A 116,970-nucleotide genomic window follows, 5' to 3' on the forward strand; every position below is an offset into this window, starting at 1 on the left:
TGGAGTTTGAATGAAGGAGGGAAAATCCCACCCATTAAGTCATCCTTTACAAAACTTCTCCCTAGACCAAAAAGCAAAAATAAACATCTGAAAAATGAATCACTTTTTCATTACAAGAAAACTTACCATTGGAAGTGTTACCATAGTGAAATGAAGACCATCTCTAAAACTTTGGGAGTTTCTGATCCTTTGCACTGTGTGGTACCTGCTCCTTGCCTCAGTGACTAGCTCCTAATGAATAAGCGTGTCTAGTTTATTAATATAGTACTTAATTGCGGTCAGTGTCCTAATCCTTTACCTTCCCACACAAAAAAAAATTGATAATTCCCAACGTCAAATCCTAAGGACAGAATAACTAAGATACACATTAATACAGTACTTAAATATTTTCAAGAATTAAAAATTCAACAACTTTTTATCTACACATTGCATATTAAACAAAAATGGCTGGGCAGACAGCATTTATTAAACAATAATGTGCTTGATTTTAAATTAAAAATGGTCAAACTCTGTTTGCTGTACAGCACTTTTAGTACATCAACTCATCAGCTTAAATGCAATTTCTGAAACTAAAAAAAAAAGAGTTCCATTTGTAAAGCACATGTGCAATTGAACAAGAATGTATTAATGTTAATGAACTATTAATAAAATATAAACTTTAAAAGGGATGGAGATCTTCTAAACTGGAGATTAGCATCTTTTGCTCGTACTGTAAGCAAGTTATGTTTATGAATTGGTGAGGCAGCTTTGCCGCATTTATTTTGGACCATATTTACCATAGAGCAGTATGATGAATGGAAACAGTAGGCTGTTGGTGTCATTTCCTGATTATTTGAGAGCACATTCTACATTCCTGCACTGAAGTCAGAACAACAAAAAAAAAAAGACCTGAGAGAGACCACCACTGTTGTAGTTAGAATAGTTTAATTTTACCATTGTGCATTGACTCAAACAAACATTTCACTTTAATTTAGTCATTGGAATATATGAAAATTATTCTCTACTTCTTAAAGTGTGTGGAGCAGAGAGGCCCAAAAAATACATTTTCTCCCCAACAGAGGCCAAGTAGATAAGATGTTGGCAGACCTTTGATGCTGTTTTCAAACTGGCGAACAGCAACCCAGAATGAGAATCCTCTGATCTTCCATTTTAGGAGGGATTACCTAACTTTTAGTGAGCATCACACGTTGGAATGAATGTAATCAACAATGCAGCACAATAGGAACGGTAATGGAAGTCCATGCCCTACCATTCCATGAATCAGTACAGTTTACTACTGTGCTGCTATACACAATTATTACTTGGAACTATATATAGGGTTCCAATGGAGGGACAGCATAAGATTTAACTGGAATGTACTAACTGTAATTGAACTGAAAGTCACCTTACTATGGGATACTGGCCACGTACTGAAAAAGCTTCAGTATAACAGGAAGAGTAAATGAAGTCATTGCTTCAAACAAGTTTCATAACCCCAAGAAAACTAAACTATAAAATGGAATACTGTAACAATTTGGGTACTATACAAGGCCGGCTTCATAAGTAACTAGAGTTTAGAGTTCAACTGTTTTGAAGATGACTTAAAAATCTGTTAAAAATCTGACTTTTACAAATGTAATTGCAACTTGAACAATTGAAAAAAAAAAAGTGCCTTCATTACTATCTCAAGTACTACACTGAAACGGCTGAACTTTTTTTTAAGCTTTCATAATACTTTTCTTTGTTCAGTTTAGTCTAAATTATTTTACAATTTGAAATGGAAGCTAAACCTGCATCTCTATGCAAATAATTACAATAAAAAGTCTAATAAGGCACATACTGGTAATTTGTAAACTGCCATTTTGTAGAGATATAGTTCAAGTAGTAATAAAACATGTAGTTACTTGTTCCAGATTAAAATACTCAGAGGTAGACATTTGACTTATGTCCAAGAAGACACTTGCATTTATATAATGCCTTTCGCAATCTCAGGACATCACCAAAACGTTTCACAGCCAATGAAGTACTTGTGAAGTGTCGTGATAATTCTAACTGGCCACCCATTATAGAAATCACACAATTTTCCTTTTCATTGATTTCAATGGAAGCTGGAATTGTGCGGTTTCTATAACAGACAGCCATTCTGCAATGCCAGTTTCATGCCCAGGCTGCAAGTTAAAAATCTAACCGCTAATGTTTTCGGAATACTCTTCTGTACCAGAAGTTACAATGATCAAAGCAGGAGACACACACAGGGGGGTGGCGGGCAACGCACCTGACTTTCAATCAAATAGTCACATTTTCAAAGGTCTCAGTATCAGTCACTCCTGCTCAACTATCACTGATTTGAACTGCATTTCACCATTTTGACTGCCATTTAGATGCAAGCTAGTTTGCCAGGAAGGATTTGAAAATTTAAAAGATCTTGAAACCTAAATTATTTCAATATATGTTATTACAGGCACAAATGGTTTTATACTGGAAAGTGTTTCCACAGCAATATCTACTAAAAACCGAAACAGAACTCACAGTATATCATTGTAAGCTTTATACTAAGTCGATTGCAAACATGTACTTGGGACATTTATAGAAATAATCCTGTCAGTGCCATCTTTTATTCAAGTAAAAATTCATTCCTGCTTTGTTTTATTGTACCAGTTCATGGATCGTCTTACAGCCAATTCCCAGTTCTCTATGGTTGGTTTATAGTGATGTAACACATCTTGAGGTTTGAAAATTTTTTCCACAGATCTGATAGTCTTCAATTCTTCTCGGCTGCCCCAGTATCCTGTAACAGAATTAAGATTTTTTTTTTTTTTAAACACATACAAAAATCTATGTGCTTTATTATGAAAGATGCAAACCCCAGGCACTGTAGTACATGGATCTTCTGAACTTTTGTTCCAATATATTAAGACATCAATTTGTGCCAATGATTCCCCACAGTCAATGATTTTTGTCTCATCAAGGGGGTAAATACAGGATTAAAAGACTAAGTGCATTCTTATAGGAATAAAAAAAAGTCAGGAGAGTTTTCAATGTGAGTCTAGAGTTAGATTGGTAGACACCCGGGAAAAAAAGTGTCCCCGGTGTTACGACCTCAATGAGGCCATTAACTTTAAAAACACAAAATATGAACTCCCCAGACCAATTTAAAGAGTTACATGACAAGATTTAACGTTTTATTATAACTACCAAAACTCTCCATTAACTGAACAGTACTTTATACCTAATGTTCTAATTTAGAGAAAGGTATTTTTCCTTCATCTGTTAAAACACTTAATACCCCCCCACCACATTTAGTTACACAGTCCTCATTGAAGCAATATCCTTGCAGCTAAAAGTCCCCAACTCCTCCCAGTTGCAACAGGCTGGATCTCCCAGTCCTTCTCAAAATCAATGTGCTCTTCACTCCCTTCTTCCGAGCACTTTCAACCTGGAAACTGGGTTCCAGTCTTTCACTATGTCAGTGTTCGGACAGCAGGTGTTTCCCCCGCTCGCTCTCCCTCTCTCGGTCCTGAGGCTACCACCACTGGTATTTGGCTTCCGGTCTTGCTTACAGCCTAGACTTCCCCAAGCCTCTAGAATTTATCCAAAATCAATAGACGATAGTCATTTGCTTTTCCAATAGGCAGAGCCCAGAAGTCTGGCTACAGCGGAACCACCCAGGCTTTCCTTTGTTTCCAGGTGTTAACAATTGTAACTTGTATTTACATTTTAAGAGCCACTGGCTCCTTGTTTACAATCTGAAAGGTTGGGAGGGTCAAACCCATTGTTGTTCAGGTGCTACAACCTTCCCTTCTGCTTTTCAAAAGGGTCTTTGATCTGGGATCTTTGCTGTCCTGGTAACCAAGATCCCGGTCTTGTCCTTAAGCAGCATTGATGGGAGGTCACATGGCTCTTCTGACTCCATTTTTACACTACATTAAAGCTCAGTTTTTAAAAACAATCATGCTACAAAGTCCAGCGTTCATAACACCAGCTACTCACTTAACAGATTGGTACAAGACTTAGAAAAGAAAATGAAGATAGGTAAATTGGCCGTTGTAAATTGCCCCTAATGTAGGGAGGTGGTAGGGAATATAGGATTACTGTAGGGTTAGTATAAATGGGTGGTTGTTGGTCGGCACAGACTCGGTGGGCCGAAGGGCCTGTTTCAGTGCTGTATCTCTAAATAAATTAAAAAAACTAAATAGATTAAAAATGAAAACATTTAAGTAGATAAATTTTTAGGGGAGTGAGAAGATACTTACCCATTTGAGTGGCATTTTCTCAAATGTTAATAAAGGAATTCCTCTTAATATATCAGTCAAACTTTGCTATCACATTAAGAATTTGTAACCATGTTACAATTAGAAGTTAGTTTTTGAAAATAAAATGTTGTCAATTATATAAGGAAATAGAATATTTTTGACATACCAATTGCAAGACCAGCTAAAAAGGCTGCCCCTAGACTGGACATATCCACACGTTTAGGTTTCTCAATGTTACAGATAAGCAAATCTGTGGTAAGTTGCATGACAAACTGATTGTTGCATATACCACCGTCTGCCCTGTAAACAAAAACAAAACAGTTCATCAGCATAAAAAGACTTGAACAAGTAATAGAATCCATCTATATAGGTAAAAGTCAGCTAAAGACCACATCAACAAAAAGCATAGTCTATTCTTACATTTTAGAAATAAAAGCTTGACATTTTCACTGGTCAATTATAAAATTTAGCACTTCAATAGTGCAAAACACATACTGTAAACCAGTGTTCTGATACTAAATAGCATATACCTGATGCATGTAATCGGAATGTTTACTTCTTTCTGCATTGTGTCATAAAGTTGTTTGTTCCTAAATGAAAAAGAAATGGTCAAAAATATTATTGAAATACAAGGTGGTAAGAAGGTGGAGAACTTGTCACATGGCACTTCAATGTACAAATACAATTGTTGCAAATTCATGGATTTCGCTCATTTCGTTTGAGTTCAGATGGATTCTGCTGCTCAAGAGACAATGCACATTTGCTGAGTTCTCAGCAGCACGTTAGAAGCAGTAGATTCAAATTTCATCTGATTCAGAGGCCAATGTTGACTGGTGTAATGTTATGCAGCTAGTGTTAATAATTGGGGAGCAGTTGGATTTGACTGACATTCTACTCTTCATATTTGCTGCATGTTTTATGTTTAAATCTCTACAATACCATTAGCTGTTGTAAACTATAAAAATTGTAGGACCCAGTGACTGTGACAAACGACTGTTAAATTCAGTAAGTAGATTACAAGGGGGGGGGGAACTTTTAATCCAATGGTCTACAAAAGGTCCACAAGGGAAAGTTACAGAAAATTTAATATTGCAGAGGACAAGGTCTGCTTGCATGAACTGCTGCAAAACCATGGAAAGAAAAAAAAAAGTGTTAAAGTAAAAACCCCAAATCTCACCAAATGATCTACAAAGTGGAAGAACTCCTACAATTGCCAAGCCTCCCGTGGGAGGAAGATAATGGTTCAGAGTGAGTCACCCTGTCTCAGAAGAATGGCAGAGCTCAGGTAGGCCACTAGCCTGGCTTTTGCCAGAGTACAATGCACAGGAAACCCCCCCAAAAAAATTACATAACAGATGCCCTCCCAAGGAAGCGGTCATGGTAATCTTATTAAAAGAGCATTTATTTTAATATCTAGATTGTGCTTCCATAGTGTTACTGCTAAGATTTTATTTTTTACTATTCCCTATTTTTAATCCTTTTAAGGCAAGTACACCACAATCCTTGCTTAGAAAGCATTGCAGTTAGAGCCAGGAACTTGCCATAACAATCACTGGTGCTCAGTGACTGGCAGCTAGATGTATGCTTCTATTGGACTGCTTATGCCTTGCCTACTGTTTTTCTTCCCAGAAATGTAGTTCACCATAATGCAATACTTCAGCAACTACACTGGCCATGGACTGGCAATATCTGACCATAGAAGATGGGTTCAAGTTTACAGTTCTTTGTCTTGTCATCACCTAGCCATGATACTTGGGTATGTCTGTAACTGAGAACATGCAAAAATAAATCCCAACATAAAAAATGTAAAAGGTTTATTCAAAACAATGGAATGAAATTTCCATCTACAGACTCAAGTTTCAGTGAACAACTTGTATAAGTCTAACAGCTCTAAATTCCGCTAATATACACTGGAGGTTGAATAAAACAGATTAGCTGAAAATAGTACTATTTCCCTCACTTAAGGGCATATTTTAGATATTGAAACAAATACATGTAACTTCTTTACTGCACCTGAAGGCTATGGATTCCAATATTGCTCGTACTAGATGAAATTTGGTCGTTGAAGGTTTCAGTCCCATAAATGATGCACACGCATTAGGATCATTTAAAGGAGCCTGACCAAAAGAAAACATGTTTATTTCAACAGAAATATATAGTGCGACATGTGTACACAAAGTATTTATCAATTTTGTTTTTTAAAATGACTTAGAGGACAGCGAAAGGCAGCATTAAAGGAGGAAAATGATGTCTTTTTGTAAAGGTTTTCATTCCAATAATTTGCAGGGTGGGTCAGCTTAAAATGTTATGCAATCTTATGTATATGGTGTCTTAAGAAAGTTAAGTCTTTCATTTATACATAATCCACAAATTATGAAATAGTTCCCTGCAATCAGTTCATAGTTAGTTGTGTGAATTATAATGAAGTATATGCTTTTGTGACAGCATAAACTGCAATGCAATGTCCTCCAGTAATTGTGAGTGAGTGCTTTACTTGATGTGGTACTGAGACATGTGAAGCCAGGTAGGCCTCAGATTTGACTATTGGTCTTTGTCATGTTAGCTCAGCTCAGCCAGGACAACATTTGGGCCAGCACAATAGGCTCAGGTGAGAAAGGAGAAGGGAAGGGAAGAGTACAAGGTTTTTACTCCTGTTCAATATCCTGTTCCTCTGCTGACACATACATGTTGACATTAAACGAGATGGCCATTATGCCCCCGCATTTGTTGAAACATCAGAGGGGTCTTGGCATTTTTAGATTCATTTTTTCCCCCCCAAAGTGAAAAAGGTAGGAGAAATAAAAAAAAGTTGAAAACTAGGCCCAGTTGACATACAACAAAGCTAGCACTGTAATCTATAAATCTACAGAATCAGATACACTCCACACAATATCAAACAGACTTAAAAATCAGGAGTTAAAAATGAAAGCACTATATCTATATAGCTTTAAATAATTTAGGCAGAGTATTAACTCACAGTTAACATATAAAACTGATCTCAATTTCATATCAGATGTGAAGGGAAATTGAACCCAACTGAACAACTGCTGAAATGAAACAGAATTGGAGCACACTCATTACCAAAATAGTTACCAATTTCTCTATTCTCCTCCAGGAGTGGAATTGCTGAAGAATTGGCAGATATGAATCAATTGCTCGACTACCTTGCCCAAGGGGCCGTTATTCAAGCAAAAGCTTCCATCATGAGAGTCAAAAAGCTTTTCGCCATAGTGAGCAAAACATCTAGGTCCTGATTGCTGGTGATGGGGGAGGTAAGATGTACCACGAGGTGGGTTCCAGGTTTCAGCCTGGCTACCAGGAAGTGTGAACTATTTCATTATAAGTTTGGGAGCAGTGTTACTCATTTCTCAAAGGGTTAAAAATGCTCTCAAATTAATAGCGCTCTCATGGCATTGCTTATTAGGTAGTTTCAGGTCTTGATATTTAGCTAACCTGATTGTGCATTTACGATCACTGCTGTAAGCATGAAAAGCCAGATACTGTTGTTACTGAGGTCAGAATACAATAGTAATTCCTAGTAAATTTGAGGCTCTGTGTTGACGACCAGTTTTTGCTCTTAGAACATATTAAACGTACAAAACAAAAAGTGAGACTCTGGTCTCTCAAACAATTGTACAACCAGTTCTCCCCTGGGATTTCTTGTGGAAAGTCACAAGTACGAAGTTTTAAGGTGTTGCAGAGTTTATATCAAGCAATGGAAAATGTGTTATTCTAACGATGTGGAGCTGAGTCTTGCTGAGATCACAAAACTTAAACTTCTAAGTAAATAATGGTTCAATGGTCAGAGTTTAAGTATTGCTTGAAGAAACTCAGATTGTGAATGTGGTGAGTTTCAGCCTGCAGTTCAGAAGGACCCAGCATCAAGGCAATCATTTAGAATCACAGATGACAAAGTTTGTTTTTTTTTTATAAAAAGGTGCGATGAAGATATTTTTGAAATTATAGGATTAAGACATTGTGATAAGTAACCTAAAAATAAGGTGTCAGCCTGATGAGCTACAACACAGGACTACTTGCCAAATAGTGGAAGCAACATGCAATAGACAGAGCTCAGGGATCCCACAAACAGATCAGATCTAAGCTGTGCAGTCCTGCCACATCCAGTCATGAATGGTGGTGGACAATTAAACAACTAACAAGAGAAGAAAGCTCCACAAATATCCCTACCCTCAATGAGGGGAAGCCCAGCACATCAGCACAAAAGACAAAGCTAAAGCATTTGCATCCATCTTCAGCTAGAAGTGTCGAGTGGATGATCCATCTCGGTCTCCTCCTGAGGTTACCAGCATCACAGATGCCAGTCTTCAGCTAATTCGATTCACTCCATGTGATATCAAGAAAAGGCTGAAGGCACTGGATACTGCAAAGGCTATAGGCCCCAACAACATTCTGGCAATAGTACTGAAGACCTGTGCTCCAGAACTAGCCGTGCCCCTATCCAAGCTGTTCCAGTACAGCTACAACACTGGCATCTACAATGCACAAGTCAGGAGTGTGATGGAATACCGTCCACTGAGCTGGATCGGTGCAGCTCCAACAACACTCAAGAAGCTCGACACTGTTCAGGACAAAGCAGCCCACTTGATTGGCACCTCATCCACCACCTTCAACATTCACTCCCTTCACCACCTACGCATAGCAGTAGCAGTGTGTACTGTATACAACATGCACTGCAGCAACTCACCAAGCCTCCTTCAACAGCACGTTCCAAACACACAACCTCTACCACATAGAAGGACAAGGGCAGCAGATGCATGGGACCACCACCACCTGCAAATTCCCCTCCAAGCCACGTACCATCGTGACTCAGAACTATAATCGCCGGGTCAAAATCCTGGAATTCCCTTCTTAACAGCATTGTTCGTGTATCTTCACTCCAAGGTTGGATTAGATTGGGCGGCTAGTAGTCGGCCGGCGCGGACACGATGGGATGAATGGCCTCCTTCTGTGCCGTAACTGTTCAACGGTTCTAAGGATTGCAGCAGTTCAAGAAGGCAGCTCGCCACCATATTCAAGGGCAATTAGGGATGGGCAATAAATGATGTCCTGGCCAGCAACACTTACATCCCATGAATAAAAATATGTTGTTGGCAGTTTTCCACATTTACATTTGAAATGACTGGCTTTGTTGTAAAGATTGTTGGAAAAAGTTTATATGTTAGCAAATCAAATGCAAGAAATTTGCTTGCAATAAAATGTCAATATTTAAATACAACATACTAAATCTCTCCACAAGAGGAGTGAGGGGGAAAGCACACAAACAACTATCATTTGCATAGCACCTTTGAACATAGAAAATTATTCCAATGGGCATCACAAGTGTAAAACAGGCAAAAATGGACATTGAAACAAAGCAAGGAGTCGTTTGGCAGTATAGAACTTGAGTATCGCTGAAAATAGACATTTTGTCAAAGCTGTTCATCTTGCAGTCATCATCAGGACAATTTGAAAGAATAACAATGTAAGGGAAAGCAACCAAATTTATACAGTATGACAACACAGTGCTGATTGGTAGAGACATTACCATGGAGAATGCATCAGTTTATGGTAACTGAGTTAACTGCCAAGCTTTATTTGAAATTTAAACCAGGCAGCTGGACTGATTCCTCAGGGCAATGCCTTAACCAATGAACCAGCGAATGGCTGTCACTTATTTTGTTTAGCTGAAACAGGTGCAATGTGTACATGTTCTTTCTGTCTGCAAAGTACAGGGCCCTGTGTATTAATGTATGCAGTTTCCAGTATACGCAAATGTGCCACACTGCGAGCCCGAATGAATCTTAAATTGGTTGTCAGCGTAATTCTAAGCACACTGAGGATTATTTAGCAAATGTTGTCTAAACGTGGAATCACGTCTAATGTCGGACACGATGTTTCCAGTTTTGCAAGCACGAGCTGGTTAGGTACAGCCTGTATCTTGCCCATTGCGAACAGCGTAAGGGACATGATATGATCTGCCAGTCTTTGGGACATACAGCCTATATATTTAGCATCACAGTGGCACTGAAATTCATATTTCACATTACTCATTTGTGTGATAGGCAGAACATCTTTTTGGCTTGACAGCAGCATCCTGTTAGTGGCGACCACAACACATGTTGCTACTGCACAGGAGAAGTGTGAAACAGCTAGCTTCACTTGCTGCTCAATTTTTGGGATACATTGCCCTTCTAGGGCAATTGGAGGTAGACTGGGCATTTTTCAGGGCCACAAATGACGGCCTTAGGCCCATTCACAAGTTTGCGTGATATACAGCGAGAAATGATCTGATCAGGGTAGCCATGGTCATGCAGAATGCCTTTGATTTGCCCCATTTCAGCATCAAGCTTGCATGGTGAACAAATGGCTTGGGCTCTATTTACGAAGTTGCCAATAAAGCCAATCTTGGAGCGCATGGAACTGCAAAAATCCCAATGCATGTATTGACCAGTGAAGGTAGGTTTGTGGTAGACCATAATAGAGAACCCCTTAGCAGATTTCTCAACTAGTACATCAAGGAAAGGGAGCTCATTTGACTGCTCCATTTCAAAAGGTGAATTTCAGCACAGGATGGAGCCCATTAAGATGTGTAAGGAAATTATTACATGCAGCTGCGGATTCAAATATAGCAAACGTATCATCTACATATCGGAAATATGCAAGAGGTAGGAGGTTAGCTGTCATTCCCTCGAAGACACGTTTCTCATGGAACCCAACAAAGATGTTTGCGAGAGCTGGACCTCGAGGGGATCCCACGGCAACACCATCTATTTGGGCATACATGGTGTTGTTAAAACTGAACTCAACTGCGTGAGTTGCCAAGTTCATAAGTTCAATGAATATTGATTCACGCAAATGGTGGCGGGTCTAGATTGCCACGATATAGTGCTGCAGCGCAAATGTTTATGGCTCAAATGGAACATTGGTGAATAGGCTAGCACTCTCCATGGCAACACCTCTACCAGAATCCACTTGCCAACCAACCAATCAACACTCTCTTCTCATACAGTATAAATTTGTTGATTTTCCTTACATTGGTATTCTTGCAAATTGTCCTGAGTGCAAGACAAAAAGCTTAGACAAAATGTCTCTATTTTCAGCAAAGCACTAAGTATTAGATGGGGTGAATTTTAAAGGAGGATCTTAACCAAAGAGATGGAGGTGGCAGGGCGATAGGGTTTAGGGAGGGAATTCTCGGGTGCGGTACCTGGTTCTGAAGGCATGGCTGCTTCTGGTTCAGCAAAAGGGAGGTGGATGCAAAAAAGGCCATAACTAGAGAATCAAGGTTTTCAGAGGGAGACAGAGGTAAAATTATTTAAATTTGACAGAAAGGACATAATGATACATTTCTGGAAAATCCATTTCAAAATCATTATTCAAACCATAAAAAAGTCAATTAGCTCTTACCCAGTGATCTTCTAAAAAGGGTTGCCCAGCTCCCAGAATACCTCAATGAAAAGGACTTCTATTATTACTATTACCATAAATCAGTTCTTCGTTTCTTCCTTCCTTTTCCAATTTAGTATCTAATTTTTTAATGGGTCATATTTTTTATTTTTTTATTTGGAGATACAGCCCTGCGGCCCACTAAGTCTGTGCCGACTATCAACCACCCATTAAACTAATCCTACATTAATCCCATATTCCTACCCCATCCCCACCTTCCCTCAATTCCCCTACCACCTACCTATACTAGGGGCAATTTATAATGGCCAATTTACCCATCAACCTGCAAGTCTTTGGCTGTGGGAGGAAACCGGAGCACCCGGAGGAAACCCACGCGGTCACAGGCAGTACCCAGAAATGAACCCGGGTCGCTGGAGCTGTGAGGCTGCGGTGCTAACCACTGCGCCGCCCATGTATTCATGTAAAACCAACAAATTGTAGTCACAAGACACGAGTTTGGGATGGTGTTACATGCATACACATCTGTAGAAATACAGTATCTTTTAGTAGCTTTGGACACTAATACTGAACGCATTGCATAAACAAAAGTACTGTTCCACACCACTGAATGAATGTACTTCTGGTAATACTTTGCACTAGCACATGGAGACAAAAATGGCATTACATGTTGAGGCCATTTCCTTCCCAAGATGAATGGACAAGAGATAAAAAGATCAAAATAAAACCCCTTAGTGAGTTGGTTTTAAGAGGCACCTCAAATCACTAACTAAAAAGTTAACTGGTCACAAATGCTCCATTATTTTGCAACATCTTGGCATTATGTCTGTTTTTATGTTCTCAAAATACAGGTAACAAGGCCACATTTATAATATCCATATTTGACTGGAGAAAGTGGACTGCCTTCTTGAACCACTGCAGTCTTTCTGGTGATGGTGCTCCTACAATGGTGTCTGGTAGGAAATTCCAGGATTTTGGCCCAATGAAGATGAAAGAACAGCGATGCATGTGCAAGTCACAGAGGGGAACACAGAGGTGATGGTATTCCCATGGCATTGTAAATGTCATGTGTGGCGTGCTATCAAGTCACAGAGACTGGGAAACTTGGACATTTGATCCTTGTTCCAGCTTTACCTCAGTTTCCTCCATGTAGAGAAATTCAAAACCTTCACACTGCAGATTGCCAATAATGAACAGCTGAGAACAAGAACCCACTGTGTAGGCATTTGCAAGCACAAACCCCTGTCCTACCACTTCACACAATAGGACATTAGACCTCCAAAGTGTATGCCACCATGTGAAACTATTGTACAGATTATTAGCTGGGTAGCTAAAGAATAATTTGAAGAAGCTGGTCTTTTGTTTACCACAATTTCAGTATGTTCAAAATCCTACACAGTAATAAAAACACTAGAACTTTTATAGATTGGTGTAATTGGACATTTAAATAGCTCCAAGAAGAAAATTGCTACAAACATTGGTTGCTGTTGTAAATTACATTGCACTCATCAAGTTGAAGCTACAGCAGTTTTACATAAAAGCAGTTCAGGATAGGCAGTGTGTTGGTGCATCAATGTACTGCATTGCAGTGTGTTAGAATATGTGTTCACTCATGTTAGTATATAGTTTTGGTTACAATAATCAAACAAAGGAAGCAAAGGGTTCAAGGTGGCAAAAACCATGCAATTTAGATGTAATGCCCATTGTCTGAATGTAATAAAAATTTGAGGGAATCAGGTGTCAAAGCTAAGGAGCTCTCAACTGTTTTCACTGCTAGCCTCACATGCAATGTAAAGATTATCCTTTTGAAATCAGCCATTGCACTTTTTAAAAAAAAAATTATTAAAAGTGCCATACTCACCCAAGAAAATTCTAATACAAGGTGTTAACTGTATATAATTAAACTAATCACAAGCATTTCGGAATTGCTGTAGTAAAAAAAAAAGTACAATTTATTGGTTGCGCACATTTACCTGTAATCCACTAAATGATGGGACAAAGAATACGCCATCTGAATTTTGCACTTCCTGCACCATCTTTTCAGTTTCAGCAACATTGGAGAATAAACCTGGAAAAATATGAAGGCTTAATGAAGAACGGTGGATTGGGTCGTTCAGTCGGTTAAAAAAATTGCCAGTTCATCTAGGCTAGAATCCAGTCTTGAGTGACTGGAAAAAGATGCTTCCTTTTGTTGGCTCGAAACTCAGCAACAAGTAACTCACCTCCTGACTCCCCAGAGCCTGTCCACTGTCTACAAGGCACAAGTCAGGCATGTGATGGAATACTCTCCACTTGCCTGGAGGAGTGAGAGTGTTATTTACAATATTCCATCGTTCCATATTAGTAGAAGGTGATCACAAAGTGCATCACTTCACACTCATCAGTGTTGAACTCCATCTGCCATGCTTCTGCTCATGCAGCAATAGAACCCTGAAATTTCATTTCCAAGGTCTGCACTGTTTTTTCCCTATTTTCCTAAAGATCCTTGGGTGTATTCAGTCTGGCCCAGCAGATGGTGCCATAGTGGTAATGTCATTAGACAAGTAATCAAGAGGCCCAGGCTAATGCCCTGGGGACACAAGTTCAAATCCCACCGTGGCAGCTGGTGGAATTTAAATTCAAATAAATAAAAATCTGGAATTGAAAGCTAGTCTCAGTTATGGTGCCATGAAACTATCTGTGGTCATAAAAATCCATTCAGTTCACTAATGGTCTTTAGGGAAGAAAATCTGCAGTCTTTACCTGATCAGGCCTACAAGTGACTCCAGACCCATAGCAATGTGATAAATTCTTACATGCACTCTGAAATGGACTAGCAAGCCATTCAGTTGTCAAGGGCAATTAGGGATGAGTAACAAATGATGGCTCCACCAGCAATGCCCACATCCCATTAAAGACATTTTTTAAAAATCTGAAAAGTGTAGATGAGCAGCGACACCTTGGTCTCCATATACACAAATCCTTAAAAAATGGCAGGGCAAGTGGATAAGGTGGTTAACAAAGCATATGGGTTACTTGGGTTTATAAACAGAGGCATAGTCTGTAGGAACATAGGAGGAGTAGGCCGTTCAGCCCATCGAGCCTTGCCTGCCATTCAAAATGATCATAGTTGATCATCCACTTCAATGCCTTTTTCCCCACACTATCCTCATATCCCCTTGTGTCATTTCTATTTAGAAATCTGTCAATCTCTGCTTTGAACATAGTCAATGACTGAACTTGCACAGCCCTCTGGGGTAGAGAATTCCAAAGATTCACAACACTCTGAGTAAAGAAATTTCTCATCTCTGTCCCAAGTGGCTTCCCCCTCATTTTGAAATTGTGTACCCTGGTTCTAGACTCCCCAAACAGGGGAAACATCTTAGCTGCATCTAACCTGCCTATCCCTTTAAGTAATTTGTAGGTTTCAATGAGATCACCTCTCATTCTTTGAAACTCTAGAGAACACAGGCCCAATTTCCCCAATCTCTCTTCATAGGACATTTCCACCATCCCGGGAACAAGCCTGGTGGCAATAATACCCTTCCTAAGGTCAGGGGACCAAAACTGCACACAGTACTCCAAGTGCAGTCTAACCAAGGTTCTATACCATTGAAGAAAGACTTCACTACTCCTGTACTCAAATCCTCTTGCGATAAGGCCAACATACCATTAGCTTTCCTAATTGCTTGCTGCACTCGCATGTTAGCTTTCAGTGACTTATTGACGAGGACACCCAGGTCCCTTTGTACATCTACACTTTCTAATCTCTTATCTTTAAAGGAATACTGTGCACATCTGTTTCTCCTACCAAAGTGGATAAGCTCACATTTTTTCACATTATAGTCCATCTGCCACGTTCTTGCCCACTCACCAAGTCTGTCCAAATCCCCATGTTGCCACTTTGCACCTTCCTCAACACACGTTCCTACCTAGTTTTGTGTCATCCACGAACTTGGAAATATTACACAATATATATCAAAGATTTGGATGAACAGCTGGGGCCCAAGCATTGATCCCTATGGTATCCCACTAGTCACAGCCTGCCAACATGAGAATGACCCATTGATTCCTACTCTCTGCTTTCTGCCTGTTAACTAATCCTTAATCCATGCCAGTATATTTCTTCCTATCCCATGTGCTTTAATTTTGCTAATGAACCTCCTGTGGGGGACTTGATTAAAAACCTTCTGAAAATCCAAGTATACCACGTCCACCAAATCCCCTTTATCAATTCTGTTAGTAACATCCTCAAAAAACTCCAACAGGTTCGTCAAACATGATTTCCCATTCAAAAATCCATGTTGACTGTGCCCAATCAGATCATTACTATCCAAGTGTCACATTTATCACATCCTTTAGAATAGATTCTAGCATTTTCCCAATGACTGATGTAAGGCTAACAGGTCTGTTGTCTCTCTCCCCTCCCTTCTTAAATAGTGGGGTGACATTTGCAACCTTCCAATCTGCAGGAACTGCTCCAGAATCTACAGAATTTTGGAAGATGATCACCAATGCATCCACAGTCTCCATAGCTACCTCTTTCAATACTCTGGTCCTGGGGACTTAGCAACCTTCAGCCCCATTAATTTCTCCAATACAACCTTCTTACTAATTTTCTTCAATTCCTCATTCTACCTAATCCCTTGGATCTCTAATTCTGGGAGATTTCTTGTATCTTCCTCAGTGAAGACAGACACAGTAATTATTTAGCTCCTCTGCCATTTCTCTATTCCCCATTATAAATTCTCCTGTTTCTGTCTGTAATGGACCCACATTTGTCTTAGCCAAACGTTTTCTTTTTACGTACCTGTAGAAGCTTTCAGAGTCCATTTTTATATTCTTTTGTTGGTTTACATTCATATTCTATTCTCCCTTTCTTTATCAGTTTCTTCGTTCTCCTTTGCTGTATTCTAAAATCTTCTCAATCCTCTGGTTTACTACTATTTCTGGTAACTTTATAGGCCTTTTCTTTTAATCTTATACAATCCTTAACTTCCCTTGTTATCCACGGTTGACTGCCTTTACTTTTGGGGTTTTTGTGCCTTAAAGGAATATATAGTTGCTGTAAATTATGTAATATTTCTTGAGACTATCCATCGCCTATGTAATGTCATATCTTTTCATGTGTTTTCCCACTCCACCTCAGCCAATTTGCCCCTCATACCTTCATAATTTCCTTTGTTCAAATTTAACACCATGGCTTCAGATTGTATTACCTCACTTTCAAACAATGTTAAATTGTACCATATTATGGTCACTCATCCCTAAAGGTTCTTTTACAACAAGATTATTAATTAGCCCTTTCTTATTACATAAACCTAGATCTAAAATAGCCTGTTCTCTAGTCAGTTCAACATACTCCTCTAGAAAATCAACCCTAACACTCCAGAAACCTGTCCTCCACAGCATTAGTGCTCATTAGGTTTACCGAGTCTATATGCAGATTGGAGTCACCCATGATTACTGTATTACCCATGCCATATGCTTCTCTAATCTCCTGATTAATACCATGCCCCACACTACCATTACTGTTTGGTGGCCTATAAACAACTCCTACCAATGTTTGCTTCCCCTTGCTGTTTCTTAGCTCCACCCAAACAGATTCCACATTTTGTTCTTCCAATCTGAGATTCCTCCCTTACTAATGTACTGATCCCATCCCTCATCAGCGCAGCACCACCTTTTCCTTTTTGCCTGTCCTTCCTAAATGTTGAAAATCCTTGAATGTTCAGTTCCCAGTCTTGGTCACCCTGTAGCCACATTTCCATTATGGCAAATAGATCATACCCATTTACCTCTATTTGGGCCAATCAGCTACCTTGTTGCAAACGCTGCGTGCATTTAGGGAGAGTACCCTTAACCTCGTCTTCGACATTATACCACATTCTAAGGCTAGTTGATGCTCACTTTTGTTTCGCCAGCCTTCTAATGTCACTTGCTACTTTTCTACCTCCTGTTACCAGCTTTACTTCCTTCGTATTTGAGCTACCCCTCAGGTTCCCATCCCCGACAAGCTAGTTTAAACCCTCCCCAACAGCACTAGCAAATCTCCCTGCGAGGATATTAGTTCCGGTCCTGTTAAGGTGTAGCCCATCCATTTTGAACAGGTCCCACCTGCCCCAGAACCAGTCCCAATGCCTCAAATCTGATACCCTCCCTCCTACCCCAATTCTCCTATTCCTATGCTCATTAGCACATGGTAGTGGGAGTAATCCTGAGATTACTGCTTCGGAGGTCCTGCTTTTTAATTTCCTTCCCAACTCACTAAATCTGATTTCAGGACCTCATCCTACCCATGTCATTGGTACCAACATGGACCACTACCTCTGGCTGTTCACCTTCCCCCAGGAGGAGGTCCTGCAGCCGCTCCGTGACATCCTTGACCCTGGCACCAGGGAGGCAGCACACCATCCTGAAGTGATATTTATTGCCGTCTGATCCCCTGACTATCGAATCCCCTATCACTATTGTTCTTCCACCCCTCCTGTGCAGCTGAGCCACCCGTGGTGCCACAGACTTTGCTCCGGCTGCACTCCCCCAAGGAACCATCGATGTTACCAGTATCCGAAATGGAAAACTGATTAGCAAGCAAGATAGACTCAGGGGACTCCTGCACTGCCTGCCTAGTTCTCTTAGACTTCCTGGCAGTCACCCATTCCCTCTCTGGCTACATGCTCCTAACCTGCAGTGTGACCACCTCCCTAAACATGCTGTCCACGTAGTCCTCTGCGTCGCGGATGCACAACAGTGACTCCAACCGCTGCTCGAGTTCCGAAACCTGGAGCTCAAGCTTCTGCAGCCGGTGACACTTCCTGCAGATGTGTTCGTCTAGAACATGTGTGTTCATGACTCCCCACGTACCACAAAGATCATTCTAGAACTAGATGCATCACTGGTTAGGCCTCAGCTACAGTATTGTGGACAACTCTGGGCATCACACTTCAGGAAAGATGTAAAGGCCTTAAGAAGGGTATAGAGAAGGTTTACGAGGATGTTATCAGGGATGAGGAACTTCCATTATAAGCAGTGGTTGGAAAAGTTAGGATTGTTCTCCTTGGAACAGAGAAGGTTAAGAGTTTTGACAACGATGAGGTGTTGATAAGAGTAGAGAAAGAAAAATTATTCCCTCTTACGAGTGGGTCAATAAGTAGAGGTCACAGATTCAAAACCAGTGTCAAAAGATTGAGGGTAAATGAGGAAAACTTTTTCACTTAGCGTGGTCAGGATCTGGAACGCTCCACCCGAAAAAGGTAGCAGAAGCGGGACAGGTATTTGAGGCTGGAGAACTTGCAAGGTTCTTACAGATAGGCAGAGTACCACAGCTTTTTTCGAAGTGCCAGCACAGGCATGATGGGCCAAATGGCCTTCCTCTGTGTTGTAAGTTTCTACAATTCTATGCCAGAGCTCTGGAGAGTAGCCAATATAAAACCCAAAGAAAAACAGATCTAACAGAATTACAGGAGATTTTGTTTAAAATCTTTCATAAAGATGGAATTACTAAATATTAGGAGAAAATAATTAGAAGCAACGATGTAGAATTCAGAAATCAAGATCATGCCTGATAAACCTAATGAGAGTTCTTTAAAGAGGTGACAGGTATGATGAATGGAAAAAATACAGTGAACATGGTGTACATGGACTTTCAGAAAGCCTTTGATAAGGTACTACACAGGATATTGGAGGAGATTACAAGTAGAAAATTAGGGTAGGCTAGCAAATAGGATTAAAAACTGATTGGGGGGGGGGGGGGGGGGGGAGCGCGGGGAGAAGCAGAAATCAAGAGCTAGGACTGATTTTGGTTAGCATTGTACCACAGGGTTCTGTTCCACCCAATCCAAGTCTTGATTATTCCACCAAGGGACCTCCAACTTTAACTCTGTACTCCTTTCTATTATCTCCATCTATTTCCTATTCCCATTTACTATCATGTTTTTATGTACCCTAATTTTAACGTAACTTGTCCTATGTAACTTAAGCTTTCAGTTTATTCGTGCCTGCATTTTGGCTACCCACTCCAGACCCAAACCTATCAACCTATTTCCACAACTTTTTCTCTTTACCCCCACCAAGCTTCTCTTTACCCCTCCAAGATTCTCTTCTATTGGAATGCCTCCTTTCACTTCCCTCCTCTCAGATACTCTGCCCTCCCAATTCCCTATCCCAATCCTTCAGTACTCTGACTTTCCTGCTCTCGTCACCATCCCAAGGCTTGACTCCCTATTAGATAAGCCTACAGATTCCCTCTGTGCCTCTTGACATCCTCCTCAGGCTCATTGCAGCACTCGGCATTGGTTCTTTCTGAGTAGCAATTCTAACTGCCCCATCCCACTCCATCAAGGTTCCTGCCCAGTGAGGGCTAATCTTAACAATCTTCTTCCTGTCCAACTCACCCCTCCCACTGCTGACCCTGTAGATTCTGCCAGCAGATAAGCTCACCATCCCTCTACGCATCTCCATTCACTTGTGAACAAGGCCCTCACCATCATGAACTCATTGTAGACGATTGCATCGACATCATGGCTTTAATGGAATTCTGGCTGAGGGCCGATGACACCTTGCCACTTAATGAAGCCTCCCACTGGTTACATCTTCCACCATTTGCCCCAAGGCCGTCGTCGTGGCTGTGTAGCGCTCATCACCAAATCACACCTTGGCCTCTGACCTAGTCCTCTGGCACTTGTTCCTCCCTCGAGCAGCTCACCTTATGCCATCCCTCTCACCTCTTTCAAAACCATCATTCTCTACCGCCCTTCCAAAAACGATAAACTCATTGCTATCCTCCTTCAGCCTGCACACAGCAATTTCTCATCCTTGGTGATTTCAATCTCCATCTCAACTCATCATGTTCTCTCTCCTGGGTTCACTGCCATCTTATCCTCCCTAAATCTCTCCCTCCATGTAAACCCTCCAACCCATATTCACAGCCACCCCCTCGACCTTGCCATCGCACATGCTCTTGCTACTCCCATCATATCAATTACAGATAAGGTCATATCTGATCACTTCCTTGTAGCACTCTTCACCCACATCACATTTCCACGTCCCAACCCTATGTCATTCTATATCCATCCCTTGGAAAAACCTATCCTCCCATTGACTTACAACTGCACTTTCAAAATCTCAACTATCCAACCTTTGGCCCTCTGTTCACCACAACACTTCTGCAGCTACTGATTTGCTCAACCTCATCTTCACCTCCATCTTTGCCCTAGTCCCCAATAAAAAGATCAGTCTCTGTCACTCTAGTCCTCATCTCTGCTTCCTTAAGTCCAAGGGATGCAGACATAAAAGGATATGGCAGACAACTGGTTTAGCCATCCACCAGCAGGTCTGGCCAGGCCACTTAAAACACTATCAGGTCCTACTCTCATCTGCTAAAACTGCTCACTATTCCAGGATTCCTGGAATGCAAAGATAACCCCCGATTTCTTAAACTCCTCTCCCCTGTCCCCTCCATCCTCACCAACAGTAACAGAGGAGCTCATGGGACTTTTATCACTAAGATCAAGACCATTCGATCTGCCACATTCCTCCCTTCCGCTAACACGCCTGCCCAAACTTCCTAAAATGCACCCCCACTCCACCGCCCGAGCCCTGAACTTGTATTTTTCTCCAGTTTCTCTCCTGTCTTCCCTCATGTCCTCTGAGCTCATCCTGTCCCACCTCCTATTCCCTCGATCCTATTCCCATTAAACTGATCATCCAACTTCCCCTCTTGGTTCCCATGTTACCAATATTGTAAACTATTCTCTAAGCATTTTCCTTCTCCCCTTTAAACCTGCCTTCATCACCCCTCTCCTCCAAAAAAAAAGCAGCACTCGACCCCACTGCCCTTGCAAATAACTGACCTCCCTTTCTTCTCCAAAGTCCTTGAACATGTTGTCGCCTGACAAATCCATTTCCATCTTTCCCAGAACTCTATCTGAATCTCTCCAAGTTTCCACCTCTGCCACAGTACTAAAACAGCTCTTAAAGTCACATATGACATCATACGTGACTGTGACAAAGAATCTTTCCCTCCTTGTCCTGCTTGACCTGTCTGTAGCCTTCGACCCCATCATCCTCCTCCAATGCCTCTCCAGTCGTCCAGCTGGGTGATTCCATTCTTATCTATCTAATGGTAGCCAAAGAAGCACTTCAAAGGCTTCTGTTCCTGCTCCCACACCATTACCTCTGGTGTCCCCCAAGGATCTATCCTTGGCCCCCTCATACTTCTCATCTACATGCTACCCCTCAGTGACATCATGTGAAAACTAAAGCAGTGCTTTCAGACGTACACTGAACACACTCAGCTTTACCTCACCACCACTTCACTGGACTCCTCCACTGTTGCTAAATTATCACTGCTTATTTGACTTCCAGTACTGGATACAAAGAAATTTCCTCCAATTAAACATTGGGAAGGCTGAAGCCATTGTTTTCAGTCCTCGCTCCAAATTCCGTTCCCTAGCTACTGACTCCATTCCTCTCCCTGGCAATAGTCTGAGATTAAGACAGTCTGTTAGCAACCTGGGTGTCACATCTGACCCCAAGATGAGCTTCTGACCTCATTCATGCCATCACCAGGACCAACTATTGCTGCCTCCGTTACATCGCCCAACTTTGCCCGCCTCAGCTCATCTGCTGCTGAAACCCTCATTCTTTGTTACCTCTAAACTTAACTATTCCAACAGTCCTGGCTATTCTCCTAAATTCTACTCTCGGTAAACTTGAAGTCATCCAAAACTCCGCTGCCCGTGTCTTAACTGGCACCAAGTCATGTTACCCCATCACCCAAGTGCTCGCTGGCCTACATTGGCTCCCAACTAAGCAACGCCTTGATTTTAAAATTCTCACCCTGGTTTTCAAATCCCTCCCCATCTTTAATCTCCTCCAGCCCCTCAATCCTCCAAGATATACACACTCCTCTAATTCTGATTTTTTTGTACATCACCAATTTTAAATCACTTCACCATTGGTGGCCGCATCCTGGCCTTGCCAGTGACACACATCCCATTGTTGCTAAATTTGATGACACAAAGATAGGTAGGAAAGTAACTTGTGAAGAAGACATAAGGGGGCTGCAAAAGGATATAGATAAGTTAAGTGAGTGGGCAAAGACCTGGCAAATGGTGTATAATGTGGGAAAGTGGGAAAGTGTAAAATTGTCCACTTTGGCAGGAAGAATAAAAAAGCATATTATCTAAATGGTGAGAAATTGCAGATCTATCTGGGTGTCCTAGTGCATGAATCACAAAAGGTTAGTATGCAGACAGCACGTAATTAGGAAAGCTAATAGAATGTTATCGTTTATCATGAGGGGAATTGAATACAAAAGTAGGGAGGTTATGCTTCAGCTATATAGGGCATTGGTGAGACCACATCTGGGAGTACTGTGTACAGTACTGGTCTCCTTATTTAAGGAAGGATGTAAATGTGTTGGAGGCAGTACAGTGCAGGTTCACTAGACTAATACCTGGAATGCGCAGGCTATCTTACGAGGAAAGATTGGACAGACTAGGCTTGTACCCAGCGGAATTTAGAAGAGTAAGAGGCGACTTGATTGAAACATATAAGATCCTGAGGGGTCTTGACAGGGTGGATGTGGAAAGGATGTTTCCCCTTGTGCAAGAATCTAGAACTAGGGGTCACGGTTTTGAAAATAAGGGCGTCACCCATTTAAGGCAGAGATGAGGAGAAATTTTTTCTGAGGGTCATGAGTCTTTGGAATTCTCTTCCTCAAAAGGCAGTGGAAGCAAAGTCTTTGAATATTTTTAAGGCAGAGGTAGATAGATTCTTGATAAGCAAGGGGGTGGAAGGTTATCGGGGTAGGTGGAAATGTGGAGTAATCAGTTCAGCCATGGACTTATTGAATGTCGGAGCAGGCCCGAAGGGCCGAATGGCCTACTCCTGTTCCTAATTCATATATAGGAATAAAATATATTTGGGGGATTGGGGTAGGGATATAAAAGACATTAAAAGCAGTATTCCAAATTGATTGCATTAACTTTTTATGACAATAACAAGTTTTAATGCAAGAAGCATAGGATGTAAAAGTCAAGATACAAAATTGAATCTAAATTAAATCTTTAAAGGCCACAGCTGGAGAACTGTGCAGTTTTGGAGCTTCAGTATAGAAAATGCAATAGAGATGGTGCAATGCAGATTCACCAGCATGATGCTTGGTTGCAAGACATACAAAAACAATGAATGACTCGAAATATTGGGGCTGTTTCGTTGAAACAGGGATTTTGTAGAAGTAGAAATAATGGTTGAGGAGCCTAGAATGAGGGTCAAAATGCAGCAGTCCTGCTTTTCAAAGTATCAATTTGGCACACTTGGTAGCAATCATGAGTCAAAAGACTGTGGATTCAAGCCTCACTACACCTTTAAACACAATTAGCCACAGGACTGATGGAGTGCTGCACTGTCAGTGGTCCAGTCTTTAAGATGACTGAAGTCCCAGTTCAGTTGGATGCAACAGATCACACAGCGCTGCTTGAAGAGAAGGGAGTTCCCATAATACCCATGCCAACCTTCCTCCTTCAACCACAAAAGGACAGATTTGGTCACTGATTTATCAAACTAGTCTACATAATATTGACTGCACTTCAAAAGTAATCCATTGGTTACAAAGTGCTTTGGGGCATCTTGAGAATTAACAATACAATTGCAAACATGTTTTTTTTTTTAAAAGTTAAAAAAAATCATTGCAGCTGCAGAAAGGGATTGTAGCCCTGCCTTTCACTCTTGCAATACCTGGGAATGCTTGATAACAGTACTAGGAAATGAAGCAGGGATGGAGTTCCAATTCCCAGCACATAGATTCCTTAACTTGTGAAAATGTATTCAGAAAAAAAATTCTTGAAATAGAAATATGAAAGAACTTTCACTTTTTTAAAAAGGTAGTTAACATTTTTATTGATCTAGATGATGTTTAACCAAGTACAAACAGCAGAGAGTAAAAAGGGGACATGTAAAATGTGCAATTTAAATGAGAGCAGCTACATCTTCTCTCCAAAAGACACAGAAAACGTGCACCACAGCAATAAACCTACTTACCCAGTTGCTGTGCCCACTGGATCACTTTACCCGTATCAGCAGCATTTCCTTCTGCTATATATACAATTTCAGATCCAATCTTCCAGCCAACCAATGGATAAAGTCCTGCATCAATAAAATATGACATCAAGAAGCATTATTCAACTTCTGTACATTTAGCATTCTGTGTCCGATATTCACAATTTGCTGGAGTAGCCAGAATGGCTGATAGGGGGAGATGAAGATAGATAGGAGACGGCCCATGTACAGTATAAACACTGGCACAAAATAGTTCAGCAAAACAGCCCATTTCTGTGCAGTAAAATACCATGTATTATGTAATAACTGCATTAGTTACTGTAGCGTAAACACATTTTAGCTTATTCACAAACAAACATTCATAAAATAGATGTGGACTGCAACTAAATCTCATTTCCCAAATTAAACTTGTAACCATGTCAAACTTCATAAAAAAACAATTGCTAAAGGGTGGAGAAGGAAAAGCACATTAAAATCATTCAACCACTTCCACTTTCCCCTGCTTCACTTGAACAAAATTTTGCAACCTGCTACCAAGCTCCTATCTACATTATTCGGAGCCAACAGCATGGAAATATTGAAGACTTAGCCTCAAATATTTCCTTCCACTCTGTCGAGGAACACTTCACTTCTACAAAACGTTCAAGCAAGATCTGGGACTCTAAGGAACTGCAGAAATGGACCAATGTCTCACCATTACACAGTGCAGCACATAGTTATCTCCTTTCCTGCCAAAGATCTTACAACATGTCATCTCCCAGTTCCATACCAACTTTTCCTAAAACTCCCTATCTGAATCCTTTTCGTTCAGCTTCTATTCAACTCATAGCACTAAGACTGCCATAGCCAACATCGCAAATGACATTCTCTGTAACCCTGATCGCGGTGCATTATCCATCCTCATCCTTCTTGATCCAACCTTGACATTCAAGATTAACAACTCATTATCCTGCTCCATCATCATCTCTCTGTTGCCCAATTCTATGAAACTGCCCTCGCCTAGTTCTATTTCAACCCTACTTAACAAAACCAGTGCATCTCCAGCAATGGCTTCTCTTTCCACCCCCATAGCCATCTTTAGAATACCTGAAGAATCTATCCTTGACTCCTTCCTCATCCACATGTTGCTCTACCGTGACAACCAGCTTAGGTACCAAGTCAGTTTTCATACGTATGTTGATAACAACCAGCTCTACCTCTCTACTACTCCCCTTGCTCATCACTGACTAAAAGTTTACTGTCATCTTTACAGAAGAGGAAAAATTTCTTACAAATGAACACTGGGAAGAGTGAAGCCATTGATTTTGGCTCCTGTCATGAACTCTGTCCTCTTGCCAGTGACTCAGTCTCTCTACCTAATCACTCACTCAAGCTAAATCCAACCATTGGATTTTAAATAAATGATTGTTAGGCAGACAAGAAGTTTCAAAGAGTCGGGCTGAATGCTTTTGGGTGAACAGCGGGGTGGTGAGGGGTTGGTGTTTACTAGGGGTGTGGCATTGCAGGCAAGGTCAGATTTGAAAGACTGTGGAAGGGGACGCTAGGCTGAATCAGGCCAAGTAAAAAAGATTGGCATCCTTTTGGACCTCGGGCTAATCTTCAAACTCCACATTCTTTCCATTACAGAGACTGCCGATTTCCACCTCAGCAGCATTGGTTGCTTCTGACCCTACTTCACACCTACCACTGCCACCACCTCAATTCCTCCAAAGCTGTCCGAGGTGACAAAGTTGATTGATGAGGGAAGGGCTGTAGATGTCGTATACATGGACTTCAGTAAGGCGTTTGATAAGGTTCCCCATGGTAGGCTGATGGAGAAAGTGAAGGCACATGGGGTCCAAAGTGTACTAGCTAGATGGATAAAGAACTGGCTGGGCAACAGGAGACAGAGAGTAGCAGTGGAAGGGAGTTTCTCAAAATGGAGACGTGTGACCAGTGGTGTTCCACAGGGATCCGTGCTGGGACCACTGTTGTTTGTGATATACATAAATGATTTGGAGGAAAGTATAGGTGGTCTGATTAGCAAGTTTGCAGACGACACTAAGATTGGTGGAGTAGCAGATAGTGAAGGGGACTGTCAGAGAATACAGCAGAATATAGATAGATGGGAGAGTTGGGCAGAGAAATGGCAGATGGAGTTCAATCAGGGCAAATATGAGGTGATGCATTTTGGAAGATCCAATTCAAGAGTAAACTATAAAGTAAATGGAAAAGTCCTGGGGAAAATTGATGTACAGAGAGATTTGGGTGTTCAGGTCCATTGTTCCCTGAAGGTGGCAACGCAGGTCAATAGAGTGGTCAAGAAGGCATACGGCATGCTTTCCTTCATCGGACGGGGTATTGAGTACAAGGGTTGGCAGATCATGTTACAGTTGTATAAGACTTTGGTTCGGCCACATTTGGAATACTGCGTGCAGTTCTGGTCGCCACATTACCAAAAGGATGTAGATGCTTTGGAGAGGGTGCAGAGGAGGTTCACCAGGATGTTGCCTGGTATGGAGGGCGCTAGCTCTGAAGAGAGGTTGAGTAGATTAGGATTATTTTCGTTAGAAAGACGGAGGTTGAAGGGGGACCTGATTGAGGTGTACAAAATCATGAGAGGTATAGACAGGGTGGATAGCAAGAAGCTTTTTCCCCCCCAGAGTGGGGGATTCAATTACAAGGGGTCACGAGTTCAAAGTGAAAGGGGAAAAGTTCAGGGGGGATATGCGTGGAAAGTTCTTTACGCAGAGGGTGGTGGGTGCATGGAACGCATTGCCAGCGGAGGTGGTAGACGCGGGCACGATAGCGTCTTTTAAGATGTATCTAGACAGATACATGAATGGGCAGGAAGTAAAGAGATACAGACCCTTAGGAAAAATAGGCGACAGGTTTAGATAGATGGAGCAGCGTAGGCTTGGAGGGCCGAAGGGCCTGTTCCTGTGCTGTAATTTTCTTTGTTCTTTGACCTTCCATTCTCCACCTTGTATAAACTCCTCTTCATCAAAACTCAAAGGCATATATCCTAACCCACATTTCAGTTCCTTTGAATTACTTGGTCCATCTTCACGAGCTCCCTGCCCCTACCATAGTGAATTTAAAAACCTCATCCTCATCTTCCAACCTATTTCAAGCTTCACATAACCCTGCATGGCAACTTCCCACAGCTTTGCTGTCCACCATTTGGTGACAATGACCATCCAGCAACACCTGGCTGGCTGAGATCAAATTTCTTCAGTTTATTGTATTGATCAACCATTTCAAAATGATGCAGTTTTGTAGTGAACCCAAAGCAAATGTGGCAAGTCATGCTCACAACTAGCATTTTAATATAACAATCATGAGCATCAGTAATCTGAATGGACCATTGTATTTTAGTCACTTTTTAAGATCTTTCATCTGTTGGTGCAGATATTCTGTGATAACCAGTAGAAGCAATTAGTTTGTTTTGATGCAAGAAATATATTGCATGAGTGAGTGCCAAAGGGCTTCCTTATTTGTGCTGTAGATGGTTTAGATTTGTACAGTCATAGAAAGGCAGCCAGCCAATGGTTTTACCATATGACCTAAAGAGCATATTAAAGGTCAGAGCATGTGGAGTCAGGCCAAGTAGCAGAATGGATAGCAAGCTGGCTACAAAACAGAAAAGAGTGAAGGGTAATACTCAAATTGACAGAAGGTGAAAAGGGGTGTGCCACAAGGATCGGTGCTGGGACCTCAATTATTCAACTTTTACATAAACAATATGGATGCCAAGTATAATTTCGAATCAAGATGCACTGCGACAACGCACCAAAGCTCCTTAGACAGCACCTTCCAAACCCACGACCTCTACCAACTAGAAGGACAAAGGCAGCAAATGCTTGGGAACACCACTAACTGCAAGTTCCCGTCCAAGTCACACACCATCCTGACTTAGAACGACATCGCCGTTCCTCCACTGTCGCTGGGTCAAAATCCTTGAACTCCCTTCCCAACAGCACTGTGGATGTACCTACCTCACAAGGACCACAGCGGTTCAAGAAGGCAGCTCACCACCACCTTCTCAAGGGCAATTAGGGATGGGCAATAAATGCTAGCCTGGCCAGCGACGCCCATGAATGAATAAAAAAAAGCAAAGGGATCTAGTTGTCTACTAATATCCATTATAAGCCCACCGACTCCCACAGCTACCTGGACTACACTTCTTCACACCCTACCTCCTGTAAGGACTCCATTCCATTCTCCCAGTTTCTCCGTCTCCGACGCATCTGCTCTGATGATGCCACCTTTTATGACGGTGCTTCTGATATGACCTCCTTTTTCCTCAACTGAGGATTTCCCCCCCAACTGTTGTTGACAGAGCCCTCAACCGTGTCCAGCCCATTTCCCGCACCTCTCCCCTCACCCTCCCTCCCAGAACCGTGACAGGGTTCCCCTTGTCTTCACTTTCCACCACATCAGCCTCCATATCCAAAAGGATCATCCTCTGCCATTTCCGCCACCTCCAGCGTGATGCCACTACCAAACGCATCTTCCCCTCCCTTCCCCCGTCAGCATTCCGAAGGGATCGTTCCCTCCGCGACACCCTGATCCACTCCTCCATTACCCCCACCACCTCGTCCCCGTCCCATGGCACCTTCCCCTTCAAGTGCAGGAGGTGTAATACCTGCCCATTTACCTCCTCTCTCACTATCCCAGGCCCCAAACACTCCTTTCAGGTGAAGCAGCGATTTACTTGTACTTCTTTCAATGTAGTATACTATATTCGCTGCTCACAGTGTGGTCTCCTCTACATTGGGGAGACCAAACGCAGACAGGGTGACCGCTTTGCGGAACACCTCCGCTCAGTCCGCAAGCAGGACCCCGAGCTTCCGGTTGCTTGCCATTTCAACACTCCCCCCTGCTCACATCTCTATCCTGGGCTTGCTGCAGTGTTCCAGTGAACATCAACGCAAGCTCGAGTAACAGCATTTCATTTTCCGATTGCCGGACTGAACATTGAGTTCAATACTTTCAGAGCATGATGGGCCCCCCATTTTACTTTTATTTTTAGTTATTTTTTCTTTTTTACATTTTTTACAATTTTTTTTCTTTTGTTAATTTCATTTCATTGCAGGTTGTTCAGTTTGCTTACCCGCTGTTTTTTTCATGTTTGTACTTGCTGCTATTCAATCCTCAGTTCGTTAACACCCTATCTGTACTAATGCTTTGTCTTTCAACACACCATTAACATATTGTTTGCCTTTGCTGCATGATCTCTTGGTCAGCTATGTGGCCTTGTCCAATCTACACCTTCCCTTTTGTTATCTCTTGCCCCACCCACAGCTCACTTGCTTATAACCTTTGACATTTCTAATATTTGCTAGTTCCGAAGAAAGGTCACTGACCCGAAACGTTAACTCTGTTTCTCTTTCCACAGATGCTGCCAGACCTACTGAGTGGTTCCAGTATTTCTTGTTTTTATTTCAGATTTCCAGCATCCAGAGCATTTTGCTTTTATTAAAAGGGATCTAGAGGTAAAGCAGTGAGATTAAAAAACAAAACGAAATATTGGGGTTAATTTCTAGAGGGATAGAATTGAAAAGCAGAGAAGTTATGTTAAAGTGGCTTAGAACCTGAACTCCCTGACCTTTACTATAGTCATGGAGAGAGATAGGAGCAGAAGGGATGGGAAAATATTTAATTGGGGGAGGGGGAATTACAATGCTATTGGGCAGGAACTGGGGAGCATAAATTGGGAACAGATGTTCTCAGGGAAATGCACGACAGAAATGTGGAGGTTGTTTAGGGAGCACTTGCTGCGACTGCTGGATAGGTTTGTCCCGATGAGGCAGGGAAGGGATGGTAGGGTGAAGGAACCTTGGATGACGAGATGTGGAACAGCTAGTCAAGAGGAAGAAGGAAGCTTACTTAAGGTTGAGGAAGCAAGGATCAGACAGGGCTCTAGAGGGTTACAAGGTAGCCAGGAAGGAACTGAAGAATGGACTTAGGAGAGCTAGAAGGGGACATGAAAAAGTCTAGGCGGGTAGGATTAAGGAAAGTCCCAAGGCGTTCTACACTTGTGTGAGGAACAAGAGGATGGCCAGAGTGAGGGTAGGGCCGATCAGGGATAGTGGAGGGAACTTGTGCCTGGAGTCGGAGGAGGTAGGGGAGGTCCGAAATGAATACCTTGCTTCAGTATTCACTAGTGAGAGGAACCTGGTCGTTTGTGAGGACACCGTGGAACAGGCGGATATGCTTGAACAGGTTGAGGTTAAGAGGGAGGATGTGCTGGAAATTTTGAAAGACATGAGGATAGATAAGTCCCCGGGGCCAGACGGGACATACCCAAGGATATTACGGGAAGCGAGGGAAGAGATTGCTGCGCCTTTGACGATGATCTTTGCGTCTTCACTGTCCACTGGAGTAGTACCAGATGATTGGAGGGTGGCAAATGTTGTTCCCTTGTTCAAGAAAGGGAATAGGGATAACCCTTGGAATTATAGACCAGTCAGTCTTACGTCGGTAGTGGGCAAATTATTGGAGAGGATTCTGAGAGACAGGATTTATGATTACTTGGAAAAGCATGGTTTGATTAGAGACAGTCAGCATGGCTTTGTGAGGGGCAGGTCATGCCTCACAAGCCTTATTGAATTCTTTGAGGATGTGACAAAATACATTGATGAAGCAAGAGCAGTGGATGTGGTGTATATGGATTTTAGCAAGGCGTTTGATAAGGTTCCCCATGGTAGGCTCATTCAGAAAGTAAGGAGGCATGGGATACAGGGAAAGTTGGCTGTCTGGATACAAAATTGGCTGGCCCATAGAAGTCAGAGGGTGGTAGTAGATGGGAAGTATTCAGCCTGGAGCTCGGTGACCAGTGGTGTTCCACAAGGATCTGTTCTGGGACCTCTGCTCTTTGTGATTTTTATAAATGGCTTGGATGAGGAAGTTGAAGGCTGGGTTAGCAAGTTTGCCGATGACACGAAGGTTGCTGGAGTTGTGGAAAGTGTGGAAGGCTGTTGTAGGTTGCAACGGGACATTGACAGGATGCAGAGCTGGGCTGAGAAGTGACAGATGGAGTTCAACCTGGAAAAGTGTGAAGTGATTCATTTTGGAAGGTCGAATTTGAATGCGGAATACAGGCTTAAAGACAGGATTCTTGGTAGTGTGGAGGAACAGAGGGATCTTGGGGTCCATGTCCATAGATCGCTCAAAGTTGCCACCCAAGTTGATAGGGTTGTTAAGAAGGCGTATGGGGTGTTGGCTTTCATTAACAGGGGGATTGAGTTTAAGAGCCGCGAGGTTATGCTGCAGCTCTATAAGGCCCTTGTTCGACCACACTTGGAATATTGTATTCAGTTCTGGTCACCTCATTATAGGAAGGATGTGGAAGCTTTAGAGAGGGTGCAGAGGAGATTTACCAGGATGCTGCCTGGACTGGAGGGCATGTCTTACGAAGAAAGATTGAGGGAGCTAGGGCTTTTCTCATTGGAGTGAAGAAGGATGAGAGGTGACCTGAGAGAGGGGTACAAGATGATGAGAGGCATAGATAGAGTGGATAGCCAGAGACTTTTTCCCAGGGTGGAAAGGGCCATCACCAAGGGGCATAATTTTAGGGTGATTGGAGGAAGGTTTCGGGGAGATGTCAGAGGTAGGTTCTTTGCACAGAGAGTGGTGGGTGCGTGGAATGCGCTGCCAGCGGTGGTAGTTGAAGCAGATACATTAGGGGCATTTAAGCGACTCTTGGATAGGTACATGGATGATAGTAGAATGAAGGGCAGGTAGTTACTTAGATCTTGAGTAGGTTAAAGGTTCGGCACAACATCGTGGGCCAAAGGGCCTGTACTGTGCTGTACTGTTCTATGTTCTATGTTCTTAACCTGGTTTGAACCACACTTGGGAGTACTGTACAGAGTCTGCACTCTATATTATAGAAAGGATAAAAAGACATGGGTAAAGGTGCAAAAAAAGGTTTACAAGGATGATACCAGAACTGAGAGGTTATAGCCATATGGAAAGATGGAATAAAAGCTGGGTCTTGCTTGAAAAAGAGAAAGCTGAGGAGTGACCTAATAATGGTCCTTCAGATTTGAAGGAGTTTGGTCGGGAAGATATGGAAATGATGCTTCCACTTATGGGGGAAAAGAGCAAAACTAGGAGCCATAAATGTGATAGTCACTAATAATTCGAATAAGGAATTCTGGAGAAACCGGTTGGGTTGAATGGCCTTTTGTGCTGTACATGCCAAGTATTTTTTTCATGTCGCTGAGTCAGTATGGCAGCTAATCGTGCTAATTTTGTTTTGTTTCTCATAGGTTTGCTCAAATAAAGGCATTCCTATATGTCGAGAATTGCCTGCAGGCATGTTGACTGGAACAAGTTGGTGCTTTTTGGCAGAAATCTGAACAAGAAAATAAATCCCTGAACTAGACAGCTTTATGAATAGAATATACAGTTACCCGAAGGGGCCTGTCTAGTTGAACTTCAGCTTGTAGAAAAAATGCAAACTTCATCCACTTTCAGTAATAAGAAGTTCAATGTGTGGAGCATCAAATGCAAGTTTCAGCTGCTGAAAATCAAAATGCATTTACTCCAGATCGTGGGGGCTTCAGACAATGTAGCACCTAAACGTTATACACAGCACCACCTATTTATAATTACGAGTATGAAAACGTCATTGAAGTACAAGGTTCTCCCAGCCTAATGTGAATTGGAACCTCAATTAATGATAGTTAGGTTGCTCCATGCAATGTTGCGCAACAACTTCCATATTGAAGGATTACCAATTGTTCCATGATGATTACAAGTTTATTGAGTCAATTTATATTATGCAACAGTGATTATAACATACTGCTGTACCTGTTAGAGAAGCATGAGGCTGGGTTCCAGTGTTGACGGACATGAAAGTGCCTGTCCCCATTGTGAGCTTCACATCTCCTGGTTCAAAGCAACATTCCCCAAACATAGCTGCCTGTTGATCGGCTGCCTGTACAGAGAGCAAAAGAATTAGTCACACCTATACCTGAGGTACAATCGCTTGCCAAATTTATTTTACTCAACTTGGCACTTTAACCCTTTCACAATCCTCCCATCTTTCATTATCTTCAGTTGGGAGAGGGAAAACACTCACACCTCTTCAGATACCAACGATCATTCCATAAGCCAATTAATATAATTTCGGATATCTTGCAAACCAGCAGCAATCCCCAGCACCCCCCCAATTCAGAAAGACAGGAAAAGTTACTCAATGGGATAGTGGCTGAATATGATGGCAGAATATCACTTAATCCAAGTAAATATTTGTTAAATACAATATTTGACAAATTCTTAAAATCTTTCTAAATTACTAATGATTTTCACAGCTTATTCAAAATTTGAAAACAGTGATAATTTTAATAGATTTTCTTCAAATAACAAATTCTAAATTTTTGCAATGTAGAATCCACCATAATTTTATTATTTTGTGTGGTCAGTTGAAATGGGCAAGATTTTATATAAAGATAACAATGTTAAGGCATAGAAAATAGCTCCAAGGTTCAGTTGTAATTGTGTACTAGCTGCTGACCAGAAAGCAAATACAAGAAAGCACAAATTTCCAAATTTACACATTGATTTACTAGTCAGAATGAACCAAATATCCAAAACACTTTTCTTTGATACAATACAAGCTAATACACCATACAAAACTGGAAAATTATTTCAGAATATTGAATATACTTCAGTACTCACCATGGCCATTATTGGAATAGGGATATCAAATATACTTCCATCGGTGTAACCAAAATTGCAACTAAAATATTAGGGGAGAAAGTACATTAATTTGAGTTACATGATCATATTTTTTCAAATGCATATTGGAGTTTGAATATCAACTCAAAAATTGTTACTGAATTTTATTTGAAAATATTTTGTTGCTTGAAATGCAGAATCCTAGGTTGAAGAAAGACGACCATTCTAAATTTACTTTCATTGGTGCATTATTTTTCATGCAATAGTTCACATGTTTGTGTAAATTCATCTCTGGGTTATTGTCATTAATCAATTTATGGGTAACATGACAAAGTGAAGTGACCATCATTGAGCTACAAACAGGGACAAAAAGGGAAGTTGAAAATTATTCCAACAGCATCAAGATTCTCCCTCACCTTTTACACTCCCTCTTTTTAAAAAAAAACACTTTTTGCCCATTGCTGTCTCTCCCCTAAATCTTTTTCCATAGACAAAATGATGAGTTCCTTTCGCCTCGCTTCATGGCTTATCAACAGTGTTGACCTTCTTAGAATCCTTTCTACTGCCACATATTTTTAAAATAGTGATTGAGATAAACAACACTCCGTACTATGCAGTTTCAATGTTATATTGTCACTTCCTTGGATATATACTGTTGGACATTCTATTCCACCTCTGAACCACAGAAACTGTCATGAGAACATAATAATGGGAGTCATACAAGTTAAATGTGGGCTACTGAATTTCTCCTTGTAAAGGTTCCTCTTTTATTAGTATCTGTGATACCAAACTAGATTGTCCTTCCTTATCAATCCTTCCTGGATCAAGAATGCCTGACACAGGCTTTACTTGAGGAAGGCTGGGACCTAATGTCCTTGCTGGAGACTAATTGGACTGAGAGTAAGGGTTTAAAACTAAAATGGTAGACACAAAGGAAACAAAACAGAATGAGGAAGCAAAAGGAGACCAAAGGAACAAAAAGAGTACAAGATGGATATAATAAATAAAACTGATCAGAGAATGACAAAGGAAAATTAGTAAGATAGCCAACAGCCAGAGGGAGGTTTGAGTGTATGGAAGCAAATGTAAAGGTATTGTGAATGAAACTGTGGAACTTGGAGGAAAAATTTCTATCAGCAAATGAGTCATAACTTAAGCGAGGACAGGACAGGGAACTAGAAAAGCAAAGCTCAACAAGAAAAGGGATCTGGCCTAGATTAATAAAACAGCTTAACAAGATGATCGATCAGCAATGGGAAAATCTTCAAATATGAGATTCTTAGAATACAAAATAAAAATAGTCCTATAAAATCAAAATGATAGCATGTCAAAGTAAAGAGTTCCATGGAGAAATAAGATTAAAACTAAACTGAAAGGAGGCACGATAACATTAGGAATGTTGAATTATGAATATCAAAAGAGGCTAGCAGCCTCTGATTGTAAAATTGAGACTAAAGCCTTTGCTAACTCTTTTCTAACTTATTTCAACAGCAGAGAGTGTCTGCCATCGGAGTCTGGAGAAAACTCCAGAGCTTGGGCCCAGATGACGGAAGCCAATGGTGGGGGATACATTATTCCTCTAAGTATTTAGGTGACATGTATACTTGACAGAGATTAAAAAACACATTATAATCGCGAGTATTAGTTTTGTACTTAAATCCTTGTAGTTAAATGCCTTGCTTACATTTCCATTATCCATTTCTTTAAGCATATTAATTCTTGGATCATGTCTCATCTCAAATTTCTTTCCAGTGAAAAGTTTCAGTTCATTTACCTGCTGCTCAAATTATTTTCTGAACTCTTTAGAGAAGGCAAGAAGATACATGTTTCTAAATATGGCCTCAACTGTCAAATCAAAAGTAAAAATCCTGTTTATATATAATGGGTCAAGAAGCAAACCGCTACAGGATACAAGTACAAAACAATGAACAGACAGAATACATTAAAATACCTTATGTTCAGAATCACAGAATAATACAGTGCAGAAGAGGCCCTTCGGCCCATCGAGTCTGCACTGATGCATTAAAACACCTGACCTGTCTACCTAATCCCATTTGCCAGCACTTGGCCCATAGCCTTGAATGTTATGACGTGCCAAGTGCTCATCCAGGTACTTTTAAAAAGGATGTGAGGCAACCTGCCTCTACCGCCCTCCCAGGCAGGGCATTCCAGGCAGTCACCATCCGCTGGGTAAAAAAGTTCTTCCTCAAATCTCCTGCCCCTCACATTAAACATATGACCCCCTCGTAACTGACCCTTCAACTAAGGGGAACAGTTTCTCCCAATCCACCCTGTCCATGCCCCTCATAATCTTGTACAGATCGATCAGGTCACCCCTCAGTCTTCTCTGTTCAAGTGAAAACAACCCAAGCCTATCCAACCTCTCTTCATAGCTTAAATGTTCCATCCCAGGCAACATCCTGGTGAATCGCCTCTGCACCCCCTCCAATGCAATCACATCCTTCCTATAATGTGGCGACCAGGATTGCACACAGTACTCCAGCTGTGGCCTTACCAAAGTTCTGTACAACTCCAACATGACTTCCCTGCTTTTGTAATCTATGCCTCGATTGATCAAGGCAAGTGTCCCATATGCCTTTTTCACCACCCTACTGACCTGCCCTTCTGCCTTCAGAGATCTATGGACAAACACGCCAAGGTCCCTTTCTTCCTCGGAACTTCCCAGTGTCAGGTCATTCATTGAATACTTCCGTGTCACATTACTCCTTCCAAAGTGCATCACCTCTCACTTTTCAGCGTTAAATTCCATCTGCCACTTTTCTGCCCATTTGACCATCCCGTCTATATCTTCCTGTAACCCAAGACACTCCACCTCACTGTTAACCACTCGGCCAATCTTTGTGTCATCCGCGAACTCACTGATCCTACCCCCCACATATTTATATAAACGACATAGATGACTAACAATAGGGGACCCAGCACAGATTCCTGTGGTACGCCACTGGACACTGGCTTCCAGTCACTAAAACAGCCGTCTGTCATCACTATCTGTCTCCTACAGCTAAGCCAATTTTGAATCCACCTGATCAAGTTACCATGTATCCCATGTGCATTTCCTTTCTTGATAAGTCTCCCACGTCGGACCTTGTCAAAGGCTTTGCTGAAATCCATGTAAACTACATCAACTGCACTACCCTCATCTACACACCTGGTCATATGCTCAAAAAATTCAATCAAATTTGTTAGGCATGACCTCCCTCTGACAAAGCCATGCTGACTATTCCTAATCAAATTTTGCCTCTCCAAGTGGAGATAGATTCTCTCCTTCAGAATTTTCTCCAATAGTTTCCCTACCACTGACGTGAGACTCACTGGTCTATAGTTCCCTGGCTTATCTCTACAATCTTTCTTAAATAGTGGGACCACATTAGCTGTTCTCCAGTCCTCTGGCACCTCCCCCGTGGCCAGAGAGGAATTAAAAATTAGGGTCAGAGCCCCTGCAATCTCCACCCTCTCCTCCCACAGCATCCTGGGACACAAATCATCCAGACCTGCAGATTTGTCCACTTTTAAGCCTGCCAAAACTACCAATACCTTGTCACTCCCTATGACAATTTGCTCAAGAATCTCAGTCTCTCTCTCTAGGTTCCATATCTACATCCTCTTTCTCTTGAACGAATACTTCACATCTGTCTTCACCCAACACCCTACCAATGTCCTATGGCTCCACCCACAAATTTCCCCCTTGGTCCCTAATGGGTCCTACTCTTTCCCTGGTTATCCTCTTCCGATTGATATACTTATAGAATATCTTGGGATTTTCCCTACTTTTACCAGCCAGAGCTTTCTCATATCCCCTCTTTGCTCTCCTAATTGCTTTCTTAAGCTCCATCCTACACATTCTGTACTCCACTAATGCTTCCGTTGATTTGCTCCCCTTGTATTTGCTAAAAGCCTCTCTTTTACTTATCATACCCTGAATGTTTCAGATCATCCATGGTTCTCTGGGCTTGTTGCTCCTGCCTATTACCCTAAAGGGAACATGTTGGGCCTGTACTCTCCCCATTTCCTTTTTGAATGCCCCCCACTGCTCTTCTGTAGATTTCCCGACAAGTAACTCTTTCCAGACTACCTTGGCCAGATCCTGCCTAATTTTACTAAAAGTCACTCTCCCCCAATCCAAAACCTTTTTTTGCAACTTGTCTATTTCTTTCTCCATAACAATCTTAAATTGTACGATGTTGTGGTCGCTATCACCAAAATGCTCCCCCACCAACACATCAACCACCTGTCCGGCTTCATTCCCCAGAATGAGGTCCTGCACTGCACCCTCCCTTGTTGGATCCTCTACATATTGAGCGAAAAAGTTCTCCTGTATACATTTTAAGAACTCCACTCCATCTAAGCCCTTAACATGATGACTATCCCAATTAATGTTGGGAACGTTGAAATCACCTAATATAATTACCCTATTACTTTTAGACACCTCTGCAAATTGCACACATATTTGCTCCTAAATTTCCCACTGACTATCTGGGGGTCTATAATAAACACCTAGCAATGTGGCTGTCCCTTTTTTATTCCTAAACTTTACCCATAAAGCTTCATTTGATGCCCCGTCCAAGATATCATCTCTCCTTACTGCAGTAACTGACTCCTTAACTAATATTGCAATGCCCCCTCCTCTTTCTCGCCTGAAGATTCTATATCCCGGGATATTGAGCTGCCAATCCTGCCCCTCTCTCAACCATGTCTCCATGATGGCTGCTATATCACAATGTCAATCATTGCTCTTAACTCATCCGTTTTACCTGCAATACTCCTAGCATTAAAGTACATGCCTTCCATCCTGGTCTTACTCCCTTGAAACATACTTCTGCTGTATTCCCTCTGACTGATACGCTTTCCTGTGTTTAGCAGTGTCCCTATTCTGCTAGGAGTCTGCATCCCCTCCCCCTACCAAATTAGTTTAAACTCCTCCCAACAGCACTAGCAAACCCGCCAGCAAGGATGTTAGTCCCCCTCTGGTTCAGATGTAGACCGTCCCTCTTATACAGGTCCCACCGGTCCAGGAATCTAAAACCCTCCCTCCTGCACCAACTGTCAAGCCACGCATTCATCTGTGCTATTCTCCTATTTCTATACTCGCTGGCACGTGGCACTGGGAGTAATCCAGAGATTACAACCAGAGAGGTCCTGCTTTTTAGTCTACTGCCTAACTCCCTGAATTCTTGATGCAAGACCTCATCCCTCTTTCTATCCATGTCATTGGTCCCAATATGTACCATGACCTCTGCCTTATCACCCTCCCCCCTTCAGGATGCCCTGCAGCCGTTCAGTGACATCCCGGACCCTGGCACCAGGGAGGCAACACACCATCCTGGAGTCACGTTGACGGCCACAGTAGCGCCTATCTGTTCCTCTGTCTATAGAATCCCCTATTACTACTGCTCTTCCTCTCTTTCCCCCTTCCTGTGCTGACAGGCTGCTTGTGGTGCCAGAAGCTTGGCTCTGTCAGCACTCCCTGGAGGAACCAGCCTCATGAGCCTCCAAAATGCAATACCGATTTGCAAGTGGGACCCCAGGGGACTCCTGAACTACCTGCCTGATTCTCTTGGACTGCCTGGTGGTCACCCATTCCCTTCCTTCAAGTCCCTTCAGCTGCGGGGTGACCACCTCTCTATATGTGCTATCAACAATGCGCTCAGACTCATGGATGCCCCACAGTGTTTCCAGCCGCCGTTCCAGCTCTGAAACCTGAGCTTCCAGGAGCTGCAGTTGGACACACCTCCTGCACACATGCTGGTCCCAGGGAGTGGAAATGTTCCCAGATTCCCACATGCAGCAAGAGGAGCAAACAACAGCTTCAAGCTCTCCTGCCATGACTAAACACTTTAAACTTAAAAATTATAATTTTAAAAAAACAACCAAGTCTTGCTAAAACAATGACTTACAATTCAATCTACTTTGAAAAATACCCACCAGGACTTACTCACCAATCAGCTGTGCTCTTTGGAAAGTCTCAGCTCCCCTCACTGAGGACAGGTAGGAAATGAAAGGAGCTCCTCGCTCCCTCCTCACCGAACTTCCTCACTCACCAAACTTAAAACTCTAATGCAACCCAGGTCAGCACTGTAAGATGGCCCACTTTTATACTGACTGACTCTAGCCCCTGAAAACTGGTTTAAGCCAATTCTCTAATTAACAAGATGCAGCTGCAAGCAGAGCCTGAGTGAACACTGTTCAAAGCTGGTCGAAAACTCACCTCTAACCCAAATAGCAACTGTTAAGTTAATCTGCTAAATAAAAGACAGACTAGACTCAAGATAAAATTAACCCTTAATTATCCTCAGTCACCAAACTTCCACTTTAACACTCTAATGCAACCCAAGTCAGCACTCCAGTGCAAACTGTTATTATTAATTTTGTGAATCCACATTTTAGAATCAGATGTGTCCCATTGTTTAGTTACTTTCGTTAACAGATCAATTCAAACACAATGGTAAATAATAAAACCTAGTTTTTTTGACCAAACTTAATTTTAAAATAGCTCATTTCATAAACACGTGTTATTTTTAAGCAACAATGCACTAACAAGTCTCACTGGTATTTAATCATAAACCTGCCCAATTGTGAAGTCTCTAAAACATTTCAATTTTATCTGACATTGTACCTATCAAACCCTCATGGAGATAATTCAATACAAATCTCCGAATCATTGTGGGCAGACTATGATGGCAACATCTGCCCAAGTAGAATTACCATCATTACCCTTTGTACCTTATGTCATGAATTGTGAAATTTACATCATAATTTCACTTCAGTCACATGTCTCCTGGGAGGTGCTTACCAAAAAATCAAAAAGTCAGATTTGCATTATCCATTCAACTCTAGACAATTGTTTTAATGACACTGCAGTTATTAGCAGTGCAATATTGATCATCATTTAGAGAAACTCTCAAGATTCTTACCAAGTATCCTTTACCGGAGGGAGAATGGACACGGGCACTGAGAGAAGATTTGCGAGGAATGTACTCCAACACAACTAAAATGACAAACATTAACCAGAGAGTATTGCATGACACAAATGAGTTGCAGGTAAAATTCTAAATCATGTTCAAAAGTAGAAAAACTTTCCTCATGGATGAATATGAATTTTGTGCAGAATTAGAACAAGAATCAAGATACCTGATAAGGGTCAAACATCGCTGTAGTACTTGCATTCGAGTAATCAGTAGCAAAAACAGCACCTACATTTAAAAAAGAACACAGGTAATGTACAGATAACTGAAATTAAAATACTTCGCACATATTAAACAGTTTTTGAAGCTCATTTGGCCCATCTTAAAATCATCCACAATAACAGTACACTTCCCCCATTGCTGCAATGAATTGCTTCTTGTTAAAAATTCCATGATTTTCACCTCCACTCCTTTTATAGTTGCATTCCATATATAGATCATTCTTAACACAAGAAATTTCTGATCAATTCTAAATTGATCCTCTGCTAGGTTGAACCAGTGTCCCCTTATCGTACTTGATTAGTTTTATTTAAAGTAGTAAGTATTTTGGATTAAAAATCCTCATTCCCTTCTGTACCTTATAATATACCTCCGGGATTACCTCTCCAGTGCCTCCCTGCCAGGCAGAATGCTACAATTTTCAAGGTTTACACTCTTTACACCAGGGATCAGCCACTTGGCTCATTTGTGCACTGCCTCCAGCACTTGAATGTCGTCTTTATTTTTCAGCAACCAGAACTGGACATAATGCTCAAGATGCTGTCTGAGCAGAGTATTGTACAATATGACAACAATTTTCTTCGACTGTTTTGATTATGTAGCTCTACATTTGCTTTGGTGATTGCTGTCCAGTATTGGTTGGATGTGTTGACAATCAAGTCTACCAAAACTCCAAGGTCTCTCTTGAATTTATTACTACCTTCACTAATGACAAACCAATAGTCACAGAGGAAAATTAATCCTATTTACCTTGTCTAATAATGGCTGAGGTTTGTACAGTAAAATGTTATATTACTACATTTGGCTGCGCTTCATGTTTATATAACTGGGCACCATCCAACACAGAAAATTCCAACAGCCAGAATGTCAGCCAGCCTACATGACTACGAATAGAGGATATAATCTTCAGGCACATTTTCCAGTTTAGGTTATATTCCGAAGGCGCTTCAAATCTGTTTCACGATCACAAAAACTATAATTTTGTTATGGTATTATCTACATGCTGATAGTACAAATTTATATGTCACGATCAAATAAACTACAGAAAAAACATGAAAAGGTTCAACACAAGGAAGATGATTGTGGTTGTTGGAGGTCAATCATCTCAGTCCCAAGACATCACTGCAGGAGTTCCTCAGGGTAGTGCCCTCGGCCCAACCATCTTCAGCTGCTTCGTCAATGACCTTCCCTACAATTATGATGTCACAAATGGGGATGTTCGCTGACAATTGCACAAGGTTCAGCACTATTCGTGACTCCTCAGATACTGAAGCAGTCCATGTCCATTTGCAGCAGCAGCGGCAGCGAGAGGAGCCGGGATATAAAAGCAGCGGAGAACGAGGCCCAACACAGAAGCAGCGGCAGCGAGAGCACTTGTTCTGTGGACCTGCTTGACCAGCAAAAATCGAAGTGCGACATCGCAGGAGGGCTAGTAAGTGATTGGTGGGTACTTCTTCCGTGTCTAGTGTTTTTTTCTTTTGGCCAAGTAATTGAAATCAGGCAACGTCATTACAGTTTAAGAGTACACTTAAGTAGGTTGTTTTTCCCTTAAATACTGTGATCCAAATTAATTAATTAAATCGAATAGAGATGGCTGGGCAGGCGATGTGTTGCAGCTGTAGTATGTGGGAGCTGGTGGATGCCGGTGCGATCCATGGTGACATCTGTAGCAAGTGTTGGCTGCTCAAGGAACTTCGGCTCAGAGTTGATGAGCTGGAGTCCGAGCTGCGGACACTATGACACATCAGGGAGGGGGAGAGTTACCTGGACACTGTTTCAGGAGACAGTCACACCCCTTAGATTAATTACATCCAATCTGGGCTGTGGTCAGGGACAGCAGGGTGTGACTGTGAGTGAGGCAGGTATGGGGATCCAGAATTTAGCTTTGGAGGAGCCTCAGCCAATACCCTTATCCAATAGGTACAAGGCTCCTGCTCCCAGTGTGGATGAGGGCACAGGCTGCAGGGAGGATGAGCAAACTGACTAGAGCACCATGGTTCAGAGTGCCATTCGAGTGGGGGGGGGGGGGGGGGGGGGGGGAGCAGAAAGAAAAGAGAAAGGTAGTTGTAGTTGTGGGTTGGCATAGTTAGGGGGAAGAGATACTGTTCTCTGCAGCAAAGATAGAGAGCCCCGAAGGCTGTAATGCCTACCTGGTGCCAAGGTTAAGCACATCTCTTCTGGGCTGGAGAGGAAGGCAAAAGGTCCAGTTGTCGTGGTCCACGTAGGTACCAACGACATAGGCAGGACTAGGAAAGAAGTTCTGCTGAGGGACTATGAGCAACTCGGGGCCAAATTAAAAAGCAGAACCACAAAAGGTAATAATCTCCAGATTACTACCCGAGCCAAGTGCTAACTGGTATAAGGTAAATAAGATTAGAGAGGTACATGTGTGGCTCAAAGATTGGTGTGGGAGAAATGGGTTCCGATTCATGGGACACTGGCACCAGTACACTAGGGAAAGAGAGCTGTTTCGTTGGGATGGGCTTCACTTAAACCATGCTGGGACCAGTGTCCTGGCGAATCGTATAACTAGGGTTGTAGATAAGGTTTTAAACTAAATAGTGTGGCAGGGTTCAATTGAAGGAAAGTTTAAAAAGTCGAATAGTAACGAGAGAGCAGAGGTGCAGGGTAGTGAAGGGGCATACATTAATCAGAGAATGACAGGAAGGGACAGAGAATACAAGCACAAGAGTACAGCAGAAATTAGAACCAGAGAAGGTAAAAATGGTAAAAAGTCAAAGCTTAAGGCTCTTTATCTGAATGCACATAGCATTTGTAACAAGATAGATGAGCTGACGGCACAGATAGAAATAAATGAATATGATTTGCTAGCTAACAGAGAGGTGGTTGCAGGATGACCAGGACTGGAATCTTAATGTTCAAGGATATTCGATGTTCCGGAAGAACAGGCAGAATGGAAAAGGAGGTGAGGTAGCTTTGCAGTTGTGAGTAATGATATAGGTGTAATAGATCATGATGTAGAATCAGTTTGGGTGGAAATAAGGAATTGCAAGGGAAAGAAATCATAGGTGGGAGTGGTCTATAGGCCCCCGAAGAGTAGCCTCTCTGTAGGACAAGATATTAATCGGGAAACAATGGAGGCGTGTAAGAAGGGCACTGCAATTATCATGGATGATTTTAATCTGCATACAGACTGGACAAGTCAAATTGGCAAGAGTAGCATGGAAGACAAATTTGTAGAGTGCCTCAGGGATTGTTACTTACAGCAATATGTTGCAGAACCTACCCAAGAATAGGCTATTTTAGATTTGGTATTGTGTAATGAGATAGGATTAATAAGAGATCTCGTAGTTAAGGATCCTTTCGGGGGAAGCGATCATAACATGGTAGAATTTCGAATTCAGTTTGAGGGTGAGCAACTCGGGTCTCAAACCAGTGTCATCAACTTAAACAAGGGCAATTACAGCGGTATGAAGAATTGTCTAAAGCAGGCTGGAAAGATAGACTACAGGGGAAGTCAGTGGATGAGCAGTGGCAGACTTTTAAGCAGATATTTCATAACACTCAGCAAACATTTATTCCAGTCAGAAGGAAGGACTCAAAGAGAATGATGAACCACCCGTGGATAACAAAGTAAGTTAAGGAGAGTATCAAATCAAAGGCAAAGGCGTACAATGTAGCGAAAACGAGTGGTAGGTCAGAGGATTGGGAATTTTTTTTAAGCAACCAGCAGCCGATGACTAAAAAACTAAAGAGGGAGAAAATTGATTATGAGAGTAAATTGGCAAGAAATATAAAAACAAACAGTAAGAGCTTCTACAGGTATATTAAAAGGAAGAGAGAAGCTAAAGTAAGTGTGGGACCCTTCGAGAATGAGACTGGGGAATTAATAACAGGGAACAGGGAAATGGCAGATAATTTAAACCAATATTTTGCATCGGTCTTCACGGTGGAGGACACAATAAACATCCCAATAATAGATGAGCAAGGTGTAAATAGGAGGGAGGAACTTGTAACAATCTCTATCACGAGGGGAAAGGTGCTGGACAAACTGATGGGACTAAAGGCAGACAAGTCGCCAGGACCTGAATCCAAGGGTTTTAAAAGTGATTGTAGAGATAGTGGAGGCATTGGTCATAATATACCAAAACTCACTGGATTCCGGTCGGGTACCAGCGGATTGGAAAACCGCTAATGTGACCCCCCTATTCAAGAAAGGAGGGAGACAGAAAGCAGGAAACGACAGACCAGTTAGCTTAACATCAGTCATTGGGAAAATGCTAGAGTCCATGATTAAGGAAGAAATAGCAGGGCATGTAGAAAAACATAATGCAATCAAACAGAGTCAACATGGTTTTATAAAAGGGAAATCAAGTTTGACAAATTTGTTAGAGTTCTTTGAGGATATAACAAGCAGAGTGGATAAAGGGGAACCAGTAGATGTTGTGTAGTTGGATTTTCAGAAGGCGTTTGATAAGGTGCCATATAAAAGGTTATTGCACAAAATAAGAGCTCAGGGTATTGGGGGTAATGTGTTGGCATGGATTGAGGATTGGCTAACACACAGAAGGCAGAGAGTTGGGATCAATGGGTCTTTTTCAGGTTGTAAAGCCGTAACTAGTGGGGTGCCACAAGGATCAGTCCTAGGGCCTCAACTATTTACTATCTACATTAATGACTTTGAGGAAGGGACAGAGTGTAGTGTATCCAAATTTGCTGACGATACAAAAATAGGTGGGAAGGCATGTTGTGATGAGGACACAAAAAAGATCTGCAAAGGGATATAGATAGGTTAAGTGAGTGGGCAAAAACATGGTAGATGGTGTTCAATGTGAGAAAGTGTGAGGTCATCCACTTTGGTAGGAAAAATAAAATGGCAGATTATTTAGATGGAGAAAGACTACAAAATACTGCAGTAGAGGGATCTGGGTGTTCTTGTGCATGAAACACAAAAGGTTAGCATGCAGGTGCAGCAAGTAATTAGGAAGGCAAATGGAATTTTGCCCTTTATTGCTAGAGGGGGTGTGTTTAAAAATAGGGAAGTCCTGTTACAACTGTACAGGGTGTTGGTGAGGCCACACCTGGAGTACTGTGTACAGTTTTGGTCCCCGTATTTAAAGAAGGATATACTAGCATTGGAGGCAGTTCAGAAAAGGTTCACTAGGCTGATTCCTGGCATGAAGGGGCTTTCTTATCAAGAACAGCTGAACAGGTTGGGCCTTTATTCATTGGAGTTTAGAAGAATGAGAGGTGATCTTATAGAAACATATAAGATTCTAAGGGGGCTTGACAGGGTTGATGTTGAGATGATGTTTCCACTAGTAGGGGAATCTCAAACTAGGGGACATAGTTACAGAATAAGGAGGCACACATTTAAAACTGAGATGCGAAGGAATTTCTTCTCTCAGAGGGTGGTGAATCTCTGGAATTCTCTACCTCAGAGTTGTGGAGGCTAGGTCACTAAATGTATTTAAGGAGGAGGTAGATAGATTTTTGAAATCTCGGGGAGTCGAGGGTTAGGCAGAGCTGGCCTGAAAGAGGAGTTGAGGCCTGGGACAGATCAGCCATGATCTTATTGAATGGCAGGGCAGGCTTGAGGGGCTGAATGGCCTACTCCTGCTCCGATTTATGTTCTATGTTCTTAAAACCTAGGCAACATTCAGGCTTGGACTGATAAGTGGCAAGTAACATTGATGCCACACAAGTGCTGGGCAATGACCATCTCTACAAGAGAATCTAACCATCTTCCCATGACATTCAAAAGCACGACCATTACCAAACCCCCCACTAACATCCTGGGAGTTACCATTGACCAGAAACTGAACTGGAGTAGCCATATAAATACTGTGGCTACAACAGGTGGTCAGATTTTGGGAATTCTGTGACAGGTAACCCACCTCCTGACTCCCCAAAGCCTGTCCACCATCTACAAGGCACAAGTCAGGAGTGTGATGGAATACTCTGCACTTGCCTGGATGAGTGCTGCTCTGACAACTCGGGAAGCTCAACACCATCCAGGACAAAGCAACCCACCTGATCGGCGCCCCATCCACCACCTAAAACATTCACTCCCTCCACCACTGATGAACAGCGGTAGCAGTGTGTACCATCTACAAGATGCACTGCAGCAAGTCACCATGCCTCATAGAACATACAACAGTACAGCACAGTACAGGCCCTTTGGCCCACGATGTTGTGCCGAACCTTGAACCTACTCCAAGATCAAACTACCTACATACCCTTCATTCTACTATCATCCATGTACCTATCCAAGAGTCGCTTAAATGTCCCTAATGTATCTGCTTCTACTACCACCGCTGGCAGCACATTCCACGCACCCACCACTCTGTGTAAAGAACCTACCTCTGACATCTCCCCTAAACCTTCCTCCAATCACCTTAAAATTATGCCCCCTGGTGATAGCCCTTTCCGCTCTGGGAAAAAGTCTCTGACTATCCACTCTATCTATGCCTCTCATCATCTTGTACCCCTCTATCAAGTCACCTCTCATCCTTCTTCGCTCCAATGAGAAAAGCCCTAGCTCCCTCAACCTTTCATAAAACATGCCCTCCAGTCCAGGCAGCATCCTGGTAAATCTCCTCTGCACCCTCTGAAGCTTCCACATCCTTCCTATAATGAGGCGACCAGAACTGAACACAATATTCCAAGTGTGGTCTAACCAGGGCTTTATAGAGCTGCAGCATAACCTCGCAGTTCTTAAACTCAATCCCCCTGTTAATGAAAGCCAACACCCCATACGCCTTCTTAACAACCCTATCAACTTGGGTGGCAACTTTGAGCGATCTATGGACATGGACCCCAAGATCCCTCTGTTCCTCCACACTACCAAGAATCCTGTCTTTAAGCCTGTATTCTGCATTCAAATTCGACCTTCCAAAATGAATCACTTCACACTTTTCCAGGTTGAACTCCATCTGCCACTTCTCAGCCCAGCTCTGCATCCTGTCAATGTCCCGTTGCAACCTACAACAGCCTTCCACACTATCCACAACTCCAGCAATCTTCGTGTCATCGGCAAACGTACTAACCCAGCCTTCCACTTCCTCATCCAAGTCATGTATAAAAATCACAAAGAGCAGAGGTCCCAGAACAGATCTTTTCGGAATACCACTGGTCACCGAGCTCCAGGCTGAATACTCTCCATCTACTACCACCCTCTGTCTTCTATGGGCCAGCCAAATCTGTATCCAGACAGCCAAATTTCCCTGTATCCCATGCCTCCTTACTTTCTGAATGAGCCTACCATGGGGAACCTTATCAAACGCCTTGCTAAAATCCATATACACCACATCCACTGCTCTTGCTTGAATGTATTTTGTCACATCCTCAAAGAATTCAATAAGGCTTGTGAGGCATGACCTGCCCCTCACAAAGCCATGCTGACTGTCTCTAATCAAACCATGCTTTTCCAAGTAATCATAAATCCTGTCTCTCAGAATCCTCTCCAATAATCTGCCCACCAACGTAAGACTGACTGGTCTGTAATTCCCAGGGTTATCCCTATTCCCTTTCTTGAACAAGGGAATAACATATGCCACCCTCCAATCATCTGGTACTACTCCAGTGGACAGTGAGGACGCAAAGATCATCGCCAAAGGCACGGCAATCTCTTCCCTCGCTTCCCGTAATAACCTTGGGTATATCCCATCTGGCCCCGGGGATTTATCTATCCTCATGTCTTTCAAAATTTCCAGCACATCCTCCTTCTTAACATCAACCTGTTCGAGCATATCAGCCTGTTTCACACTGTCCTCACAAACGTCCAGGTCCCTCTCACTAGTGAATACTGAAGCAAAGTATTCATTAAGGACCCCCCCTACCTCCTCCGACTCCAGGCACAAATTCCCTCCACTATCCCTGATCGGCCCTACCCGCACTCTGGCCATCCTCTTGTTCCTCACATAAGTGTAGAACGCCTTGGGATTTTCCTTAATCCTACCCGCCTAGACTTTTTCATGTCCCCTTCTAGCTCTCCTAAGTCCATTCTTCAGTTCCTTCCTGGCTACCTTGTAACCCTCTGGAGCCCTGTCTGATCCTTGCTTCCTCAACCTTAAGTAAGCTTCCTTCTTCCTCTTGACTAGCTGTTCCACATCTCTTGTCATCCAAGGTTCCTTCACCCTACCATCCCTTCCTTGCCTCATCAGGACAAACCTATCCAGCAGTCGCAGGCAAGTGCTCCCTAAACAACCTCCACATTTCTGTCGTGCATTTCCGAGAACATCTGTTCCCAATTTATGCTCCCCAGTTCCTGCCTAATAGCATTGTAATTCCCCCTCCCCCAATTAAATATTTTCCCATCCCGTCTGCTCCTATCCCTCTCCATGACTATAGTAAAGGTCAGGGAGTTGTGATCACTATCACCGAAATGCTCTCCCACCGAGAGATCTGCCACCTGGCTTGGTTCGTTGCCAAGCACCAAATCCAATATAGCCTCCCCCCGAGTCGGCCTATCTACATATTGAGTCAGGAAACCTTCCTGGACACACCTGACAAAATCTGCTCCATCCAAACTATTTGCACTAAGGAGGTTCCAATCAATATTAGGGAAGTTGAAGTCACCCATGACAACAACGCTGTTACTTCTGCACCTTTCCAAAATCTGCCTCCCAATCTGTTCCTCCGTGTCTCTGTTGCTATTGGGGGGTCTATAGAAAACTCCCAATAAAGTGACTGCTCCTTTCCTGTTTCTGACTTCCACCCATACTGACTCAGTAGACAAACCCTCCTCGACGACCTCCCTTTCTGCAGCTGTGATACTATCCCTGATTAGCAATGCCACTCCCCCACCTCTTTTACCTCCCTCCCTATTCCTTTTGAAACATCCAACATCCATTCCTGCCCCTGTGATATCCAAGTCTCCGTAATGGCCACAACATCGTAGCTCCAGGTACTGATCCAAGCTCGAAGTTCATCACCATTATTCCTGACACTTCTTGCGTTAAAATAGACACACTTCAACCCATCATACTGGCTGCAACTTTGCCCTGTCAACTGTCTAACCTTCCTCACAGACTCCTTTGACAGCACCTTCCAAACTCACAACCTCTTCCACCTAGAAGGACAAGGGCAACAGACGTGCGGGAACATCACCACCTGCAAGTTCCCCTCCAAACCATACACCATCCTGACTTGGAACTATATAGTCATTCCTTCACTGTTGCAGGATCAAAATCCTGGAACTCCCTCCCCCCATCAGCACTATGGGTGCACCTACACATCAGATGGACTGCAGCAGTTCAAGGAGGTAGCTCACCACCACCTTCTCAAGGGCAATTAGGGATGGGCAACAAATGCTGGCCTTGCCAGTGACACCAACATCCCATGATTTGAATAAAAGAGGTATTGCAACTGCTGAATCAATCGGCATTTTGGTTCCCTGTGTGTTGAATTGCAAAATCATGCTTTGCTCTTCCAAAATCTGCATGTTCCAATGTGAGTAATGATACACACCACTGAAAATCATTTCACAAGCTGGTTTAAAAGTTTAGGACACAGTTAAAAAGATACTTCTCTAAAATACCAGGTCCATGATAATACTTTTTCCACGTTACCAAAACTTATTTATCGGTTTTATACTTTAGATCAATTTAGAAGTGTTTTTGATAGCTCAAATGAATTATTGGTAACACATAATGGGCATAGAAGCACATATCCAACTTGATTAGATTATGAATTTTAATTTTATATGCCAATTGGGCCAAGTAAGAGGGCAACGTAGCTCCCCAAAGGACTTAATCTTCAGGGATGAATGGAACATTGAGAGATAATGAAGGCCTTTGTGTTGTGGTAACATTTTAAGTATTACTCATTGGTTGTTTTATAAAGATTGTGAAATTTGAGTCAATCATGATGTTTTTATTTTTTTTTTATTTAGAGATACAGCACTGAAACAGGCCCTTCGGCCCACCGAGTCTGTGCCAACCAACAACCACCCATTTATACTAACCCGACAGTAATCCCATATTCCCTATCACCTCCCTACACTAGGGGCAATTTACAACGGCCAATTTACCTATCTCCTGCAAGTCTTTGGATGCGGGAGGAAACCGGAGCACCCGGCGAAAACCCACGCAGACACAGCGAGAACTTGCAAACTCCGCACAGACAGTACCCAGAATTGAACCCGGGTCCCTGGAGCTGTGAGGCTGCGGTGCTAACCACTGCGCCACTGTGCCGCCCATCATACTTCACAGTGCAGGCACTTATCAACAGCCTATAGATATGCATGGGGTGAACAACCATTGATTATGTGACACTAAAATAAAAGCAAAATACTGCGGATGCTGGAAATCTGAAACAAAAACAAGAAATGCTGGAATCACTCAGCAGGTCTGGCAGCATCTGTGGAAAGAGAAGCAGAGTTAACGTTTCGGGTCAGTGACCCTTCTTCAGTTCCGAAGAAGGGTCACTGACCCGAAACGTTAACTCTGCTTCTCTTTCCACAGATGCTGCCAGACCTGCTGAGTGATTCCAGCATTTCTTGTTTTTGCATTGATTATGTGGGTTGTGTACAAAACTAGGGAAAGTTGCTCAATTCATAATTTTTGCCTCAAATAGTTTGAATTGGATTATCGTATTGAATTTGCTGCTTCAAAGAGTGCAGATTGGAATCAGAGTATGGATATTCGAGTTTGGTCAGTAGCGAGTTTTCTGAAGGGTGGGGGGGGGGGGGGGGGAAAAGGAAGGGCTCCATTTTTTTTTTACTTTTTATTCTACCTTTTTAACCCTCCAGTATTTGGTTCTTGCTTCAGTGCAGTGGAAGGAGCTGTTTGGAGAGTACCTGGAAAGCTATTCTACTTATAATAAATAGTCTGTAAAGTTAAGGTATGGCTGGGTAGCTCTGCCGAGTGGAATGTACAGCCGGTGGCATGTGGCAAGTCATGTACGCACCATGTCTCCTAGACAGGGACCTGCAGGCAGGGTCACTGACTACAGAAGCTCGAGCTCTGGTTTTCAGAACTCTAGCAGCGGCTGGAGTCACTGTTGTGCATCCGTAAGGTGGAGGACTACGTGGCTAGCACATTTAGGGAGGTGGTCACACCGCAGGTTAGGAGCATGCAGACAGATAGGGAATGGGTGACTGCCAGGCAGGTAGTGCAGGAGTCCCCGGATATGATCTCACTCCCTAATCGGTTTTCCATTTTGGATACTGGTGAGGGTGATGGTTCCTCAGAGGAGTGCAGTCAGAGCCAAGTTTGCGGCACCACAGGTGGCTCAGCTGCATAGCAGGGGAGGGAGAAGAGTGGAAGAGCAGTAATGAAAGGGAATTCGTTCGTCAAGGGAAACAGATGACGTTCTGCAGCAGTAAAAAAGTGACTCCAGGATGGTTTGTTGCCTTCCTGGTCAAGAATGTCACGGAGCGGCTTTCTTCGGTCATTCTTCGGGGGTAGGGTGAACAGCCAGAGATCGTGGTCCACATTGGTACCAATGACATAGGTAAGAAGGGGGGTGAGGTCCTAACAGCAGATCTTAGGGAGCTTGGAAGGAGATCGAAAAGCAGGACCTCAAAAGTAATTTTAGGATTACTCCCAGTCCCACGTGCAAGTTAGCAAAGGAATAGGAGAATTGAGAAATTAAAAACATGGCTGCAGAACTGTTGTAAGAGGGAGGGGATCAGATTTCAGAGACATTTGGACCAGTTCTGGGGCAGGTGGGACCTGTACAAGATGAACGGGTTGCATCTTAGCAGGACTGGGATGAATATCCTCGCAGGGAGATTTGCTAGTACTGTTGGGGAGGGTTTAAACTAAATAGTCAGGGAGATGGGAACCGGAGAAGGAGCTCAGATTGGAGGGAAGCACATGTGGTAACTTGTTTGGGGTGTGGGAACCCAGGAGCAAGTATGAGAGAGGAATACCAAGGTGCAAAGAATACTGGGCGAAGATAGATAGCACGGGAGTAGGGAATAGTAAGTTATTAGGTGGGGTCAGAGTAAGGGAGAAAGTAATAAAGTCTGAATCAGGATTAATGTGCATGTATGCGAATGCATGGAGCATGGTTAATAAGACTGGTGAGGTAGAGGTGCAGATTGCCATGTGGAAATACAATGTTGTGGCTATAACAGAGACCTGGCTCAAAGGAGGGCAGGACTGGGTGTTAAATATTCCTGGATACAAGGTTTTCAGGAAAGATAGGAAAAGGGAAAAAAGGGGGAGGGTGGCGGTATTGATTAAGGAAAGCATTGCAGTGCTGGAGTAAAAGAACATCCCAGAGGGGTCGAGGACAGAATCAATTTGGCTAGAACGAAAACAAAAAAATGCAGTTAAATTGTTTGGTGTTGTCTATAGGCCACCAGCTAGTGGTAAGGGCACGGAGGAACAAATTTGTAAGGATATTACAGAGAGATGCAAAAATTATAGGGTAGTTACAATGGGGGACTTTAATTATCCAATCATAGACTGGGATAATAGTAGTGTAAAGTGCAGTGAGGGGCAAGAGTTCCTAGAGTGTGTTCAGAAAAGTTTTCTACAGCGAGAAAGGAGGCACTGCTAGACCTGGCTCTTGGGAATGAGGTGGACCAAGTATCAATAAGACAGCATTTAGGGGATAGTGATCGTTGTATCATAAGGTTTAGGCTGACTATGGAAAAGGGCAAAGAGCAATCCAGGGTAAGAATAATGAACTGGGGGAAGGCCAACTTCAATGGGGTAAGAATGGAGCTGGGGTGAATAAATTAGAGTCAAAAACTGGCAGGAAAACCAGTAGATGAACAATGGGCTACCTTCAAAGAAGAGATAGTTCTGGCACAGTCGAGTTATGTTCCCTCGAAGTGGAAAAGTAGGATAAACAAATCCAGAGTCCCTGAATGACAAAAGAAGTAGAGATTAAGACAAAAAAGAAAAAGTATGTTTCTTACAGATGCCAGGTAGAAAATACTATTGCAAGCTAGGCTGAATATAGGAAGTCCAGAGGGGAAGTGAAAAAGCAAATAAGAGTAGCAAAGAGGGAGCATGAAAAGAGACTGGCAGCTAGCATTAAAAGGAACTCCCAAAGTTTTCTATAGGCATATAAATAGTAAGAGGGTGGCAAAAAGAGGAGTGGGGCCGATTATGGACCAGAAAGGGGATTTACACATGGAGGCAGAGGGCATAGCTGAGGGATTAAATGAATACTTTGCATCTGTCTTTACCAAGGAAGATGCAGCAACCCAGGCAATGTTGAAAGAGGAGGTAAGCCAAACACTGGAGGGGTTTAAAATTGATAAAGTAGTATTAGATAGACTGTCTGTACTTAAAGTGGATAAAACACCAGGACCAGATGAGATGCATCCAAGGATACTGAGGGAAGTGAGGGTGGAAATCAGAGTCATTGGCCATAACTTTTCAGTCTTCCTTAGACTCAGGGGCGGTGCCAGAGGACTCGAGAATTGGAACCATTACACCCTTGTTCAAAAAAGGGTGTAAAGATAAGCCCAACAATTACAGGCCACTCAGTTCAACTTCGGTGGTGGGAAAACTTCTAAAAAAAAAAAAAAATAATAATAATAATTTGGGACAAAAATCAATCAATAGTCACATGGACAAATGTGAGTTAATTAAGGAAAGCCAGCATGGATTTCGTAAGGGAAAATCATGTTTAATTAACTTGCTGGAGTTTATTTTAGAAGATAACAGAGAGGGTTGATGAGGGCAATACTGTTGATGTGGCATACACTGACTTCTGAAAGAAGTTTGATAAAGTGCCACACAACAGACTTGTGAGCAAACTTATAGCTCATGGAATAAAAGGGACGGTAGCAACATGAATACAAAATTGGCTGAGTGACAGGAAACAGTAGTGGTTAATGGAAATTTTTTGGCTGGAGGAAGGTTTGTCGTGGAGTTCCCCAGGAGTCAGTGTTGGAACCCTTGCTTTTCCCGATATATATTAATGACCTAGACCTTGGTGTACAGGACACAATTTCAAAGTTTGCAGATGATACGAAACTTGGAAGCATTGTGAACTGTGAGGAGGATAGAGCAGAACTTCAAAAGGACAGTGGAATTAGCAGACAGGTGGCAGATGAAGTTCAATGCAGAGAAATGTGAAGTGATTCATTTTGATAGGAACAACATGGAGACACAATATAGAATAAAAGGGTACAATTCTAAAGGGGGGGTTCAGGAGCAGAGGAACCTAGGTGTTTTTGTGCATAAGTCATTGAAGGTGGCAGGACAGGTTGAGAGAGTAGTCAATAAAGCATAGAGTGTCCTGGTCTTTATTAATAGGGGCATAGAGTACAAGAGCAAGGAAGTTGTGTTGAACTTGTATAAGATGCTATTTCGGCTTCAGCTGGAGTATTGCATCGAATTCTGGGCAACGCACTTTAGGAAAGACGTGAGGGCATTGGAGACAGTACAGAAAAGATTCACGAGAATGGTTTCAGCGATGAGGAATTTCAGTTATGAAGATAGATTGGAGAGGTTACGACTGTGTTCCTTGGAGAAGAGAAGGTTGAGAGGTGATTTGATAGAGCTATTCAAAATATTGGGTCTGGACAGAATAGATAGAGAGAAACAGTTCCCACTCGCGAAAGGATAGAGAATGAGAGGGCACGGATTTAAAGTATTTGGTAAGAGAAGCAAAAGTGACATCTGGAAAAACCTTTTCATGCAGCAAGTGGTTAAGATCTGGAATGCACTGCCTGAGAACGTGGTGGAGGCAGATTCAATTGAAGCATTCAAAAGGAAATTAGACAGTTATATAAAAAGGACGAATGTGCAGCGGTATGGGGAAAAGGCAGGGGAATGGAACTGAGGGAATTGCTCTTTTGGAGAACCGGTACTGACACGATGGGCCGAATGGCCTCCTTCTGCACTGCAACGATGCTGCAATTATGTGATTCTGTGATTCACTGCCCTTTTGTTTAAGGTAATTTAACATTTGCTTTCAAGGCCAACCTTACCTTTTGTCAGTTTGTAAAGCAGCCATGTATCAATGGTACCGAAACAGCAGTTTTCTTCAGCAACAGCATCTTGAACCTGTAAGGAGATGCCTTTAGTAGAATATATAGCAATGTCACAGCTTCAAAAAGTAAAATACTCTTGCAATAGTGTCCCTTCACTCCCTTTTATGGGTTAGTAAATACAAGAGGGCTTTCCTAATGTTAAATGATAGTTCCTGTCTTCAGAAGGACCAACTAGATCACAGATTGTAGAATGTAACGCACCAAAATGAATCACAAATACAGAACCCCATACAAAGATGGAGAAATCATGGTGTTCCTGTACCCTACAACTACCTCCAGAAAGTAGAATTGAGATTTCTTTCACTGGGGAGGCTTATACCTTTGTTAAAAAAGATAGTATGAGAGACTGCCTCTGAAAAACACGAAAATCTCTTCACTTCTAGTAACTGAAGAAATTCAACCGTACACGGTTACTAATACAAAAGCAAAATACCGTGAATGCTGAAAATCTAGAACAAAAACAGAAAATGCTGGAAATACTCAGCGAGTCAGAATTCTGATGACAAGGTCACAGACCTTTTTCTCTCCACAGATGCTGCCTAACCTGCTGTGTATTTCCAGCATTTTCTGTTGTCACACTCCCATCACAACAGTAACAGTGTATCAGACAACTTTAAAAAGTTTTCTTCTTGAATTCAGATGCTCACATATGTTACAGCCCCTGACTACAAAGGAGATGCTAGCCATTCCTGGCATGGATTATATTCTAATGTGCTTCATGAAATGCTCAATTATATCCTCAACTTGTAACCTCTTCTTTCACCATTGGTAGCCATGTTGAAACAGAGTAGGGTTTTTTTTTAAATTCCTTCGTGGGATGTAGGCATTGCTGGCTGGGCCATTTCAGAGGGCAGTTAAGAGTCAAAGATATTGTTTTGTGGAGTCACATGTAGGCCAGACCAGGTCAGGACAGCAGATTTCCTTCCCTAAAGGGCATCAGTGAACCAGATGGGTTTTTATGACAATCGATGATAGTAATGGTACCATTACTGAGACTAGCTTTCAATTCCAGATTTTATACGCAGTCTATACTTCCATTTTAAGATTAACAGCAGACTTTTGGAGGGAGATAACTGTACAATATCATGCAAAGGGCAAATGTTATTTAGACAGATCTGTGATTTCTGTATCTGTATTGACAACTCCAGGATTGGTATGGAGCCACCTACTTATTTAAATCTGTAATTAGATTAGATGGTTTACACATCTAACTGATAAAAAAAAATTGTAGAACTTTTCAACTTAAAACTCAGGGCTTTAATCATAGGAACATAGGAGGAGTAGGCCATTCAGCCCATCGAGCCAGCTCCACCATTCAATTAGATCATGGCTGATTATCTACCTCAACACCACTTCCCTGTGCTATCCCCATATCCCTGATGTCATTAGTATCCAGATATCTATCAATTTCTTGAACATGCTCAATGATTGAGCTTCCACAGCTCTCTGGGATAGAGAATTCTAAAGATCACCTTGCAGACTTGGCTTTTGATTGGTTGCCACCATAAGTAAGTTGCCCAGAGAAGACTGCAGTTCTTCTACATTGATGGGAACAGATTTGATAGGCTGAATGGTCTTTTTGTGTTCCATTCTTACAAGTTTTCCTGTAACTAGGCAGAATTTGCAGGATATAGGACACAAACTGAGTTGCAATACCCTTTTGTGCCACCAGAGAGCTGCACATTCATTCATAAACTTGCTCCGGTCACACAAATTTCATATAAAAAAAACTAAATGTGGCTTTTATCTGGTTATCTTTAACATCTTTTTGATAAAGTTTTGACTACTGCCAGAAAATAGTGCAATGTAACAGACCTAAGAATTTTAAAATGGACATCAATATGGACCACAAGCCAGAATTACATAATCAAAACAGTAATGAACAAGTAAGAGAGAGCCATACTATCCACTGCTCTGGTCAGACCACACCTTGAGGACAATGCCCATTTCTAGACACCAAGACACAAGGGAGATACTTAAGCCTTCAGGGAATGCAGAAAAGCCACAAGATTGGTCCTTAGCATCAAGGAACAGTTATGGGGAAAGATTACAGCAACCTGGTCCTTCCAACCTTGAAAACAGGTGCCCAAGAAATTACTATTTTTTTTCCATACAAGATAAACACTATAGAAAAAGTAGATCCAGAACACAACACTAAAATACAACATTTTGACAGGACAAGGAGACATTGGTTCCAATTAGTAAAAGACAAATCTTGGACTGATAAAGAGGTTCTTCCTTATACAAAATGAACACAAATGGAAGGGACTTTGTGCTTTAAATATTTGAGAAACCATGTACACTGTGGGAGTTGGTGGCTAGAGATGTAGACATGGGAACATAGGCAGAGGTGTGGGTCACTTAGCCCCTCGAGCTTGTTCTGCCTGATCAGTGATCTAACTCCCATATCCCTTAATACCTTTGGTTAACAAAAATCCATCATACTCAGATTTAAAATTAATTGATCTAGCATCAATTTCCATTTGCAAGTGTATTTCAAACTTCTGAACACAAAAGGGTGGAAGCTTTTCCTATTTTCACCCCTGAAAGGTCTGGTTCTAATTTTCAGACCATGCCCCAGATGAGAAACAGACGGCAGAGTCTTTCTAGATGGAGGATTCAAGATGTGGCTAATCGGCCTTTTTCATCTCTACCGTTTGAAAGACCACCAGCATACTCTATAATTAACTCTTCGCCTAACAAGTACAAGACACCCACATTGGAAATGAGATTTCTTTGCCACCACATTTAAAATTAGGAAAAAAATACCAAGAACGCAACAGCGTTCTGTGTGTTAATACAGAAACTAATTAGATCCAGCTGGTCCCTCAAATATTGGTCAGTAAAATTGTCTGAGTTATATTATTTGTGGGCATGTTCTGTTTTTACATTCTGGACCATGATGGATATTTCCTTCCCTTCCTCTCCCCTCCCCGGTATTCCCTGACAATATAAAGACATTGTGGCATTTCAAAAGGTTATTAGGTTTTACAATAAGTTGATTAAAGTTGGTACTTAATACAAAAGCTGAGGCAGCAATCTTATTATAAATAAAAAGAGGAATTGCAACTACCAGATTTAAATTATAACAGTAAATTCGCCCATGACATCATTCATGGGCAAAAAAAAAGCTAGTTCTTTTCTAACATTTTCCACTTTTCATATAACTCTTAATGTGTCACTGATTTGAATCCAACTCTTTCCACAAGTCACTCCTTCCCCTCTCCCTTCAATCTTCTGCATGCAATAACTCAGCTAATATAGCAAAGTTTCAGAGGGTCTGGGAGGAGGAACAGATGGAGAGTTGTTAGAGGAGCGGACTGAGGTTTGGTCAAAGAGGTTAGCTTGGAGGAGCGTTTTGAAAATGCTGAGGTGTAGCAGCAAGGAGATGACTGAAAAGAATTCCAAAGAGGACAGGTACGACAGCTACCAACGGTAGAGCAGAGGCAAGCAGATATGCACAATAGGCCAGTGTCATAAAAGTAGAGTGTGGTCGCCAGGGCATAGGGCTGGAGGAAGTACCAGAACTAGTGTAAGGATAGCACACAAGTGGATTTCTGAATCAGTTAATGGTATACCATCCTATTAGCTACACCAACACCTCTATAGACTAAAATCATTGGAAAGTAAGCTCTGCTTTTGTGTGGCTCATACAATAGGGAGAATAAAATGGTAGGAGTAAAAAGAGTGCACAACTTCACTAAATGCCAGAAGGATTGTTTGAGTAACAAAGGGGCTAAAAATACACAGAATAAGAACTACCAAATAATATGGGACTTTGATTGGATTGATCAAGCTGATACAAGATCAAAGGAAGGAAGGAATAGCAATGAGGAGAGTGTGTCGGACATCCGAAGGCTATGTCAAGCCTCATCTCTGCCTCTAACTAGTTGAAATTATAGATTACTAAAAATGATCCTTGAATGCACATGTGGAAATGAATGTAATTTTCAGACAAACTATAAAATTAGATAATGTGGAAATGGCAGCATGTGACTGTGAAGCATCCATGAAATTTATGACATTACAAAAAAAGTGACTACACGTCCAAAGTATTTTATTGCCTGTAAGGTGCTTTAGGATGTCTTGGTCCTGAAAAGCATTACATAATAGAAAGTTCTTTCTATTAATACCTAATCATGCTGACTTGGTTTGCCTCACCATCTCAGTATTTTTGATGCTAATGGTATTACGCACTAAGGGCACTGGTTCTTTCTGTGGGATTTTCAATTTTTAACCATTACAGACACATTGTAGCAGCCCTGAGGGAGTCCTCTCAGCACAACATCCAAACGGTCCATTTTCTTACCTGTTTTAGATGTTGGAGAACCCAGGCTAAACGGACGGACACATGCTGTGTGGAGAAATGGATCACACTTGCAGCTAAGAAACGTTTCTGCCTGGTCAGAAAGTGGAGCAATCCACTGGCTTTATGAACCAGCTACATTGAAAGCAAGGAAGAGGAGTCAATTATTCTTAAAGATGTGCAATTCATCAACTCATGGTCAGATATCTAGATGAATTTTATGCAAGTCAGAACAGATCTACAGTTAAATCTTTGGGCCTGATGCAAACACTTTGCTGAAGAATCAAAGTGGCGTTTTCTGGAGTGAAGCTTGCTCATTTCTTGCTCCCATTCCCATCGGCAAACGTGGTGGAAATTGGCACAAAATTCTACCTTCCCACACAATTTAGAAGCTGCCAAAAAAGTGAATATTCCAAATGCACATCAAGAAGCAAGCAAGTTATTTAACAGCCTTCTGCAGCAAATAATTTTATTGCGAAACTGAGCAGGACTTGAGGCAGAGGTCAGATGTCTTGGAAGAATTTCCACATAGCTTTGGGATGAGAAAGATGGAAACCAAATTACACAAAATCTTCAAAATCCACATCAAGAACAATTTTCAAACGTTTCCCACACAAGTTGAATACAAAGTTTTTCAAAATTAACACTCAGAACCAGATTTAAAGAAAATTCTAACTGAAAACATCTCGACTTTTGTACTAAACTCAAACATAAATTGTACTATAAAAGAATGAACTGACCTTTAATTACCTAATGAAAAGAACACAGAGTGCCACAGATAACAGTAGTTGAGCCTATTGTGAAACCCCACAGAAGTTTAAATCTGATCAGAGAAAGTAAGATGAACTGTTTTCAGTCTCCAAATAAAATAAGTCTTTGGTAATAGTAGCCTTTGGGATCTTCTTTCTGCTACAGGACGATTGGGAAGGAGAAAATGGTGTGATGGTAAAAGAAGGCATGAGATGTCGAGCTAGATTTGTACATGAGGGAGGCTCATGCAACATATTCCGTTTATGATAAACTCTCACTTCTGATGCAGCCAAGAAAAAAAGGATTGGAAACTTTAACATGTGATATTAGCACATGAATGCCAATTCATCCTAAATTGAGTATGCCATTGTTAAATTGGTAGGACCAGAGTATCAGAATAAATTTAGTTACTTAAATGGGAGAGCAAAACTGCAAAGATCTTCCAATGACCGCTTATTCTCATTGCCAGAAGGATAATACAGCACATCTGAACGCAGTAATGGCACTCCTTAGCCAATGCACCCAGACAGATGGCAGACTGATATTGGAAGGGGGAACTATAAACTTAAAAAAAAATTGTGAATGCATTGCGTGGTTTTAACAAAGGAAAAAAACCGCCGAAACACTCAGGCAGCATCTGTAGAGAGAAAAGCCAAGTTCATGTTTCAGGTTGACAACCTTTCATCCGAACTGGCAAAGGTTAGAAACGTTGACTAAGTGAAAGGTTTGGGGGGGGGGGGGGGGGGGGGCGGGGAGAAGAACAAAAAGGGAAGGTCTGCGATAGGATAGAAGGCAGGAGACAGTAAGTGACAAAAGCTTTCATGGTACAAAGCCAAGTAAAGAAACAAAAAGATGGGTCTCTTCTTACGATACATTGGACTATCGGTGCCGCTTCCTACTCGTGCCCTGAACTGGAAAATTACATTGATTTTATTTCCAATCTCCACCCTTCTCACCCCTTCACATGGTCCATCTCCAATTCTTCTCTTCCTTGATTCTCAGTCTATCCCCACAAATGGAGGCAATCAACCAATATTCACAATAAGCCCACAGAGTCCCACTGCTACCTGGACTACACTTCCTCACACTCCACCTCCTGCAAGGACTTTTTTTTTTATAAATTCTTTCATGGGATGTGGGTGTGACTGGCAAGACCAGCATTTGTTGCCCACCCTAACTGCCCTCGACAAATGAGTGGCTTGCTAGGCTATTTCAGAGGACAGTTAAGAATCAACCACATTACCGTGGGTCTGGAGTCTCAGGTAAGGACAGCAGATTTCCTTCCCTAAAAAAAGACATTAGTGCACCAGATGGGTTTTTAACAACAATTGATAGTTTCACGGCTCCATTATGAGACTTGTTTTCACTTCCAGATTTTTATTAATGAAGTTTAAATTCCACCAGCTGTTGTGGTGTGATTTGAACCTGTGTTACCAAGGCACTAATGTGGGCCTCTGGATTACTACTTTAGTGACATAATCACTACGCCATCTCCCCCTCCCATTCCATTCTCCCAGCTTCTCCTTCACTGTAGTATCTGCTCGGACGACGCAACATTCCATACCAGAACTTTAGTATGTCGTCTTGTTCCTCATCCGAGGATTCCACCCCCACCACCCCACTGTGGTTGACCGGCCCTCAACCAGTGTCCACTGTATTCCATGCACATCTGCTCCCAGTCCTTCCCCTCCCTCCCAGAACCATGATAACATCCCCCTTGTCCTTACATTTCCTTCCAACAGCCTCTGTATTTGATGAATCATCCTCCACCATTTCTGCCACCTCCAGCATGATATCACCAAACACATCTTCCACTCCCTTCCCCTTTCAGCATTCCGAAGGACCGTTTCCCTCCACGACACCCTGGTCCACTTCTCAGTCACGCCAACATCTCCCCACACAAGCACAGGAAATGCAGCACCTGCCCTTTTACCTCCTCCCTTCCCACCATCCAGGGCCCCAAATACTCCTTCCAAGTGAAACAGCAATTTATTTGTACTTTTCAATTTAGTATACTGTATTCGTTACTTGCAATATGGTCTCCTCTACATTGGGGAGACTAAACACAGACTGGCTGACCACTTTGCGTTCAGTCCGCAACTGAGACAGAGTTTCCTGTCACTTGTCATTTTAATTCTCCACCTTGCTCCTGCTCTGACCTTTCTGTCCTTGGCCTGCTACAGTGTTGCAATGAAGCTAAATGCAAGCTTGGGGAACAGCACCTCATCTTTCAACTGGGCACTTTACAGCCTTCCGGGCTCAACATTGAGTTCAACAATTTTAAATCATAACCTCTGCCACCATTTTTACCCCCCTTTTCTGGTGTTTTCCCCCCCCCACCACCCGCCCACTGGATTCATGTGTGGACATAGGATGGAGGACAGATCGAGCTGGCTTATGAAGCACCTGCAGGACAACATAACCTGCCAACGCTCTCAATATTTCTCACATGAAGAATAACCACTTGTTCTGCAGTATGGTTCACAGGTCAAGTTACTCCCTTCAGAAGAAGGAAAAGGGAAGCTAACTGGAAAATGTGTGGTCTGAAGCAATAGCTTTCTGTGGTTTCTACAGATCATTTTGTGTCCCAAATCATTTTACAAGTTGTGCAATAACATTTAGATTATTTAAACATAGATGGGCCGAATGGCCTCCTTCTGCACTGTAATGATTGTGATTTCTACATAGAACCAAATTTCAAAATTGTATTATGTGCTGTATGAAATATGCAAATCAAAGTTGACATAAATGGTATTCATCAATGAGTTTCAATGTCTATCATGCCTTGTCCTTGTGACCTTGATTACAGCCTTCAAAATATAGCACTCATCTGGCAGCTCCCAAGAAATAAACCCAAAGTACATTACCCAAAGTAACAATGACTCATTCCATGATCTGACAAGCTCAACTGCTCGAAGGTCTTGCCAACAGATAAAATTATGAAAGGGTATTCCTGTTGTCCTGAAAGACAGACACAGAACATATGAAATGGAGAATATAACAGTTCCTATGACCCACACACTGAAAATTTCAATTCTTATGGTGATACATCACAGATAGCACTACTGCAATAGGTTGTAAAGGCACGAAGACGTCATATTTTCTGCAGATAATTTAAGAATGGATGGTAAGTGTTGATAATATATCCATCTCAACATGCAATCCCATTAAAAATTAGGGAGAGAAATTAAAGCTTGGAGGGAGCACAGGATGTGGTTAATGCTACAACACAGTGGTCCCAATTCTCTGATCCATGCTCCCTGCAATAAGGGCCTCAAGAAATGACTGCTATTTTACAACACTAGGAAGTGGCAGAGAAAACATAGGGTCGGGTTTCTGGGCAAACACTGCTTGGGTACAATACGAGCACAGTGCACCAGAAATGTGTTGCAACTGGGGAAGAGAAATAGTGCCAGGAATTGGTTCTTGCTCTCATCAGCATAATGTAAGATGCACGGAACTGATTAAATATCTTCAGCTCGCAGGAGGCTTGGGTGCACATCAGGCTTTAAAAAGGCATGGAACAGGAAACTTATGTTTTTACAATAATCTGCCCTTCAAACAAACATGTGGAACTTAACTAAATTTCCCAATGATAGAAGTAAACTTATTCATAAAAGGACATCGCAGGGGTTTCAGAATACCGTTTACCATAAAAAGGGGCTTTTAGCAAAAATAGCAGCTATGTTTCTTACAACATAAAATGAATACTGAGCACTATAATGCTACTTTTCTGTTAAATGCATTGAGATACCAAAGTATGTGGAGGGCTGTTGGAACACCAAAATTGTTATCAGGTGCTACTTGTTGGAATAATAAGTAGCTGTTGTCCCTCATATCCCTCCAAACAAGCCATCTCACCAAAACAGGAACCACTATACCAAACAGAGTACTCCGTTGGTGGGCAGAAAGGAGTAACAGATTCTGCAACAATTTTTGAAAAGAAGACACTTTTAAATTAAAAGGCCAAAAATAGAAACCCTTTCTAACAATACTCGTCCGTCCCTTACAACAAATAGCACCTGGAAACGGTAATGCCAGGTCTTTCGGGGCAGTTTCTCCCCAAAACTGCACCCAATGCTGGTGCTGGTATTACATTAAACCTTGGGAAATCACTCCTTCGAGCTTCACCATGAAAACAACTGCAGTTAACTAAACATCTGCAAACTAATACCCCTATTTTGTCTCAGCTACCATAGAATGTCAAATTAATGATTTATACAATCCCTATCTGGCAACACTCAGTACTTCCATCAATGTGAAATGCAAAATAAGACAGCTTTAATTTAGACTATGAGCTATCTGGTCAATTACCCTTCATGCCTTAATTACAGGCAAGATATTTATGCATAACCCAATATATTCTCATTACTTTATAAGCTGAAAAAAAACATCAAAAGTTCACACCACCAAAAGTAAAATTTAAATACAAGCTTCATGAGGAAATCTTCCGAAGAAAGAAAGTGGGTCTAGCTCTGCATGTCACCTTGGCTCAGTTGTTAGCATCATCACCTTGTAGATCAGAATGTTGTAGGTTCAAGTTCCTTAGTGGGACTTGACCAAATAATCTATACTGACAGTCCAGTCCATGACTGTGGAAGTGTTGCACTCTCAGGAGATCCTGTCCTTGAAAAGTCAACATTCAGTCTGGTGCCTTGGTACAATTTGAAGGAAAGCAGGTAGCCCTCTGCATTCTGGCTAACGTTCCTCCCTCAACCCACAACTCTTTAAAAACAAAAATAACTAGTCATTCATCTCATTGCTGTTTGTGGAAGTTTGCCTACATAATAGTTACTACACACCAAAAGTAATTCCGTGTGAAGCAATTTCAGATGCTTTGATGTGATAAAGATGTTGGTTGTATACAACATGAAGCATTTCATTATTACTCTCCACTGCATCCTTTATGTCCAATGGGATAAAACTGGGCAGTACAACTTTTACATAGTTGCATCAGAATTAAAAAGTTAAGTTATGAGCACATTGGACTTGTATTCCCTTGAGTATGGAAGATTGAAGAGAGAACTGATTGAGGCATTTAAATGTTGAAAAGATTCAATAGTATTTAGGAAGAAAATACTACTTCTTCACACAAAGGATATGAGAAATCTGAAAATCTGGGCAATTAGAACTTCCAAGATGGAGATTGATCGACTTTTGTTTGTTAAAGGTTATGAAGCTAAGGCAAGTTGTGTATTCGGGTATAGATCAGCTACGAACTAACTCAATGACAAAGCAGGCTCAAGGGGCTGAATGGTTTACTCCAGTGCCTATGATTATGAATACATATTGTCCACATTGTCACAAAAATGTGCTTTATATCTATTAATGAATTTTAATCCACCAGCTGGAAACCTGAACTGAGTTTAAAAAAAAGATAAAAAGGTGATGCTGTCAGCTAAAGATGGTCACCCCAATGTACTTTCTACATTGCAATGCATTGATTTGGAGACAGCATGTCTGCATGGACCCATCAAGGACAATGACCTGGGAAACCTGAGTGAAGCACCTGTTCCCATTAGCAAGGCATCAAGACCATTACCTGAATATTCAACTGGTAGAGATGAACCACTCAAACCTAATCACTTGAACAATAGGACCCTAGCTGTGAGAAAGGAATTCCTAAACATGGACTAGTTAAGTTACAAGAGGGAATACACACTAGTAACCACCATGCTTGAATCACTGGGTGACCCTCATGTGACACGCCCACCCTTTGTGTGCTCAAGCTGGTGTTCTCTCTGCAGTAGAGACAAGCAGCTAGACACCAACAAGAGAAGACCAGAGTGGAGTCCCTTCTTCCTTTCTCTCTCTCTCCAATCCACCTTGTAAGCTTCAAAACCTGTTTACAGACCATAACCCCCCAGGGATGCCCCTGTTGCAGACAGACTCCCTGAAGGAAATCTGCCTCTCTACCATCTCTAGAACCACCGAATTAGCCGTCCACATCTTCAAATCAGAAGCCTCAGGATCACCACAGGAAAATCACACGACCACCAAATTCAGCCTGAAGCCAGCTGAGTCACCACCCTCCACAGACTGCATACTCCTTTTATTTCTCTAATTTGACCAATCTATCCTTCCCCATCTAACCTGTGTACATGCATGCATGAAAGTCAGAGCAGATATTATTTTACTCAGATCGGTTTAAGCACAATAAAGCTAACCTCTTTCTTTGTTAAACTTGAGGAAATCTGTCCGATTGTTCTTTATGATCACAGTGCATGAACAGTTAAACACTCGGGTGGATTGGCAAGTATCTCCACTTCAAAAGAGGGGGGGAAAAAAAAAAGAGGAGCCCTTTGACACCCCCCTCCCACTCCCCCCCCCTCCTCCTCACCTGATCCTAACAGCATGCAAGTCAAGAAACTCCAGGCTCCAAAACAATTACTGCAATGGGCCTTGCAAGGATGCTGGAAAGCCATGCTGTCCACATTGTTAAAGCCGCAGTCTGTTCTACAGAACTGTAACCTGCTATTCTTCCACCTAACCCAGATGGATGTAATGCAACCATGTGTGCGCCACAGGCTCACTAATATCAAATTACTGAGTAAAGTAAATGCAATGTATTTAACTGGCTGTCAGCAGCATTTAGTAGGCACCATATGGACAAGCACTATTGTTAACCAGACTCTAAAATACCATGCTAACCCAGACCAGTCAAATTTCATTCATATTGATCTAAAAGTGGAACCCATTTTGATACCTCTCTTTCAATAGCAAAATATAGCTTCATGTTTAAATTGTTCTGTGATCTAACACTTTTTGTTTATAAATCTTACTTCTAATATCTCAGATGTTGATGGATTCAGTTTTGCCTGACCCACGAATCTTATGAGCTAGCATGAGAGTCTGAAGATGTTTTGTTAATCAATATGAAACAAGGTGATCATTGTTCTAAAAGCATTGCATCGATTTTTTTTTTGCAAAAAGGCCTCTTTACTTCTCCAGTATTACATGACAAACTCCCTGGAAAAAAGCAATTAGGGGAAATAAAAGTTTAAAAAAAAATGGGCTCACTGTATATTTCCTTCCCTCCACTGAATAGCTCCTGCAGTTGCACAACAAAAAAAAAACAATTTTTAGGTGGCAATTACAGACCTAAACCTGGGTCCATTCTGTATTCTAAGCTTAGAGAGCAGGTATTGTTATTCTCTTCAAATACTTACTTGTCCCAAGTGACGAATGTTGCTCTCTGCGTTGAAATGCCAAGAGCAACCATCTGCTTCATATGCAATCCAGAAACTAGAAGCACAAAAAGACAAAGATTATTTTATCCAGTGCTTGAGCGATGAAAGCGTTTTAGCACAGCAAGCTAAAACTTTGTTGATGTTTTGAACGATGGCTAAACAAAGCAGCTTGGAAGGCCCAAAGTTAGCCCTGGGGCATGAGGCCACAGGGCACCCAGATGGGCATTTTAATCAAAGAAGAAATTCTGGTTGTGAGGGAGGAGAAAGTGGCAACAATGAAACCGCACTTTAAAAATAAATTCTACCATCTTCTGTTGGAGCCTACCCCCACTGATGGAGCAAAGTGTCACTCAACCATGGGCTGAGTGAGTTGCATGCCCAAGGAGCATCAGAAGGTAATGGGGGGGTCTCCCCCTTCACCCAAATGACAGTCCCAGGATTTTGGATAAGGTCCAGGTAGGACTAAATCAGCAGCTGAAAGTCCTGTCTCGCCACCTCCAGGAATTTCAGTCCTTGGATTTTTTGGAGGGAGGGGGGGGGGGGGGGGGGGGGTGAGTAGGGATAACAAAATCACACGGTCTGGGCTACGGAAAACTAAAAAATAAACAGAATCCTGTGAAGTCAAAGTTTACCAATACAGGAAAAAAAAAACCTTGAAACAAGCAATTTTTAAACTTCAACCTAAAGAAGAATAGTTTCAAAAGCAGTTAATAAAACAGAGAGTGTCAGAGGTTTAGGCTCAGCTGCCAATGCGAATAGTCTACCAGTTAGAAAGGAAATGTCCTGAATATGCATTATGTACCAGTGCAGCAACAGGACAATTTTAGCCTTGAAGTTGCAGTGTGGCATTAGTCTAACTCATTCATATGAAGCTCCTTTGTCCACCATTTTCAATGGAGACATTAATCCATTCAAATAGCTGAACAAAGGAATTTCATACAATCCAGTTAACCAGTTGTACGTTATTATGGTGCAATCAAGACTTTTGTTCAAAGTTTGAGATTATATAATTGAAAGGTTAATAAAAAAAACTTAAGATCCTGTTTTGATATTTAAGATATTTTTGAAGTAGTTGCACCTCTCCCTATCTCCAATCTCCGCCAGCCTCACAACCTTCCGAAATATCTGTGCTGCGCTCCTCTAATTCTGGCCTCTTGAACATCCCCAACTTTAACTGCTACAACATTAGTGGCCTTGCCTTCAGCTGCCTAGGCCTCAAGCTCTGGAATACACTCCCGACACCTCTCTGCCTCACTTTCCTCTTTTAAGATACTCCTTAAAACCTACCTCTTTGACCAAGCTTTCGGTCACCTGACCTAACATCGCCCTATGCGGCTCGGTGTCATATTTTGTTTTACAATGCTTCTGTGAAGCACCTTGGATGCTTTATTACGTTAAGGGCACTATATTTTAGTTTAGAGATACAGCACTGAAACAGGCCCTTCGGCCCACCGAGTCTGTGCCGACCATCAACCACCCCTTTATACTAATCCTACACTAATCCCATATTCCTACCACATCCCCACCTGTCCCTATATTTCCCTACCACCTACCTATACTCGGGGCAATTTATAATGGACAATTAACCCATCAACCTGCAAGTCTTTGGCATGTGGGAGGAAACCGGAGCACCCAGAGGAAACCCACGCAGACACAGGGAGAACTTGCAAACTCCACACAGGCAGTACCCAGAATTGAACCCGGGTCGCTGGAGCTGTGAGGCTGCGGTGATAACCACTGCGCCGCCCCACAAGTTGATCAAAAATCACTACAACTTCAGTTTTTCAAACTTTCTTTCACCTCCTGTTTCCAATAGTACTTTTCTCCCCCATAAAAATATATTCTATTAACATTTTATTCCAACACAGCCGAACTGATTCCAGTGTGGAATCAAATAGGCATTTAGTGTAGCGCCATTTCAAAAACCAAATTGTGAATCTTCCAAAAACGTTCAGTATTTTGACTTCTACATACTTTTCAATCTCAAAACAAAATAAAATGGGTTAAAACATGCAAGCATTCACATTCTGCACATAAGCAGGGCAAGGAGGCACATGTACAAACGGATAAAAAAAGGCAACTTCAGGATGATGTCAGGAAGCACTTCATGCAAACCTGCTACAAGTGACTAATACATCAAAGTGTATTCCAGGTTGGATAGTGAATGGCACAAAGTCTGGACTAGTTCAAGAGACAGATGGTAGGGCACAGCTCGATATGGAAAAACGAGCCTGATGAGTTAAATGGACTCATTCATCTGTGAATTGTTCCACAATATGACATAGGCAACAGCTCTCAGCATTTAGTTGCAGCTTCAAGTTAGGAAACTGTTCTCCAGTTAATCTAAAATGAGAGAGTATTGTGGTAGCTGATTAAAGGGTTGTCAATTCAATTTCAAAGGCAATTTCTTTTTAGAAGGGGAATTTCCCTCCTGTCCTCACAATATGTGCAATTCCAGATTCAAAAATGAGAAAAAGAAAAATTTGAAAGTAGAAGCTATATTTTAAGACCGGTTTTAAGCAAACCATCCTGGTTAAGGAAATTAAAAGGAAAATCAAATATATTTCAATAAGCTGCAATGTACTTTAACTGTGAAAGGGAGTCATTGAAATTAGCATTATGCACTTAAGATAATTTAACTTTGAGAGACAGAGCGTACTTTTAGATCCGATTGATTACATACAGGTTTTACATGTTTATGAATCAAACAGCTTTCCACCAACAGCTGGTTACAGTGCTATGGTAATCAGTTTCCATGAACCATAACTAGGGGCTGAATTTTATGAGCGGCCACACATTGCAGCGGCATGCTTTGAAGTCAGCGGCCTTCAGGTGTGGACGCGCCACTGAGCCCCTGCGATATTTTGCACAGGGGCTACATTTAAACGGAGGGGGTGGCTGTTCCATCCCCAGCAACGGCGTCCAGCTTCAGGCCCTTCGGTCTCATCAAGAGTTTCAAAGTGACAAAATGCTTAAAAATGCAGCTATCCATTTATTCACATTTTCAATTCCCTATCCCACATTCCCAATGAATTAAAAAAAAAACGGTCAATTTTTGTTTCATCCCCCCCAAAAAAGTGAGTTTTCACTCATGACCTTTCTTCCCCCCCCACCCCACCCCCGAACTTTATTCCCCTTGACCCTAAACCCCATCCCACCAATCAAAGCAGTTTTCCCCACTCTCTTTCCCCCCCACCCTGCCCTGAAATTTACATTCCTCCCCACTCCGTCCCCATCAGCGTGACGCCTCGGAACGGAGTTCCAAAGGCGCGCGAGTTGTGGCTGGCAGCCGGAATATCAGCGTGGGACGGCCACCAGGACAAGGCAAGTTAATTTGCATTTATTTTACTTCATTTTAATATTTACTCAGAGGCCTCACCGGTAAAATGTGGCGAGGCCTTCTTGGCATCAGGGGTCGCGGCAGGCCTCTCCCAGAACAATTTTCTAGGTCCCCCTACCACAGCCCCCAACACCAGAGGCCTTATAAAATTCAGCCCCGGGGCTCAATGAAGACTGATCCATTTAAAAGGAAACAAAACCACCTGAACCAAAATGGACTTGGACTGTACCATTTAAAATAATACATCAAGCTTTGAGTGCACTCTAAATTTAAACAGTTTCGGATTCTTCTTTGGCCTCCTTGTCTCAAGAGACAATGGGTAAGCGCCTAGAGGTAGTCAGTGGTTTGTGCAGCAGCTCCTGGAGTGACTATAAAGGCCAATTCTAGAGTGACAGACTCTTCCGCAGGCACTGAAGATAAAATTGGTTGTTGGGGCTGATACACAGTCGGCTCTCTCCTTGCGCTTCTGTCTTTTTGCAGCTGCCTGCAACGAATTTGGCCTAACCATCAGCCTCAAGAAAACTATCATGGGGCAGGAAATGCTCCATCCATCAATATTGGTGACCACGCTCTGGAAGTGGTTCAAGAGTTCACCTGCCTAGGCTCAACTATCACCAGTAACCTGGCTCCCGATGCAGAAATCAACAAGCGCATGGGAAAGGCTGCTATGTCCAGACTGGCCAAGAGGGCAAGGGAAAATGGCGCACTGACATGGAACACAAAAGTCCGAGTGTTTCAAGTCTGGGTTCTCAATACCTTGGTCTACAGCAGTGAGGCCTGGACAACATATGTCAGCCAAGATGAACGTCTCAACTCATTCCATCTTCGCTGCCTCCGGAGAATCCTTGGCATCAGGTGGCAGGACCGTATCTCCAAAGCAGAAGTCCTCGAGGCAGCCAACATTCCCAGCTTATACACCCTACTGAGCCAGCGGCGCTTGAGATGGCTTGGCCATGTGAGCCACATGGAAGATGGCAGGATCCCCAAGAACGCACTGTGCAGCGAGCTCGCCACTGGTATCAGACCCACTGGCCATCTATATCTCCGCTTTAAAGTCTACAAATGAGACATGAAGTCCTGTGACATTGACCACAAGTCGTGGGAGTCAGTTGCCAGTGATTGCCAGAGCTGGCAGACAGCCATAAAGGCGGGGCTAAAGAGTGGCGAGTCAAAGAGACTTAGCAGTTGGCAGGAAAAAAAAAAGACAGAAGTTTCAGATTACACAAGGTAAATCCCCAAGTCATTTATTCCATGAAGACTTCAGAGAACTATAGCCAAGTTTTCTCCACATGGCGAGCTCAAGGCCTTACCCAGGCCATCAGGGGTTATTGCCAGAGACAGATGTTTCTCCATAAGAAATAAAGGCAGCACAGTCTGCGCGTAGTCTCTGATTCTTTTACGAAATCATCTGTTCCTCACTTCACTTAAGGGGACAGAAACAGGAAATGACTGAATGGAAAAAAGATTGTGACATTGCTTCACTTTTCTAACTGCAGCATTACATATTATTGTGTGGTTACATTCTCTTATAGGTGCATTTACACTCCAATGAAACTGTTGTACACAATGTTTCATATTGTACCAATGCTAAGTATATGGTATAAATGTGTCCTAAAGAATCAGGCATTGCACATTTTACCTTTACAACTCAACCAATATACACATCAGAACCTCTTGGAAGTAATGTTAACCCTCACTGCAGAGGAAGCTACAAATAATTCCTTTCAGCTTGATCTCACCAATGTGTAACCCATACTAGCGTAGCTATATACTGGAGCTGAACATGGAATCATAGCCAAGGTTCCTCCACATAGTGAGCTTATGAGGGCATCAAGGGTTATTGCCAGAGACAGAAGCTTCTCTCGAGGGAATAAAACACCACGACCTCAGAGCCAGTTTGGTTTGCTATTAGAAGTTTAGAACAGAAAGCAGATTGCTTATTTATCTATTCACACTGTGGTGCATGAAACAGAAAATATTACACACAATATACATAAATCAGGCTTTTTAAAATTTGAGCCGCCAAGAGTTACTTTACTGAAAACGTTCTCCTTACCTTGAACTGCCTCTTTCACCACAGCAACAAATTGCTCAAACATTGCTTCTGGATTCACCTCAACCCAACCAGGTTTGGGATACAACAACTTTATCTGTTTGGAAAAATAAACATCAACAGACAAAGTGAGGAAAGAAGTTTTAAAAAAGGTATTTCTCACAGCTTTGATGACTTTATGATCACAAGCACACAGCAGTGCAAACAATGCAAGAAAAGACTTCACAGAATCAAAGAATAGTTACAGTGCAGAAGGAGGCCATTCAGCCCATTGCGTCTGCACCAGCTCTCCAATGAACAATTCACCTAATGCCATTCCCCTGTCTTCTACCCATAACCCTGCACATCCTTCCTTTTCAGGTAACAGTCCAATTCCCTCTTGAATGCCTCAATTGAACCTGCCTCCACCACACACTCAGGCAGTGCATTCCAGATCCTAATCACTCACTGCAAGAAGTTTTTCCTCATGTCCAGATTGCTTTTTTTTGCCAATCATTTTAAATCTTGCCCTCTAGTTCTCAATCCTTTCATGAATGGGAACAGTTTCTCCCTATTTACTCTGTCCAGACCCCTCAAGATTTTGAATACCTCTAGCAAATCTCCTCTCAACCTTCTCTTCAAGGAAAAGAAATCCCAACTTCTTCAATCCATCCTCATACCTGAAGTTCCTCATCCCGGGAACTATTCTCACGAATCTTTTATATGTACTCTCTCCAATGCCTTCACATCTTTCCTAAAGTGTGGTGCCCAGAACTAGACACAATGCTCCAGCTGAGGCCGAACTAGTGTCGTATTCAAGTTTAACAACCTCCTTGCTCTTCTACTCTAAGCCCCTATTAATAAAGCCCAGGACACACTCTGCTTTATTGACCACTCTCTCAACCTGTCCTGCCACCTTCAATGACTTGTGCACATATACACCCAGGTCCCTCTGCTATATTGTCTCTCCATGTTCTTCCTACTGAAATGAATGACTTCACATTTCTCCGCATTGAACTTCATCTGTCACTTGCTCGCCCATTCCACCAACTTGTCTATGTCCTTTTGAAGTTCTACATTATCCTCCTCACAGTTCACAATTGTTCCAAGTTTTGTATCATCCGCAAATTTTGAAATTGCGCCCTTTAGGTCATTAGCATATCAGAAACAGCAAGGGTGCCAACACGGACCCCTGGGGAACTCTACTACAAACCTACCTCCAACCCGAAAAACATCCATTAAGCACTACTCGGTTTCCTGTCACTCAATGAACAAATTTTGTATCCATGGTGCTACTGTTCCTTTTATTCCATGAGCTATAATTTTGCTCACAAGTCAAAAAATTCCAGCAAGTTAAACATGATTTTCCCTTAACGAATCTGTGCTGGTTTTCCATAATTAACCCAAATTTCTCCATGTGACTATTAATTTGGTCTCAAATTTTCATTTCTAGAAGTTTCCCCACCAAAGTTAAACTGACTGGCCTGTAGTTGCTAGGCTAATCCTTTTTTAAACAACGGTGTAACATTTGCAATTCTCTAGTCCTCTGGTATCACCCGAGTCTAAGGAAGACTGGAAAATTATGGCCAGTGCCTCTGCAATTTCCACGCTCACTTTCCTCAGTATCCTTGGATGCATCTCATCCAGCCCTGGTGCTTTTATCAACTTTAAGTATAGACAGCCTATCTAATACCTCATCAATTTTAAATCCTTCTAGTGTATTAATTACCTTCTTTTTCAGCGTGGCCTGGGTAGCATCTTCTTCCTTAATAAAACCAGATACAAAGTATTCATTTAATACCTTAGCTATTCCCCCTGCCTCCATGCATAAATCCCCCTTTTGGCCCTGCTCCATCTTTTACCACTCTTTTACTATTTATATGCCGATAGAAGACTTTGGGATTCCCTTTTAGGTTAGCTGCCAGACTCTTTCCATACTCTCTCTGCATCTCATTTGCTTTTTCACTTCCCCTCTGAATCTTCTATATTCAGCCTGGTTCTCCATTGTATTATCTACCCAACATCCGTCATAAGCACACTTTTTCTTCTTCATCTCTATCATTATTTCTATTTCTTTTGCCATCCAGAGAGCTTTGGATTTATTTGCCCTACCTTTCCCCTTCAAAGGAATAAACCTGGACTGTGCCTGAACTCTCTTCTTTGAAGGTAGCCAATTGTTCAGCTACTGTTTTTCACCCCAGATCCATTCTTACCCCATTAATGTTGGCTTTCCCCAGTTAATTATTCTTACTCTCGACTTTGCTTTGTCCTTTCCCATAGCCAACCTAAACCTTATGCTGCAATGGTCACTGTTCCCTTAATGTTCTCCTAATATTTGATCCACTTGGCCCACCATTCATCATAAACTATAAAAAAGATAATTTGTAAAAAAAAATCTACTGTTATAAACAAGTTTCAACGAATACATTTATGCAAACCAGCAATTTTCTATTTTGCAGTATTTGACCGCTTAATACCAGTAATTGTTTTAGAATTAAGTAATAATCTATAAGTGCATTCGCAGAAACTGTAATGGTGTTAAAGGCAGCCTGAATCTGGGATCAGGGTTTGGAACAAAAAGGAAGGAGACTACCCAAAAAGCTAGATTCACTTTGTTGCACTTCAGTCAGTTCAGGGTTTGACACACTGAAATTTACACAGCAGAGATTTAACATCTATGCAGACCCAGAACTGCTTCTCACCATCACTAACCTTGTAAGAATGCACTGTATTATTCATGTTCAGCAACGATACAAATATCAAGTGATTAAGGAAAGTCAGCTTGGATTTAAGAAAGAAAAATTGTGTTTGACAAATCTGTTAATTTTCTTGATGTTAACAAGTAGGATGGATAAAGGGGAACTAGTGGGTGTAGTGAATTTGGAGTTTCAAAAAGCATTCGATAAGGTGCCACACAAGGAAATTACTACACAAAATTAGGAATCATGGGATTGAGTGTAATATATTAGCATTGATTCAGGATTACTTCATGGACAGAAAACAGTAGCAATAAATGAGTCGTTTTTGGGTCGGCAGGCTGTAACTAGCCGGGTACCACAGGAATCAGTATTTGGGCCGTACCTATTTACCATCTGGATTAATGACCTAGATGAGGGGACTGAGTGTAACATCTCCAAATTTGATGACGATACAAAAAGTTATGTGGGAAAGTAAGCAGCGAGGAGGACGCAAAGAAGTTGCAGAGGGATATAGATAGGTTGGCTGAGCAGAGAAGAGCCTGGCAGATGTGACAAAGTGTGAAGTTACCCACTTCGATAGGAAAAATAATAAAGGTGAGACACTGGGGAATTGTGTGCACTCAGGGACCAGGGAGTCCTTGTACATAAAATCAAAGTTAACATGCAGGTATAGCAAGCAATTAGGAGAGCAAATGGTATGTTTACTTTTGTTACAAAGGGATAGGAGTACAAGCGTAATGAAGTCTTACAACAATTGTACAGGGTATTGGTGAGGGCACACCTGGAGTACTGTGTACAGTTTTAGTTTCCTTACTTAAGGACGTTGAATGATGGAGCAGGCTCGAAGGGCCAAAGGGCCTACTCTAGCTCCTATTTCTAATGTTCTTATTACAATTCAGTAGCTGCTAAGTGTCACTCTTAACTCAGCTGTAACACTCTAGCTTCCTTGTCAGAAAATAGTAGGTTCCATTCCAGAATCTTGAGCACATAATCCTGACTGACACCCAGTGCAGTACTGGGGGAGTGCTACATTGTTGGATGTACTGTCTTTCGGATGACAGATTAAACGGAGACCCTGGTCTATCCTCTCAGATGGATCCCATGGCACAATTCAAAAATTCCCTGGTATCCTGGCCAATATTTATCACTCAACCAACATCACTAAAAAAAGAGATTATCTGATCAGTATTCCATTGCTATTTATGGAATCTTGCTGTGCAAATTGGTTGCCACGTTTCCTACATTACAATAGTGCCCGCACTTCAAAAATACTTAAGAACAAAGAGAACAAAGAACAAAGAAAATTACAGCACAGGAACAGGCCCTTCGGCCCTCCAAGCCTGCGCCGATCCAGATCCTCTAACTGACTGTTAAGCACTTTGGGATGTCCTGACGTCATGAAAAGTGTAATATAAATGCAAAATGTTCTTTTTTAAAAAACCTATACCAATGCAATAAAAAAAAAAACTATGTTCATCCACTTTCTCAAATCTGATTGCTACTAACCAAGTGACCTTGACTTTATTAAGTGAGAGGCAGCAATTTGTGGAAAAAGTCAGTCAACAATAATCTGTTAGAACACATCTGTGTGCTCACTTAAAGCTCCGAAATCACAGTACCACCCTGCCATATCTATCACTGAAATACCAGCAATTTTCCACCGACTATCCCCTCTGAATACAATACTCCAAATGTGATCTGACCAGGGTCAAACAGTTTTAAAATAACTTCCAGCATTTATGGGTTTTATCCCTTAATATACAGCCCTGCATTCTTCTTGCTATTTTAACAGCTTGGGAACTTTGGAATCGTTTGTTTTTAGTGATCAGCCACCTAATCACCAAGATCTCACAACTACATTTCCAATTAGCACATAATCCACATCAACTTTCCTCTTGGCCAAACCTCCCAACTTTACATTTTCCTTTATTAAACTGCATCTGCCACTTAATCACCCACAGCTTGAGCCAGTCAAGGAGCTTATAAATTTATTAGTATTGATATTCATCATTTACCACTGCTAGTATCATCTGCAAATTTGGACATAATTCCTAATTTATAAAAAATTCTAAAGTCACCCCAACACTGAACCTTGTGGCAGTCCACTAGTTACTGACCGCCAAACTGATGCTTGACCATGTGTTACTCCTCATTCTAGTCTATCAGCCAACCATTTGCCAATCCATTTTAATACACCCCCATCCATAACATGGCTGAACTACCAGTTGATGGTGGTACAGATTGTAAAATATTTCAGTTCACAAACTAATATGTATCTTGGGTTAAATTCTCAGTGGAAGGAACTGTATTGAAAAGATTTATTATCTTTGCTTGCAAGGCAGAATGGCAGCTTTGCTTTTAATTCGCTCTTGGGATGTGGGCATTGCTGGCAAGGCCAGCATTTGTAATTGCCCTCGAGGAGGCAGTGGTGAGCTGCCTTCACAAACCACTGCAGTCCATGTGGTGTAGGTACACCCACAGTGTTGTTAGGAAGGGAGTTCCAGTGTTTGTTCCTTCACTGTCACTGGGACCTGTGATATAGTTCCAAGTCAGGATGGTGTGCGACTTGGAGGGGAACTTGCAGGCATTCCCATGCATCTGCAGCCCTTGTCCTTTCAGGTGGTAGAGATCGCAGGTTTGGAACATGCTATCGAAGGAGCCTTGGTGAGTTGCTGCAGTGCATCTTGTATATGGTGCACACTGCTGCCACTGTGTCACAAAATGCTGGTATACCAAATAAAACTGAGGTAGTGGGGGGGTGGTTGGGGACGGAAATGGTTAAAAAAAATTTTTAGGGCAGGGTACATTCCCTCAAACCCCAAAACATGCTTGTGCCTCAAGTATGCACATCCCCCTCCTTCATTAATACAAGGTATAGTTCCGTAAATTTTCAACTCATTCCCAATTCTCCCCCCACCCACAATAGAACAATGGAATGTGAATATTCAGCATACCTCCTAGCCTTCACATCAGAAGACCTATATTCAGAGGTGATCTTGAGCTTTCAGCTTTTCTGAAGCGATTGATCAGCTTTTGCTAGTTTTCTAGATTGTCATGTCACTGATAATTTTTTAAAAACTTAAATATATTTAAAAGGTTTGAAAATCACAATGCTTAAGAATGTGTCACAGTTTAAGTACAATCTCAGCAAATCACTCGATAACTTTAAAATGACTGCATAATTAGCATGGTATTTCATTCGCACTCAAGTCATAAATTATCCCGGTCATAAAATGTCAACAATTGATAACTATAACCATGCAGTAATACTGCCTTGACCAGATTATCAATCCTGATCTCCTATAGAATTGAACACCAGGTGACTGTTTCAAAATGCCCCTAATCTGGATCCAAGATTCCAAGAACTGCGTTTGTGAATAGGGTTATTATTCTTTTAAACCGACACTCCCACCGGAGTAGGAGTTCAACCTCATTTTGAAACAGGGCCAAAAACTATTTCAATTAGCTTGCAAAACAACAGAGAGTGCTCCAACCAACATGTGAAAGAATTTTGCACTTATTTTATCCATGGAATTTATTATGCAGATGCATCAAGCACCATCAAGTTAAAACCACCTATGATCATGTGAAAGGAATGTTTTTTTAAAAAAACACATCTAGACTTACAGCTAATTATTCAAGACATAACCTTACAATGCATCACTCAATTCCAGTTCTTAGGGATAACTAAAACAAAGGACTTAAAATATGTATTAATGTAACTTTCAAAATTCTCATTTGTCAAGACTTTTTATTGTTTAATTCCCTAATTTAACTAAATTTTTCTCTTTCCCACCTCTCCAAACTGGTATCTGGACTGCAACAAAACAGTAAGCTCATTACTTCCTTTAAGGCAAGGTGTGGCTTTGGAAGGGAGTGGGCTGAATGACAATATTAACTCTTCATCACCAACTAATGCCAAATTAAGCAATATAATAAACTTAGTTGTTCAAGGGGCCAAAAGGCATTGAAACTTTACACAATACCACGTCAGTTTAGCTCCATGATAGCACTCTTGTAATGGAGGTCATAGATTCAAGACTCACTCCAGGACTTGTACACATCAAAGCTGAAACTTTAGTGCAGTACCAAGAGTGTGCTGCATTGTTGGAACTTGCCTTTTGTTAAAATGAGGCTGCCTGTTTAGGTGGACGTAAAAGATCCAATGACAATATTGAAAGAACAAGCTTTGGATCAGAAATTGGCTAGCTGAAAGAAGACAGAGGGTGGTGGTTGATGGCAAATGTTCATCCTGGAGTTTAGTTACTAGCGGTGTACCGCAAGGATCTGTTTTGGGGCCACTGCTGTTTGTCATTTTTATAAATGACCTGGAAGAGGATGTAGAAGGGTGGGTTAGTAAATTTGCGGATGACACGAAGGTCGGTGGAGTTGTGGATAGTGCCGAAGGATGTTGTAGGGTACAGCGGGACATAGATAGGCTGCAGAGCTGGGCTGAGAGATGGCAAATGGAGTTTAATGCGGAAAAGTGTGAGGTGATTCACTTTGGAAGGAGTAACAGGAATGCAGAGTACTGGGCTAATGGGAAGATTCTTGGTAGTGTCGATGAACAGAGAGATCTTGGTGTCCAGGTACATAAATCCCTGAAGGTTGCTAACCAGGTTAATAGGGCTGTTAAGAAGGCATATGGTGTGTTAGCTTTTATTAGTAGGGGGATCGAGTTTCGGAGCCACGAGGTCATGCTGCAGCTGTACAAAACTCTGGAGAGACCGCACCTGGAGTATTGCGTGCAGTTCTGGTCACCGCATTATAGGAAGGATGTGGAAGCTTTGGAAAAGGTGCAGAGGAGATTTACTAGGATGTTGCCTGGTCTGGAGGGAAGGTCTTACGAGGAAAGGCTGAGGGACTTGAGGTTGTTTTCGTTGGAGAGAAGGAGGAGGAGAGGTGACTTAATAGAGACATACAAGATAATCAGAGGGTTAGATAGGGTGGATAGTGAGAGTCTTTTTCCTCGGATGGTGATGGCAAACACGAGGGGACATAGCTTTAAGTTGAGTGGTGATAGATATAGGACAGATGTCAGAGGTAGTTTCTTTACTCAGAGAGTAGTAGGGGCGTGGAACGCCCTGCCTGCAGCAGTAGTAGACTCGCCAACTTTAAGGGCATTTAAGTGGTCATTGGATAGACATATGGATGAAAATGGAATAGTGTAGGTCAGATGGTTTCACAGGTCGGCGCAACATCGAGGGCCGAAGGGCCTGTACTGCACTGTAATGTTCTAATTCTAAAACAAATTGGGGAGCTCACTCGCCTGGCGTCCTGGCCAACAGTCATTCCGCAATCAATTCCACCAAAATAGAGAAACTCAAGAATCTTATTTGTTGTTTGTGAAGCATTGGCATTCACCAATTCTAACAATAGTGACTAACATTTTAAATCTAATTCACTGGCTATGAAATGCTTAGGGATATCCTGAAGATTTAAAATATGCTATACATATGAGAGTTCTTTATTAACATTTGAGGTGTTGATGTCCTGTAAACTAGTTAAGAGTGTTTAGGCTGAGATCTTCAAACATAAATATACGGTTATAAAAGCAAAATACTGCAGATGCAGGAAATCTGAAATAAAAACAAAAAATGCTGGACATACTCAGCAGGTCTGGCAGCATCTGTGGAGAGAGAAGCAGAGCTAACGTTTCAGGTCAGTGACCTTTCATCACAACTGGCAAAGGTTAGAAATCTAATAGGTTTCAAGTAAATAAAACGGGGGTGGGCCAAAAGAGAACAAATGGGAAGGTGTTGATAGGACAGAGGGTCACGGAATAACTGACCAGAAGGTCGTGGAGCAAAGGCAAAGGGTGCATTAATGGTGTGGTGAAAGACAGTGTTAATGCAGAGAGGGTGCTAAATGATGAAATAATGAACAGCCCTGGCCAAAAGAACAAACATGAAAAAAAGTGGGCAGGCACATGGTAAAAAAAATAATGAAACACTAAAATAAGAAAAAAAACTAAAAATAAAAAAGGTGGGTGGGGGGGGGGGGGGGGGAAAGAGAGAAAAAAAAAGGGGTCAGTCATGCTCTGAAATGATTGAACTCAAAGTTCAGTCCGGTAGGCTGTAGCCTACCTAATCAGTAAATGAGATGCTGTTCGTCGAGCTTGCGTTGATGTTCACTGGAACGCTACAGCAATCCCAGGTTAGAGATGTGGGCATGAGAGCAGGGGGGTGTGTTGAAATGGCAAGCGACAGGAAGCTCATAGAGTCATACTTACGGACTGAGCAAAGGTGTTCTGCAAAGCAGTCACCCAATCTGCGTTTGGTCTCCCCAATGTAGAGGAGACCACATTGTGAGCAACGAATACAGTATACTAAATTGAAAGTAGTACATGTAAATCGCTGCTTCACCTGAAAGGAGTGTTTGGGGCCTTGGATAGTGAGGAGAGAGGAGGCAAATGGGCGGGTATTACACCTCCGGCGATTGCATGGGAAGGGGACGAGGTGTTGGGAGTAATGGAGGAGTGGACCAGGATGTCGCGGAGGGAACGATCCTTTCGGAATGCTGACAGGGGAGGGGAAGATGCATTTGGGAATGGCATCACGCTGGACATGGCAGAAATGGTAGACGATGATCCTTTGGATGTGGAGGCTGGTGGGTGGAAAGTGAGGACAAATATATAATTGCTTTTTAAAAAACAAGAATTTCTGTTCGAAATAGGAGCAACTCAAAATCCTGCAACAGATACACCAGACTGCAGCACACCATTTCCAATGGAGTCCCAAGTACGTGATTTACACAGGGGAGTGTGAAGGAACATGGCAGCCTCCAACATTGCTGCTCCAAACAGTCTTTTAATATTGAGAAAGATCACATTTATGGACATGGATAAAGCCTTGATCTTTTTTCTTCAGAGGTACTTCAGACTTCAAGCAGACATCTCCTTGAAGCCTGCTGTGAGCCAATGCATTAACCTTATAGTGTACACTCAATAGTGTTGCAATCTAGTTTTGTTCCAGACAATGATGCCTATATGGCCTAGCTGTATCTACATGTTCTGGAAATTAGTTCAGCAAGGACTTTTTTTTTTAATTATTCATTCACAGGAAATGGGCATTGCTGGCAAGGTAACCATTTACTGCCATCCCTAATTGCCCTTGAGAAGGTGGTGGCACACCAGTTGGGAGGAAGTTGCCCTGGGAGTCCTCAATATTGACGCTAGACCCCATGAAGTCTCATGGCATCAGATCAAACATGGACAAGGAAATCTCCTGATTACCACCTACTGCCCATTGTAAAATTGCCCCTAGTGTAGGTAGGTGGTAGGGAAATATAGTGACAGGTGGGGATGTGGTAGGAATATGGAATTAGTGTAGGATTAGTATAAATGGGTGGTTGATGGTCGGCACAGACTCGGTGGGCCGAAGGGCCTGTTTCAGTGCTGTATCTCTAAACTAAACTAAACTCAGCTGATGAGTCAGTACTCCTCCATGTTGATCACCACTCAGAGGAAGCACTGAGGATGGCAAGGGTACAGAATATACTCTGAGTGGGGGACTTCAATGTCCATCACCAAGAGTGGCTCAGTAGCAGCACTATTGGCCAAGTCCTAAAGGACAAAGCTGCTAGACTGGCAGGTGGCGAGGGAGCCAACAAGAGGGAAAAACCTACTTGACCTCATCCTCACCAATCTGTCACAGATGCATCTGTCCATAACCGTATTGGTAGGAGTGACCAATACTTGTGGAGACCAAGTTCCATCTTCACATTGAGGATACCCTTCATCGTGTTGTGTGGCACTACCACTGTGCTAAATGGGACAGATCTTGAACAAATCCAGCAGCTCAAAACTGGGCATCCATGAGGCGCTGTGGGCCATCAGCAGCAGAAATATATTCAACCACAATCTGTAACCTCATGGCCCAGCATATCCCCCACTCTACCATTACCATTAAGTTGGTTCAATAAACAGTGTTGGAAGGCATGCCAGGAGCAGCACCAGGCATACCAAAAAAAAAAAAAAGGGGTGTCAACCTGGTGAAGCTACAACATAGGACTATCTGCATGCCAAACAGCGGAAGCAGCATGTGATAAACAGAGCTAAGTGATCCCAAAACCAACTGATCAGATCCAAGCTCTGCAGTCCTACCACATCCAGTCATGAATACTGGTGGACAAGTGAACAACTAACAGGAGGAGGAGGCCCCACAAATATCCCCATCCTCAATGATAAGGGAACCCAGCACATCAGTGCACAAGACAAGGCTGAAGCATTTGCAACCATCCTCAGCCAGAAGTGCTGAATGGATGATCCATCTCGGCCTCCTCCTCAGGTCCCCCGCATCACAGATGTCTTCAGCCAATCCGATTCATTCCACGTGACATCAAGAAACGGCTGCAGGCACTGGATACTGCAAAGGCTATGGGCCCTGACAATATTCCAGCAATAGTACCAAAGACTTGTGCTCCAGAACTGGCCACTCCCCTAGCCAAGCTGTTGCAGTGCAGCTACAACATTGGTATCTAGCCAACAATGTGAAAGATTGACCAGGTATGTCCTGTTCACAAAAAGCAGGACAAATCCAACCCGGCCAATTACTGCCCTATCAGACTACTGTCAATCAGTAAAGTGATGGTCATCAACAGTGCTATCAAGCGGCATTTACTCAGCAATAACCTGCTCACTGATGCTCAGTTCATCAGAGTAGTGTCCTAGACCCAACCATCTTCAGCTGCTTCATCAATGACCTTCCCACCATCATAAGGTCAGAAGTGGGGACGTTCACTGATGATTGCACAATGTTCAGCACCATTTGTGATTCCTCAGACACTGAAGCAGCCCATGTCCATAGGCAACAAGACCTGGCCAGTTATCAGGCCAAGCCTGAATGTTGTCAAGTCACATGCGCACCACACAAGTACCAGGCAATGACCATCTCCAACAAGACGGGATCTAATTATCTCTCCTCTATGTTCAATGGCATATCGATCACTGAACCCCCACTATCAATATCCAGGGAGACGGGGTTGGGGGGTGGTAAAATTGAATAGAAACTGAACTGGACCAGCCACAAATATTGTGACAAGAGGAGGTTAGAGGCTGGGAATTCTGCAGCGAGTAACTCACCTCCTGACTCCCCAAAGCCTGCCCACCATCTACAAGGCACATATCAGGAGTGTGATGGAATACTCTCCACTTGCCTGGATGAATACAGTTCCAACAATATTCGAGAAGTTTAACACCATCCAGGCAAAGCAGCCCGCTTGATTGGCATCCCATCCACCACCTTCAACATGCACACCCTTCACCACCAATGCACAGTGGCAGCAGTGTGTACCACCTACAAGATGCACTGCAGCAACTCACCAAGGCTCCTTAGACAGCACCTTCCAAACCCACAATGTCAACCACCTAGAAGGACAAAGGCAGCAGATGCACCATCACCTGCAAATTCCCCTCCAAGCCACACACCATCCTGACTTGGAAATATATCACTATTCCAAAATCCTGGAACTCCCTTCCTAATAGCACCGTGTGCACCTACACCACATGGATTGCAGCCGTTCAACGTGGTGGCTCACCAGCACCTTCTCAAGGGCAGTTAGGGACAAGCAATAAATGCTAGAATAGCCAGCAAAGCCCACATCCCATGAAAGAATTTAAAAAAAACCTTCACAATCTCACAATATCACTAAGTGCTTTACAACCAAAGCTAGAAGTTGTGAATGATGTAATAAGGTCAAAGAGGGTTCAGTACTCCCTTACTAGACAAAAACAAGGAGTAAACTACTGATACAAACAGAGGAGAAAAAAACAGAAGTTCCTTTGTCTTTTCTATCATGCACTTTATTCCATCATAATACTTGATCACAGCTGATCACATTCAGCACAGAAACAGCAAGAGGGAAAGGAAAACAAAACGTGATTCACTATCCGAAATGCTTTGTGACTTTCAGCGACATTATAAGGCAGTGTAAAAAGGCAAGTTTTTCTTTCTTGTTCAAATTTTAGTCTTAATAAAATTGAATTGATTTTAAATTAGTCGACAAAAATAATTACAGAACTAATTTTCCTCATCTTAGTTGAGGAAATCTACATTATCCTGGAAGACACAAACCTTTCTCCACAGCAAGCTGCCTGGTCAAAACCTTTTGTCCTACCAACACCTAATGCAAAGACCTGAGAGTTCCTTCACCAAGATCCAGGCCAAGGCAGCTGTTAATACCATTACTCCAGCTTCCTGTTCATCCACCCCGACTTCTGACCTCTCCCCAGTCCCGCATTCACTTCAGCTCTGATTCAGTCATTCTGTGTTCTTCCTCATTTCCCATCACACTTTCTTTTTGACCATTTCCTCCAGAACACCCAGCTTGTGCATCCTTGATTCCCACCCCAACTCTCCAACCTGCCTTTCCTCACTAAGGTTATGTAAACTCTACAGCACAGAAACAGGCCATTCGGCCCAAATGTTCTCAAACTTATCATCTCCTAGTTGTGTCTTGGAACTTCCTGTTCAAATCCCTCCAGTCAGATTTCCAACCTCCACCAAGATCCAGGCCAAGGCAGCTGTTACTACCATTACTCCAGCTTCCTGTTCACCCACCCCGACTTCTGACCTCTCCCCAGTCCCGCATTCACAAAAGATGTCCTTGCTGACTGTAGCTGTAGTGGGTTATCTTTGCTTGTCCTCTGCAGCCTCTGATATAGCAGGCTATGCCACTGTCCTTACATGGTTCCACTCCAAAAGTAAGGAGTGCATCTCCACTAATGCCTTCCCTTCAAGCTCCCCTCCACCCAACACACCCCTTCCCTCCTAAGACCAGCATCTAACAAATCCATTCATGGCCCCCTCCCTCATTTGCCTGTTTCCTTTTGATGACATTACAACAAGCATGGGGTCAGCTTCTAAATGTATGCTGATCACTCGCAGCCTACCTTTCTAGAGCCATCAAACTGCCTGTCCAATACACCATCAAGCCAAAACTTCTTCCAACTTATCAAGGAAACCAAAGCTGTTGTTTTGGGCTTTGCCATAAACTCTGCTCCTTTGCCACTGAATACATCCCCCTCCTTGACCATCCGCTGAGGATGAAACAGACTGTGACAAACTCAGAGCTTCGAAACCTACATCTTTTCTACTGTCAATACTCCTGCCAAATGCAGGGCATTGTTCGTACCTACTTTGTCTCTTATGCTGCTGAAACCCATGCTTTTTCCATCTCTGGATTCAATTATGCCTATGCTCTCAGTCTCTGGGTCCCTTTTTCTCCTGACTTGTATCCCTCTATTCCTTTGAGTAGCATTGTCTCATCCTACATTATATTTGAAATCATTTTTTGTTTCAAAGCTGAAAACTTAAATGCCAGGTAGGGAAACTGAACATCTCAGAATATGCTAATACTCTTCATTGCATTTCTTGATCGTCAAGGCAGCTCCACGATAACATGTCTGACTACAGGAGTGTAAAAGTCAATTCAACCCTCTGTGGACAAATTGATGATGAACCAGGGAAAACTGCAGCAACCCACAGCACTATTAATATCTAACCAGCCAACATGAAACCTGGAGGAGGCAGATCACTGGGGCCAGGATTCCTGCCATTCTGCTCCAGATAACCTTCTAAGGAAATATCCCAATGGGTAGTAAGGTCCCAGCTGGACAAGCAGCAGGAAGCTTACTGATAGTCTGTACCGGTAAATGTAATGGTTTTAGCAGGTTAAACACAGCAGCATCCTTGAAGCCACTTCGTAATTTGAAACTTGTGCCCAAGCTCTCAAATTGGGTGAGTGGATGTGTCCTTAAAGAGTGAGAATGCATACTCTAATTGAGAAAATACAAACGACACTCTTCAAAAAGTACTTCAATGCTCTGAAGCGCTTTGGAATATGAACTCATTAAAGAAACTTGCATTTATTTGGTGTCTTTCATGACCTCCGGTGTCCCAAAACATTTTACAGTCAGTGAGTCGCTTTAAAATGTAGTCACTGTTAGACTAGGAAACCTGGCAGCCAATTTGTGCACAATAGGAGTCAACAAACAGCAATGAAATAAATGAACTATTCATCAGGTTTTTTCGATGTCAGTTGAGGAGTAAATATTGGCCAGGACATGTGGGAGAACTCCCCTACACTTCTTCAGAATAGTGCCATGGGATCATCTACATCGGCCTGAGGGAGCAGATAGGGCTTCAGTTTAATGTCTCATCCAAAAGACGGAATTTCCAGCAGTGCAACACTCATACTGCACTGAAGTGCCAGCTTGGATCAAGTCTCTGAAGTGGGACTCGAACATGACCATCTGAGTCAGAAGCAAGTGCGCGATCAACTGAACCACTAAAAAGCACAATGGAATTGCAAGTGTTCTTTTTTCTTTTTACAGAAGCTGGTGTATTTCCAGTGTTTATTCAAAAAATCAATTCAGATCAATTTCAATTTATGCACACAAACGTTTGGTGCAGCAATTCATGGTACAGTAAATGACAGTCAACTCAGCCAAATGTCTGCCATGCTTATCATAATTGTCACCTTTGGTCCTTCAAGTACTTCAAAGTGCTGCCCATCATCACATTTACACAGTTATCAGTTGGACTTTACTGCAATTGCTGACACATAGCCAGGAAACATTACACTTCCAACTGCACATACCACTATTCAAACTAGAATCACAAAAACACAAGAAATAGGTTCAGGAGTAGACTATATGGCCCACCGGACCAGCTCTGTCATTCAATACGATCATGGCTGATCTTGGGCTTCAATTTCACTTTCCTGCTCACTCCCAAAGTCCCTTGATTCCCTGCGAGAACAAAACTCTGTCTATGCCAGCCTTAAATATATTCAATGATCGAGCATCCACAACCCTCTGGGGTAGAGGATTCCAAAGATTCACAACCCTACGAGTGAAGTAATTTCTCATCTCAGTCCTGAATGACTGGCCCCTTATCCCTGACCAGTGGGAATAATCTCTCAGCTTCCAACCTATCAGAATCTTGTATGTCTCAATTAGATCGTCTCTCAATCTCAGAATTGTTACAGCGCAGAAGGCCATTCAGCCCGTCATGTCTGCACTGGCTCTCCTAATGAGCTTTTCTCCTAATTCCACTCCCCCACCTTCTCTCCATAACCATGCACATTCTTCCTTTTCATACTACAGTCTAATTCCCTTTTAAATGCTTCAATTGAACCTGCCTCCACCACACTCTCATATAGCATATTCCAGACTTTCACCACACACTGAAAAAGTTTTTCATGCCCCCATTACTCCTTTTACTTTAAATCTGTGCCCCCTCCTTCTCGATCCTTTCACAACTGGGAACAGTTTCTCTCGATCTACTCTGTCCAGACCCCTCATGATTTTGAACACCTCTATCAAATCTCCTCTCAGCCTTCTCTTCTGTAAGGAAAAAAGAGTCCCAACTTCTCCGATCTGCCTTCATAACTGAAGTTCCATATCCCTGGAACCATTCTCATGAATCTTTTCTGCAGCCCCCTTCACATCCTTCCTAACTACTGCCTACATGAATGAAAATCCAACACATACTGAGACAAACATCAGCTGCTGCTGGAGGACCATGAACTTGGTGAAAGATGCTCTTTGATCTGCCCGAAACTTGGTCTTCTGGTGCCAGGAGCTGTCCACGACACTGTTGCAGACTGGCACATGCCAAGATCCAGGACTACATTCTGGAAGGACCCACTAAAGCTTTGGGGAGCCGCTGAAGGCCACAGTCGAAGGTCCTCTCGCCATAGTACACCGAGGGACTAAAACCAGTGTAAAAACCTCTCAGGCTGTATGATGACATGAAAATGTATATTGTAAATATAACTTATAAGTGTAGTGAGGCACTGCAGAGTGCCACACACTGTATTGCAAGTAATTGAACTGTTTTGCACTTTATGTAATGTCCAGTTTGGACTGTTATGTAATGCACTTTTACAAGTTTTATGAATAAAGTATATTTTTGTAAAAAAGCCAATCCTAGCTCATCAATAATTGCATTATATTTGATATACCAATTCCCTTGCTGTTACATTATCAAATTTCAGACTGCATTTTGACAGGCAAGTATGCTGTTTACTAGACAGCTGCAGGTATCCCACCAATAGATCACACAGGTACTTCAGCATTGCTGATGGCCAAAGCCACTGGATACTCAGCCTCCCCACCAACCCCCAAATGGCAGGCTCACAAAATATGATAGGCAAAATATTGGTCAAAATCCCAGAAGTTTCATGTAATACAATTTGAATTAATTTATTTTGGTTATTTTTTTTAAAAAGTTGGTCCCAATTACAACTACAGAGAGTCCCAAAATGTCATAGCCAGTACATGTCAGAATTTCAAGTGATAGAAAGAGAATTATATATATTTAGTGACCAGTACCAGTAATCAAGGCACTCAGACTTAATCACATCAAGCCAATTCCATTCTAAAAACCTACTCCAAGAATCTGTACCCTTCTTGAAATGAGAACAGAAAGTGCCGTAAATACTCAGCAGGTCTGGCAGCATCGGTGTCGAAACAGAGTTAGCGTTTCAGGTTTGTGACCCTACTTTTCCTGCCCTAATGCACACACACCCCTACAAACTTACACAGACTCTGATCACACAAAACAGTGAGCGCTCATTCACAAGCATTTCCCAGAGCCTATGACCTTGGGTTACTATTAGTTAGACGCCAGATTTAGTCCACGCACATTATCGGGTGTTCCCTCTGAATCTTACCGGCCTACTGCTGAAACCTTTGATCTTGGCAGCGGGGTTATACACGTGGCACCTGATGGACGTGGAGCCAACATCCACGGCCAGAATGTACGTGCCACTTCGTCGAACACCATTTTTGACAGAACCCATAACTGGCAGGTGCTGGGTACACTTCCCGGCCACAGGAGGAGGAGTCACAGACCCAGGACACGGGGCGACGGGGAAGTCATGGAACTGCCGCCTAAAAACAAGGGAAGCCGAGAGGAGAAATGAGCAGAGAGGGAACAAAAAAATTCAGGGGCAGGGTTTGGAAAACAAGCGCTCCCAATACCAGGAAGTAACAGCAGGTCCAACTTCCACAACAGTTACTTTGTATCCCAGCAAGTTGCAAATGTATCCAAATCAAACACTCGCATTCTACTTGCTCCTCCTCCCAGGACCTTGCCCGAGCAAACAGATTGTAAGGCTCCTTGATAATTAATAGGCATGATGAGAATCTTTAACCTGCCATTTCCACAATCACGGTATGCAATACAGCACCCATTTGAGCCACGACTGCTTAAACAAGCTGTGCAGCCTAAATCGCCCAACGTTTCTCCCGGTCATTAACCTCACCTCGCCCCTCCTGTGACGCACCGCGTCATACATCAGCCCATCTTAAAGGGGAGGTGTCCTGATTACTCACATACATATTCTTTTAAACACACGCCCTCCTACACTCTGGGCGTGCTGTTGTTGACTCTGCGGCAATGGCATATGCTGAATGCCTCTGAGCACTGAGGAATTCCTGCATCACAACAAGAACAGCTCTTCAAAAATACTTCATTGGCTGTACAGCACTTTGGGACACAGCCTGAGGTAATGAAAGGCGCTATATAAATGCAAGTCATTCTGTGGAATGCAGTGTAACGCAGCATGGTATATTTTTTTTCAGTCACCAGTGTCACCTCACACCAAGAACATAGCCATCACATAGAATGCAAATGTACACTCTTGCTCCCACTGTTGCCGACACCCTCATGTATAGTCATCGAATCATTTAAGGCATAGAAGGAGGCCATTCAGCCCATCAAGTCTATGCCAGCTTGCCACAGAGCAATCCATTGAGTCCTATTTCCCCCGCTCAATCCCCATAGCTCTGCAAGCTTATTTCCCTCAAGTGCCTGTCCAATTTCCTTTTGAAATCATTGTCTCCACTTCCACTGCCCTCATAGGTAGCGAGTTCCAGGTCATTACCACTAGCTACGTAAGAAAGTGCTTCCTCACATCCCCCTGCATCTCGCCCAAAATCTTCAATCTGTGTCCTCTAGTCCTTGTCTAACTTATCTAAGTCTGTCATAATTTGTACACTTCTCTCAAATCTCCCCACAATCTCCTTTGCTCCAGGGAGAACAGCCCCAACATTTTCCAATCTAACCGTGTAACTAAAATTCCCCATCCCTGGAACCATTGTGGCGACCAGAACTGGACACAAAGCTCTAGTTGTGGCCAAACCAGAGCTTTATAAAGGTTCAGCATAACTTCCCTGCTTTTGTACTCTATTCCTCTATTTGTGAAGCCCAAGATCCCATATGCTTTGCTAACCACTCTCTCGATATGTCCTGACACCTTCAAAGATTGATACGCATGCAGTCTGTTCCTCTGCTCCTGCACACCCTTTAGAAATGTGCCATTGTCTATATTGCTTCACCTTATTCCTTCTCCCAAAATGTATTAACTCACACTTATCTGTATTAAATTCCATCTGTCACTTGTCCACCCATTCTGCTCGCCTATCTATGTCCTGTTGCAGGTGGTTCATATCATCCTCACTGTTTGCCACTTCTCCAAGTTTGGTATCATGGGCAAATTTTGAAATTCTCTCTATTTTCTAAGATCCAAGTCATGTATATATAGAAAAAAGGCAGTGGTCCTAGGTCCTAGCATTGACCCTTGGGGAACATAACTGCCTACCATCCTCCAGTCTGAATAACAACCATTTGCCACAAATCATTTATCCAATTGACATTGACCCTCCTATTTCATGAGTATTAATTTTGTTAACCAGCCTTTTATGTGGTACTTTATCAAACACTTTGTTAAATTCCATATAGACATCATCCACCACATTCCCTTCATCAACCTTCTCTCATCAAAAAATTCTATTAGTCAAGCATGATCTGCCTTTTACAAATTTGTGCCGTTCTCCTTAATTAACTCAGACCTCTCCAAGTGCCTGTAGATTATTTTCCCTGATTACTGTTTCTAAAATCTTACCCACCACTGATGTTAAACTAACTGGCCTGTAGTTTCTCGGACTGTCCTTACACCCTTTCTTGGATAAGGGCGTCCCATTTGCCACTCTCCAATCCTCTGGCACCTCCCCCGCAGCCAGGGAAGATTGGAAGATTATGACAAGCCCTTCCGCTATCTCCACCCTCACTTCCTTTAGCAGCCTGGGATGCAAGCCATCCAGACCAGGTGATTTATCTACCCTAAATATAGCCAGCTTTTCCAGTACCTCCACACTCTCAATTTTTACCCTATCCATTGCTTCTACTCTCTCCACATCTACCGATACTCTATCAGATTCATCTTCCTTAGTAAACACCAATACAAAGTACTCATTAATTATTCTAGCCTTGCCCTGCACCTCTAAGCATATGTTACCCACTTTATCCCTAATAGGCTCCACTCCACCTCTTATTACCCACTTACTATTTACATGCCAGATGATTTTTGGGTTCCTTTTATGTTAACTGCTATTCTATTCTCATATTCTCTCTTTGCCAGTTTTATTTTGCTCTTCACCTCCCCTCACAACTTCTTGTATTTGGCCTAGTTCTCACTTGAAGAATTTACTTGATATGCATCATACACCCTCTTTTTTGTTTCATCATATTCTCTGTCGCCTTCATCAAGGAGCCCTGTTTTTGGTTCCTCTAACTTTTGCCCTTGTTGGAATGTACCTCACCTGTACCTAAAGCATCTCTTCCTTAAAGATAATCCATTGTTCCATTACAACTTTTCCTGTCAGTATTTGCTTCCATTTTATCCTTGCTCGATCCCTTCATATCACATTGAAATTAGCCCTTTTCCAATCTAGCTGTTCTACCTTATATCGTTCCTTGCTTTTCTGCATTCCGAGTCGAAACCTTTTGACACAATGATCACTCTTACCCAAGTGCTCCCCCACAGATACTTGGTCCACTTGACCTACCTCATTTCCCAGCACCAGATCCAACAATGCCTCCTTTCTAGTTGGGCTGAGAATATACTGATCAAGGAAGTTCTCCACAACACAATCCAGAAATTCCTCCCCCTCCTTTCCCTTTACTCTAAAATTATCCTAATTGATATTTGGGTAATTAAAGTCCCCCAATATCCCCATTCTATAGTTCTTGCAGATCTCTGTGATTTCCCTGCAGATTTTCTCCTCTATCTCTCTCTCTCACTACTTGGAGGCCTATTGAATACCCCTTGTAGCATGATCATACCCTTTTTGCTTCTCAGCTCTAACTAAATAGATGCTGTCCTTGCCCTCTCAAGGACATCACCCCCCCACCCTTTCCAACACTACAATGTCTTCCTTATCAGTACTGCCACTCCAGCTCTCGATCTTTTCTGAACACTTTATATCCTTGTATATTAAGCGCCCGGTTATCACCATTTTTAAGCCACGTTTCCATTATTGCCACTATGTCATACTCCCATACGCTATTTGTACTCATAGCTCACCAACTTTATTCACCACTTTCTGTGTTTACATACACGCATTGTAATCCTGTCTTTGCATTTCTTGTAAGCCTTTCTCAGTCTGCTCCTATCTAATATGACTCCCTTCTCTAGTACTGCCCAACACTTTCACATTATGCACCTTATTCCTCTTTTCTACTTCTATATGCTGGTGCCCAACCCCCTGCCAATTTAGTTTAAACCCACTCCAACCACACTAGTGAACTGCCCCGCAAGGACATTGGTCCCAGTCCTGTTGAGATGCAACCCAGCTCTTTTGAATAGGTGCCTTCTGCCCTAGAACTGGTTCCAATGCCTCAAGAATCTGAAGCCCTCCCTCCTGCACCATGCTTCAAGCCACGTATTGATCCTCCCTATCTTCCCATTTCTACTCTCGCTAGCACGTGGCACAGGGACTAATCCAAAGATTACTACCTTAGAGGTCCTACTCTTTAACTTCCTCCATAGCTCCTGAAAATCTGACCATCGGAACTCAAGACCTGCCCTTACTATGTTGTTGGTAGCAACGTGTACCACAACTCCTGGCTCACTCCCTTCCCCCTGCAGAATATCCTGCACCCTCCCCATGATGTCCATGCCTTTTGTCTCCTGCAGTCAGTTTTTTTCCAAGGTTAGTCTTCCTCCCCGACTCTGATGAAAGGTTTTTGACCTGAAATGTTAAAACTGTTTCTCTCTCCACAGATGGTGCATGACCTGTTCAGTTTTTCCAGAATTTTGTTTTTATTTCAGATTTCCAGCATCTGCAGTATTTGGCTTTTGTCGCCTCCCAAGAATTTGGGCGATAATAACTTCCAATTCATCCAGGACTCCGTTACATGAATCCCATCATCCATGTCATTTCTGACTGCCTCCCCCCCACCCATTACTGCCCACCCCTCAGTCAATCAACTTTAACATTCTAATCTTCATCTACAAATCTCAAGGCAGTCTCAGGCCTCATCATTTTTGAAAAACTCCTCAGGCTCACCAGCCCTACTTCCACCCTTCACTTTTCCATCTCTGATTTATTGCACATGCACATCCCTCCCCACTCCCGGGTTAAAATGGAGGAATGTATTCCCTTGAATATAAGAGATTAAGGGGGTTTCAATTGTTCAAAGTAATCATAAGAGTTGATACAATGCAGATAAACTATTTCCTCTAGTGGGGAGGCCAGAACAAGGGCATATAACCTTAAAATTAGAACTGGGTCATTCAGAGATCGTGTCAGAAAGCACTTAACACAACCAATAGTAGAAATCTGGAAATCCCCCAAAAAGCTGCTGAGGCTGGGTCAATTGAAGATGCCAAAACTTAGATGATTTTTCTTAGGTAAGGGTTAAGGACCAAGGCAGATAGATGGAGTTAAGAAACAGAGGAGTCCAGATCTAACTGAATGGTGGAACAGGCTTGAGGGGCTGAATGGCCTATTCCTGTTCCTCTGTTCTCTTCATTCTATTAATGATGACTTCAGTCATTTTTACTTCCACACTGGCATTCTCCCTAAATCCTTGTACTTTGCTACATTTCTTCCCATCTTCAAAAAAGCCCCTCCTAAACCAACAACCTAAACCACTTCCCTAATTTCCCCCTACACCTGCTCTGGTTTTCTTAACAACAGTGTAGATCCCGAAAATGCTTTGTATCAAAGTAGTAATTTTTCCCCTCTTCACAATTCAAGATGTAGGATTCGCTGGTGTTTCCTCCAGCAAGATAAGTACCGGTAATTGCCACCATAGGAAAGTGTGAAATTTGGATCCAGAGTTAGAAAGGCAGACCAACTCAAAGTCACATGCGAGATTGCTGCTAAGTAGCCACACACTTGGGCAGAATTTTCCTGCACTCTTCTGAACACAACTGTCAGGCTCAAATGGGGGGGGGGTGGTGGTCAGAAGCTCGCACTTTGTGGGAAACGCTCACCTATGATTTCCCCCTGAATTGGCCAATTAGTGGCCAGAGGATGTACTCACTGTCCAATTAAGGGTGGGCAGACAGGCTCTCGAAGCTGGAGGGTCAATAGGAGGTTCTCGAGCTTGGAAACAGCAGCAGGGTGCTGTTGCTGGCAAGAGAGAGGATGCCCCAAAATAAAAGGGGCCTCTCTCCAACTTTTCCAAAATTAAAGTCAAAAAAGGCCTTTGCAGCAGAGCCACCATTTTGGGGAGGGGAGGGGGAATGCATGGGGGGCCTGCAGCTGCAGCTGAATCCAGGCAGACAGGGCCTCTAAGACTGCCTGGAGCACTGTCTCCCCACCCTGGTCTGCTGCTAGTCAGCCTCCAACAATTGGCCTTAAGTGGCTATTAACAGGCTCAATTAGCTATCCGCCACTTGTGGCCTACCGCCCACTGCACCCAACACCCAGCCCTCACCATCCCACCTCTGGGAAAATGGCCTGAGATCAAGATGGAGCCAGGAAACCAGCACGTCAGCCAGTGGCACTATTTTTAGCACCCACTCGCCTCCATTCCAGGCCCTGGTAGGGGCTTAGAATCCTGCCTCTGCTTTCGTACTGGACAGTGTGATATAAACAGTGGCTGTCCTATAATTAATAGGATCGAAAATTGGACAGAAAATCATGTAGGTTTTTAAAAGGAAACTCAACTGGTCCACAGTTCAGACTTACAATATGCAACAATCACCAGTACAAAGTACACTGTGAACTAGCACGAGCCCTAACACTGGAATGGTGAAAAAAAATCTAAACTTAGTGCGACTTACTGTCCTTGAATTTTGCACAATAATCTTGGAGATATTGATAATATAATTATGGAGCATCTCAGCGGCGATAAATCACCCTCCCTAGTCATTAGATGCAAGTTTATCTAATCTCTTGTGACAGAAAAGATAAGCATTTAACATGGCTGGATTGCAAAAGGACTGTTCATTCTCACTAAAATGTAAGGTATTGTTACATTACTCGTTCTTTTAAATCCTGTTGGCAAGAGTCTGAAATGATATTACCAACTATTTAATGGAACATAGGAACATGAATAGGCCCTCCAGCCCTTGCGCCATTCAGTTAGATCATAGCTGTATAAAACACTAGTTAGGCCACAGCTGGAGTATTGTGTACAGTCTGGGCACCACACTACAGGAAGGATGTGATTGCACTGGAGAGGATGCAGAGGAGATTCACCAGGATGTTGCCTGGGCTGGAGCATTTCAGCTATGAACAGAGACTGAAAAGGCTAGGGTTGTTTTCCTTAGAACAGAGAAGGCTGAAGGGGGACATGATTGAGGTATTCAAAATTATGAGGGGCATTGATAGGATAGATAGGAAGAAACTTTTTCCCTTGGCGGAGGGTTCAATAACCAGGGGGCATAGATTTAAGATAAGGGGCAGGAGGTTTAGAGGGGATTTGAGGAAAAATCTTTTCACCCAGAGGGTGGTTGGAATCTGGAACGCACTGCCTGAAGAGGTGGTAGAGGCAGAAACCCCCAGAACATTTAATAAGTATTTAGATGAGCACTTGAAACGCCAAAGCATACAAGGCTACGGGCCAAGTGCTGGAAAATGGGATTAGAAGAGTTAGGTGCTTGATGGACGGTACGGACACGATGGGCCGAAGGGCCTGTTTCTGTGCTGTATAACTCTATGATTTGTATCTTAACTCCATCCACCCACTATGGCTCCATAACCCTTAATACCCTTGCTAACAAAAATCTGAGTCTCAGTTTTGACATTTTAAATTGACCTAGACTTCAGTTTCTTTTGAGAAGAAAAGAGAGTTCCAGATTTCTACTACCCTTTGCGTGAAGAAGTGCTTTCTGACATTACCCCTGAACGGCCAACTCTAATTTTAAATAATGAAAACAGAAAATGCTGGGAATACTCAGCAGCATCTGTGGAGAAAATAACAGAATTAATGTTTCAGGTCAATGATCTTTCTAATTTTAAGGTTACAGCCCCTTCAAGTGGGGATGGGAAGGTAAGTAAGACGTACACAGTCCAGGACTGGGGAGCAGTTTCACACTGGTAACAGAGCTTTAACTGCAGAAATAGTTTAGTTGTTCGAAAAAGGGAAAAATGTTCCCACTTCTCCTGGCAATTTAATTTTCTTTCACCTCCGAGGGTTCATTGCACTTTTCCTCAACCAAGAGGATAAATAATACAATGTCCTCAAGACACTCTTTATATCACTCAAACTGGCAGCTAGGCATGCTGTCAACACTGCAATGTGATTTTCATTTTTTCAAATTCTAAAGACTGAAAATTACTAATAGGAGGGAGAAAACAGAAACATAGACAGTGGATGGACCACACAATTTGTATAAATAATTATAAAAATATTTTGTAAAATAGTCACACAGAATTTACACTATCCTGGCAGAGCACCACACAGGTATTAGTTTCCTGGGGTTAAACTACACACTGCACAATAAGTAAATGCACCAACAGGGTCCAGATAAAGTTTCAATGAACTGAGCCATAAAACACGAAATCAAGGAACATGGTAAAATTCTCAGAAACAACCTTGGTTTTACCCTCCCTTCCTCCGAGTTGTTACAAATTCCTAAACAATAGACCAAGTCAGCATCACATTTTGACACTTGTAACAAAATGCTTTATTTGTAATATTGAGCTTGCCTATACATGTCAGCAGAAAGTGCAACATTGAATTGTACTGTTATTAGCCAGTAACTTCTCCATTGTTTAATACACAAAATGTAAAAAGTCCACATTTGTCAATAAATATGATTAATGTGCCACCATCACCTTCCTTTCACTGTACATCTTTCTTAAACCAGTGTGATCCACATGAAAAGGCTTTGATACAACACTGAGTACTCCTAAAAGCAATACAATTTTAACATTGATAAACATTAAAAATGTTTGTGTCACAAGTAGATAAAATGCTTAAAGTATTCTAAAACAAAAAAAATTACAAGAAAATGCATAGAACCTACAAATCAGGCAGTAAATCATTTCTGAAATTTTTCGGCTTCTATAAAACAATCTTAAAGCACTTTCTACAACATCTACATCAGAAGTTGAATTTTTCTTCAGTCGTATAAAATACGTGGCTTTACATGTACACAGCAGGCTTTTGGTATTTTAACTGTACAATGGACATAATTGACTATATTGAATAAAAATTAAAATTTACATGAAATTTATAAAAACAAACATGGTCACACATGTTGAGATGGGATATTGCAGTTAGGGGAGACAGATGTTCCCTGGACGACTGATGGCAATTCACAAGGTATCAGCAGATGTGGACAAATATGGGGGGGCATCAGATGACACTAAAAATGGATCTGGAACACCTTTTGAAAAATGAATCACAATTAAAGTTCAGTTAACACTTTCAATTACAGTACTTAACCTACTTCAGTACAGCTAGAAAGGATATTTCCAGAATATATTTCAACATTTTAAAGTACAGGTACCCTGTTTTGCAAAGTAAAAGCCCAAAACATAGCCTTAAGCTATTTTGACAAAATGCGTATTAAAATAAAACACAAGTTTTAGTAAACACCAGAACATTTAAGTGAATGAAGCATTTACATTTCTGGATCTTAAAGACTGAATTCCACCAATTTCTCCTACATGAAATGCAAGATAACTGGACTCAACAACTACTGTCCAGCTTATTTGAAAATCAAGCAATACCACTCATCCACAGGATAGCATAAGAGACAAGGTAAAGAATAGGAAATAAATAAAGGTAAGAAATAATGCATAGAATAATACCTGTATCAATTTTTCAGTACAACAGAAAGTATGGCCATGATCCTATTCTTTTACTGGTTTAGATATTTTATATAAAGGAGAGCGAGGAATACAAAAGAAAAGGCCCAATTATGGCATAGGGAGTGTGAGTGCTATGTTGTTATAAGAGATGGACAGCTTGAAGAATCTATCCGTAGAGGCAATTAACCATTAATACGAAGATGGTCTCAATTTGTATTTCTAAAACATTATTTTGAAGCATTTTGTTTAGAAAAGTAAACTAACAGGGACATAATCCACTGGGAACCCATCCACTCTAACACTAGTTACACAGAACTGCTGATTACAGACAGATGATAGAAAGTTTAAGGCACAGAAAGAGGCCACTTGATTCATCGTGTCTGTGCCGGCTGAAAAATGATCCACCTATTCTAATCCCACCTTCCAGCATTTGGTCCTTAGCCCTGCAGATCACGCCACTTGAGGTGCATATCCAGACTCCTTTTGAATGAGTTGAGGGTCTCTGCCTCAACTACCCTTTCAGGCAGTGAGTTGCAGACTTCCACACCCTCTGGGTGAAAAAGTTTTCCTCAACTCCCCTTTAATTTTTCTACCAATCACTTTAAATCTATGCTCCCTCGTCACTGACCTCTCTGCTAATGTAAATAGGCCCTTCACCTCCACTCTATCCAGTCCCCTCAAAATATTGTACATTTCAATCAGATCTCCCCTCAGCCTTCTCTGTTCCAAGGAGAACAATCCCAGCCTATCCAATCTTTCCTCATAGCTGCATTTATACAGTCCGGACAACATCCTCATAAATCTCCTCTTTAACCTCTCTAGATTGTGGGACACTTTCAATCATTTGCTTATTTATGCTAAATACGAATTAGGAGCAGGAGTAGGCCACTCAGCCCCTCGAGCCTGCTCCGCCATTCAATAAGCTCATGGCTGAACTGATTACTCCACATTACCACCTACCCCCCCACCCCCCCCCCCCCCCGATAGCCTTTCACCCCCTTGCTTATCAAGAATCTGTCTAGCTCTGCCTTAAAAATATTCAAAGACTCTGCTTCCACCGCCTTTTGAGGAAGAGAATTCCGAAGACTAACGACACTCAGAGAAAACATTTCTCCTCATCTCTCTCTTAAATGGGCGACCCCTTACCTTTAGACAGTGACCCACAAGGGGAAACATCCTTTCCACATCCACCCTGTCAAGATCCCGCAGGATCTTATATGTTTCAATCAAGTCGCCTCTTACTCTGAAATTCCAACGAATACAAGCCTAGCCTGTCCAATCTTTCCTCACAAGATAGCCCGCCCATTCCAGGTATTAGTCTAGTAAACCTTCTCTGAATTGCTTCCAATGCATTTACATCCTTCTTTAAATAAGGAGATCAATACTGTACACAGTACTCCAGATGTGGTCTCACCAATGCCCTATATAGCTGAAGCGTAACATCCCTACTTTTGTATTCAATTCCCGTTGTGATAAACAATAACATTCCATTAGCTTTCCTAATTACATGCTGTACCTGCATACTAACCTTTTGCGATTCATGCACTAGGACACCCAGATCTCTCTGCATCTCAGAGCTCTGCAATCTCACCATTTAGATAATATGCTTATTTGTTATTTCTTCCTGCCAAAACAGACAACTTCACATTTTCCCACATTAAACTCCATCTGCCAGATTTTTGCCCACTCACTTAACTTGTCTATATCCCTTTGTAGCCTCATGTCTTCTTCACAACCTACTTTCCTACCTATCTTTGTGTCATCAGCAAATTTAGCAACCATACCTTCGATCCGGTCATCTCGGTCATTTATATAAATTGTAAAAAGTTGAGATCCCAGCACAGATCCCTGCGGCACATCACTCATTACATCTTGCCAACCAGAAAATGACCCATTTATGCCTACTCTCTGTTTCCTGTTAGCTAGCCAATCTTCTATCCATGCCAATATGTTACCCCCTACACCATGAGCTTTGATGTAGCACCTTATCAAATGCCTTCTGGAAATCTAAGTAAAATACATCCACCGGTTCCCCTTCATCCACAGCACATGTAACTCCCTCAAAGAACTCTAATAAATTGGTTAAACATGATTTCCCTTTCACAAAACCATGTTGACTCTGCCTGATTACCTTCAATGTTTCTAAGTGCCCTGCTAAAACATCTTTAATAATAGCATCTAACATTTTCCCCAAGATAGACGTTAAGCTAACTGGCCTGTAGTTTCCTGCTTTCTGTCTCCCTCCCTTTTTGAATAAAGGAGTTACTTTCACTATTTTCCAGTCTAGCGGAACCTTCCCTGAATCTATGGAATTTTGGAAAATTAAAACTAATTAAATCAACTAATTAATTAAACAAGTAATTTTATCCAGATGATGCCGAAAGGAATTTGTTCAAGCTTTCACAAGGTTTTTTTAATGTAAAACAAAGAGCAATTTGCCAAGGAAAATGAGAGCTACAAAAGTTCTATCTTTAAAAGTGGATCTTTCACAAGTTTCAGATTACTGTACATAAACTTATATTCTGCAATTCGAGCCATTAACAAACTGCCTAAAAATAAATAAATTTATAACAAACTTTTTGCATCAAGGGGCAGACTACAAAATGGAAACAATTAAATGTAGGGCTACAGTTTCTGCCCATCGACAATTAAAGAATAGATAAGGTTAGATCTCAAGCCAAATCCAAAACCAATTTATTATAAAGAAAAAATGGTTAGTTACTACTTCAGTTTAGAGCTCACATAACATGAAAGTTATTCATTAAAAATCATAAAATTTAACTACTCTTTCCACAAATGAAGCTTCCATATTACTTAGCAGCAATAGCACAAGTTAAGTGTTCACAAGTGATTAGCCTCACAAGTGGGAATGAAATGGCTGGATGATTTATGAGATGAGCATTGTGAATTTCACATTGATTTGTAAGATTGCTTAATGTTGAAAAATGGCAAGAAGCCATGTGATGTAAATGCTTTTGCAACTGAGGAAGTTTTGTTTCCACAGTGCACGATCCATACTTAGCATAAAGGCAACAGTAAATATTTTGGTGTAGAACACATAATTTGTACCCAAAAGTGAGATATCCATCTTCAGATAATTGTGGCAGAATCAAGTGTTGTACACAATTAATATGGTTTATACTATAGATTTTTAAAAGTTTTATCTTTTTATTATGCTCTATTAATCCCCAGTTTACTGGATTTAAATATTTGTCACTCTTGCAGACCAGGAAATACATTGCTTATCTGCCTTCTTGGCAGTATCACACTTGAGCCAGATAACATGGATGATGGCTAGTCGTACAATTTGTCCTCTTAGTGTGAAAACACTAGGTTTTCTTGACAGTGTTGTTCGTAAAGAATTACGAAGAGCACATCATATCACCGTTCTAATGAGGCTCCCAAGCAGAACTCAAAATAGTGGGTGACTGAATAATTCAAATACTAGGCGATGTTCTGTGGTACGATGAATGTCTTTGTATAAACCTTACACAGACAAGGGTTTATTGGAGAGTGTGCTGAAATATGGACACGGTAGATGATTTTTAAAAAGTCAGATACATTACTTCTAATTTCAACCAAACTGCAAGCCTCTGAAGACAGAGTAGGATACTTGAGCTGTTACTGCAGATCAATAAAAACTGCAATATTTTATGGCCTTTTCCAGCAGCTGGTCAGTTAGCAAAGATTTTATTTAAGCATAGTGTCATGCTAGGCCCCCACCTGCCAAGAATGAGGCATGTTAATTTTGTCATAAACACTGATTTTAAACTATTACTAGAGTGAGGGGAGGACTTGTTGAACAGATCGGCCGTGGCTGGAAGGGATGTTTGCATATTGGCAGTGTTTGGAAGGGCAAAGCAGCCATTCCCTGACATTCAACCCACAATGGACTTTTGATCACCAGACGTTGAGGGTGGGGGAGCTCGCTTTCCAGGTTGACTACTAAGATAGCCAAATACACAAACGGACATGGTCAAACCAGCTCGTCACATAACTAACCTGCTGGACAACCTGATTTTTTGAATTTATACTAACAGTTTGGGCAGAAAGTCTGTTTGCTCCTGGACTGAAAAGATCTCTCTCTCCTGTCTGCTCCCATCTCTTTCTCACAAACCTCTGAATCCACTGAAGACACATGAACCCCAAGAGAGAAAAGTCTCCTATGGCGAACAAGGTTTAAGAAGAATACTGGGCCCCAACGAAAAGCAAGATCTACCTACAATCAATGACTCTACAGTGAGCTCGAAGATCCGTAACAACAACTCTTCAGATATTGCCTCAAACTTTTCCACTTTATTTTTTCTTCTGCTCTTTTCTGTCTTTATTTTCATATGTGTATCATGTTTTTTTTTAATTTATTCATGGGATGTGGGCATCGCTGGCCAGGCCAGCATTTATTGCCCATCCCTAATTGCCCTTGAGAAGGTGGTGATGGGCTGCCTTCTTGAATTGCTGCAGTCCATGTGGGATAGGTAAAGACACAGTGCTGTTAGGAAGGGAGTTCCAGGATTTTGACCCAGTGACAGTGAAGGAACGGCGATATAGTTCCAAGTCAGGATGGTGTGTGACTTGGAGGGGAACTTGCAGGTGATGGTGTTGCCATGCATTTGCTGCCCTTGTCCTTCTAGTTGGTAGAGGTCGCGGGTTTGGAAGGTGCTGTCTAAGGAGCCTTGGTGCATTACTGCAGTGCATCTTGTAGATGGTACACACTGCTGCCACTGTGCGTCAGTGGTGGGGGGAGTGAACGTTTGGAGATGGGGTGCCAATCAAGCGGGCTGCTTTGTCCTGGATGGTGTCGAGCTTCTTGAGTGATGTTGGAGCTGCACCCATCCAGGCAAGTGGAGAGTATTCCATCACACTCCTGACTTGTGCCTTGTAGATGGAGGACAGGCTTTGGGGAGTCAGGAGGTGAGTTACTCGCCGCAGGATTCCTAGCCTCTGACCTGCTCTTGTAGCCATGGTATTTATATGGCTACTCCAGTTCAGTTTCTGGTCAATGGTAGCCCCTAGGATGTTGATAGTGGGGGTTTCAGCGATGGTAATGCCGTTGAATGTCATGGGGAGATGGTCATTGCCTGGCACTTGTGTGGCGCGAATGACACTGCCACCTATCAGCCCAAGCCTGGATATTGTCCAGGTCTTGCTGCATTTCTACACGGACTGCTTCAGTATCTGAGGAGTCACGAATGGTGCATTGTGCAATCATCAGCGAACATCCCCACTTCTGACCTTATGATTGAAGGAAGGTCAATGATGAAGCAGCTGAAGATGGATGGGCCTAGGACACTACCCGAGGAACTCCTGCAGTGACGTCCTGGAGCTCAGATGATTGACCTCCAACAACCACAACCATCTTCCTTTGCGCTAGGTATGACAGCCAGCAGAGGGTTTTCCTTCTGATTCCCATTGACCTTAGTTTTGCTAGGGATCCTTGATGCCATACTCGGTCAAATGCTGCCTTGATGTCAAGAGCAGTCACTCTCACGTCACCTCTGGAGTTCAGCTCTTTTGTCCATGCTTGAACCGTAATGAGGTCAGGAGCTGAGTGGCCCTGGCGGAACCCAAACTGAGTGTCACTGAGCAAGTTATTGCTAAGCAAGTGTCGCTTGATGGCACTGTTGATGACACCTTCCATCACTTTACTGATGACTGAGAGTAGGCTGATGGGGCGGTAATTGGCTGGGTTGGACTTGTCCTGCCTTTTGTGTACAGGACATACCTGGGCAATTTTCCACATTGCAGGGTAGATGCCAGTGTTGCTAGGGGCGCGGCAAGTTCTGGAGCGCAGGTCTTCAGTACTATTGCCGGAACATTGTCAGGGCCCATAGCCTTTGCAGTATCCAGTGCCTTCAGTCGTTTCTTGATATCACGCGGAGTAAATCGAATTGGCTGAAGTCTGGCATCTGTGATGCTGGGGACTTCAGGAGGAGGCCGAGATGGATCATCAACTCGGCACTTCTGATTGAAGATTGTTGCAAATGCTTCAGCCTTATCTTTCGCACTGATGTGCTGGGCTCCCCCATCATTGAGGATAGGGATATTTGTTGAGCCACCTCCTCCAGTTAGTTGTTTAATTGTCCACCACCATTCACGGCTGAATGTGGCAGGACTGCAGAGCTTAGATCTGATCAGTTGGTTATGGGATCGCTTAGCTCTGTCTATCGCATGCTGCTTACGCAGTTTGGCACGCAGATAGTCCTGTGTTGTAGCTTCACCAGGTTGACACCTCATTTTGAGGTATGCCTGGTGCTGCTCCTGGCATGCTCTCCTGCACTCTTCATTGAACCAGGGTTGGTCTCTTGGCTTGATGGTAATGGCAGAGTGGGGGATATGCCAGGCCATGAGGTTACAGATTGTGGTTGAGTACAATTCTGCTGATGCCGATGGCCCACAGTGCCTCATGGATGCCCAGTTTTGCATTGCCAAATCTGTTCGAAATCTATCCCATTTAGCCCGGTGGTAGTGCCACACAGGCACAGGGTATCCTCAATGTGAAGGCGGGACTTCGTCTCCAGAACGACTGTGCAGTGGTCACTCCTACCAATACAGTCAGGGACAGATGCATCTGCGGCAGGCAGATTGGTGAGGACGAGGTCAAGTATGTTTTCCACTCTTGTTGGTTCCCTCACCACCTGCCGCATACCCAGTCTAGCAGATATGTCCTTTAGGACTCGGCCAGCTCGGTCAGTAGTGGTGCTACCGAGCCACTCTTGGTGATGGACATTGAAGTTCCCCACCCAGAGTACATTCTGTGCCCTCGCCACCCTCAGTGCTTCCTCCAAGTGCTGTTCAACATGGAGGAGCACTGACTCATCAGCTGAGGGAGGGCGGTAGGTGGTAATCAGCAGGAGGTTTCCTTGTCCATGTTTGATCTGATGCCATGAGACTTCATGGGGTCCGATGTCGATGTTGAGGACTCCCAGGGCAACTCCCTCCCTACTGTATACCACTGTGCCGCCACCTCTGGTGATGATGATGACAGTGTCTGGGACATTGTCTGTCAGGTATGATTCCGTGAGTATGACTATGTCAGGCTGTTGCTTGACTAGTCTGTGGGAAAGCTCTCCTAACTTTGGCATAAGTCCCCAGATGTTAGTAAGGAGGACTTTGCAGGGTCGACAGGGTTTGCCATTGTCGTTTCCGGTGCCTAGCTCGATGCCGGGTGGTCCATCCGGTTTCATTCCTTTTTATTGACTTCATAGTAGTTAGATACAACTGAGTGGCTTGTCAGGCCATTTCAGAGGGCATGGGACATTGCTGTGAGTCTGGAGTCACATGTAGGCCAGACCAGGTAAGGACAGCAGATTTCCTTCCCTAAAGGACATTAGTGAACCAGATGGGTTTTTGCAACAATCGACAATGGTTTCATGGCCATCATTAGACGAGCTTTTTAATTCCAGATTTTTATTAATTGAATTCAAATTCCACCTTCTGCTGTGGTGGGATTTGAACCCATATCCCCAGAGCAATACCCTGGGTCTCTGGGTTACTAGTCCACTGCCTCCCCTATGGATGCTAGCATGGGCGCGTTGTGTATCTGCAGGCGTTAACTGAATTAGAGTTTAAGTTTAATAAATTTCAACTTTTCTTCTTTAAACCTAAGAAAGCCTGATTGTGCTGGTTTCTTTGCCTTATAATTGGAAAGCAGTGAACAAGGATTCACCAAGGGGGAGCTACAAAGACGGTGTGTTTAAAATTATACCCTGTTACGGTACCCTGAAAGGGAACCCCTCGACCTCTTTCTCACCTGGTCATAACAATAGAAATTGATTTTTGCAGCACTCGTATGTTTCTTTAATTTGATTTAAATTAGAGTGACGGAAGGGAATATCCCCAAAAAGATGTTAATTTTGAATACATGGGATGGAAGAGCATCATCTTTTCAAAAGCAAAAGAACCTATGAGCCCATCAGCTTTCAGTGGAGACAGCTTTAGCTTTTGAAAATATTAGCAAAATTTGGAAATTTAGGAAAGCACATCACTGAATGAAGACAAAGAAAAATGAAACCGAAAAAAACTGTACAAAATTAAAATTCAGAAACAGTGTAACTTGATTCACCTTAACTACTGGGGAAATTTAGATGCTCCAAAATTGACTGCTAGTTTTCTGTGCTTGCGTTTACCAGAAGTACCCGCCATCGGCCGCTGCTGCCCTTGCGGTTGAACGGGGCTCTGTACAATTGTTTTGTTCTGGGGTTCGAGAGGTGTTCGACTAGGCTGAAAATAGTTCCTTGAAGTGCCAGCAGCAGGATACCCATGTGATGATGTATTAGAAAACTCCATTGCAGTTGCTGGTTGATTTAGCTTTTGCTGAATAGAATGATTGAATTCCTGGTCATCATATGCCTTATTGAAGGTTGTCCTCCTCTTAGTGACCTTTTAAATAAGAAAAACGCATAGTAATCTCTGCAATAAAATGTTCATAGTGACAAGAAAATAAATTACCTAGCTTGTAGGGTCTGTACTCTTCAAATGGAAGCAAGACTCTGGGAATCAAACTCAGGTTACCAGTTGCTAGAAATCATACAAGATAATGCCATTAACGTGTTTGATATCAGAACTGCAGCAAGACACAGATGGCTTCCCGTTTTTTATATTTGGGGTGTCTGAGAAAGAGCTGGAGAAGTACTAATTTACCTCCTTTCAAGTCTTTTGGATAACCAAATCACTAAACTTTTGAAGGGTACCTACTTTTTTAGTTTTGCTTCCAATTTGCACAGAATTGTGTACAAAGAAGCAAATGAGATCAATGACCAATTAACCTGTTTGGTGGTGTTAGCTGAAGGATAATTGTTAACCAGATCACTGGAAGAACTATCCAGCTCATCTTTGCCACGAGTCTTTTACAACCACGGGTATTTGAGTCCTCAATCTAATGCGCAATCTGAAAGATGGCATCTTTGGCAATATGACATTTCCTCAGTACTGCATTAAACTGTCAGCTAGATGAGGTGAAGGTGGAGAGAAGCTCAAACCCATGAACTTTTACTCTAACGATAGTGGCATTACTGAGCCAAGCTAACCACATCTATTTCTTCTCAGGAAAGCAACATTTCATACCCCAAGATAAATAAAACCAGTTACTCATGTACACTGAACACTAAACAACTTTCCAAAATAGAGTAAATGGATCTTGGTTGAAAAGATGTATATAGGAAAATACATTCAAAGAATAAAGCTTCCTTAAAAGGTCAGCACAATGCACATATCAACATACCACAAGGATGCTGAGTGTAACCCTTAGAAAGGAGATGCTGGATATAGTTCATTACTATACTGCTATTTAAAAACCCTTGAAGTTGGCCCAGGATGTAACCACTGACACATCAGATGCATTTTGTTTAAATTTTAGTACTTTATATCTCATTTAGCAAACACTCTTATAGTTCCAATTCCTAAGCAGAAACGTACAAAAGTTAGTAATTTAGGAGCACTGATCAAAATCAGAAAAATAGATGAAAATTAGCCTTTTCCTTTCAAATTAAAATAACTATAGGATGCTGATATTTACTTATAAAAATAATTCAGAATTCTTGTATCATTCTTTTTGGAACACTGGGTCAGTTGATAGTATCCTTGATTCCAAGTTGTGGCTTCAAGCCCACTCTAGGCCTTAAACACATAATCTAGGCTGACAAAACAGTGCAGTACTGAGGGAGTGCAGCATTTACACAGGTGCTGTCTTTTGGATGAAATGTTAAAAAGACACTCTGTCTTCTTGTTCAGGTGAACATTAAAGATCCTGCGGCACAATTTCAGGAAGAGAGTTGTTACAATATCCTGGCCAACATTCTTCCCAAAAACACCGCCAAAAGAAAACCTAAATACTGATCTTCCTGTTGTTCACAGATTAGCTGTCTTGTACAGCTATATTGGGCTGCAATTTTAGATACATAAATTGATCATAAATTTATTGATCATAGATTGAATAAATATGAAGTATGACGTTAAAAAAATGCGGCCTGCGCACACGAGCACATCATGGAGCCGCCGCGATTTCAAACGCAGCGGCTCATTTGCATGGCAATGGCGCCTGTCCCACGATGACATGGAGGGGGCAGGTGAGCTGTTGCCGGCAATGGCGTCTGGTGCCAATGCGTAGGTGCCATTTTTAAAAGGCTTACAGCCCTCGATGTACATTTAAAATTCAAAGAGCCAGGGAAGTTGATGTTTCGCAACAAAGATTGAAATGACCTTTCCATGCAATTTCTCAACCACCTCCCCCACCAATTGCAATTTGCAAAATTCAGGCCCCTCCCCCCCCGGCCTGGATTTCCTATATTGAAAATGTGCCCTCTCCCCAACCCGCCCCCAACCTCCCAAAGTTCGGCACCTTTGTCCTTTACCCCTTCCCATCACCCCCGCTCGCCCCTCCCGCACAGAGAAAAAAACCTCCTCCCCTCACGTCGCGCCACGTTTCCCCGAACAGGGATTTGAAGGCGTAACATCGTCAGCTGCCCAAAATGAAAATCGGTGTGGCAATTAAGGAGGCGACGGGACATTCATTAAATCAGGTATGTTAATTAATTTACATACTGAAATGGGGGTCCTGTCGCCAAGCAGCGGGGCAGCCGCCATGAGGCCTTGCCGCCGCCATCGGTACGGAGCCTGCCGCCGTCAGGGTTGGTGGCGGGCCTCTGCCATACCGATCCACATTGCCCCCCGCCAGTGTTCCCGATGGCGGAGGGGCTTTAAAATCCAGCCCATAGTAACAGTACTACCAAATGTAATTTGTTTCATGTTGAAGTATTTCAGGATGTCCAGAGAGATGTGATGAGGCATTACATAAAGGTGTGTTCTTTGTTTAAAGAAAACCTGAAGCATCACTATAAAATGAGTTCCAATACTTGGGCAAATTTTTACCACTCCCCCATGCAATAGAAATCAGATGGGGACCAGTTCAAAAGCAGAGGATCAATTATCCATTCTGATCCCCCACACGTGGATTTTAACACCACTAATATAGTGGAAATGATGTGCCAGCCTAATCATCACCCTCTATAAAAACAAAGGTGACCACGGTGACTGCAACAACTACCGTGGAAACTCCCTGCTCAGCATAGTGGGGAAAGTCTTTGCTCGAGTCGCTCTAAACAGGCTCCAGAAGCTGGCCGAGCACGTCTACCCTGAGGCACAGTGTGGCTTTCGTGCAGAGAGATCGACCGTTGACATGCTGTTCTCCCTTCGTCAGATACAGGAGAAATGCCGTGAACAACAGATGCCCCTCTACATTGCTTTCATTGATCTCACCAAAGCCTTTGCTCATCAGCAGACGTGGTCTCTTCAGACTACTAGAAAAGATTGGATGTCCACCAAAGCTACTAAGTATCATCACCTCATTCCATGACAATATGAAAGGCACAATTCAACATGGTGGCACCTCATCAGACCCCTTTCCTATCCTGAGTGGCGTGAAACAGGGCTGTGTTCTCGCACCCACACTTTTTGGGATTTTCTTCTCCCTGCTGCTTTCACATGCGTTCAAGTCTTCTGAAGAAGGAATTTTCCTCCACACAAGATCAGGGGGCAGGTTGTTCAACCTTGCCCATCTAAGAGCGTAGTCCAAAGTACGGATAGTCCTCATCAGGGAACTCCTCTTTGCTGTGGATAGAGGGATATGGGCCCCGGAAGTGCAGAAGGTGTTAGTTTAGGCAGGCATCAAGATCGGCACAGGCTTGGAGGGCCGAATGGCCTGTTCCTGTGCTGTACTGTTCTTTGCTGACGATGCTGCTTTAACATCTCACACTGAAGAGTGCCTGCAGAGTCTCATCGACAGGTTTGCGGCTGCCTGCAATAAATTTGGCCTAATCATCAGCCTCAAGAAAACGAACATCATGGGGCAGGACGTCAGAAATGCTCCATCCATCAATATTGGCGACCACGCTCTGGAAGTGGTTCAAGAGTTCACCTACCTAGGCTCAACTATCACCAGTAACCTGTCTCCAGATGCAGAAATCAACAAGCGCATGGGAAAGGCTGCCACTGCTATGTCCACACTGGCCAAGAGAGTGTGGGAAAATGGCGCACTGACACGGAACACAAAAGTCAGTGTGTATCAAGCCTGTGTCCTCAGTACCTTGCTCTATGACAGCGAGGCCTGGATAACATACGTCAGCCAAGAGCGACGTCTCAATTCATTCCATCTTCGCTGCCTCCGGAGAATGCTTAGCATCAGGTGGCAGGACCGTATCTCCAACACAGAAGACGGCCAACATCCCCAGCTTATACACACTACTGAGTCAGCGGCGCTTGAGATGGCTTGGTCATGTGAGCCGCATGGAAGATGGCAGGATCCCCAAAGACACATTGTACAGCGAACTCGCCACTGGTATCAGACCCACCGGCCATCCATGTCTCCGCTTTAAAGACGTCTCCAAACGCGACATGAAGTCCTGTGACATTGATCACAAGTCGTGGGAGTCAGTTGCCAGCGAACGCCAGAGCTGGCGGGCAGCCATAAAGGCGGGGCTGAAGTGTGGCGAGTCGAAGAAACTTAGCAGTTGGCAGGAAAAAAGACAAAAGCGCAAGGGGGGAGCCGACTGTGTAACAGCCCCGACAAACAAATTTTTCTGCAGCACCTGTGGAAGAGCCTGTCACTCTAGAATTGGCCTTTATAGCCACTCCAGGCGCTGCTCCACACACCACTGACCACCTCCAGGCGCCTACCCATTGTCTCTCGAGATAAGGAGGCCAAAGAAAGATGTGCCAACCTAAATTAGGCAAGAGCCTCTACCATTGGAGTCATATTGCATAGTATTTCAGTACATAGGGGAAGCGTTGGCGTAGTGGTATTGTCACTGGACTAGTAACCCAGAGACCCAGGGTATTGCTCTGGGGGCATGGGCTCGAATCCTACCACAGCAGAAGGTGGAATTTGAATTCAATTAATAAATCTGGAATTAAAAGCTAGTCTAATGATAGCCATGAAGCCATTGTCGAATGTTGTAAAATCCCATCTGGTTCACTAATGTCCTTTAGGGAAGGAAATCTGCTGTCCTTACCTGGTCTGGCCTACATGTGACTCCAGACCCACAGCAATGTGGTTGACTCTTAAATGCCCTCTTAGGGATGGTTAATAAATGCTGGCCTAGCCAGCATGCCCACATCCCATCAATGAATAAAAAAAAACATGCATTAAACAAAATGGTTGATCAAAACTTTTGTGTTGTGATAACAAGTAGGAGAATGTTACTATGTTTAATCCTTCAACTGTGATCTCTTCCAGGTTTCAAAATAACGCTTCCTTCAACTCTTCCCTACTGCCGACAATGCAATTTGTTTTTGAAGCATGAAGGAAACTTACCTGCAAAGGCACAAATTGATTGTGAGTACCAATAAGTACTCCTCCAGGACAGATATTCCCTGAATATGGGATCTGAAAGTTATTGTATAGCGGGGGAGGAATCATTGTCCAAGGCACAGGACCATACCCATTTGGAGCTGTGGGCATCATGCCACCTGAGGATTGAAATACATTCAAATATTAAGATTTGACATTTGGAAACATTTTAAAAAAATCTTTGACTGTTCCCTTCCTCCTACATTCACTTCTATTTTAATTTTTACAGTTCTAATTTCCATTTTATGCCATTTCCCACTCTTAAAGTGCTTTGACATGCTCAGCTTACAGTGTTTGGTCTGCTGCATTCAAATTTGAAGCTTCACCCCCTTCCCTTCATTAAAAAAAATCCATTCAAAGTTTTCCCTGGACAAAACCATGACTTAGGGCAAGTTAGGTGGGAGATAACACCAGCCTGCATCTAGTCATCACTGTACTATTAGACTGCTGTAGGACACTGGACTTTTTAACATGATTATGTTTTTAAAATTGTGATTTTTAAAAGTATAAGATGGAGTCTGGAAGGTCAAATGACCTCACATCCACTCTGCTAAAGGACAAAACAGAAATCTTGGTCCCAGGACAACAGAGAAGACAGATCAAAGACTTTTTTTTGCAAAAAACAGAGACTGCAGGGGTAACACAGAACAATGGGGTTCACCCTCCCAGACTTTTGCGTCGTTCACAAGGAGTAAGTGATTCTGAAGATGTATATGCACCAAGCAGCTGTTAACACCTGGGAACAATGGAAGGCCCAGGTGGCTCTGTGAAACCAGACTTCTGGACTTTGCATATTGGAACAGGACAACAAGCTATTGACTTTAGACTTCAGATAAATTTAAACAGATTTTCTGAAGGCAGACCGGCTGTAAGCAGGGAACGCAGCGGTTGTAGCCTCAGAACAGGCTACAAGGAAGACAACCAGTGGCAGCAGCCTCGAGAGGAAACATCTGCTCTCGGAAGCTTGATACAGCGAAACACTACAAAGACTTGAACCTGTTTTGAAAGTTGAAGTTTGCAGAGAAGGAAAAGACCAACAGGATCACTAGGAATTGCCTTATTCATGGACATCCAGGTCGGAAGTGCTCGGAGAATGTGAGCAAAGAGGACGTTAATTTTAGAAAGGTCTGGGAGATCCAACCCATTGCTACTGGCAGGAGTTTGGGTCTTTTAACTACAAAGATGTTGCCATCACCAAGGACTGTGTAATGCATAAGTGTGGTGTGAGGTTTTCAAGTTTTTTTAAAATAAGAAAACACCGTTCTTTGTAATTTGGGTTATCAGCGACTTAAAGAGTACAATTTAGTTAATGGGGATTTCTTTTAGTCGGTGTTATAAAAGTCTTAAAACGTGAAATCTTGTCGTGTAATTGTTTAAATTGGTCTGGGGGTTCATATCTCCTATTTTTAATGTTAACGGTCTCACTGACGTCATAACACTGCCCCTTAACCTCTCTCTTGAAAGACAACTTTTCTTGGAATAAGCTAAATCATAAAATGTAACTTCTATGCTTCATGATCTGTTAAACCTAGTTCAATGCAGCAGTAAAGGCAGAACACAGAAGAAAAGCAGGAGTTTGAATAATGCTGCATGCGCAAAAGCATTCTGAAATTCAGAAAATAGCAGTGCTGAGAAAATCATGGAGAATAAAACAGTTATTAACATAAGAAGGTAAACAGCTCTAGACTTTTGCAGTATTTTATAAATTCTGAAGGACTACCTTACATTTTCTATAATTAGACATTTATGCCTTACTATTTCTGTACTGTGGGTTACTCAAATCAGAAAAGAAAACACTACAATAATTACTGAATACCAAGATTTTAATTAAGTATTTCTTACCAGAGGTCTGACCAAAGGATGTGGAATGGCTCGAGGGGGAGGCTGTATAGTTCCTGTAACTGGTTGATAACTGGAAAACACATTTGGAGGAAGGGGAATATTTTGTCCTGTGGCATTCTGAGTGAACAAAAATGAAAATGTCAAGTTAATCTAAAATTAAACAGCAAAAGGTATGTTTGTTTCCAAAGGCTAGGTCTAAATGGGTTGAAATCTCAATTGACACAACAGAAAGTTAAAAATAGCAAAGGTTGCTTGTACCAGTCGCTGTAATGCAAACGCTGCAGCTTTTTCTTGCGCTTCACTGTCTGACTGGCACTGCGGTCCATGCACTAGCAAACCATTTGCTAACTTCACTTGGCAAACTGTCAGGCCCTAGTGAAAACAAGAACATTTCATTAACAACTAATGGTTGAATTACATATAGAATAATAGATAAATAGTTGCAAATAAAAAGAGACACTGGGGCTGACAGGTTCGGAGGCGGGGGGGAACCACAGAATTGCGACATCAGATGGGGGGGGGGGGGTGGAGGGGAGGGCCTGCTGCCTCCCTGTCACAATCTAACTTAGTTGGGGACGGGATAGGCCGCAGAAGACATTCCCACCCAGAGGCCAATTCAGGTCCTTAAATGACCTATTCCTGCCCCCTGCTGGGACTTAACCAGCAGCAGGGGAGGGAGTCGGGGGCGCTCTGCCACAGAGGGAGGTCACTCAGTAAAACGAGGTGACCTCCCTGCAGGCTTGGGGGTGTGGTTCCCTCCTCCGTGAACAATCTGTGGGCCACGGAGGGCACCCACCAGTAAATTCTGCACCTCCCTGAACACCTGCTCTCCCTGCACTAAGAGCCCACCTTACCGGGGTCTGCCAGTCTGGCCTTGGGGACCCCGGCTCACTCACCTTGAATCCAGGCTCCAGCGCTGGGA

General features: G+C 42.5%; 2 protein-coding genes across 6 annotated transcripts in view; both read right to left on the minus strand.

Annotated features, from left to right (window-relative positions):
• Positions 1 to 511: 511 nt before the first annotated feature.
• Positions 512 to 92,089, minus strand: gk5 (glycerol kinase 5). 5 transcript variants are annotated; one of them, XM_068042575.1, is made up of 18 exons: positions 92,071 to 92,089; positions 91,477 to 91,696; positions 75,828 to 75,863; positions 74,123 to 74,216; positions 68,706 to 68,781; positions 64,404 to 64,497; positions 60,790 to 60,921; positions 56,418 to 56,493; positions 41,499 to 41,560; positions 41,282 to 41,355; positions 34,350 to 34,410; positions 33,480 to 33,606; positions 24,660 to 24,764; positions 13,610 to 13,704; positions 6,246 to 6,349; positions 4,763 to 4,822; positions 4,399 to 4,532; positions 512 to 2,767 (listed from the first exon to the last, which is right to left on the minus strand). In XM_068042575.1, exons 2-18 carry the CDS (start codon positions 91,603 to 91,605, stop codon positions 2,610 to 2,612), a joined length of 1,617 nt encoding a protein of 538 aa, XP_067898676.1. In that variant the 5' UTR covers positions 91,606 to 91,696; positions 92,071 to 92,089; the 3' UTR covers positions 512 to 2,609. The 5 variants fall into 5 exon arrangements, with proteins under 5 accessions (XP_067898676.1, XP_067898678.1, XP_067898679.1 ...); XM_068042577.1 differs by lacking the exon at positions 92,071 to 92,089 and adding an exon at positions 91,964 to 92,064; XM_068042578.1 differs by lacking the exon at positions 92,071 to 92,089 and adding an exon at positions 91,960 to 92,064.
• An 8,216-nt stretch (positions 92,090 to 100,305) lies between these two features.
• The window catches only part of xrn1 (5'-3' exoribonuclease 1), a 139,927-nt gene continuing 123,262 nt past the window's right edge, over positions 100,306 to 116,970 (minus strand). The window contains 6 exon segments of the mRNA XM_068042580.1: positions 100,306 to 100,437; positions 108,927 to 109,243; positions 114,171 to 114,325; positions 116,049 to 116,069; positions 116,072 to 116,165; positions 116,307 to 116,420. Coding sequence (XP_067898681.1) covers positions 108,932 to 109,243; positions 114,171 to 114,325; positions 116,049 to 116,069; positions 116,072 to 116,165; positions 116,307 to 116,420 — 696 coding nt within the window. The 3' untranslated portion in view covers positions 100,306 to 100,437; positions 108,927 to 108,931.

The sequence above is a fragment of the Heterodontus francisci genome, chromosome 11 (genome assembly GCF_036365525.1).
Source record: "Heterodontus francisci isolate sHetFra1 chromosome 11, sHetFra1.hap1, whole genome shotgun sequence".
In the NCBI taxonomy this organism is placed as follows: Eukaryota; Metazoa; Chordata; class Chondrichthyes; order Heterodontiformes; family Heterodontidae; genus Heterodontus; species Heterodontus francisci.

What these genes read in the sequence shown, in the direction of transcription:
- gk5 (XM_068042575.1), bottom strand. Translation starts at nt 91,605, where the DNA reads ATGGGTTCTGTCAAAAATGGTGTTCGACGAAGTGGCACGTACATTCTG. An exon ending in GGTGAAAGAGGCAGTTCAAG is followed by an intron (nt 68,782 to 74,122) that starts GTAAGGAGAACG and finishes TTGTGCTTCTAG; the next exon opens with TTTCTGGATTGCATATGAAG. An exon ending in CCTCCGGTAAAGGATACTTG is followed by an intron (nt 34,411 to 41,281) that starts GTAAGAATCTTG and finishes CTAATATTTTAG; the next exon opens with TTGCAATTTTGGTTACACCG.